At 39.0% G+C, this 144179-nt stretch overlaps 3 protein-coding genes across 3 annotated transcripts; 2 read left to right on the top strand and 1 right to left on the bottom strand.

Moving 5' to 3' along the window:
• The first annotated feature begins 46786 nt into the window (after nucleotides 1-46786).
• LOC106548880 (molybdopterin synthase sulfur carrier subunit) lies at nucleotides 46787-52119 on the top strand. Its single transcript, XM_087715483.1, has 3 exons — nucleotides 46787-46940; nucleotides 50191-50312; nucleotides 51981-52119. Exons 1-3 carry the CDS (start codon nucleotides 46929-46931, stop codon nucleotides 52105-52107), a joined length of 261 nt encoding a protein of 86 aa, XP_087571609.1. The 5' UTR covers nucleotides 46787-46928; the 3' UTR covers nucleotides 52108-52119.
• Nucleotides 52120-53426: 1307 nt separating this feature from the next.
• Nucleotides 53427-62802, top strand: LOC106548879 (molybdopterin synthase catalytic subunit). The gene is made up of 4 exons (XM_087715482.1): nucleotides 53427-53548; nucleotides 54907-55060; nucleotides 60796-60919; nucleotides 62143-62802. Exons 1-4 carry the CDS (start codon nucleotides 53428-53430, stop codon nucleotides 62209-62211), a joined length of 468 nt encoding a protein of 155 aa, XP_087571608.1. The 5' UTR covers nucleotide 53427; the 3' UTR covers nucleotides 62212-62802.
• Nucleotides 62803-66209: 3407 nt separating this feature from the next.
• On the bottom strand, nucleotides 66210-140965 carry ITGA2 (integrin subunit alpha 2). The gene is made up of 30 exons (XM_087715484.1): nucleotides 140839-140965; nucleotides 120607-120730; nucleotides 115766-115866; nucleotides 114852-114943; nucleotides 109975-110089; nucleotides 106944-107071; nucleotides 104983-105131; nucleotides 102916-103066; nucleotides 101305-101470; nucleotides 99721-99794; nucleotides 98455-98590; nucleotides 97561-97706; nucleotides 97219-97362; nucleotides 96624-96827; nucleotides 96075-96211; nucleotides 93343-93482; nucleotides 89819-89970; nucleotides 89072-89182; nucleotides 85777-85856; nucleotides 84884-85031; nucleotides 84057-84149; nucleotides 82610-82686; nucleotides 81968-82051; nucleotides 80701-80803; nucleotides 80226-80336; nucleotides 78253-78357; nucleotides 77753-77866; nucleotides 75550-75639; nucleotides 69600-69716; nucleotides 66210-66759 (listed from the first exon to the last, which is right to left on the bottom strand). Exons 1-30 carry the CDS (start codon nucleotides 140894-140896, stop codon nucleotides 66670-66672), a joined length of 3540 nt encoding a protein of 1179 aa, XP_087571610.1. The 5' UTR covers nucleotides 140897-140965; the 3' UTR covers nucleotides 66210-66669.
• Between the last annotated feature and the right edge of the window lie 3214 nt (nucleotides 140966-144179).

Here is a 144179-nt window from a genome sequence, read left to right as displayed (position 1 = left end):
AGACTTCAACTCCCAGAATTTCACAGCCACCCATGCTGGCTGGGGACTTTTGGGAATTTAAGTCCACAAGTCTTAAAGTTGCCAATGTTGGACACCCTTGCCTTAGACTGATGGACTATTGAATGAACATTTTTGGCCCCAAAACGGCCAGAAAAAGGCCCAAAATGGCCTGAACATGGCCTGAAAACAGACATGCATGCGCTGGTCAGCTGATCTTTGGATTTCTGGTGTTCTGGCATGTTCATGCATGCACTTTCCAGTTTGGGCACTTAGTGCTGAAAAGGTTCGCCCGCACTGTCCTATACTATTCAGCTTCTATATTCACAAGGAGAAACATTGTTAAAAAATGCTGCAATGAGTCTATACCATGGGTGTCAAATTCAAGGCCTGTGTACTGGATCTGGCCCATGGGGCTGGCCTGGAAACAGTGAAGGACCAGCCCATGGTTAAGGTGACCAGATTTTCAGATTGGTAAAGAGGGACACCTTTGACCCGGGGGGTGGGGGGCTTCATTAAAAAAATTATACGGAGCAACAAAAATTTTCATACAACGCAAAAATAGCATTGTAATATTTTTTTAATTTCAACATAACTACAATTTACAAATATAAATTGTAACTGTTACCAAACATAAAAATTTTGATCACGTGACCATGAGGATGCTGCAACGGTCGCTAAGTGTGAAAAATGGTCGCTAAGTGTGAAAAATGGTCATCACTCACTTTTTTCAATGCCATTGTAACTTTGGTCACTAAACCCATTATACCACCTTTCTTGCCACACATCTTAAGTGAATAACTGCAGCTGGTATTTTGTATTTTGGATAGAATCTTTTTTTAAATAGTCTAAGACAATTTAAAAAAAGAATTCACACAGAATAAATTGTAGTAAAACATTTCAAACTATTCCACACAGAATAAATTGAAGTAAAACTATTTTTAAAAAGTCTATGCACAATAGATTTCAAAGTATTGTGCATAGAATTTTTAAAATGGTTTATTTCAATTTATTTTGGATAGAATTTTTAAATAGTCTAAGACAATTTTAAAAAAGAATCCACGCAGAATAAAACTATTTTTAAAAATCCTATGCACAATAAATAAAATATTATTTTAAAATACATTAAAAAAATAAAAGAAAAAACCCCGGCTCACTTACCAGCAGGCAGGCACTCCAAGTCAATCCAGAATGATGTAGATGTTAATAGAAAGAACTGAGCAAATTAAAATGGTGAAATTAGTCCCAAGGAAATATTTTTCAAAGAAACCTTGCCACCATTTTTCCCACATGAGCCGACCTCCAACCTCCATGCCCCTCCCATCCAGGAAATCCAGGAAGGAACAGTCGCTACTTCTCTAGCCAAAGTATTTCCTGGAGCTCTATGGTACTGGGTCATCTTTTCTTATAAAAGGAAGTAAAAAGGGTGGGGGGGGTTCCATTTTCTTGCTTTAACGTTTTAATATCTTCAGTGAAAGTACTGAGACATAGAGAGAGGTTAGACAGAGTGTCTTTTGTTTTGCCCCGGTTAGGATTTCTTAAGCAAATCCACTGCGCTTTCAACATGAAGCCAGATAATTGGGACTTTTTTAAAATGTCGCTGGACACGGGACAAATTGTTAGAAATCGTGACTGTCCCACCAAAATCAGGACGTCTGGTCACCTTACCCATGGTGCATCTGCCACCAAAAACAGAGCTCTGGAAGGCCACACACGGCCTTCCCAAGCTCTGTTTTCTCTGGCAGAGACCCACAGGCACCCTTGACACGAGTGACATCAAACTCGCCACTCCCATCCTGACCACCCACTCCAAGTTCAAACACAACCCTGATGTGGCCCTCAATTAAATTGAGTTTGACACCCCTGGTCTATCCTTTAAACCTCAAAATAGTGCTGGCAACTGAGGAACAGAAAGTTGCAAGTAACAGTATTCACTGACACAATCTTTGGAAATAAAAGTTAGACTTTGAAGAAATAGCTGTTGTGGCCTGCCAACAGCCAGCAGAGCTGGCAGCAGATTTTGACAGTGAGGAGGTTGGGAAGGAACTCCAGGCCAGTCCTGGAGTCTGGGAAAGGCTCTGATGAGGGCTCTGTGTCAGAGGCAGAGAGGGGGTCAGAGCCATATGTCAGTTATCAGCTGCCTTCAGAGTCAGACATCAGTGAGGCAGATGAACAGCTGGAGCGCATGCACATAGTTGCCAGACAAAGAGAACAGCTAAAGAACAGGGGTCGACTTGGGAGTAAGGCCACAGGTGGATGATGAATGGCCCTTCCAGAGGAAACAAAAGAGGAGAGAAAAGGGAGTGGCATTTGCAGGAGACAATTAGTTTGCTTAATTGGCCTATGACTCTCCGAGACTCCTTGCCAAGTTTTGCAGACATCGGCCTGGCAGCTCTCTATGCCAGATAAGGTCTGTGACTGTAAATTCTTCCTTGAAAGACTTTGATGTATGTGAATGAGCAGAATTCACAGTAAATAAATCAAAGGAGTTTTTGTTGAGATCAGGAGTTTGCTTCATGCTCTTGGGAAGCCTAGGTCAGAACAATCGGATATGTATAGTACTGATGTTTTTGAAGTTTGGTATTGAAAAAGACTCCTGAAAATACGGTGGATAGCCAAGGAAACAAAACAATGGATCATCAAACACATCAAATGAAACTTCTCACTCAAGGCACAAATGACCTCTCAATTTATCCTACCTCAGATACATTATGTAAGGAAAAAGCTCTTTAATGCTGGGAAAGGTGGAAGGAAATATAAATAGAGGATGATCAGCAGCAAGGTGGATGGAGCTTGTTACAGTGAGTGCATTTTTGGAAGATCTGAAAGATCAGATTAGAGCAGTGTTTCTCAACCTTGGCAACTTGAAGATGTCCGGACTTCAACTCCCAGAATTCCCCATCCAGCATTCAGTGGCACATAATGCTGTATGAGCATAATTTAGAACATCTGAAATAGGACAGATAGTTAGTTGCCTTGCTCTGTTTCAAATCTTTTACTCAGTGAAATCCCTCTAGAGAGCATCTTTGTTCTACATGTGATTCTTCTTGTGGATTTTTTCCAATCCATATATTTCAATCAGCCATGGAAACATAAAATGTGACAGGTTCATCTGGTTATCACATGATGGTGAGTAGAATTTACTGTCCAGTGGTAATCTAAGATTAGGGAAAGGGAGTGGTTCCTTTCTTGTTGGCTTCTTTCTATAAGGACATTCCACAGGTTCTTTGCCAGTATTCAGTTTAAACTCTTGCTTTAACATAGTCCATTAATTTATTAAAAGCCTTTTTTGTCTTTAAGCAAAGCCCCCTAACTTTCCTTCTTTCCTTTTCTTTTTGTGAAAAAGTTTTTTTTTTAAACTCTTACATACAGTTGCAGGCATTCATTCACATGGTTATTTATTTTTATTTATATTTATCACTTTTATCATTTTTGCATATTTATTTTTCCATATAAAGTATACAATCTGGGTTGCTTTGTTTATCATCCCATATACCTATTTTATATTATCACCACCCTACTTTTTATTTCTTTTTTCCCTCCCTCTCTTCTATACTGTCTTCTTTTCTCTTCTCCTTTCCCTTTCCTTCTTCCCTTGCCTCTCCCCTACTCCTCTCTTCTTCTTCCCCTTCCCACCCTCTCTCTTTCTCTTTCTATCCCTTCCGGCCTTTCTCTCCTTTCCTCTTTCTTCTTTCCCTCTCCTTTCTTCTCTCCTCCTCTTCTCCTCTCTTCCTTTCCTTTTCTGTTGTTGTGGTTGTCTTTTTTCATCTCTCAACTGGTGTATTTGCGGGATAGTATTCCCACCAACCCGATTATAATTTTATACTTATCATTGCTCATTATTATATCTTAACTATTTTTCTCTGTCTTTCTTTCCATTGTGGAATTACTTATTCATTTTATTATCTTTCCCTCCCTATTTTTCCTTGGTAGTAGCATTCACATACACATACACATGTATGCATAGCCAAACACACATACATACACAAACATACATATACATGTTTACCTTGATACAGATACATAGCCAGAATGTATCATAGTTCAGTGAACTATTTGAAAAAGCAGCTCTGTGCAAACAATCAAATGAAAAATTAGTTGAATCAAAAACAAAGATTAACCAAGATTTTAAAAAGAAGATCCTCAAAGCCTTACAACGGACTCCATTTCTCCCTTCTAAATTTGGTTTTAATCTACTTTATACAGAAAGGTAAATGTCTGGAGGAAAGCAATTGAAAACAGAGTACATATCTGACTTCATGTTGCTTCAACCTATGTGACCACTTCAAATCCATTAAAAACAAAATATTGTCTGACTGTTTCCAACCATACTAGCCATAAATGACATGTGGCAATTTAGCAAAATAAGGATGCAGGTACCAAAAAGCAAACAAAAAGGGGAAATAAAGAGTGCTGTAATAATTGAGGTAATTTTCATTTTTTTAAAAATCCATAAACACATAGATAGATGGGCCTCATAGGGCCAATCACAATACAATTTATTAATTAGCATATTTTCAAGCAATTTGTTACTGTACTTAGGAACGTTTAGTGTTCATATGTGAAATGAGTAAGGATGCATTTAGAAGAAAATGTCTGTCAATTCAAACTTTTAATATAATTTATATAATAAATTATCAGTGGGGATCAACTTTTTTATGGGGATTGACTTTTGCTCTCTCTCTCTCTCTCTCTCTCTCTCTCTCTCTCTCTCTCTCTCTCTCTCTCTCTCTCTCTCTCTGTCTCACTTGTACACACACACACACACACACACACAAATATACAGAATAGAGGCTAGCAAAGCAACATCAATTTATAAGACAAAATAAAGTATTCACAGAAGCAGAATTGGAAGAACTGCAAAGGTCTACTCAAGACAAAGAAATCAAAACCTTGCCAGAAAATAGCTCAGACTGTAGGGACAAAGCAGAGGGAGTCAGCCATAGAGGAAATCATAGATCTTACATATTTGCCTTGAGTAGACCTTTGCAGTTCTTCCAATTCTGCTTCTGTGAATACCTTATTTTTTCTTATAAATTGAATTTGCTCCGCTAGGATCTTTTCTGTTATTTATTATTCTTTCCAGAACTGGTGCATTATTTTCAAATATCTTCTTCTTGTTGGACTTGGTTTGTAATAATGGACTGTTGTTTGTTTGTTTTTAATCTTTTTATATTTACAATGGGTGAACACCTTTTCTTCTAGCAATCCTACAGCTGCTGGTCCTAGGGATCATGATTCCCAACAATCCTATTTTCTGTAGTCCATTTGTCACTGAATGTCCAGGAACTCCAACAACTAATATGGTCCTGATTGACTTGGACAACAATGGATCCAGCAAATCACATCTCACCATGCTGTTTATCAGAGAGACACTTTTCATCTGGCTTCTCTGATGAGACCTGTACAGTAAGGTTGAACCTCTAATATAGTTCTCATCTTCCTCAGACTTTACAAACCCCACAACCATATCAAGGCAATGCCTCCCTGAGAGATTATTATTATCATGCTTTAATACAATTACGAAAGAAAAAAAATCAAATAAAACACAGTAAAAATGACACAAAAGACAATATAAAAAACAAAATTGACAAGAGAAAAAAATACTAAATCAAATACTGAGGGAAATCCAACAATAATAATTATTAAAAACTGTTACAACTTGTTTTTAATCTTGACTGTACAAACTTCTACTGTTCAATTCAAAACTAAATTTTCCTCTGGGAAGGATTCTTATTTCCCAAATTTTATTTCAAATTTATCTGCATTTGTAACTTTCTAAAATTATAATTTTAATCACTATTTTGCTGTTTATTTTAAAAAAATTTTTTACACTTGTTTAATTTAGTGAAAATGTTGTTTTTAGATTTAGGATGAATACAGTGAAATAGGCCTTCAAATAAGATAATTTACAAACAAAAAGTGATATTTAAGGAGGATAGCTCTGACATTTGGAAGAATATATTTAATCTCAATGGATTAGAATCAGAAGAAATCAACATTGTACAATTACTTCATATTTAAGTGGTCAGTAGAGGGAGAGAACATAAGTGCACTAACATGCCTGTCATTGCATTTTTATTCTATTTTTCTTGTTCTCTTTTTTGTTTGATAAATTCCAACAAATAGATAAATGATCAGTTGTCTTTTGGAAATAAAAAAATACCAACAGCACATGTGAGCATATTCAGAAACAATTTATTTTTCTGAATCTTGTGTTCCCATAGATTACATTTATTATACCACATTAGATTTAGAAGAGGTCTACTGTGACCTTCTCAGAACAATCTTGAGAAGCTTAGCAATGATTTGGCACTCGAAGCAGATGTGTTTTTTGTGAAGAATGCCGAGTTTGCTTTTCATTTTTTAGGAAAAGGAACGTCCATCCATTGAACACTGTGGGCTGACATGGACTGCCACCACATGGCCTTCAGGAGAACAGGACAAAACTACTTTCTAACTGGGGAAAAGGATCCACAATTCTGTGTTCCCTAATCATCATCAACAAGTTATTTTATTTGTTCACTTTATTTTTTTACTCCTGGTTTTTTGATTTAGATTTCATACCAATTAAAAGGAGGAGGAGGCCCAATTCTATGAGTTGCAGATTGAAAAGATAAGACATCAAAGAGAAAGGAAATTAAGGAAGCAACTCAGTTCTTCCAGACAGGTGGAGGCTTTAAGTAGATATTTATATACAAATAATTGCTGAATTATCTGTTAACTGTCATATGCTTGTCATATGAATAGTCTTTAAAAAGGAAGAGCAGAAGGAAGTGCCAAGCAGGATTTAACATCAAAAATAAAGCAGAATCATGCTCCCTGGTCCTGATTCTTGTTTACCTGATCCAAAGCTGGTTGGACAACCCACAAAATATTTATTGAAATGTACAAGCTACCTGTATTTTTATCACTGAAGGCTGTGAACATAATGACCCCATCCCTCCTATTATTTTCCTTACAATAACAGTGCTGTGAAGTGGATTGAGTTGAAGGACAATGATGGTCCAAAGTCTATGCCTTAATTCTATGCCTTAAAAAGGACTAGAACTCATAGTCTCTTGGTCTCTGTTGTAACATCTTAACACAGTGTTTCTCACACTTGGCAGTATTAAGATGTGTCTCCCCAGCCACCACCATCGCCTTACCCACTGTACCAAACTGGTTCTCCATTCCATTAATGCTTTAGCAGTGCTTTCTACAGTTGAAGGTCAAATGTTTTCAGAAAAGCCAATTTATTTGAAAAGAAATTTTCAAATGGATGGTCTACTCCAGAGAGGATAGTTATTTCCATGTAGCCTGGGTTGCCTAATTTTGGGAAGAGACTTTGCAAACCCTACCGTGGGGATCCCTATGACCTTCAAGCCATTTCTTTTTTCCTAAATTTTTTTTACTCTTCTCTTAGTTCTGCTCACCAAATAGCTGCCACTGGAAAGAAAGTTGCTCATCTCACCTAATGAGTGACTTACAGAGGTTTTTAGTTCTGCTTGCCATTTTATTGCTTTTATATTAATTATCTCTGGATTTTGTCCTTTGTACATTGCAGTCTCCTTATGAGAAGCAACTGTATGGAAAACTTGTTGTTGTTGTTGTTAGTTGCAAAGTCATGTCCGACCCATCGCGACCCCATGGACAATGTTCATCCAAGTCTTCCTGTCCTCTACCATCCTCTGGAGTACATTTAAGCTCACGCCAACTGCTTCGGTAACTCCATCCAGCTACTTATTCTCTGTCGTCCCCTTCTTCTTTTGCCCTCAATCCTTCCCAGCATTAGGCTCTTCTCCAGTGAGTCCTTCCTTCTCATTTGTAATAGTCCTTCTCATTTGAAAACTTGTAGGCAACCTCAAATGGTGTCCTTGTCCAGAGAGGAATTATTTCACTATACATGCTGTACTTGTAAAAGTGGAATCATCATTAGTTCACCATTTTTCCCCAACATTTTTGGATGAAATTTATTTCACAATAAAGGAAAACTATTTTTTTAATTACAAAAAATATTAGAGTTTCAATCTTGACATACACATAAAAATACATTACTTCCTAGTTTGCAGGCTTTACTAAAATTGTAAGTGGCCCAGGGTCAAAATCAATCAAGGCATTCCCAGTGGAATATATACTTAAAACATTAAAGGTAAAGGTTCCTCTTAAACATATGTGCTAATCATTCCCGATTCTAGGGGGCAGTGCTCATCTCTGTTTCAAAGCCAAAGAGCCAGCGCTGTCTATAAACATCTCTGTGATCATGTGGCCAGCATGACTAAACTCCAAAGGTGCACGAAACACTGTTACCTTCCTACCTGAGGTAGTCCCTATTTTTCTACTTGCATTTTTACATGCTTTCAAACTGCTTGGTTGGCAGAAGCTGGGAGAAGTAACGGTAGCTCACTCCGTTATGCGGCACTTGGGATTTGAACTGCCGACCTTTCTAATCAACAAGCTTAGCATCTTAGCCACTGAACCACAGTGTCCCTCTTAAAACATTAGGCCTAATCTAAGACTTGAGAAAGATGCATCAATTGATTTATGCATTTATATGACAAAACCATTTTGATTCTGGGCAGTGTATAGTAAATTAATTACGTTAATTTTATCTTTGTATTTTTAAAAAAATAAAATTACTATTTTAAAAAACAAGAGATAAATAGCATCTAAGCATGAGGTCCCATATAAGATAAATAAGGATAACAGAAGGCAAAAATTGCATTAAGGCTGTCTGAGTTTCACCTTGATCTCATACTTCTTTTTGGAACAGTTTTTTTACATCATTTAGTTCACACACTGACTGGCTTCCGTATGGTCCTAATTACAGTGAAGTTGCTCTGTTTATTATAGTCCTTGGCCATAATTAAGATTATTTATTTTGTCTGTCTAGTATTCTTGCTCTAAATTAACTTTCTTGTCCTTGTCATAACCATGAGTTGCATTGTAGCATAAGCCACACAGGACTGGTTTCATGACACTATCTATGAAAAGAAATGACTACTTTTAAAACTACACTGTTGACCAGATTCATTAAATAAATGAGTCAATATTTTCCAGTGCCCAATGGAACCATTGGAAAAGTAAGAACTTCAAAAACTATTTGCAGAAAAAGAACATGAAGTTTTGCTTCTAGCTTAAAAAGAAACAGAAGACAACAAACAGAAATTCCTGAATTTGTCATTTTTAGTCTGAAATGGTTCTTCTTGTAAGAACTTCTTATTCATTCATTACTCAGCTTTCCTGTCATCACCAGATACTGAGATAAAATTCAACATTTTAGCAGACTCTTGTTAACAAGATTTAAATTTATGACTCTATTTTATGTGTATGCTTATAAAATGCTCCTCCATACAAAGGCTATAACAGTAAACTCAAATTACAAATTACAAAAATGCCAGATAACTATCCTGTCTCAGTCCACACAAGTCGCATTCAAGAGGAACTCATAACTAACTCCTATATAGCATTCCCCAAAACTCGTCAATTTCCCACAATTTGTAGGAGCTGAAATGTAGTCATAGTTGCTGCTAGAGTCACCATGTGGATGACTCTGCTTAAATGTTTTTTAAAAGCCTCTAAACAAACTGCCCTCTGCAGGAAGAGGTGAGAGAATCACGTGCTTCATTTGCATAAGGAATTTTTCACTTTTTAACCATTGCTTAACTCTTAAAAGGTGAAAAATTCCTTATGTAAAGGAGGCCCATAGTTCTCTCGCCTCCCCACTACAGTTAGCACTAAGCAGACTCAGAGTCACTGTGACTTGGAGTCTGGCAGCAACAACCTTGGCCTTTTTAATTATTTTAAAAATTGTTTCCTTTTCCTCAGGAGACTGGTGAGGCCCCGCCTCACCTGCCTCCAGTGACTGCACATCTCTGCCAGAAACAAGGTCAAAGCAATGAAGTCTTCCTCAAATTAAGTCCACAACCCACAACACAGGACTAAGGCACTGAGATGAAGCAAAAGAGCAAGGCAAGAAGCCAAAGGTGTCACATGCAAAAAATGAAAGGTTATCTCTGATAACCATCGGACTCCCTTGCCTGCTTAATACCACCCAACTGGTGCTTTTCATTAGGAGGGAGCGAGGTGGTATTCAGCAGGTTCTGGCCAGTTCTGGAAAACCAGTAGTTATGAGTAGTTCAGAGAACAGGTAAATACCACCTCTGTCTGGCCCATGCCCCCATCTATTCTCTGCCTCCCGAGTCCCAGCTGATCGGGAGGGAATGGGGATTTTGCAGTCATCTTCCCCTGGAGTGGGGAGGGAATTGTACAGTATCCTTCCCCTGCCACGCCCACCAAGCCATGCCATGCCCACCAAGCCACGCCCACAGAACCAATAGTAAAAAATTTTGAACCCCACCGTTGGCGCGAGGCTGCTTCCTCGCAAGTAGTCTCGCTGATTTCTGCTGTGTTTATCGGTGTTCAGCTCTTCTCATCCATGGATTGGGTGGGGATGGGAACTGTTCCTCAACAAAGTCAACCCATTGCTGCTGTGCCTCATCAGCTGGCCTTGTCATGGTGGACTACTTTTCCAAATTGAGCGGTGGTAGCTGTGCATCTCCATCTCCTGCTTGCGGAGGCAGCTCCTCATCCACTTCCCGATGTTTCCTGGAGTGCATCTCTTTCAGCACTGAGCTCTCCAAAACCTCTTGGTGCCCCTTGTCACCCACTTTGTGCCCCTTGCTCATCCTCTTTGTTGGAGCCAGCCGAGCCTGCACAGAAACTATGCTGAGTGGATTGATTATGAGTGAGGAATAATAATAATAGAAATAAGACAGAATGAGATGATCAGACTTCTAAATAGGGAACATGCCACATTACAACCATTCACTCTATTGCATTTAAAGGTTAGGGATTCTGGGTATTATTTCAGTACTGTGTGATTGCTTTCTGAAGTTCAAGCCTAATTCTTAATATTTATTTATTGCTATAGAAATACAGGTATTCCTGGACTAATGACCACAACTGGAACCAGAACTTCGATCACTAAGCAATGCAATTGTTAATGGAGTTGATATTTTTCTTTTTGCTATGGTGGTTAAGCAAATCCAGTTTCCACCACTGACTTTGCTTATCAGAAGCCCTCTGAGAAAATGGTGCAAATTGTGATCACATGACCCTGGGGCACTGCAATCCCTGTAAAAACATGCTGGTTGCCAAGTGCTTAAAATAAAATCATGTGACTGCAGGGACACTGCGATACCTTTTTTTCCCAGCAACCACAGTAGCTTTGAACAGTGGTTAAACAAATGGTCATAAGTCAAGGACTACCATATTGATTTCCTGGAAGACTGAAAGATCAAGGCACCTCTTTCTCTCCTGTTACACCTTGCCCAATTGGGAGTACTCTGGAACAGTGCTGGAACAATTTACTCAGAACATTAACTAGAGATTTATTAAAACAATTAGAGAGGCTAAGAAAGCTTTGTTTTGTACCACCGCCTGCCTTGAAAATACTCTCATCCAGAGTTGGAGGGATGGACAAAAGACTATGTCTGATCACATTCCAGCAGTCAAGATTGAGAAGCAAAATGTTTTTTCATGGTAAGTCGGAGGTAGTAGCCTTTCTTCTCATCCAGAAATCTATTCAAATTGCTTTCTATTCAAAGAGCCAAGGTGGCGCAGTGGTTAAATGCAGCACTGCAGGCTACTGCTAGATCAGCAGGTCAGCGGTTCAAATCTCACCGGCTCAGGGTTGACTCAGCCTTCCATCCTTCCGAGTTGGGTAAAATGAGGACCCAGATTGTTGGGGGCAATATGCTGACTCTCTGTAAACCGCTTAGAGAGGCCTGAAAGGCCTATGAAGCGGTATATAAGTCTACTGCTATTGCTATTGCTATATTTCCTGCATGTAATGGCAGTCAGGGTGGGTTTCCATTGAGGCGAGAAGAAGAACTGCTAGCTTCCCCGGCTGAAAGCTAGCAGATGTTGAAGTTAGCAATCCATAGTTTCACTAGCTGAACTGAAAGGGGTGTGTGTGCTTGCTGCGATCTGGCTGCTGCGCCTGGCCAGAAATGTGCTGGATGCAAGCTAAAGTGGAAATAGTAATTCTTCAACAAATATGGGCCTTTTTCTTACAAGCATAATGATTCTGCATTCCTCAATTGTCACTCGTTGTGGTTATGTTATTCACCATAACCTTAGCAGGCTCATGAATAATTTGGCTTCTACGAGCTGAGTGGGGGGGAAAAAACCCCTCTGATTCTTGCTCATCTTGAAGCATGAGCACAATGGAAAAACCTGCATGACAGATTTCTTTCACGTGTTGTGGTGCAGCTTCTGTTGCCAAAACTTTTCCCTATGCTGCAGGGAAGGTCAGATCTGGTTCAAAATAGGAGCCGTGGGGGACTGCTTCTTCTTTACGTCACAAATAAAACAACCTCAAAGCAAGTCATAGAATATAGCAAAGTGCCAGGGTTGATTCCTAATAACCTCTTTTGCTTCCTTTTAGGCCTTTCTTAAAAGCATTCAACTTTTGTTTGGTAAGTGATTACCATGGACAAAGAGGTGTCTGCAGCAGGGCATCAGCTTCAGCAGACTTGGAGTTTGGTACATCTGGCCCAGTAAATCCCAGTAAGTCCATGGACATTAACCAGAAGTGAAATGCTACTGGTTTGGGCAGGTTCACTTGAACCGATAGTAAAAAGTTTTTTAAAAAGTTCTGATCACCTGTGCTACAATCAGCTGTGCCGCGCCATCGTCAGAACTTTAAAAAAAACTTTTAAAGAATTTTTTTAACTACCAGTTCTAAAAAGTGCTTTAAAAATATAAAAACCAGTTCTGACAATCACCTGTGCTACAATCAGCTGTGCCGCGCCATCATCAGAACTTTTTAAGAATTTTTTAAAGCTTTTTTTTACTACCAGTTCTAAAAAATGCTTTAAAATATAAAAAGCAATTCTGATGATCAGCTGTGGTACAATCAGCTATGCCGCACCATTGTCAGAACTTTTTAAAGCATTTTTTACTATCAGTTCTAAAAAAATGCTTAAAAAAAATAAAAACAAGTTCCGACGATCAGCTGTGCTACAATCAGCTGTGCCGCGCCATTGTCAGAACTTTTTAAAGCACTTTTTACTACCAGTTCTAAAAAAATGCTTTAAAAAAATAAAAACAAGTTCCGACGATCAGCTGTGCTACAATCATCTGTGCCGCGCCATCGTCAGAACTTTAAAAATACTTTAAAGCTTTTTTTTACTACCAGTTCTAAAAAATGCTTTAAAATATAAAAACCAATTCTGATGATCAGCTGTGTACAATCAGCTGTGCCGCACCATCGTCAGAACTTTTTAAGAAACTTTTTAAAGCATTTTTTTTAACTACCAGTTCTAAAAAAATGCTTTAAAAATATAAAAACCAGTTCTGACAATCAGCTGTGCTACAACTGGCAGTCTCACGATTTCGCTAGAAAGCAGGAAAACCTGCTTTCTAGCGAATCTAAATCACGCAGCACAGCTGTCCCCTTCCTCACTGTTCTATTTACCTGCCTGCTTTGCACATGTGCGTGAAGTTCGCATGCGTGTGCAAGCAAACATGTAGCAGACTTTAGAGCATTTCACCCTTGACATTAACTATTTGTTTTTTCACAGGTCACCAAAAAAATGTGTTTCTGGTTTCAGGGCTCTTAATGTTACTAATTGTTACCACTAAGAGAATCAGATTAAGGCACGTGGATGCAAAGCAGGAGATTGTGAGTTCAAGTTCCACCATCTGGGTGATTTTGGGCCAGTCACTCTTTCTCAGCCCAACCTGCCTCACAGAGTTGTTGTTGTGGGGAAAAGAGGAGAAAGAAGGTATGTTGGAAATGTTTGACACTTTGAGTTATTTGTAAAAATAATAAAGGCGGGATACAAATAAATAAACACATTCTTATGGGCAGTGGGGAAGATGATCAAGGAGAGGCCCAGTCCTTAGTATCTGCTACAACAACAGCAACAAAAAGTCCTTTGCTTTACATGTGAGATGCACCAAAGCGCTTTTATGGTGAAAGGGTTAACTGGTGACTTCACTTAAGTGGCCCTGAGGACACAGATAAGTCTCCAAGTGCTTCAACGACCCTCTAAAAGGATGCAAATGACCAACTGTTTGCAAGGAATGTAAATCCTTCCATTCCCCACTATCCTGTCAGAGCTGAAGAAGCTTCTTGGATGAGAAGTGAAACATCTTCAAAAGAAAAAAAACAAGAAAGTCCAGCCGCCTCCTGAAAAAACACCTTTGGGACAACCATGACCTGGTTGACTGAGAATCTCTACAGACTTTTGGTGACATCACTGTTGCCTAGGGGATGCCCAGTTGGGGATTCCTTTCATGTCCCTGTTAATAAGCCCACCAAGTGGTACCTATTTATTTACTCAAATTTGCACGCTTTCAAATGGCTAGGTCAGCAGGAGCTGGAGCAAATGATGGGAGCTTGCTCTGTCACATAGCGGGCTTCTAATGCGAGATTGAAAATCATCAACCCAGCATTCTAACCACGTGAGAAATAAATCAAACCCTACCTGAATCCACTAGCTGTAGTATTCCAGCCTTCACTACCACCATCTTAATGCTACAATACATAAACGTATCTCTTCTCATAGAATAAAACATGTAATTTATTGCTAATGCCAGAACAAGTGTCCTGAATTTGAACTAGATAACCATGATGCATTGAGGCATTAACCCACATGAAAGCATCTACAAAATCAGCAATGGCTTGCCAATTCACCTCGTGGTCCAGGGTTGTAAACAAATATTCTGAAACACCTACACGGGCAAGATCACATGAGAGAGCAAACAAGAATGTTGCAATATTGTTTTACTGATTACAAGTTGTTCAACAAATAAGTTCGATCCAGGAAGTACTCAAGGTCATTTTAAGTTGTCAGGATGATGAAGAAAGTTTGTTATGAAAGATAGGAGCATCTGCAGAACAGGCTGCTTTGGTAGCTAGGAAATGAAATGCAATAATTGGCATATTATTATCACTACATAATCTAGAGTTGAAGATTATTTACATAATAATTTCTGAATATAAAGTTTCTGCCATTCAGCCCAGGCAGAGGTGATCATGTGAAAAGAACCAAGATGGCCTTCAAATCAATTTCAATTCTTCCAAGTCAGCTTAAATTCAGGATGGAGTTAGTAGTTAAGGCTGTAGTGACGAACCCGTGGCACGCATGACACAGGTGGCATACGGAGCCATATTTGGTGGCATGCCAGCCATCAGTTCCGGAGCACATGAGCGTGCCAACTAGCTGGCTTTTTGCCCTTCCGGAGGGCCAAGGGAAGCTGTTTTCACCCTCCCCAGCCTTCAGGAAAACTTCCAAAGGCTGGGGAGGGCAAAAAACAGCCCCAACAGTTCAACCAGAAGTTGGGCAATGAACTTCCGGTTGGGCAGTTTGGACCATTTTTCTCCCTCCCTAGGGTTCAGGAAAGCCTCTGGAGCCTGGGGAGGTCGTGTGTGCATGCACAGAGGGGGGGGTTGGTTTGAGTGCGCATACGCAAGTGGGCGGGGAGGATTGAGTGGGCATGCACACACGCAATTTTGGCATGCTGTAAGAAAAAAGTTCACCATCACTGAGTTAAGGTATTGTACTACATTCTGCTCCGTTTTCAGCTACGGAAGTTTACTTCTTTCAGCCCCATCTATTCTCAGGCGTATGTGGAAGAAGAAATAGAAACTGATCTATGCATGCCGCTTTGAGCTTCAGGACATAAAATACTTAGGCAACAATAAACAGGAAAAATTAAAATGTATACCCAAAATACTTCTTGAACTCAGAACATGCATGTTTCATTGTTTTATATTCATCTGGTGGGGCCCAGCTATCAACAGATTTTCTTAATAGCAACAGCATTGCATAATTGTGATGGATCTCTCTTTCTCTTTGCTTTTTGTATAGTGAAAATTTGCTCAATTAAACATTCTGTAGAACTTGTCTACAAATCTCTGCATTTTCAAAATAAGGATATTGACCCATTTCAAGTTTAATAATTTTTTTACAGACCATCACAGCATATTCTTTATATTTATTGTTGTATTGATTTATTGATTTCCACCTAACCTAAACCTTCTTCATCATATGGATGTTATCAATATGCAGCCCACCAAGCAGTCTTGTTTAGTTTGCTGGTATTTTTTTTAAAAAAAGTATTAAATTCACCATGACTGCCACCACTGTCCTGAAAAATGCATTACTGATGGCCTTCAACCTCACTAGCAGTGGTTTTACTGTGTGGCCACCAAACAGCTGATCAGAGGACCAGCTATTCTTTCAAATTTATATATGTGTTCATTTCTGCAGCCTCATCCACAATCAGCATAATAGCAATAGCACTTAGACTTATTTACCGCTTCACAGTGCTTTACAGCCCTCTCTAAGCGATTTACAGTCAGCACATTGCCCCCAACAATCTGGGTCCTCATTTTACTGACCTCAGAAGGATGGACAACTGAGTCAGCCTTCAGCCTGGTGAGATTCAATCTGCCAAACAGCAGTCAGCTGGAAGTCAGAACTGCAGTACTGCATTTTAACCACTGCACCACCACAAATGACAATTGTTTCTGGTTATTCTGCCAAAGAATAAATAAAAACAATAGGTAATGCATTTTTTGTCCAGCTATGGACAGGAGATGTGACATCCAATACTGTCTATGGAATATAGGTTAAATCAACATCATAAAGGTTAAATCAACATCATCTAGCTGCTTTTCTATTTATTTATTAAAAAAAATAACTTTGGATAAGGGCTCTGTGTGTAGTTGTGTGCCTTTGTACCAGGAAAGTCCCTGCAATTTTCTTGGGAAGATTTCAGAAGTGGTTTGCAGAGAAGGACTGCCCAAAAGGTTTTATGTCTGAAATAGAACACAGTCTGCTGGTCTTCATCTGGTGTCTATACCAAACTGGCTCTTGTTCATGAGGCCAGCCCTGATTAAAACCAGACATCCAAAGTAAGGCTGCAAGCTTCTCTTCTAAGTCTGCATTTTGTTCCCTTTTACACACAAAGGTGTAGAAAACAAGCAAATGAAAATTCTGCTGGTGCCAACTGTGGGGTTTGATTGGTGCGTGCTGCTTGTGATAGAATAGTGTTGGAGACTTTGAAAGCTGTAGGGGCTCCTCACCTGAGTAGGAGGTTAGGAGGAATAATTTATCCCCAGGATTGGTTTGGACATACTTCCACACTGGATCAGTTTGGTAATGTGGATTTGGAAGTCCTTCCTACTCTTAAATCTGAGTTTTCATCTTAGAATTAATGGTACTTTATGATGGCAAATAAGGTGGCTCAGTGGCTCAGTGGCTAAGACGCTGAGCTTGTTGATCAGAAAGGTTGACAGTTCGGCGGTTCAAATCCCTAGTACCGTGTAATGGAATGAGCTCCCATTACTTGTCCCAGTTTCTGCCAATATAGCATTTTGAAAGCATGTAAAAATGCAAGTAGGAAAATAGGAACCACCTTTGGTGGGAAGGTAACAGCGTTCCATGCACCTTTGGCATTTACTCATGCTAGCCACATGACCATGGAGATGTCTTCGGACAGACTGGCTCTTCGGCTTTGAAATGGAGATGAGCACTGTCCCCTAGAGTTGGGGACGACTAGCATATATGCACAAGGGGAACCTTTACCTATGGTGCAAATAATCAGGTTCTCTTTTATATAAGGAATGGAATGCTCCAAATTTAATAGCAATGTAATATTTTTAATTGAGAAAACAGATGTTGCTTTGTTCAAGAGTCCATTTAATATTAACATACAGATCTTGCAGTTAAGACATGCAGCTACAAGGAAGGCACTAATGCATAATACAGGCATATGTTACTAAACACCCATACTGTATGTAAACCTATATACTTACCAATGCTCTGCATGGGAAGATCTGAAGAACAGTCACATTATGACACATGTGAATATGTCAAACTCTACAGAATAAAGCCATCATTTGGGTTATATTAGTTTACACAGATGGAATCTATTTGGCAAATTATGAAACAGTTTGTTAAGTTTTTACCAGTCTGTTTCCTTTCAAATGGAACAATATTTCTATTCTTAAGAAATGAATTTTAACTATTGATTCAACTTTTTACAAAACCAGAGATTCAAATCTTATTAACATCCATCTAGTTTCTTGGCCTTTTTCAACATAATATAAAGGAAGGTATTGACCAGATATTCAAAACATAGTAAAAGGTGTGAAGTTAATGGTAAAATTGTATAACACCAATTTTTAAAATTTTGATTGAAATTTTGGATCACGAGAATGTTTTTTTATCACAAATGTAATATAGCTAGCCCTTAAACACAAAAGGAGAAAACAGCCCTACTTATCAAAAGCAGTACCATAAAAGATTAGGAATACAAGTCAAAATAGAGACGAAAATGGAAAGAGGACTCTTATCCATAGTAGATGAGTTCTAATCCCTAGGACCAGATGGATTAAATCCCAGAGTTCTGAAGGAGCTGGCCAACATGATTTCAGAATCACTGAACCATATATTTCAAAGTTCCTAGAGTCCCAGGGAACTACCAGACTGCTGGAAGAAAGTTGAAGAGGTTCCCTTCTTCAAAAAAAAAAAGAAAGAAAAAGAAAAAGAAAAAAAGGGGTGGGGGACATGGATCCAGGAAACTACAAATATCAATACCTGGAAGATCCTGGAAAAGATAATCAAGGTACAAACATTTAAAAACAAGCAAAGGTATTACTAGAGCTTGTGGGTTTGTCAAAAACAGATCATGGCAGAAATACTTAATTTGACAAAGTGACTAAATTAGTGGACCAGGGAAATGCTGTTGACATAGTATACCTGGACTTCAATAAGGCATTTGACATAGTAGACCACAGTACACTTCTTATTAAGGTAGAAAAAAGTGGGATAGACAGCATCACTATCAGATAGATTTGTAATTGGCTGACCAACCACTTGTGTAATCTTTAATGGAATTACATGAAGGGCAGCATGCAGTGAGGTTCCCAAAGTTTCTGTGTTAGGCCTAGTACTCTTCAATATTTTCATAAACAATTTAGATTAGACATGGACATTTTAAAGCCTGTGGGCCACATCCAACCCTTTGACTATCCCTCTCTCTCTGGTGTGGGGTTGATGGCCATTGGGGGGCAGCAGCAGTCCTTCATAACTATCCTTCCCAAGTGGCCCCTTGGGGAAATTATTTGCCCACCCCTGATTTAGATAGCAATAGCAATAGCAGTAGACTTATATACCGCTTCATAGGCCTTTCAGGCCTCTCTAAGCGGTTTACAGAGAGTCAGCATATTGCCCCCAACAATCTGGGTCCTCATTTTACCCACCTCGGAAGGATGGAAGGCTGAGTCAACCCTGAGCCGGTGAGATTTGAACCGCTGAACTGCTGATCTAGCAGTAGCCTGCAGTGCTGCATTTAATCACTGCGCCACCTTGGCTCTTGAGGGATAGATGAGGGATAGAAGAGCAACTTGTCAAATTTACAGATGACACCAAGCAGGAAGAACAGCCAACACTTTAGAAGATAGGCTCAAGATCCAGAAGGACTTGAATACTGGGACAATTAATGCAATTCAGTGGTAAGAAAAGTAAGGTTTTACACTTAGGCAAAAAAAAATCAAATCCACAAGTATAGAATAAGTAGTACCAAACTCAACAGCAGTACTGTGAGAGGGATTTAGGATTCCTAGTGGACAACCACATAAATATGGATCAGAAGTGTGCTTCAGTTAAAAAAAAGTCAAAGCAGTCAACAGAGAGATAGTATCAAGATCATGTGAAGTGTTAGTATCACTTTGGACTGCTTTGGTAAGGTCACATTTGGACAGTTTTGGTTACCATGATACAAAAAAGATGTTGAGACAGCATGTAGAGAAGGACAACAAAGACGATTAGGGAGTTGGAGGCTAAATGATGAACTGGTTATGTCTAGTCTAATTAAGAGAAGGACTAGGGGTGACATGATAGCAATCTTCCAATATTTGAGAGGGTGTTGCAGAGAAGAGAGATCAGCCCATTCTCCAAAACACCTTAGGGCAGGACAAGAAGTAACAAATGGAAACAAATGGAATCCAATCTGGAACTAAGGAGAAGTTCCATGTCAATGAGTACAATTAACCATGGAAGTGCTTGCCTCCAGAGGTTATAGGTCCTCCATCACTGGAGGTTTTAAAGAAGAGATTGGACAACCATTTGTCCAGAATGATATAGGGTCTCTTCCCTGAATAGGAGGTTGGACTAGAAGACATCCAAGTTCCCTTCCGACTGTTATTCTGTATTCTGACAATGAAACCTTTATTTAGTTTTAAGACCACAACACATTAAAATATGGTTGGTTTTAACAATGGTTTGTCAGACAAGTCATAATGGAGGATATACATAAACCACAAAGCATGATTATTAGACCACAGTTTTTGGATTCATGCTAAACGCTATGCCAAAAGTCTGTATTTTGTGGTACAAATCCCAGATGACAATCAGGTGTTCCTAAAATATATCTTTGGGAATGATCAGAACAAATTAAAAAAGCAAATAAATTTCAGTGCAAGTTTGAAGTCCATGTTGGTGCAAACAAATATTTGTCTATTTTGACATACACAGTGATGGGAACTTGAGCCATTTGAAGACTTCGTTTCAAACTGGAATCACAGAAGAATAAATCAGCTACCTAAAGAAATAAAACATTAACATTAGCAAGAGGCTTATGCTTCACACAGCAGAAATTACTTTTACCCATAGCCAGGCAGTCCTTCACTCAAATCTCTAGAACAATGTTTCTCTTCCTTGGCAACCTGGCATGCTGTCTAGGGAATTCTGGGAATTGTAGTCCATTCATCTTAAAATTGCCAAGATTGAGAAACTTTACTCTAGAGCAGTGGTTCCCAAAGTGGGCAGTACTGCTGCATGGGGGGCGGTGGGATGACTTGGGAGGTGCGTTAAGAGGCATGGGGGGTGGCAGGGGGCACTAAGAGGCAGGGGATGGCAGGGGGGAGGTGCTAAGGAGGCAACCCGAAGGGGACATCTTCCCAGCGGTGCCTCAAGCAACTTTCTCTCTTGCCATGCAAGGAAGAGAAGCCAAATTTGTTTATTTAACCTCCCACTCCAGCCTCCCCGCCCTAAGATCCCCGCGCTTCCCATTTCTGCTGGAAGCATGCAGGCCATCTGAGCGAGCAGGTGCGCGAAGCCCCTCGATGATCTGGGGGGAGCCTGGAGGTGCCAAACTGCAACCAGCCATCCTCACTCCCTCATGGCTAAGGGTGGGAGCACCTGAGATGGCACTGGGGGATTGTCCCCTTCAGGTTGCTAGGACAGCAAATTTCAAGGGAAAACACAGCTGCTGGAATCAGTGCACCTGCAACTTAATGCTCTCCAAGAAGCCTGCATTACTGGGAGTAGGAGAAGAGCAGCAGCCGGAACCACCGGGTGTCCAGCATCCTCCCCAGGAGCCTCGAATTGCGGCCGTTTGCATGTCTGTCCTGAGCTTGTCTCGGGAGATGAAATGGCAGGCACCCCACTGGCAGATCCTCTGGGTGAAAGGTGAGTGAAGGGGCAGTGACAGGAGAGGCTGGCTGCCCCTGAAGCCAGCTCTTGAGGAAGGAGGCAGAGATGAGGCCCGGGGCTCGCTTCCCTTCATCCTTCAAGAGCTGCAGGTGGCAGGAAAAATGGGGCTTCTTTTTTGCCAACTAGAAGGTATGTGTGTGAGAGAGAAAGAGAGAGAGAGAGAGAAGAAAGAGAAAGAGAGAATAAAAGGAAGGAAGAGGAAGAGAGAGAAGGAGAAAAGAAAGAGACAAAGAGAAAGAAAATAGAAAGAAAGAAAGAAAGAAAGAAAGAAAGAGAAGAAAAGAGAAAGTAAGTGGGGGAGACAGAGACAAGAAAGAAAGAAGGAACGAAGGAAGGAAGGAAGGAAGGAAGGAAGAGAAAGGAAGAAAAAAAGAGAGAGACACACACAAGAAAGAAAGAATGGACGGAAGGAAGAAAAAGAAAGGAAAGAAGGAAAGAGGGAAAGAGAGATATAAGAAAGAAAGAAAGAAAGAAAGAAAGAAAGAAGGAAGGAAGGGAGGGAGGGAGGGAGGAAGGAAGGAAGAAAGAAAGAAAGAAAGAAAGAAAGAAAGAAAGAAAGAAAGAAAGAAAGAAAGAAAGAAAGAAAAAGAAAGAAAACTTATGATCACAATTGAGCCCAAAATTTGGTTGCTAAGCAAGAGCATTCTTAAATGAGTTTCACCACATTTTACAAGTTGACCACTCCCACCTGGTCACATGACCGCCAAGCCATGCCCACAAAATAGGCCTCACATACAGAATAGGTTCTAACATTTTTTGAAGCCCACCTCTGATATATGTGTATGTTTGTGAGGGAGAGAAAAAATAATTAAGGTCATTGATCTAAAGATGAAAAACTTTACATAAAACACAAAAGTATTTATTATCCATTTTGGGTTTCTTACAAGAACATCTTTTTGTGTAAGTTTGTGATATCTTAATGATATCTGTTGCAGTTTTGTGCTTTGTGATAATACCTTACTGAGATTACTTCTTTCAATATCTACACAGGAATTATCATCTACTAAGAACAGTGGAGTAGTTACTAAATTTTACTGAGTTTACTAAGTTACTAGTTACTAAGGTTCTTGATAAATGACTATCAGACTTTGAAAACCTGGTATCACTGGATCATGTTCAACAATTTTGTTGAATTAACATTAAATAAAAAGGTTTTTAAATTGGATTTTGAATAAATGTGCAATTAATTGTTACAGTTTTGAATTTTACTGTTACTATCTTCCTTCCGTCGTGCAAACCGCTGAGTCACACGATCCCCCAGCCACACCCACCAAGCCACGCCCACAGAACCAGTAGTTAAAAAAATTTGAATTCCACCACTTGGGGAGGGGGCACTGAGGATCAGTTTGTAGCACAAGGATGTGATGGACTGAAAAAGTTTGGGAACCAATGCTCTAGAGAAAGGTAGGACAGGTTTCTGATTGTACAGAAATGACAAAGAAATAGAAGGAGGAGATCTTGATATTCTTCCATCAGCCAGATATTCTGGCATTGGCAAGCAATCTTTGGTTTGAATTTGGCAGAAGCTATACTCTGTTTTATAGTTTTTGTGTTTTAACCTTAGCAGGTGATGACTCAGGCTATTTTTGCAGCATAACCAAATTTCCCAGTAATCCTTCATGAGAGCAATTTGACTAAGACCACACACATCCTACTATCAGTCATTTGGAGTTGCCCTCATGTGCTACCTAATGACTACCTGATCGAAAGACTATGATTGGAGCTACTGATGGTGGAATGATTGCAAGGCTCAGTCTTAAAAAAGGGTACACTTGTTGATTCTGTCAGTGTTGCTCCAGAAAGGAAGGTGCAGAAACAATAGGTTTAAGCTAAAACTTCAAGAAAACATCAAGAAATATGGTAGGTGTCCTAAAGGCTTTTTTTAAGTGGCAAATGGACTTTCTTCTTTTTCTTTGATGACACCCAGTTGCCTCTTGAAAAACCGCCTTTGGGACAACCATAACCTGGATGACTGAGAACCTCCATAGACATCAGGAAATAGGTTTAAACTAAGATTTCAAGTGAACATTGGTGGGGGGGGGACTGAATAGTAAAAGTTGTTCAACAATGAAATAGGCAGCCTTGGAAGTGATGGCCACTTCTTCCCTACACCAAATGACCATTTGACAGGGATGTTGAAGTACTAAAGTACATGCTTTCTTTGGGCTAGATGATAGTCAAAATCCCTTCCTTGAACCCTTATCGCTGTAACAGGATCAAGGTACCAAAAGTTTTTAAATCTTTCCTCTTTTTTGGTGCAGTTGCTATGACACTTTCACTTGAGTATAGCACTGGAACAATGAATAAAGAATATATTATCACAAGGATTTTAAATTGGGTCAGGGCATCTTAAAAGCTGTCCACCAAGCTCAGATGAGTAACCATCTATCCCAGTTTAGGGCTTACTCTGAGACAGCACTTTCTAATTTGCACTTGAGAGCAAGGAAGTAGGTCAGAGGTGATATTCAGCAGGTTCTGACTAGTTCTGGAGAACCAGTAGTAGAAATTTTGGGTAATTTGGAGAACCAGTAAATACCACCTCTGACTGGCCACACCCCCATCTATTCTCTGCCTCTCGAGACCCAGCTGATCGGGAAGGAATGGGGATTTTGCAGTAACCTTCCCCTGGAGTTGGGAGGGAATGGAGATTTTACAGTATCCTTCCCCTGCCACACTCACCAAGCCACACTCACCAAGCCATACCATGCCCACCAAGCCATGCCACAGAACCAGTAGTAAAAAAATGTTGAATTCCACCATTGGAGTGGGTTTATCACTGTCAGATTTGATAGTACAAGCATGCTACAAAAGAAATCTAGAGTGAGTCTAAGCATAGCTGCTCTTAGGAATGAAGGAAAACTAAGACCCATATAAAGAAAAAGTCAGGTTGGCTGAAACAGAGGGACCAAATTTGTCCTTCTGTTTGTGCAATTTAACCAGTTTAGTAAAGCAGAAAAAATGGATAAAGTCAATGCCTTTGTAGCCACTTCTCTTGCGTAGAAAACCAGCATTTATGCACATATAGTGATGATAATATTACATATTGGTATACAAGGCTCTGTACTTAAATATCTCTGTACAGTTGTCTTCAACTTACAACCATACATTTAGTGACCATTTGAAGTTACAATGCCATTGAGAAAAGTAACTTACAACTGGTCCTCATACCTACAACACTTGCAGCATCCACATGATCTCAAGATCAAAATTCAGATGATTGGCAACCAGTGTGAATTTATGACAGTTGGAGCATCCCTAGATCATGTGCCTGCCATTTGGAACCTTCCTGGATAGATTCCAACAAACAAAGTCGATGGGGGAAGCTGGATTTATTTAACATGCTTCCAAAGACATGAGTAACTACACTCATAGAAATAAGCACAGTGATTCATTTAAGGTGTTGCCTTGTCATCTGTACTTTCCATGTAAGCCTGAACAAAAATAAGAAATTTTGATCAGAGAAACCAATTCAATGTTTCTTTAATGTTCTATTTTAATAGAAAGAAACTCGTACGGTTTCTTAATGCAAGCATAATATTTTCTTGAGATCTTTGAGGAATGCAAGTGGGTCAATATCCAGTACCAAAATTCCATTGTTGTTTTTTCTTTAGCCAATTTGATTTTATCGTGGATATTAATTGTTAGAGGATTCCAAACAGCATGAAATTAAGACTTCTTCCAACCATCTGTGGTTCTCAAAAATGAGAAATGTTCTCTGATAGTATTTCAGTCTGTTTTGTTATAAAATTAGATCTGTTGCATTTCGTTTTTTGAACAAAGAATGACTTTGGTAATAACCACAGTATCAAGTAGTCAGATATATCCAATAGTTTTATTTCTTTATTGCAAACAAGCTATCCAAATCATGTAACAAAAATAATGAACATGATTCATATTGTAACACCAGCTCTTCTGTTTCTTCTTTTGAAAAACATAGAATTAAATATATTTAATCTGCCTCTCATCTTATATTTAAGCCAGTTTTTAGGTTTCTTTAAGGAAAAGTTAGCTACTAAATAAACTTTCCTTCCATAGCCATAATGAAAGTAGATAATCTCCAACCTTTAAAAAAACCTCCTGAGTTTCTAGTTGTTTTCCAGACAAAACATTGACAATTAAGGCTCTGAAGATAAGATTTTACCCAACTGCTAATTTTTCCCCTGTCACTTTTAAAGCAGGGATGAAATCCAGCAGGTTCTGACAGGTTCTGGAGAACTGATAGTGGAAATTTTGAGTAGTTCAGAGAACCGAGAGAGGAAATTGTGAGTAGTTCGAAGAATAGGCAAATGCCACCTCTGGCTGGCCCCAAAGTGGGGTTGGAATGGAGATTTTGCAGTATCCTTCCCCTGCCACGTCCACCAAGCCACACCCACCAAGCCACACCATGCCCACCAAGCCACGACCACAGAACCGGTAGTAAAAAAATTGAATTTCACCACTGCTTTATAGTCTAAGAAACTAGGGAGAGTCCTTCTCAGATGTTTTCTATGTTCCTTTGGCAGGCTCATCTACCTCTTTGGCCTCATCTGCTGCTTTCCCTCCTGTCTCTCAAGGCCATTCCCACATTACATTAACACATTTTAAGATCCAGATTATATTACAATACCTAACATATCATTTTTATGTTAAAAATTTCAACCATAGGATGCCCAAACCAGATGAAGAGAGTAGTAGAAGAGAAGGTATGTGTAAGTAGTGGCTTCATCATCATCATCGTTGTTGTTGTTGTTGTTGTTAGTTACGAAGTTGTGTCTGACCCATCACAACTCCATGGACAATGTTCCACCTTCCTGTCCTCTACCATCCTCTGAAGTCCATTTAAGCTCACGCCTACTGCTTCGGTGACTCCATCCAGCCACCTCATTCTCTGTCATCCCCTTCTTCTTTTGCCCTCAATCTTTCCCAGCATTAGGCTCTTCTCCAGTGAGTCCTTCCTTCTCATTAGGTGAACAAAATATTTAAATTTCATCTTCAGGATCTGGCCTTCTAAAGAGCAGTCAGGGTTGATCTCCTCTAGGACTGACTGGATTGATCGTCTTGGTATTACTAAATGGGAAATGAACAAACCAAACAGGGGTGATTTTCCTATAGTTGTATCTTTAAAGAAAGGAACAGAAAATATCTAATGGGACATCGAAATATAGTGCTTGTTTGTCTGGCTTGTTCTGTTAACAGAAAGACTAACAAATTGATTGCTGTTCCGCAAAGTGCTTCTAAACAAGGTATTTGAGGTGGGAAGAGGAAAACAAACAACCAGTAAAGACGTCATTCTCATCAGCTGTGTGGAAATTCTGGGAACATTTATTCACAACAACCCCATTTGGGATACAAGTCATTCCATTACAAGGTTAACAAGCATTTCATCTGAAAAACAAACAAAGTCTTAAAAAAAAAAACCTGCAACCAACTTAATAACCTCTGGCAGGTTGAAATAAAATGAGTTGCTTATCAAGGATAGCTTAAATTGAGCCTGGCATTGGGGAGAATTATCTCTAAATGCAGGAAGCTCCTTTGCTTGTACCTTATGCCAGCCTTGTAGTAGCACTACTCGGAAGTCTGATTGTTATAATTGCTGTTTGTTTACTACGACTACTATTGCTACTACTAATCAGAAACAAAAACAGTTCTACGAATGCCTTTTGAACATCTAGTACAAGACCAGGCAATCAAAATAAGCTGCAAATCCGGTTGAACAAATTTATAAACACATAACCATTTTCTTTTAATCATCACTTAAAGAAGTGAGAATATAGTTTCTTGTCTATTTTATGGGGAAAGGAGTTTTCATATTGCCCAGCTTAAGCAGGCCATAGGCAGGCAAGATTTACATGTCCTTACTGGTAATGGTTGACATAGAAAAATAAACAACACTCCTTGGGCTGTTCACAAATAACAGAAACTATAAGTTGTTCAAAGGAAGTCATTGCCTACAAGTGAGCTGTACCAAAAAGATATTTTTTGTTCTTTTGAATAGAGTTTTTCTCTTGACCATGATTTTTATTAATAGATTTTTAAATCAATAGATTATATATCAATAGATTTCTACCCATAGACCACTGTCTTCCATTGTTGGGTTTCAACCAGGGGTGGGTTCCTGCTGCCATTACTACCAGTTCGGTGCCTGAAAATTTTTGCATGCGTGTGCATTTGCACTAAAAATGGTCTGTGCATGTGCACAACATTAAAAAGGGGAAAAATAACATTTTTTCAATGAAGATTGTTCTGCGCATGTGCAGAACAGAAAATCAAGACAGCGCCACCGAGGATAGAACCGGTACAGTCACGTGTCCACCGGAGTTACTACTATTTGGCCGAACCGTACCATACCAGTAAGAACCCACCTCTGGTTTCAATCCCATAATCTCCATATCCTGTTAAAATATGATAAAACCCACTCCAGTAATGTATCTGATGAATCTAAGTATACTAAAGATTATGAGAATTTAAGTCCAGCATAGAATTAATATTGGCATCCTGTGCAGTGCTGAAGTAGTAGACCTGCTATTTTTGTTACTACCTTGTAACACACACACATAGAAACGCATGAAACTGCTTTTTTATTTATCTAGCTTGAATGGTGTGAGTGAGACACTGTAAGAAAATTGTATTTCTCACTGGATAATTAAGAGATTAAACAGCCTTCCATATTTATATTCATGTTTGTAATCTGATTAGTGAATGTGCTTTTCAAACCCATTTTCTTGACCCATGGATCAAAATTAGTCTAGCAGTGCAAGAATGGACAGTTTTCATGCTAGAGAGAAGCAATAGGTCAACATAGATCCCTTCCAAAGACATCAAAATGATGGTTAAAAATCCCTTGATTCAGAAAGATGAGAAGAAGAAGAAATCCTCCTCCTATAACTTAACCCTTGAGCCCAGACTCTCTGTATACCACAATGTATATCTGCCTTCATTCTTGCCTGCAATAAAGAGCTTAATCTTGCTCAGTCCTTGAACCTTCTGCCTAATAAACCAATTCCTGATAAGGGTATAAATTTTCCAGAGAGCCAAAATTTACTGCTGTCTCACACAACAATTTTGTTTTAAAAAGAACATAGGAAACTTTTATCAGGAAAGGCCATCCATCCATCTACCTCCTTATGCATTGCCTATTCTAGTAACTAGTAACTTCTCTAAACCTTTCATCTTCCCTTGAAATTACAGGAATCGAACAGGAGTGTTTGGCATCAAAACACTGTGTTCTGCAATTGAGCTATGCCCCTTTGTGTACTGTCACAGTACAACATTACAAACACCTACAGTAAATACTGCCCAGCAGTATTCAGGAGTATAATTTATATCCACTAGACTAGTGCATTTCCACAAGTAATAGGCTGATTTCTTATTTCCTAATTAAAAAGCAAATCAGATTGATGCATCTGGGAGATTTTGTGACCATCAGATTTGCAGGATCTGGAGTCTGAGACTGATTTCTTTGAAGACATTTTTGGTCAAGATAATTCAGGCTTAGAATTTGAATAGACTAACTTAATTATATGTCATTGCAGAATCTGAATTGATCCATCATTCATTCAAATCAATCTTGTCTTTAAGAAATTTCCTCTAGAGAAACCAAGAATTCAACCAAACAGCAGCATCACATTTTTGAGTTTGCCACTTGGAAATGCTTGCATATTTACGTGCCCCAAGATCACAATACTAGAATGCTTGGAATTACTTGAGCGTCAACTTATAAGTAGTGTTGTTGCTCTTACTCCTATGCATCTAATAATACCAACACCATGGATCTTTGATAAGAAGCAGAGAACTATTGGCCAATATTAAAAACACAAACCTAGAAAAATATGATAGTTCAGGAAGGCAGCAGTGCCAAAATTGTGATGAAATTATTATTGTATTACTACAAAATAGTTTCAGAAATAACTTAAAGGAGTAAATTAGTAAATTAGAATGGAAATCAAATTCTGTGTGGTGTTATATTAAATGCTGATCATCCCAAAATGAAAGGCTGACATATAAATTAGATAATAGATAAATAAATAAAAAGATGATAGATAGATAGATAGATAGATAGATAGATAGATAGATAGATAGATAGATGATACATGATAGATAAATAGTGTGTGCCCCCAAATATATTGGTCAGAATGAAAGAGGATATATACAATGTATGTATGTATGTATGTATGTATGTATGTATGTATGTATGTATGTATGTAAGTATGTATCTCTCTCTCTCTCTCTCTCTCACTCACTCACTCACTCACTCACTCACTTACCAGCTACTTATTGTCAATCCATAGTTTCTTCATACATCTTATGGCCAGTACCTGAGCACAGTTTAGCAAGGCATTGGGAACAACAATAGAAACTCAAAATGTCATTTGTTCATAGATAGAGCAGTTAGCCAAGATGCAAGATCTAGGCAGACCCATATGAACATTTTTTGGATTGGCTACAGGAAAGGCTACAACTCAATGCTACACCTATGGCTCTAAAAATGTCTGGCATTATACAAAATCAAAAGGATTCTAATTATTCATCAATAACTCAATGGGACTGTGGAAAACAACACCAGAAGTCAAGTCAAGACAGCCCACACAAGTGGCCATCATGTGCGGTATATACAAAGTTGATGCACTATTCCATTGCTGTTTTGCATAGGCTTGAACCCTCTCAGCCAGATAACCGCAAGGAATAGCTATGGATACAGATTCAAGAGTAGAACTCCCACCTGTCACCTCCACTACATGGATGACATCAAGGTACATGCTAAGAGTGAATGAAATATTGACCTGACATCAGTGGTGGGTTCTGGCCGGTACGGCCCAGTATGGCTGTTCCGGTAGTAGCCAGGAGCAGTGGCCACCATACCAGTACAGTGGCTCATTTGGCCCCACCCGTCCACCTGCGTTCCATAGCTTTTTATAACGACGGTCAATTATGCACCGGCATACAGCATGCGCCGCCGTACGACCTCTGCCAAGCAGCTGGGTGTTGCAGGGACAGTGGCGTGTGCATGTGTGCACAGTGTGTGTACAAGACTAGATGCCAGCCCCATGTGCAGCGTACCAGTAGCGATGGGACCGGAACCCACCACTGCCTGACTTGGATCTAAAATGAGAACATTGGAAAGTCATTCGGATTGGAGAAGTGTGGCGAGATTGTAGTCAAGAGAGGGAAGGTAATTAAGATTGATGGATCATATAGTAGACATACCAACCTGTTACAAGTAACTTGGTATCCTACAGTCATATGGGAGCCACAATGAGGAGGTAAGGAAGATAGCAATATCCAAATGGGAAGAATAGCATCAATACCATCAACATGTATGCCTTGCCTTTAATCACAAACCCTGCTAGTATAGTGATCTAGCCAAAGGAGGGTATGGAAGCTGCTAAAGATGAGCTGCTGAGAGAATGCCTGAAGCAGCAGCAGACATGGAAGGAAGTACAAGCCGTGGCAATATAAGACCTTGCATGGGATATACTGTTGACAGCTGAGGTGGCAGACAATGGGAAAATCATAACAGTGGCCAGAAAAGGTTGGGCTAAAACACATTATTGAGGCAGTGATCATAACAGCACAAGAACAGGCACTAAACACCAGATCCACAGGAGCAGGGTTCAACCACATTAGACAAGACCCAAGGCAGAGGTGCTATTCAGCCAGTTCTGACCAGTTCTGGAGAACCGGTAGTGGATATTTTGAGTAGTTCAGAGAACCTGTAAGTACCACCTCTGACTGGCCCCGCCCCATCTATTCTCTGCCTCCCGAGTGGCGGGAGGAAATGGGGATTTTGCAGTAACCTTCCCCTCCAGTGGAGAAGAATAGAGATTTCACAGTATCCTTCCCCTACCACGCCCACCAAGCTACACCATATCCACCAAGCCACGCCCATAGAACCGGTAGTAAAAAAATTGAATTCCACCACTGACCCAAGGTGACCACTATGCAGAGAGTTTCCAACACATAGGACAGGGTGTAAGATGCAGGCAGAAACCACATACATTGAACGGCACAAGGAAGTAGCTGGCACTGTACAAGACAAAATCATGGAATGTGGCCGAAGTACATAGATTCTGTATGGATCTGTATTTAATACTATGCTTTCTTTTAGACATTCTGCAAAATGTTGCTTTCACCACAGACTAGTAATGAATACAGCAGATCATCTGGGCTTCTTACCTAATTCCACCCTCCAAGGCAATTGCTAAGGCGAAGGTCTGAATTTCAAAAAAAGAACTGAGCATCCTATTTCTTCTAAGGCTTTCACTGTAGTTAGCAGTAACTTTATCTTTCAAAGGGAACAGTGAAAACTACGATTTCTTCTTCTTCCATGAGTAAAACTGTCTACAGTGGATATTTTAAAAAACAACAGCATATCATTTTTGTGTTTTTTTAAAAAATGTATTTGATACCTCTTAACTTGGGTATTGAAGAAAAACTTACTTTATAACTTTTGATGAATTTTCTGTAACTCCCAATATCTATTTCATTATTCTTTTAGAATTAACATCATTTTTAATAACTTCTGTCATCAAACAATTTTTAAGACATGGCAATAGTTTAAACTATTTCCTTTGGTTTTACTTAACATTTTTATCACAATGAACCTTACATTAGTTTATTTGGGAAACCACACAAGTAATCTGACAACACCACAAGATGTGAAAGAGGATTTCAGAGTCAGTACTCACTGGAGGAAAAATATGGAAAATACATCCAACAGGATTTATCACGTACTAAACTCAGATCATTTCCAAATCTAAAAACCAGAGAAGTGATTGACCTGACTTCACCGTCTGAATCTGCCTGTACACTTCAATTCAATATGCTCAGTTCAAAATTGAAACAGACTCACATATAAAATAATCTGTTGAGGATGATCAATCTCTTTCTTGAGAGATTTTAAACAAAGAGCAAGAATATTTTCTTAGATATCAAGACATATATCCATAAATTAGATTTCTATATCACCTTTCTGAGTAAAGGAACAACTAGAATGCAATATGTAAAAGAAATCAATTGACCCAAATGACATATTTTTACAGTCAACATTTTCTCATCTTCCCACCTAATGTCAGAATACACAAGATAGTTAAGCAACAAAAAATGGCTTAAAACCAATATTGTTGATGTTGTTAGTTGCGAAGTTGTGTCCGACCTATCGTGACCCCATGGACAATGTTCCTCCAGGCCTTCCTGTCCTCTACCATCCTCTGGAGTCCATTTAAGCTCACATCTACTGCTTTGGTGACTCCATCTAGCTACCTCATTCTCTGTCATCCTCTTCTTCTTTTGCCTTCAATCTTTCCCAGCATTAGGCTCTTCTCCAGTGAGTCCTTCCTTCTCATTAGGTGGCCAAAGTACTTGAGTTTCATCTTCACGATCTGGCCTTCTAAAGAGCAGTCAGGGTTGATCTCCTCTAGGACTGACTGGTTTGATCTCCTTGCAGTTCAAAGGAGTCTTCCCCAGCACCATAGTGCAAAGGCTCTCAGTCTTTCTTATGGTCCAAACTTCACAGCCATATATTGCAACTGGAAAAACTAATATTATATATTCTAATTATCTTTCTGTTCACATGAAAGATGTGAAAAGAAAGGATTAATCTCCACTCTTCCTGTGCCTTGCAAACGTTGAGCATTCTTGCAACCATTATGGCCTTTCATTCTTCATTAACCACCACTAAAAGACAATATGGCTTCCAATATCTACACTGAAGTTGAATGAAATGGCAGAAGAAGCTGAGATAAACATATCTAACATACCTTCTTCCTCCTATTTTCCCCAAAACAACAACCTCGTAACATGAGTTTGGTTCAGAGGTGGTATTCAGCAGGTTCTGACCAGTTCTAGAGAACCGGTAGCAGTAATTTTGAGTAGTTCGGCGAACTGGTAAATGCTGCACTGCAAAAACTGGCCCCGCCCCCATCTATTCTCTGCCTCCTGAGTCCCAGCTGATCGGGAGGGAATGGGGATTTTGCAGTATCCTTCCCCTGGAGTGGGTGGGAATGAAGATTTTATAGTATCCTTCCCCTGCCACGCCCACCAAGCCACGCCAACAGAACTGGTAGTAAAAAATACCTAGTACCTAGCCTAGTACCTTAAGCACTACACTAACTTGACTCTCTTATTCATTTTATTGCTTCCTCAGACTATTACTAGCTATGGAAATATATTAGTATTATTATTTTCCTCATCATTTCTCAGGACAATAAAGACAGCTGGTTTACTGCTAATAATATGTAGTCCAAATGGCTACCTATTAAGAAAAGTAAACCATTGCCTTACTAATCTCCTTGATCTGTCATACATTCTTTTATACTTACTTCTGAAGACAAAATAACTTCCCTTAGATTTTCCCCAAGACATGGGAAATGTATTCCATTTTGTGACAAGGAATTTTGCACTGCAAGGACAATTAGGAATGGACTGTGGATTAATTGTGATGCAATAGTGATGATCCAAAAAATTAGACCTTTACCTGCAACTCAGTATACAGCCAGATGCATTGATTTCTTTCTTTCACAAAAATGCACGAAAGTGCGGATTCTGAGAATATATTAAAATTGACACATTGCTGGATGCAAAATATAGCCCTCTGAATAAAGGGAGGGAATACAGGTCGCCCTCGACTTACAACAATTCACTTAGGGACCATTTGAAGTTACAACAGCACTGAAATAAGTCACTTATGACTTCACACTTACAACTACATCCCTATAGTCATGTGATCAAATTCAGATGCTTGGTGACTGACTCATATTTACGACTGTTGCCATGTCGCTGGGCCTTGTGATCCTCTTTTATAACCTTCTCACAAGCAAAGTCAATGCAGAAACCAAATTTGATTAGCAACGATATTATTAATGTAACAATTGCAGTGATTCACTTAGCAACTGTGGCAAGAAAGGTCATAAAATAGGGAAAATTTAACTTAACAGCTGTGTTTCGCTTAGCAACATACATTCTGGGCTCAATTGTCATACGTTGAGACTATCTGTATATTTATTTCTTATTAGAGAAAAAAAATACAAGTCTCACGTCTGCCTTTGGTTTATGACTGTTTTTTGTACCGCCAAATTGGAAAGTTGTGTGAACTTTGTATCAACTGAGAATGAGGCTTGTAGGTCTTACCAGACTTATGCTGAATTGTCATGTACATTATTGTATTTACAAGAGAACATTTGGAAGTCATATCTGATGAGTGACAAGGTAGCGCCTTGGTACACAGAGGAAAATGGTTGTTGAGAGATGTGCTTAGTTCCGGAGCTAGTTGATGCTATTAAATCTGGTAAGAGGATGTCAACTGGTGCCCTCAAGTGGACATGACTGCTAATACATCCAGGAAAAGAAAATACAATTTTCACTGTAAAAAGTAAATAGACCACAAAACGTTTTTGTTAAGAATTACAAAATGCACAACCCCTATATATTGACAACATATTATAAATTAAAGTTACCCCACAAAAAAGAAAAAGAAATATGGCTGTGTTGTATTTTTTAAAAATTATGAAGAAGCATTTTGAAAATATATCAATGGGTTTTCTCGCCAAATTTCTTTTACTTTCACATTTACCATCATTGTCATCTAGATTTACTGGCCATCTGATTCCAGAATGACTCTGGGTGCTTTACACTCACTTAAAAAAATCCACTTTTTAAATGCCATAAAACATTTACACTGACTCATCGGATGTGATAGTAAATAATTTGTTTATTCATTCCTTCACTTATATAGCTGCTCCTCTTAAGCAGCATAATCTTGGGCAATTCACAATACCCTATCAGCCAAATATCCTCTAGGTTATTAGAATTTTACAGTCATAGACCAGAACAAATAAAAATACAAGTAAAAGTTCTATAGTAAAATAATAAATAACAGATGAAATCTATGAAAAAATCCAGTCTGTCAATTATACATCATCTAACTCTACTAAAATCACAATCCATAAACTGAGTGGCCCTTAGTCAATTTATTACTAAAAGGGAATGAAATAAGTAGTATGAAGGATTTGCCACATTTTTTGTATAAAATAGCTATGGTGGGTTTGATACGTGTTTCCGACAAATTCCCAGTGATGCTAGGTTACTATATTTATAAAATGAATGTTAAAATTGAAAGTGTTCTTTTAATCATCAATCCGATCCCTTAGTCTCACTTGGTTACATAGCAGGACACTCAAGGCTGGGATTCAGCCGGTTTGTACTGGTTCAGGTGAACTGGTAGCTCTGATGATCAGCTGAGGGCAAATCGGTTTGCTCTGATGATCACGTTGGCTTGGTTGCCCGCCCCTGCGCTATACTAACCTATATTTCCTTTGTTTGAAGCCCAGCTGATCGGCACAGCAGAGCAGATTGCCATGCCTCAGCTACCAGGGCTGCAGTAGAAGATAAGATTTTGAGCTCTTTCCCAATGCACTGTGCGCACACAGAGCGATCATTTGGTGCGTGTGTGAGCAAAGTGACCACTCAGTGAACCTGTCATTACACCGGTTGAATCCCGCCCCACTGAGCGCATTGCTACCAAACATAAAGAGTGAATAAGACTCTATTCTTGGGGAAAATGTCCTTGGTAATTCTCACCACTAGCCAACTGTTTTGATCCAGTTGCTCATCCGTTTTTGCCCTGGCTATTTACTTGCAGTCCAGAAAAGGAGAACAAGTCAAACCCAGTTATCTCCTCTTTTGTTGCTCTTCCGTTGTATGCATTGTGACAAGGGAGAGGAAACATCAAGGTGTTGCAACATCGCCACCATCTTAATGCTAGTAGCATGCAAGATAAAATTCAAAGTAGCCATAAAGATTTAGATTGTTTGTATTTTGGGGCATCTTCTAGACCAAATGCCTATTTAAATCTGAATGATCTATTGGTTTAGGGAATTACACATTAGTTCCAGATGTGGTTATTACACTAGATCAGTTCTTCAGAAAGTAATTATTACACCATCTGTTAAGCAATGGTAATATCAAAGCATGCCAAAACAATGTTAAAAATACAGGTCAAATGACTAGCGATGTCTCTTTTTCACATGAAAACACTGAGGTCACAGCACCTTAGTCTGTATTTTTATTTATCCTTCTCTTTTTTAACTTGCTATTGCTTCAGCTGCTGATATTTCTGGGAAAATAACTTTCTTTACTTTTTAAAACAGATAAAAACCTGCTGTATTTTATCACCCAGCAGAGTATGGGATGAAATCAGACTCTGGAGTTGATGAAATGTACTGAATGGATGAATTCTCACTCTTGATTCAGATCTGTCTTGCGTTATGTCTGATGAAATTGAGAGACAGTTTAGTTGAGTTTTCAAAAGAAGAATAATGTTAACCATAAAAAGAGAAGCAATTACACCTGTGAAATGACAAAAGTAGTAAGGTCTATTTATCCTCTGCAGAAGTCCTGTTTTTCAACCTCAGTGTGCCAGATAAAATTTAAGCAGGTACAACATTTAAAGCCAATGATGGAACAAGCCTGTCTCTTTGATTTCTGCTAATTATAAATAAGTGTTATAGAATATCACCCATTAAAAATCCTCTATGTAAAAAACTAAATAATGCATATTTGTATACTTCTAAAAATTCCAAAAATTTGAGTAAAATACTGTAAACCTGCCAAAGTTCATGATGCAAATGTGACCCTTTTTCTTGTTTTATTTGTTTTATTTATATTACTTTCCATTTCCATCAAACCGTGTGTGATCTGGGTATAGTTATTTGAACAGTCATAATCCACATCTTTGTTATTATATTCATCACAATAATGTTAATAATATTATATGTATAATTACATTAATACACAACGTCTTCATTGTCCAATGTGACCTTTTGAGGTTTGCAAGTACATACAGTATTTCATTTCATAATGCATTATCTAGTGCTCTATGCAAAATGTACTATTTATTTACAGCTCCCAACAATATATCCATTACTGCTTGCAAAAAGAACATTAACACAAAATAGGACCATAAATTGGAGAGAGAGAGAGAGAAAGAGAGAGAGAGAGAGAGAGAGAGAGAGAGAGAAGCAGAGAGAGGGAGAGGAGGAGGAGAAGAAGAAGAGGAGGAAGAGAAGAAGAAGAGGAGGAGGAGGGGGCAGGGGGAGGGAAGAGAGGGAGGTAGGAAGAGAGAGAGAGAAAAATGAATACATAAATAAATAAAGAAGTGTCCTTTTCAATGGAAAACATTTCAAAGCAGCTTATTGTTTTTTCTTTAAATGCTGTTGTAGTTTAGAAGGCATCTGCATACAATATGAATGTAACATTGTCTTAACATTTAAAAGGCAACAGTTTGGGGTTATGCCTCCCTAGTTCCAATCAGTACATGATCTTTGAGTACTTGCTGAATATATCTGCACACATTTTACAGGAAGAATGCAGATCATCCTATTAAATAAAAGTGATATTGAATTTATCATACAAAATTGTTTATATCAAGGCCAGATTTGCTTGTCCCTTTATGGGCAAACCCCCCCCCCCCCAAAAAAAAAACTTTTCAAGTGTAGAACTTTGTTTTTTCCCAACCCATCACAAACTCCACCACTTAAAAATATTGTTTGAAAAGTACTCTTCCCCTTACTGAACTGTTGGCCCTTCCAAGCACTTCATCTACTAAGCTTCAGTCCAATTAGCAACATTCCTCCTAGAGACAATTGCTTGCCTAACTTTGAAATGTTATGCTTTTTCCCCATTCCATACTCCCTCATCCACCTCCTTTTTAGAACAGCTAGTCAGAGGAAGAATGCTGAAGAACGTAATATCCTGAACATCAGCTAGGTTGATTGACATGAAGATTTTGTCTAACTTTTAAGCTTAACTGTCTTTCCCTGAAAAAGAGAGATCTTATAAATGTGGATCCTTTCAGTGTAGTAAACTGATTACACGGCTAAAAACACTACACTATGTCCTTTATAAATCATAATTTGTTAAACAAGTCACAATATCTGTACTCACATAATACTAAAGTATGAGCCAGTGTTTTTTGAATTATAATACAATATAACATAATACAATACAATAGCAGAGTTGGAAGGGACCTTGGAGGTCTTCTAGTCCAACCCCCTGCCTAGACAGGAAACCCAATACCATTTCAGACAAATGGCTATCTAACATCATCTTAAAGACTTCCAGTGTTGGGGTATTCACAACTTCCAGAGGCAAGCTCTGCTATTATATTATTGTATTGTATTGTATTATTGTAATAGTATTGTGTGAGCGCAGATATTGTGATTTGTTTAACAAATTATGATTTAGAAAGGACATAGTGTAATATTTTTAGCCATGTAATCAGTTTACTATACTGAAAGGATCCCATTTATAAGATCTCTCTTTTTCAGGGAAAGACAGTTAAGCTTAAAAGTTAGACAAAATCTTCATGTGATCAAATTCAAACATCTTATGTTGAAACTGAAAGCTAGACATTTGTTTTTCAGTATAAATGCTACTTCTTACTTTTTCTGATTCTCTGCGCGTACGGTTGGTTCTTCTTTTAGCAGTACATAGACACTCAACCATCGGCAAATGGAGATGCTTTCCTTATACTCTGCTGTAGCCTTCAAAAAACTTGAATTGCTGATTTGGGAGAATGAAGCTACTTTTAAAGGAATGGGTTGTTTTCCTTTTTTTCTTTTTTAAGACTTGGTCAGTTGGCAACTCTTGCAGGAAGGCTAATCCATGCCCACCTTCTGTAATTCCTATGAAAGCGATGGATTTTATGTCAGGCATTTAACATTTGCAGCCTCCGTAATAATTCAATGAAAGAGTTGTGCATAGTTGTAAGGGGAAGCAGTTATTTACCTGATCGGCACATTATGTCTTGAGCATTGTTCAATTTGCAACAGCAGTTAACCATCCATGTCTTTTACAAATGGGGGATTATGCCTGACTGCTATAAAATTAACCTCTGAAAGTCTCAGTACAAGAGATCAAATACATAAAACAGTAGAAGTCTACATCCAGGGCCTCTCAAACTTAATCTAGCCTAAGGGAGTTGGACAGCGATCACACGGGTTTAAGCGACCATGACCATTTTGAGAAATCATCCTGAAGTGAGTGAAGCCGAGTGAATGTTTTCAAGATCTGTTTTGTGTCACTAAAACCCAATCTTGCTTTTGCCAAAATGTTTTCTCAATTATAACCTTGCAGTGAAGCCTTTTGGATGTTTACTTGGGCCTCAAAAGGGCTTACTTACATGTAAATATATATGGGATTGTTGTTTAGCTGAGCAACATGAGCTAAAAGAAAAATATTATTCTCTTCAAAAAATGTTCTTTAAGTCAGATTCCTACTGATGATTTCATGGCAACAATATGGAAATGGACGTCATACTTGTCTTTTTCACAGGCAGTTGGGTTTAAAATTGTATGTAGATAATTACTGAGTAGGTGCAAACTGGAATCACATTAGCCATTTAACTAACTAGACTGCAATGATGCTTTGTTTTTAGGTTCTGGTCTTTTAACAAATCTTTCTTTTCAATGCTCTGTGCTCAGGCCCAACACCAACCATTCTGTATTTAACTGTAGATCCAAATTTCTGCTGAAATTCACCTTAATAATTTTGATCCCCTTCTTTTCCTTGTTACCTTTACTCTGAATCCTTGGTGCAAATATAATCCTTGGTATGCTATGTATGGCTGCCCACTCCACTCACAACTCTAGGTCCAGAAAATAAATCTAAAATAACCAATGATAGGAGCAATTTAAAAACAATAATTTAGCACTTTACAAAATGTAGACTTGAGGCCACCTGAATGTTCTTGAATTGTTGTGTAAAAATAACAAGACAAGATTTTAAGCTAACAATTGTACTTAATATTTAGAGTATACTTCAAATTGACTTGATTTTCAATCAGATAATTATGAAGGATTTTTTCCTAACCTGATGCCTTCCATATATTTTAAATTATAACTGTCCTTCCATCCTTCCGACGTTGGTAAAAAGAGGACCCAGATTGTTGGGGGTCAATATGCTGACTCTGTAAACTGCTGAGAGAGGGCTGTAAAGCAATAAAGCACTGTGAAGCGGTATATAAGTCTAAGTACTATTGCTATTACAAATCCTACAGGACTCAGGCAGCAAGAAAAGTGGTAAAGGATTGTGGTAGTTCCACTCGTGATTGGCATTTGACCTTAAAAAAACACATAATTGAAGATAACTAGTATTGTCATATGCTGTTTGGGAACAATATGATAAGAATACAATATTTAAGCATTATATATGGGATTTTTGTGATTTATGAACTGTCTGGCAAGACTCTTTATTTCTGATTTGACAGAGGAGGCACAGATAATGAAATGTTTGGAGAGTACTCACATCCATAGCATTTATTTTTAAATTAAAAATTAATTACTAAATCAAATGTTTACTTTGGCTCCATCCATTTCTTTGTCCCATCCTAGCTAAGGTTAGTCTGTAGGTTGGGCCTCCAACATATCACTCAAAGAAGGGGGGTGGGGGGAACCTTGCATATCTCTATCCTAGAGCAGTGATTCTAAAATGTTTCCTTGGTACGTATCACCGTGTTATTGTTAATAGCTTTAGAGGATTACTCATAAGCTAGAGACTGATGATATTGTGTTTGAGGGCATCACATCCCTCAGTAGTATTCAAAATTAAACAAAAATCAATGGGACTTGTTTTAAAAGAAAAGTTGCCACCAGACAATGTTTCTGCCTGAAGTCTTGTGAAATTTTGGCTGAGAATGTGAAACTCTTTCAAAATTTGGTGATCTGGGACATTTTGTCTATTGGAACATTTTCTTTTATTTATTTATTTATTTTCTGTCGATGCCAAGAGATTATTTGTTGCATGGTTGTGAATCACCAGTGAACCCAAGTCCCCAGGTTAAAAACCTCTGACCTGGAGGTTAAAACAACACAAATAAGCTTTGCAGGATAAAAGGGTGTGATTTCAGAAGGGGACTCTTTCATGGCTTTGGTGCATACAACATTTTTCAGGGACCTTCCCCAGACCCCAAATGGATATCAAGAGAGTCTGATAGCCTTTTGAAGAAAAGGATAAAAATCGTTGTCTTCCAGCAAAGAGTGTCAGCTCCCGTTAATCCAGGCTTTTAAAGAGGCAGCATTCCCCCCCCCCCTTCCCACTAAACCATTTCAGGTACTTGATCTGTTTCATCACTTTACTGTGGATCTGTAGATGAACAAATCAAAATCTGGACAGTGCATAAAATGTGTATCACGCCGGAGCTTTAGTAAGAAATCAATATTTCAGTAAATGTCATCGTGGATGAATAGCCCAACAATCCCTGCATTGTGAAAGTGATGGGAATTGGCAAAAGCAGGGCAAGGGGCAGACATATAAACAGGAGCAGACAGGACTATAGTCTAGCTGCAACAAAAGCAATTTTAATGATCCAGACTGGTCAATAAAATGCACTTATTGTCCCCATCCCATCCATACACACATTACACATATTTGTCATGCTTTCAACTTCAGGCTCCTGTAGTCTCACTTTTCAAGATTCAGAGTAATGAAATATATCACAAACTACATGGCTTATGGATAAATAAGAAAGGTGAACAAAACTGAGATGAAAGTGTGATATGTGCTTTTAGCGTTACTGATAAATTAAAATTATGGAGATTTTTTAAAAATCTCAATAACTTTCAGAGATCACAGACCAGTAATAGACCAGTAAAGCCATATGCTTCCATCACCCAAATGCCATCCTGGATGCATCCTTTCAGGGATGCTCCATAGGGTATGGTAGAAGAAGGAAAAAGGCAAGATGGTAACCATGACAGTGTGGTTGAACTTCTCTCCATTTACGTGTGTCATCTTCTTTTTTTTACCACATTCTATTTATTTTGTCTTTTTCTTTGGCTTTCACCTCCTTTACTCTCACCAGTGGATTTTAACCCATTCTTTTGCACCAACATATCTGAAATAGCTGTGAAAAGAGTGAGGACAGAACCATCAGGAAATAAGGCCTATGGTTATTAGTGGGATTTTTAAATCCATACTCTCTCTACGTTGCAGCAATTTGTGTGCTACAATAGGGGTAACAGACTTGGTTAGTGGAACCAATTTCTTTGCTTTGTCTTGAATTTTTAGATTCAGCAGAGAACCAACAAAAGATTGTCAACTTGGATATACATGTAGAATTAAAGAATGTGCATTTGATCCTGAATTTAGGATTTTATCCCCGTCAGAGGTGGGTTCCTAACAGTTTGGACTGGTCTGACCAAACCGGTAGTAGTTTGGTGGTGTGGGTCACTGGAACTGGCAGTGACCCAGGCCTGCTACACCCCTAAACCAGTTCTGTGGGCTGCGCCATAGTTGCCGCCATCTTGTTTTTTGCTTCTGCACATGCACAGAATAATTTTTATTGCATTGTGCATGCACACAGCGCACCCACGAGAAAACTGGCAGTAGTGCCTGCTGGAACCTACCCCTGCCCCCAGTACTAGAACGGAGTCAAAATCCTTTCACACTATAGTCTTCTCCTGGACTTTATTGTAAATTCCAAGCAGTATTCATTAGTCAAAGTAGTCCTCATTTCAGCAGCCCAAAGGGTGCTTATGAAAGAACATGCAGGTGTTGTTTGAAAGAAGGGCTTATCAGTCTAAATGTGTGCCAGTTGCACCTGTTCCTGGATCAGGTGGATCTGCTCATTGTCACATACCCTACTCACCTCTCAGGTGGATTACTGTAATGCTCTCTATATGAATCTGCCCTTGAATAATATCCAGAAGCTTCACTTGGTGCCAAATGCAGCGGTACTGGCAGTTACATGCACCTCCAGACTGATATGCATTACATCTTTGCTCCACAAGCTGCATTGCTTGCCAGTTTGTCTCTGGGTCCAATTCAAAGTACTGGTTTTAATCTTTAAAGCATTTCATGGAACAGAGGAACCTCGGGTCCCGAATGCTTCTGATCACGACCAAATCGGGTGCCAACCAAAAAAATCTGCTAAATGTTTCACTCTGTTCACAAACACATCCTCGGGTGGTGATCAATCACAACCACAGTGATTTTCTCTGCCACAGCTATTTCCCTTCCGGATCTTTTTTCTTTGTCCGTGCATGCTTCCAGTCATGACCAAATCGGGTGCCAACTGAAGCCCTGGAATGGATTACAGTCATGACTGGAGGTTCCACTGTATGTGTGTGGGGGGGGGAGGTTGACTTTCCCCAATTGCCCGGCCCATCAGATTTGGCAGAGAAGGCGTGCTCTGGGTCCCATCTGTTAGGGAACTAGTTGGGCTCCAGGAAGCTTTCTTCACTGTGACGCCTGCCTTATGGAATCTTTTCCTTACAGGCATGAGTTTAACTCCATCCCTGATGTTTCTGAAATCTCTCCAGACTTAGGTCACTAGGCCTGGTAAATCACAGGGGAGCAGTGAGGTTTTGAGATGGCTCCTTTACTGTGTCTAATATTTATCTTCTCTTGTGCCTTGTCCTTTCTTAATATTTTTAATCAGGATATTTTTATACATATACATATATACATATATACATATATACATATATACATATATACATATATACATATATACATATATACATATATACATATATACATATATACATATATACATATATACATATATACATATATACATATATACATATATACATATATACATATATACATATATACATATATACATATATACATATATACATATATACATATATACATATATACATATATACATATATACATATATACATATATACATATATACATATATACATATATACATATATACATATATACATATATACATATATACATATATATATATATATATATATATATATATATATATATATATATATATATGAATTTCACAGCAGAGAGTCACTTTTGAGCCAGATATATTTTATAAATAAATACATAAATAAATCTTCTAGAATAATTGTGCAAGCAATCCAATATATTTGAGGGCTAGGATTTGGGATGAGGAGAAGATTTGCTAAAAAACAACAACAACAACAACAACACCCTAGCAACCTCTAAGTTTCCATTTGATTTCTCAACCAAAGAGCAGGAACTTGGCATATTCAGAAAAAAAGTTTCCACTGTATTTAATTGAATTTATTTTTGAAACGTATAAACCGATTCTCACTGTAATGGTCTCCACTTTCCTGAAAGTAAAACCAAGGCATATGAAAAAAAACTGACTGGAAAAGCATATTCATAAGAAAATATGCATACATTTTCCTCACTTTAAACTGAGTATACATTTTGCTCTGTTGTCAGAGAGTCAAATGTCAATTTGCATTGAAACATTGCTATTCATTACTATGCTAATAAGTAGTTATGCATGCAGTTCTCCTACCTAATGCTTTTGTGAAATAAATGGCAAAATATTAAATTTTTCATAAAGTGCTTTGGTGCACATGTTTATAAATCATTTAACATATGTTGTATATGTTTTGATACAAGTTTTGCACTGAGTAGATTTATTCTTTTTACCAAGAGAAGAAAGTTATCACCCACCTCTCTTCTAGAAGAATGAAATATTTTAGGAAAGGATAAAATATTTTCCCTAAAAGGGAAATAAAAATCTTAAAGGAAACAGAACCTCATCTCCCTGCCCCCAGCAGATATTTTGGTGCACTTTAAGAAAGACTGAGACAGTCTATCTACGTGACAAAAGACCTCCAGCTCCAAAGTGGCGGGATTAAGACTCGACCCTCCAGGACATTATAAGATTATCTAGCAGCAGGGCTCACTGCATTGCAAAATTTCCTGAGGGTTTATTGCATCAGCCCAAGGTTCAACCAAACTTGATTCAGACAAACATGACTCCACATGGGAGTGTGACTACAGCAACCAATAGAATACATGCTCTTGCCACAGGAACAGGAAGCTCAAGGGCAAGACCCAAGAGAGGGTATAAATAACCCTGACTCTCCAATCCAGGTGTTCAGCTGCACCAGGACCTCAAACCCATGTGGTCCTGTTCATCAATAAATCCTCTTTCCAAACAGCCTCCATGTTTCTAGTGCCTTTCTCCCCACTTGGAAGTGAACCAGACGGATATTTCTCCCAACACAAGTTGAAGATTTGTAGTTTTTTTAATTTCAGAAGAGTTCTTTGTTGCAGAAAAGTTGCAAACCTAAAAAAGAAGATGTTGTGCAAGATTTTTTAAAAAAACTTTTCTTAGTACTGAAGATAAAAATCGCCTTGAGTTGAACTGCTCTCCTGGAAAATATATGGCAATATCCAGACGCGTAATCCTTGCCTAGTTTTGGAGCTAGAAAAAGTCACACACATGCTGACACCAGATATGACTTTTCTAACTTCTGTTACCAGGGAAGAAGGAAGGAAACCAAATGCATTTAGTTAGCTGGCAGTCTTTCATGTGTGTTTCCTTTCCCTTCACTCTTTAACTTAAACCAGTGTTTCTCAACCTTGGCCACTTTAACCAGTGTGGACTTCAACTCCCAGAATTTTTCTACACACTGATTTAAGGAGCGTAGAAAAATTCAGAGGAATTACTAGGAGAATCAGGAGCAATGCAGTTTCCAAAGGCCCCTGTATTTGAGCAATTTTGGGAGGAAACTCCACCTTCCTTGCCACTCTGAATTGGGTCTGAGCTTATCTTTCCTTCCATGTAACGAGCTGTTTAAAGTCTTGCGATTTCTCTGCAAAGAGAAATAATGAATGAGGCTACCGGATTTTCCCCTTCTCTTCTGCATTTTAGTGAACGCCACATTTAATTAAACCCTCTCCGGGTAAATCCCTAGGCATGCCTGGTACAGCTTTCCCATCAATTTGGGGTGACTGTTGGAAGCGATGGGTACGGTATACTCAAGGGACCCAGCGAAACTAAAACCGCTTTCCGATGCTACCACCCTCTAGGTGCGTCGGAACTACAATTACCAGGCTTCCTTGCAAACACGGTGGCGGCCTGCGTACGCAAAGGATTCTGGGAATTGTAGTCCACATGGATGCAGCTTCTATGAATCGCTTTGTGCTTGTGAATCAATCGATCCATTTTACGGGAACCGATTATTTTACAGGGCAATTACAAGAGGGGGAAAACTGTTCAGAAGTTTTGAGTTCAATACAAGGCGTGTATTGAATACGGGCGTGCGAAGATGCATTTTAAAGGTTTCTAAGTTTTGCAAAGTTGCCAAAAAAATAATGGTTAATAAAATTTTCTATTGCCTAATATTTAATTGATTTCTAATTCATTAATTCTAAATATCTAAAGGTTCTAAAGGTACCCGACTGACTTATTTTAAAAGTGGAACCAACTCTCATTTGAAGCCGCGCACCCACCCACTCTGGAGAGCCAACCCACGGAAGGTGGAGCTGTTTTGGGAGTTGGGGGTGTGCCCACGAAGCGATTGGGTTACAAAGCGAGCGGCGGCGGGGAGTGCCGTGCCTTCTGGAGCCGCAACTGCTCCTGGGCCTGTCGCAATCGCAAAATAGTCGCTAGAGGAGAAGGGACGATCTGTTTCGGGGCCTCCCCTGATCGGCGCATCGATGAGCTGCAAGGTACGCCAACTTTGCAATCGGCCCGGCTCGGCGCTCTTTAGCCGGAGTGAAAAATCTGCGCGGGACTCTTTTTTTCCTGCTCTATAGGCACCCCGAAAAGACGCAGCAGACCTGCAGAAGCTCCCACCCGGAGCCCCAGTTTGTCCCCAAGCCGCATCCCCTGTGGGGAATGAGAGACAGAACTGGGTCCTCATGGAGGGCCGGGCACCCTGCGCCTGATCAAAAACGGCTGTGTGCGCAACGTCTGTCCCGGCTTTCCCCCGAAAAATGACTTTGGATCGAGCCTGTGAAGCTCAGCAGTCTATTTCGCAGTAACCTCGACTCCCATTAGCCTCGGCCAACTTCAGGATGATGGGCGCTGCAGTTCAACATGCAGTGATATCAAAAAGTCATTGATCATGCGCCTTAGTAAAAATGCTGAACATGCCCTTTTATAGATTAGATTAGATTAGAATAGAATAGAATAGAATAGAATAGAAAAGAATAGCATTCTTTATTGGCCAAATGTGATTGGACACACAAGGAATATGTCTTTGGTGCATATTGCTTTCAGTGTACATAAGGAGAATAAAAAAGATACAACACTTAGTGATAGTCAAGGTTAGTAGTACACTATCAAATTGTACTAGGAAACAAAAACAATAGAAATTGTAAAGATACAAGCAACATGGTTATAGTAATAAGTAGGAGGAGATAAGTAATAGGAAGGATGATAATAATAATAATAATAATAATAATAATAATAATAATAATAATAATAATAATAATAATACAGTCTTAGTAGATAATTTGACCGTGTTGTGGGGATTAGTTGTTAAGCAGTGATGGCATTCAGAAAAAAAAATGTCCTTGTGTCTAGTTGATGTGATGTGCAGTGCCTTATAGTGTCGTTTTGAGGGTAGAAGTTGAAATAATTTATGTCCAGGATGTGAGGGGTCGGTAGATATTTTCACAACCCTCTTTTTGACTCCTGCAGTATACAGGTCCTAAATGGAAGGCAGATTGTTAGCAATTGTTTTTTTCTGCAGTTCTAATTATCCATTAAGTCTTTGTCTGCCTTGTTTGGTTGCAGAGCCAAACCAGACAGTTATGGAGGTGTAGATGACAGACTCAATAATTCCTCTGTAGAACAGAATCAGCAGCTCTTTGGGCAGTTTGAACTTTCTAAGTTGACGCACAAAGAACATTCTTTGTTGTGCTTTTTTATGACCTATAGAGAATATTCTGTAGATTGAATAGCTTATCGAATTAGTTTCACTTCTGGAGGGGAGGAAATTAGACAAATAACAGAGCTTTTAATATTTCTTGTATACCCCTACTTTGGAGGCCACCAACTGCATTGTCTGCCTGTATTTTGAAATGCTGAACCACCCATGGATTTATTTTGCATTTAAGGTTATAAGTTTTTCTGAAGTTACCTGCCTGTCATTTGATAGTTCTGTGGAACCTGTGGAACCTGGAGGCTTTGATGAATAAACCAGCTGGAACGTTTAGATTTCTAATCTCTAGAGAGTGTTTAAAACTTGTTTGACAACCTTCCTGTGTATCCATCCAGGATGAACTACATTTTTTTTTCTGGAGTAATTTTAGTTCTTGCTAGGGTTGTAATAGCAAAGAGTCAGGTGTATTTCAGCTTCTTTGCGTTTGATTAGTTGGGACTCATGGGAACTGGAGCGGGAGTATCCCCCACCCCCCCGCCCAGCTGTGGGATATCAATGATACATTAAATCAGAGGTATCCATCATGAGAAGGTAAATGATTATGATTGCCAACTTGGCTTTTTTGACCTCCCTGCCTTAAGTTGTATGGAAACAGAATAATTGCTAATTGAATTTCAAAATGCTTTGCGCCTTCTAGGAGGCTGAGATGCGGCCACATATGGAACTGAGCTTTAAACATTCCTTCCTGTAACTGTCAGTGCATTAGGATAGTCCAGACCACAAAAACCATGAATATTAACACAAACTTTATTGTAAGATGACATTCATAGAATCTTGCAGGTCTGAAAATACTTCTCCCTTCCCTTGTCTTTACTTTCTAGAGAACTAGAGAACTTTCTGAGATGCTTTCTCCGTTCCCATTCTTGTCTAACAGCTATTTAGACAGTAGGTTCTTCTCCCAAAGTCATTCTCACAGCCCATTACAATCGCCTCTGCAGCCAAAGAGTTTTGAAAAATTTGCTTCCATTTTTTAGTGTTTGCACTCTTTTGGGAAGGGGAAAAAAAGGGAAATTATCATGTCCATTAATAAGCGAAAATTAGAATATTTTGGACATGTGATGTGGCATATTTCACTTAATCCTCCAGGAAAAAAATTGAAGGCAAATGAGGTCCAGGCAGAAGAAAAACATCAAAATCTAAGGGATTGGTTTGGACAAAACTCAGCAGACCTTTTTCATGCGCTGTTGACAAAAATAGGATTGCCAACATGATCGGCAATGTCCAATGACGGATATGGCACAAGAAGAAGACTCTTTTTTGAGGACATTCACTTTTTTAAAAATGTAATTGGGGCAGGATACCTTTTACAATGTAGATACAGGTGCATATTATTCTCCTTGTATTTCAAAAACCCGTTGATTGCAAGTTTGAATATGTCCATTACTTTAACTTACATGCTGTTTCAAAAATGAAGCTCTAATGCGTCAATTAAATTTTAGTTACAATGGAATATTAGTTACAATGGAATACAAATGAAATCCTTATGGCAGTGATGGCGAACCTTTTTTGGCTCGCGTGCCAAAAGTGGGGGGAGCCCAGGGGGTTGTGCGCGGGCGTGCCACACCCATAATGAAATGCACAACCCCAGCGTACATATGTGCATCACCAGCGCTCCCCCCATTTTTTGCATGCTTTCTTTGCCCTGCCCAGGCTCCAGAGGCTTTATAGGAGCCTGGGAAGGGCTAAAACAGCCTCCCCTGTCCCCGGAGGCTTCAGGAGCTTCCCTGAAGCCTCTGGAGCACAAAAAAACAGCCCTACAGGCAAACCGGATGTTTGGGAATGGACTTCCAGTTTGCTCGTACGGCCGGTTTTAGCCCTCCGGAGCCTTCAGGGGCCTTCCGGAGGCTTCCCTGAAGGCTCTGGAGGGCAAAAAACGACCCTACGAGCAAACCGGAAGTCACCTCGTGTGCCCTGAGAAATGGCTCCATGTGCTACCTGTGGCACGCATGCCATAGGTTCGCCATCCCGGCCTTATAGGCTTAAATCAGAGGTGGACTAAACATTCCATGTTTTTACCTTCTTGAAAACAGGTCACAGTGCTGTATTTTGCCAGAAGTGCTGAATTAGCAGGGTTGCGTACAGAGGTCATTTCGGTACCCCAACAAATAACCTCGCTGCAGCTGTGGAGGGAAATTGTCAAGAGACATTCAAGGTAAGGCGACGTGTATCGGTAATTGATTCTTTCCTCGTGCTCTTACAGTATAGAGGAGTGTCAGCATTAAAGAAGAATCCAACTCCAATTAAAAACTCTGAGACAGACATTTTCTCCACGTTCCCTTTTATTAGAGTAGCTATACTGGCACGTCTGGGAAAACCCGAATCTGAGCATCTGGGTTTCCCTTCAGTAAGTCAAAAGCCCAAACCCATCCCCTGCACCCATCAATCCATCACATGGTCCAACCACAATCCGTCCCACCTCGAGACATCACTTCAACCACTCCTCCTCCAGGTGCAGGAATACCATGACCTTGACTGAAAAGAAGAATGCTATTATGTCTAACTACATTCCCTTTACTAAATCCCCGCTCCTAATTTCCCAAGCACAAGAATGTGGCAGCGTGGAAGCTTCCGGTGTTAATATGGCTTCCAAAGCTGATAAGCCGTCAATTTTTGGTAATCGCACTCTCTTGCAATTCTTGCATAGAGACTTGCAACTTTTAATGTCACGACAATCCATTGTCATCTTCTATGGTGACCAAGAAGCTCAGCGTACAGAGTCATCCTCCCCCACCTTGCCATCAAGTAAAAAGGACTAATTTAAAAAGAATACACACACATGGCCCACAAGCAGCTGCAGCCAAGCTAGCCCAAGATCTCAAAAGAACAGTCAGTATCAGGGTTGGAACCTCATTCCCGAGGATGAGTGTAACATAAAAGCCACACTTCTGGCTCACAATCTGAAAAGATGACAATGTCTAGTTGAAGGGACCCATAGTGTGCTGGCCAGGTTCTGGGCCATGTAGGGTTCCGTAGATGATAACAGAACCTGGAAGGCATAAGAAGCAAACTGGCAGACAAAGGAAAGCTGGAAAATATGGGCAAACATCTCTCCTTGTGCAACTGCATTCTTGGCCAATTGAAGCTTAAAGAAGCCTGAGGTGAGCATGGCATGAGTCACTGACCAAAGAGCTTCCTGGTCCAAGAAATAGCACAACTGGTAACATGGATAACGCTGTGCAAAAGCACATAACCCCCGAATGGCCAGTGACATCCCCCCCCCCCCCGGTCTCTTATTCAAGTGACTTTCTACATAGAATCAGTTCCAATGATAGATAGATAGATTGATTAATAGATAGATAGATAGATAGATGATAGATAGATAGATAGATAGATAGATAGATAGATGATAGATAGATAGATAGATAGATAGATAGATAGATAGATAGATAGATAGATAAGAGAGAGACAGAGAGAGACAGAGACAGAGAGAAATTTGGAATATTGCCAATCCCCCAGCAGCCCTTTTGTCTAGACTCTAAATGTATTCCATAAGCTTTCTCACAAAATAAAATCAGGGAAAGAAAGTCCTGTCTCTTTCAAATAGAAACCTGGTCAAAGAAAGAGGAAACTTTTGCTGGGATTGTCTGGAACAATCTGCGAAAGAAGAAGCTAGAAGAGATAGCAAGTCATAAGTCTTTTTTAAAAATCAGAGCTTTGTGACTGGTTTTAATTGACTCGGTAGCCATTTTGAGGATGGAGACCCTACTCATGTGCATTTTGTGAGGTTCTCAAAATATGTTCAGTAGAATCCAATCCAAAAAAGCCAGGGATCTGTTGCAGAAGCAAATCAATCTCATTAATCTTTTTGGGTTTTTTTCAGTCTTGCTGATATAGAAGATCAAGTTATCTTTGCCATTTGTCAGGAGTACGTACCCCTTGGGGATCAGCAGTTCAGCCTCCACACAGGGGACGAAGTTGCCATCATCCCACCTCTTAGTGGAGGTTAGGTCTAGAAAGATACTCACAGGTATGTGTTGGTGTCTCGTTAAAATATCAAATCTGGAAACTTGATGATGGGAAGGACAAGGATGATGGACAAGGAGAAGGAGAAGTATCAAGATGATATTTCTCTAGAGGGCTTTGAGTTTGGTCTCCAAAATGTGCTTCAGGTAGCTGTGTCTTTTTCTGCACGTTTTGATGTAACTTTTGGACATCAGTTCTGACATGCTGCATAAATGAACCAACAACATTGTAATGACATTTATTGAAAATATATTCATGGGGGATTACTTAAACCTCAACTCCCAACTGATCATGGCTATAACTCTCAGAATTCCCAGACATGATCATTGGCTGTATTATATAGAGAAGATGGGAAGGAAAACACAACTGAAAGACTCCAGATTGGACAATAAGACAGTGCACATTTAAAAAATAACTTGGAAATAGTGTTTTGGATCTTATGCCACCCCAGTGACTAGCACTAATAGTGTTATCTAATCAAATGTCTGCAAGAAAACAAGCAAACTCTAGAGAGCATCAAGGATCCCTCATTTCAACCCTGAGCTACAAATATTCTCCTTTATTAGGATCCTGATCTGAACTCAGACTGGAAAGAATTCATATACCGCATTTTTCAGAGTATAAGAAACACCAAGATTTTGAAAAGGCAAATTAAAAAAAAAAAACATTTGCACTCTTCAGACCTCCCAAAAATAGCCTGTTTTTCATGAAAACAGACCCGGGTTTTTCTCCCCAAAAAAGGGCATGAATAGCCATCAGGAGGCTTGTAGAGTGCTCCTGAGGGCTGAGTGGCCCATTTTTCGCTCATTTCTGCCTTCCCCAGCCCCTAGGAGCACTCTATAAATCTCCTAAAGGCTATGCATGGCCATTTTGGTGAAGAGGTGGGGTTTTGCGAGGCCAAAAATGCTGTATTCAGTGTATAAGACGCACCCAGATTTTTTGCCTCTTTTTTGAAGGAAAAATGTGTGTCTTATACTCCGAAAAATACGGTAATCCATTTGTTAAGAGGCTATAATATTTCTTTGAAGACTATGAATTAATTAATTTAAATTAATTAAGTTAATTAGAATAGTGGCTAAGGCATCAAGCTAGAAACCAGGAGCGTTCTAGTCCTGCCTTAGAATGAAATTAGTATTAGTTGAGTTATTCATAAAAATAATAAAAGTAAGTTAAAAATGAATGAATGAATAAATAAATAAGGCAGTAATATGGATTGTAACCTGTGATGTAATTTAAGATCCATAGCCAGGGAAGGATAAACCTGCAAATTAATCATTGTATCGCTCTTTACTTCTAGAGAAATCATGAATGGAATTGAGGATGAACCCAAGGATGTGATTCAATTGATGTATGAGAAGCTCTCATTAGATGAAGTAGCAGCCCTGGTCATTTCTCCCTGCTGTGGAGCTGTATCTTTCTTTGTAGGTAGGTCGGACACATGAAGCTTTTAATCCGAGGTAAACCCACATATTTTTAAATTAAAAAACCCCAACTTTTTAATATGGAAACTGAAGATTAGATAAGCAGTTGTAGGAGCCAATGGAACAAGGTTGTCTTAGACCAACCTTAGAACAAGGAAAAACATCAAAACTTAAGGGAAAAAAGTTCTTAACTTTGAGGATTGAAATCAGAGAAATAAAGAGAAATACAATGGAACTTATAGTTCTGTCAGCTATGAGGACTGTCGCTACCAGGAAACCCTGGAGGCTTTGGGGCATCCATATACACAAAGCAAGTCTTGATGTTGCTCATGGGTTATGTGCTTTTGAGGGCTTCACCTTGATTACACATGCTTATGGTTGGTTGGAGAGAAAAAATGGTGCAGCGGCCTAGAGGTGGAGCTCTCGCCTCACAATCAGGAGGCTGTGAGTTCAATCCTAGGTGGAGACAGGTATTTCTCTCTGGGCATATTGAGAATATATCTGCTGAACAAAACTCTGCATTGGTGACAGGAAGGGCATGTGGCCATTAAAACATTCTGCTAACTCCATTCAGTTGCTCAGACTCCACCCTGCAAGGGATTATGGGTCGTTAAAAGAAGATGATAATGGTTGGTTTGAGAGATCTCAGATGACACCTAGCTTATCTTATCTATCTCATCTTGAAAAGAATGGAGATTTCAGCCTGCACAGTTGTGTTAGAACAAGTTTGCATGCCTGAACTAACTTAAATGGTCTGAGTTGGTTTTTATTTAAGTGGGGGGGGGGGGAATTGCTACATTTAAAGCAGTGTGCTGCATCCCTAAAATAAAAATATGGACAACTGGTTTCAGAAGCGCTTGTGCTAATCTCAGTTTTCTGATCATTGAGAATTCACACAACACATGAAAACATTGAAGTGGAACAAATTTAGCCTAGTAGTGTCCCACCTAGCCTTTTTAATAAATACATATTTATTTATTATATGTAATTCATTTATTAATTAATAAAATGCTAGAAGTTAAATTGAAACCTTTTTGTATACACAGAGTAAGCATGCTATTGTTGAGCTTGGCCCCTATTAATAATTGGCATTATTGGAGAATGTGTGTCTGTTAAGAGAATTTGTGGCCAAACCTTAATGTGGTTGAGAGATGTGTGAATTCATTACAGGTCTGTAGCCCATAGCAAAGTGGTATGCAGAAAGCAGCTTATTGGGGCTTATTCAGACCACGGGCAAAACCATGCTTAGCATAAAGATAAATTGTTAATTTCTTTTTGTTAAAGCTCTTAAATTTAGCCTTCTGTCAAGCTAAACTTCTCACCAGCCCAGAATGTCTTTTAAGGGTTGTCCTTTTGTTTCAGGCACTACAAGGAATAACTTTGAAGGGAAAAAAGTCGTACAGTTGGAATATGAAGCTTACACAACAATGGCAGAAGCTGAAGCGAAGAAGATATGCAAAGATATCAGATTGAAATGGCCTTCCGTGAAGCATATAGCAATACATCATCGACTTGGGTAAATACACTCAAAGCATATACTCTTCCTGCTTTATTTATTTAAGATTGTGAATTTGATAAAGGCAGATTTGTGGGCAAACATCTGAGCCTCCTTTTTGGATGAGGCCATAGGGAGAAAGTTGCCTCATAGCAAACTAAATTTTGCCTTACTCTTATGGCAGCTCTCAGATAGACATTATGTTCACATTTCACATCTCCTCATTCCAATTAAGAGTTAAATTTGAGAGTTTGGTATAGTTTTCTGAACTCTGATCCTTGTTTGTTCTGAATGTTGGCAATGGTGCAGCTTGTCATCAGATTTAGACTTTCTTATGTTATGGTTCAAGGGAGAAAAACATTGAGATGGAAAATAGTCCAACTGGAATGAATGTACAGTGTACGAATGAATTGTAGGCTAAGTTTGAGAATTGTTTTAGAGTAGAGATGCCCACTTTTTAGATGATATCTCTTCTGTCTTTTCAAGGGCATCTACTTGACCAAAAAATTAGTTTGTTTCTCAGATGATGCAAACATTTTTTTAGCTAAGAGGTATGTTTTTTTCTCCTGTTAACATGGAGTGTTAGATATTTATGTATACATCACCACTTTGGATCTTTTGCCGCTCATTTCTTCACTTAAGAGTTCTATTTTCCTGACCAGCCTGTTTTCTGAATGCTACGCTCAGCTTCACTGTTAGCCTCAATCTAGGAAAGGTGGCATGTGGAGCCCTCTCTGTGGGCACGCAGGCTGTTGCCAGCTGGTCTTAGCGGGCACTGGAGCGCTGGAAAACAGGCTGAAAATGGACCAAAAAAGGCCCTGAAAACATCCCGTTTTGGGGGCGGTTTTGGCTGTTTTTCAGGCCATTTTCAGGCTGTTTTGGGGCTATTTTCAAGCTGTTTTTGGGCTGTTTTCAGGCCATTTTTGACCCTCATAAAACGGCCTGAAAACGGGGCAACTAAACAGAACATTTTGGGCTACTTTCTGGGCCCTTTTCTGGGCTGTTTTCATGCCATTTCCCAGGCCAAAAGTGGCCTGAAAACAGGCCAGAAAATGCCCCCAAACCAGGCATGTGTGCGCTGGCCAGCTGGTCTTCAGGTTTCTGGTGCTCTGGCGCACACATATGCATGCACATGCACACACATTCTGGTTTGGACACTCGGTGCTGAAAAGGTTTGGCACCATCACTGCTATAAAAGTAAAGAAATCCTCTTGTGTGTGTGTGTGTGTGTGTGTGTGTGTTTGTGTGTGTGTGGGTATTGCTGAGATAAAATCCTACACATTCCTTTCAAGGAGCCACGTCTTTCGTGCATGGCCTAAAGATTGATATCTTTAGTATATCATTTCTGATGTGCTGCATAGATGAACCACTAACATTGTGCAGGTAGTCCTTGACTTACAACGGTTCGCTTAGTGACTGTTCGAAATTACAATGGCACTGAAAAATGTGACTTAGGAACACTTTTCACACTTATGACCTTTGCAGCATCTTCATGGTCGTATGATCAAAATTCACATGCTTGGCAACTGGTTCATATTTATGACAGTTGTTGCAGTGTCCTGAGGTGGTGCAATCCCCTTTTGCAAACTTCTGACAAGCAAAGTCAATGGGAAGCCCGATTTGCTTAACAATTGAGTTACTAACTGAACAACTGCAGTGATTCACTTAACAACTGTGGCCAGAAAGGTTATAAAATGGGGCAAAATTCACATAAACTGTCTCACTAAGCAACAGAAATTTTGCACTCCGTTGTGGCTCTAAGTCGTGTTGTGGCTTGCCAGCGTTCAGCAGAGCTGGCAACAGATTCAGACAGTGAGGAGATTGGGGAAGAACATGGGCCAGTCCTGAAGTCTGGGGAAGGCTCTGTGTCAGAGGCAGAGATGGGGCCAGGGCCATATGCCAGTTATCAGCTTCCTTCGGAGTCAGACATCAGTGAGGCAGACAAACAGCTGGAGTCTGTTCCCAGTGTGCGCGTGCGCAGAGTTGCCAGATGAAGGGAACAGCTAAGGAACAAGGGTCGACTTGGGAGTAAGGCCACAGGTGGATGGTGAATGGCCCCTCCCATAGGGAATAAAAGAGGAGCGAAAGGGGAAGAGTGTTTGCAGGAGACAATTAGTTCATTCCTGCATTCTTGCCAAATATTGCAGTGTCTGAAAGGTATCGGCCTGGCCCCTCTCCAAGCCTGATAAAGTTTGGTAGTTGTGAACTGTCTTGAAAGACTGTGGGAAAGGAAACACTTTGCTGGAGAGGAATTCACTGTAAATTAAATAAAAGGGGTTTATCAGGATGAGGACTGACTTCGTGCTGCTGGGGAAGCCTAGGTCAGAAAAAGTCAAGGATTACCTGTAATAACATTTATAGAAAATATATTAATGGACCTAATCCTAACTTAAAACAGCATTCCTCAACCACCAACTGATCATAGCAATAGCAGTTAGACTTATATACCACTTCATAGGGCTTTCAGCCCTCTCTAAGCGGTTTACAGAGTCAGCAGTTAGACTTATATACCACTTCATAGGGCTTTCAGCCCTCTCTAAGCGGTTTACAGAGTCAGCATATCGCCCCCACAGTCTGGGTCCTCATTTCACCCACCTCGGAAGGATGGAAGGCTGAGCCAACCTTGAGCCGGTGAGATTAGAACCGCTGAACTGCAGATAACAGTCAGCTGAAGTGGCCTGCAGTACTGCACCCTAACCACTGGCTCTTGGCAGTGACAGCCAGAAATCCCAGACAGCATGCCATAAGGTAATATCTATACTGCTCTGAGAACTTAAGGGAGAGTGGACTGCTTACACTTAATCCTTGCTTACTGACTGCCTCATTTAGTAACTGTTTAAAATTACAAATGTATTGAAAATGTAACTTTCCAACCAGTCCCCACATTTTCAACTGTTTCAGTGTTTTGCAGTTGCTTTATTCCTATTTGTGTGCTTCGTAACTAGCGTGGGACAAGCAGAATAGAAAAGGTAGCAGTAAAAATCCCACGTCACAGTCATTTGATGTTTTGCTTAATGACCACAGTGATTTGCTTAACAACTGCAGCAGAAGTGAGGTTGTAAGTCTAGTGCAGGGCTGTCATACTCCTGGCCCATCGGCCGGAGCACATCACATTCTGGCCATGGCCAGGTCCGGTTTAGCGAAGGGAAAAAAAAACCCGGTATGTCACGTAACGCCGCCATGACAATGTGAGTTTGACGCCCCTGGTCTAGTGCAATCGGGATATCTTGCTTAGCAACTGTAGCACTTGCGATGGAGTTGGTTCCAATTGTGGTTACTAAGTTAGGACAACTGGTAACAATCATTGTTATAACTATTTTAGAAAGTATTAGATTTCAACCTGACTGGCAGCCACTAACTAGTGGAAACACAGTTGTGACATGTGTTTCATGTGGAACGCTTACGTGAACACTTACTTAGCTTATTTTTCTTGTGTACAAAAGAAAAGCAGCTGTTTTGCTTTGCAGATGTTTGAACTACAATTGGAAATTGCTTGCACTGTTTACAACATGAGAGTCGGAATCCAAAATCTGAAGGTTTCCTATCTCTGTTTTTCAGAACCAAAACATTTAAATATTGCATTTATTTTTGCTCAGATGCAGAGATGGAGTAAAGATAAAGGAACTTTCAAAGAGATGACGGCTACATGTCTCTCTTTAAATTTCAATTACACATCTATTGATTATATGTCTAATACAATTTGTGCAATTTGATTCCTGTAATATACGTGTATAGTTTTTTTGCCATTTTAATTCCTTTGTACATTGCAGGTAGTCCCCAACTTACGACAGTTCATTTAGCGACCGCTCAAAGTTACAGCGGCACTGAAAAAAGTAACTTGTGGCCATTTTCTCAGTTTTAGCTTCATATTTTAGAATAAATTGATCCATTTTTCTTTCCAATCTTTGGTAAGAATGAAAAAGTTCTCTACACGCAGAGAAAAGAGTCTGAAATGAAGTCTTGGAAATATCTTGGGACGCCATGATGTGTCGTAGTTAAAATAAAGGCTCTCTTTTTTTTCCCCCAGAGGCTTCAAAGCACTTTTTAACTTTTTTTTTTTTTTTAATCTCTTACCAGCTGTCAATCTTATCTAGTTGTAAACAGAGCTGGATAGTAAAGTAATAAAAATGTCGAATCGTAGCGGGCTAGTTAGTAGGAAATAAGTTTTACGATCCACTTAGGAAGATTCAGAGGGGGGAGAATATCGCGGAGTTTCTTGAAGCATTTAAGAGGTAGAGTAACCACCAGTCATAAAACCATTAGAAAAGCTAATTCGCCGCTGATCTTCTGTTGTTTGGTTTTCAGTTAGCTTAATTTTTAACAGGAACAATCTCTCTTGGATAATAAAATCAGCTTACCAGATGATATCACTTCTTCCATTCTTAGGGGCGACCTGCAGTTTCAGTTAGCACACAGCTAATCCAAAAAGGAATTGGCACGGGGAGTTAATACCCTCCCCCAGAGATTTGCGATTATCTCTGGGGTCCTGGGTCCCTCCCCACCTCCACTGTCGTCTCCGGGACAGCTGGGGTTCAAAGAACCCGTCCAAAAAATCCTTTGGTATAGAGGAATTTCAGGAGTAGCCTAAAACTCCATCTTCTCACTGCTAAGCCCCGCCTTCTTCTCTCTTAGCTTATTTTTCTTGTGTACAAAAGAAAAGCAGCTGTTTTGCTTTGCAGATGTTTGAACTACAATTGGAAATTGCTTGCACTGTTTACAACATGAGAGTCGGAATCCAAAATCTGAAGGTTTCCTATCTCTGTTTTTCAGAACCAAAACATTTAAATATTGCATTTATTTTTGCTCAGATGCAGAGATGGAGTAAAGATAAAGGAACTTTCAAAGAGATGACGGCTACATGTCTCTCTTTAAATTTCAATTACACATCTATTGATTATATGTCTAATACAATTTGTGCAATTTGATTCCTGTAATATACGTGTATAGTTTTTTTGCCATTTTAATTCCTTTGTACATTGCAGGTAGTCCCCAACTTACGACAGTTCATTTAGCGACCGCTCAAAGTTACAGCGGCACTGAAAAAAAGTAACTTGTGGCCATTTTCCACAGTTACAACCTTTGTAGCATCCCCTTGATTGTGGGATCAAAATTCAGATGCTTGGCAGCTGGTTCATACTGATGACCACTGTTGTGTCCCGGAGTCACGTGATCACCTTTTGCAGCCTTTTGACAAACTAAGACAATGGGGAAGCCAGATTCACTTAACAACCGGGTTACTAACTTATCAACTGCAGTGATTCATTTAACAATGGTGGTAAGAAAGTTCATAAAATGGAGCACAACCCGCCTAACAAATGTCTGACTTAGCAACAGAAATTTTGGGATCAGTTCTGGTCGTAAGTCGAGGACTACCTGTATAGAGGATGGAATAATGACTGACAGGACCTCTGGAGTATCCCTAAAATGTTATTTGGGGTAGTGGATTATTTCTGCCTTGAAACTCTTAGAAAAAGCAGCTCTGCTTTTCTCTCCCTGATCTAAATGATTGCATCAGTCTGTTGTTGCAGAATGTCCCTTCTGTAGTTTTACTTAATTTGTTTTCCTGTTGAGTCTTCCCTCGGAACACATAATCATGAGACATTCTGCCTCTCTAATTTGATCTTCCTAGAACATGGCCCCTCTTGTTTATCTAGGCCCTTGTAGTAGTTGATAACAAGACCTTTATTTTGTCCTTGAAAGATTACACTAATGTGGCTAAAAGCCACAGCTAATGTTACTTTTCACATTCTCTTTAGTTTGGTTCCCATTAGTGAAGCCAGCGTGATTGTAGCCATCTCTTCCCCTCACCGAGCAGAGTCTCTCAATGCCTTGCAATATTGCATCAATACTTTAAAAGCTACTGTCCCCATATGGAAAAAGGTATGTGTGTTAAAAGGACATTTGTTTTGAGAAAGAGTGCAATGCTGAACATCACACTGTCCACAGGGCAGCTTCCCAGAACCTGTTTATTTATTATGAAATTTGTTTGCCACCCATCTCACCCCGAGGCCTGTGCCATGGTATGGCTTCTCCCTGCAGAATTGAGGGCAGCATCCCACTATGGTAGATGATTCTTCCTCCTCTACTGTTTTCTGAGATTGGAAAATTTCAGTTTCCTTAGTGGAGGTTCAAAATGGATCGGATATTTAAAATAGTATTCTTACAATATAATATTATAAGAACTCTTGTTAATATTCCACAATATTATAAAAGAGCACAAACTATTATTTATTGAACCAATGTGCTTGAACTTTAAATTAACCAGAAGTTATACACCGAAGACCAATTCCTTGTGTGTCCAATCACACTTGGCCAATAAAGAATTCTATTCTATTCTATTCCTATTCCCCTTTCTATTCCTATCTCATCAGATTGGTCCTCAAGCTGTTTCTACAACAGGGGGGTTTATGCACAGAGAACATATGTGCATCTAGTACAGGGGTGTCCAACTCAATTTCATTGAGGGCCACATCAGAATTGTGGTTGACCTCAGGGAGATGGGTGGGTGTGGTCAACTGGGTGGGTGTGGCCAACTAGGTGGGCATGATCAGCTTGGCACCACTCCCCAAACTTCTGACATATTTCCTCTTCACACTGGGTAGACCGGGCCAAAGCGATGCAGGCTGGCTCCTTATATTTTCGGCCTGCAGGCCTTGATTTTGACACCCCTGATCTAATATGTTAAAATGTCAAGAATCTTTTGGAAAATATCTACTTATTCCTGAATTGTATCTATATATTTTTTAATATTTTAATTTAGCTCAGACAGTAAGCTAGGGAAAAAAAATGTGGCGGCTGCATTCAGTGTAGCAGATAGCAATAGCACTTATACTTACATACCGCTTTCCGGAGCTTTCCAGCGCTCTCTAAGCTGTGTACAGAGTCAGTATATCGCCCCAACAATCTGGGTCCTCATTTTACCCACCTCGGAAGGATGGAAGTCTGGGTCAACCTTGAGCCTGATGAGATTTGAACTGCCAAATTGTAGGCAGCCGGCAGTCAGCAGAAGTAGCCTGCAGTACTTCTAACCACTGCGTCACCTCAGATAAAAAAAGTTAGCTTTGTAACACAATTCTCTTACCCATGATGTTCTTTGCTTACAGGAGGTGTACGAAGAGGATTCTGCTTGGAAAGGAAATAAGGAGTGCTTTTGGATCAAGGGAGAAAAATAAAATATTAATGTACCAAAAAGAGAAGGCAAAGCTGGCTCAGGGTGTTAAACTGAACTGAGAAATTCAATTCCGTTTTTTGTTGATCGTTTTGAGAGATGCAGGAAATATTTGCCACATGGCCAACTGTTTAAAATATACAATGTTTAGATTTCTTTCTCTGTGTTAATAAGCCTTAATCCTTAAAAACAGAACATTCAAATATAGAAGTGTATTCCAAAATTGAGCTAGTACAAATTATAATTCTCCAATTTTGAAATGGAATGAGATAATGAAATCATTTATTTAGGAATATTATTGCTTTCACGGACTTCTTTGAAATCATTGTGTTTATTCTTTCAGATCAAATTGATGTTTTGAGTATCTCCAAATTCTGTGGAGTAGCTGAAGCATTGTGAGAACCACAGTAACACAAAAAAAAATTATAACTTTCCCTATCTTACTTTTGCTCCCTATCATAAATTTAGGTGATTTGCCCAGTCATCATAAAATTGAGGTGACGACCAGAGAGTTCTCACTAATTCTATTAAAAATATAGAAAAAGTTATTTAGATATGCAAAGTGTCATAGGAAACAATTAAAAATTTACAATTATTTGCCTTCGAGCCATTTATTTATCAACTGTTCAAGATTACAGTAGCACTGAAAAAATTGGTTTGCAAAGAATCAACTGTCACATGATTGCCCCATGACCAAAATCCCAGCACTTGGCAACCAGCAAGTATTTATGACAGTTGCTTCTCCCAGGATCATGTGATCTCCATTTGTGACAATGTCAATTTAGATTCCCTGTTGTGATTGTAAGTCAAGGACTTGTACATCCATGTGCTCTCACAAACCAAAGCTAGGCATTGCACATTCTATACTAATGTAAACTTGGCTGGCTGTTTGGCGCCTTTGGGTCCATGTTGAATCCCGGTGACTGCCTTTGTAGGTCCCTGCAGTTTCAGAAGATATCGGAAGTGGTTTTGCTATTGTCTCCTTCCTAGGGATGAGAGAGTGTGACTGGCCCAAGGTCACCCTGATGGGTTTGTGCTAAGGCAGAACTAGAAATCAGTGTCTCCCAGTTCCTAACTCAATGCCTTAACCACTACACCAGGGATGTCAAACTCGTGTCATCGTGGCAGCATCACGTGATGTATTGGGGCTTTCCTCTTTGCTAAACCGGGTGTGGGCATGGCCAGCGTGTGACGCATCCTGCCCATGGGCCGGGAGTTTGACAGCCCTGCACTATACAAATTTGGCTTTCTTAGCAGGGAACTTTGCATTAGGAGAATAAAAAAAGACCAGCAACAACCTATGAAGCTGTATTTTTGCAAATGCTGCTTGTTTCCATATAAATATAGTTCAATTTTTTGAACCAAATAATTTGAAAGGAAAAAAATGCAATAGATGCCCTGAAGTTTCCTGACCTTTCTTTATCTCCTAAAATGCATGCTCAATAAAACAAAGAGAAACAAAGTACAGATAGGTAGATGATCTAACAATATACTTCTTTCAGTATTAGATCGCTTTCCAGGCAATATAATTCAGCAATGAGTCTACAATGGGGTGATTTCAAAATTTATTCAACAGGTTTCATTCATCTTTCTTTAAACGCAAGCTTCACTATATTCATATGTTTTGGTACAAAGTGCAAAATATACATAAAGGCTTTGTCTGTACAATACACCTGTTTACTGAATTGCTATTTTTTTTTAACAAAAATAAAAAATACAGAAAAGTACAAAATTGTTACATACATTCTACAATATTATAAAAGAGCACAAACGTTTATTGAACCAATGTGCTTGAACTTTAAATTAACCACATCACTTAGGTTCACATAAGCTGCTTACAGTTTTGTGTGCCTTGTTCTATGAAACTTGATTCTAGAAGTAAAAATGTGTACCATTTTTGCACCTGATGTGAATATCCATTCATAAAGCAATATTTTCTACATCACAACCAATAGCAGTGAAAACACTTGACTCAAGCAGAATGGTAATTAAAATTCATCAGGAACATCTGTGTTAATGCTATTGGGATGTGTAGAGACATGATGAATCAGCCTTATAGTTAATTATGTTAGGCTGGATTTTCTTCCCCATACAAACATAAACTGAAATTTAAAAAGAGCTTCCTGATATTTCAGGCAGTGTTGAACAAAAGTAAAGACAATAATTTATTAGTTATTTTCAACAAAGATAATATATTACAGGTAAGAGTATGTATCTTCCAGTGTTATGGACTTGAGTCATTCAGAAGTTATGCCTTACTCTAGTCAATAAAGATTTACTGCTGTGTAAATGCATAAGTGATAGGAGCATATATGCTTCTGATATTAGTGAAGAATGCAGAAACCGTGGCATAAATGGCTGCAGCTAAGCAGAATAACCTAATTACCCATCAGAACATCCCAATTCCAAAATTAAAATGTTCCCCTTAAAATATAATGTAACGGGTTCTGAAGGATGAGTTTGAAGATTTTAAGTACATGTAATATAATCAAGAACAAACTTAATGGATAAACAACATTGTAAACAAGAGTGAAAGAATTTGCATGACACTGCAGATATGCAGGAGGAAATTAAGCATACAATTTACTCCTGTTTTCACAAGTACTTGTCTCTTGCTTCTGCAACATCTAATTTTTTTAAAAAAATCCAGCGATTTCTGACAGCTTAATATGCTTTAAATCCCATTAAAGTAATGCTATTTGGAATCTTATAAAAACACATTAAAAAAAAAACCTAGAGATTTGCCATCTTAAAAAATGTAATGAAAAGAACAATTGGTGAAAAGGAATAAATTAATACTAAAAAAATTTTTTAATTAACATTTTTTAAAAATTCTGAAAAGATCTACTGTTTGCAGTTATGACCGTGTTGGAAAAGTAACTTTGCTTCAAACATCACATTTGTGACTGCAGCATCTCTCTCTCTTTGTCTAAATCACGTTTGGTATTACAGACAGTCGGTGCGTGCAGTCCTATGTAAAATCATAAGCACAGTCATGCTCATGTGATTTTTAACTTGGTAACCACTCTGCTTAACAAATAAGTTGCCAATCTCAATTGTAGTTGCTAAGGAGGAAGTCTACTAGTGTTTGTTATGGAATGGTTAATCCAATGGTTAATAACATTAAAATCCAAATTAATGAGTGTTCAGAAATTAGTAACTTACTCCTTTACAACTACTGCTTTACACCAAGAATTGTAAATAAGGCCAGCCATTCTGCTCTCTTAAATCGAATAAAATCTTTAACAGTTTTGTGATGGAGAAATAAACTCTGTTTTTTTGGCTGGTGTACACTGAGGATTCTGGAAGCTGGTTATCTAGATTATAGCATTTGCTGCTTCAGAAAACCTGACTGCTCCTTAAAACCCTGAAAAGAAACTGAGTTTCCTTTTATTGTTTATTTACTTATTTCAAGAGCTATTTGAAAGCTAGAAAAAAGGCATCAGAGGTTTCCATGTTATATAAAACAAAATTAAAAATTTCAAAGTGACATTTGATTAGTATTGCATGTGGATGTCCTTATATCAATATAGCATTTAAAATCAAATCAGTATTCAATAATTAAGGTAGCCAGTATAATAAAAATCGGTCAGAATGAATCATTCATGAATGTTTCTACATGATTTTAGAAGGTCTACTCTCAATGTACAGTTTATTGTTACAGCTTGGGTACGCAACCAATACTAGGCCATGCTCTTATCTTGTCATTCAATATTGCTCTAACACAGTTAGTAATCTTTGCAATCACATCTCCAGCTTTTTTAGACAGTGCCTAAACTAATAAGTGCTATCGTTTCTTTGGTGCCACAATAAGCTGCAAATGGTTGTATACTGTTGAGCAATTCTGTGCTAAGCTACAATGGTTTCTGCTCACATTACATTTAGTCACAGAGTAAACAAACCAATTTATGGGTTGATGCAGGTGTGTCAAAGTCATGTCGTTACATCGACACATGATGTATCGAGATTTCCCCCTTCGTTAAACCAAGGGTGGGTGTGACGCATTTGGCCCACGATTTTGAGAACCCTGGTTTAATGTAATATTTGAATCCAGATACCGACTGAGGAGCTAGCACTGCTCAATGTCTGTAAACCTTTGAGTAACTCAAGGACAGTTTTTGATTGCAGAATGAAAATAACAGATCCTGTTATACTGGTAAATAAAGACAAACTATTCCACATGTACCCTTATCAAGGATAAAAAGCAGTATTCCTGGCAGATTTCAACATTAGTTCTGGGCCTGCCAATTCAGAGGATCCATTATTAACAGTACAAAATATAAAAACAAAATCTTTATACAACTGTAAACAAAAGCCCAAACCGACCAGCAGTTATATGTATAATATTTTCACTTATAAAAAGTGTAAAACCTTTGAATAAGGCACTCGTGGAAATTAAACAGTGTGATCGCAAGCACTGTTTGTGGCTCAACATTCGTACATTCGGGAATATTTCTGCTGTTTATTCTCTGTCTTTATTAAGTCCTGTAATCTCATCCGCGTCTTCCAAATCTGTTGCCATTTTCTTGTATTTTCTCTTGAAGAAACCAAGCTGCAAGAAATTTTTTGAGAAGATTTATATTTGTATTTAATGCTGGAATGTAGTATCAAGGATAGGATCCACACTGTTTCTATTCAACAGTGATTTTTAATAATAGGTTGTCTGTCCTTTAATCTGAATTAGACAAATCTTAACGGTAGACCAGGGGTGCCAAACTCCATTTCATTGAGGGCTGTATCAGAGTTGTGTTTGACCTCAGGGAGCTGGGGTGGCTGTGGCTAGGGTGGCTGTGGCCAGCTTGACGTCACATATGTCTGGGAAGCCTGTGATGGCTGTGGCTACTAAGCTCTGTTTTCTGCTGCCTGCATTTCTCTGCCAGTGAAAATGGAGCTGAGGAGAGCTGCATGCAGACCTCGCGAGCTCAGTTTTCGGCTGTGATGGTCTCCTGCAACCCTCTGCCAGTGAAAACGGAGCTCAGGAAGAGCGTGTGTGACCAGTCCTTCACTGTTTCCAGAGCGGCCCTCCAGGGCATATCCGGCCCCTGGGCCTTGAATTTGACACCCCTGCTGTAGACGGTCAACTTCTGAGGGCTGCTAAATTAAGATCTATTAAAAGTCTAGGGCAATGTTTCTTGACTTCGGCAATTTGAAGATCTGTGGATTTCAATTCCCAAAAGTCCCCTGACAGTGTTGGGTATGGAATTCTGGGACTTGAAGACCACACATCTTCAAATTGTGAAAGTCAAGAAGCAACAGTCTAGGGTCTCACAATGTACAAGCAGATAAACCTACCCCATGTTTGCTGATCTTCTTTCCCTAAATAAGTATGAAAACACAGTTCTAGGACTGAATGTAATTTACTGCATTTACTGCAAGTGCTCCACTAGATCAAATAAGCAGTATATACAAACATAACTTGATGTAGTCCATCCAGTGGAGCAATTGCAGTAAATTAAATTCAGATAGACATAAAACCTAAATATATCTGAAATGAGCATTAGACATTATAGTACAGTACGTGCATTTAATAGATGAAAATCAGCAGAACTTCAAGCCATGGGGGCGGGGGGAGTTTAAATTCAAACTGACTGACTTCTCAGCATGAACTACAAAATGGAAGAACATTCCTTCATTAATTGGGTACCTCAATATATATCAGAATTGCTTAAGAGATTTGTATCTCAAATTCAAACATTCTCCGACATCACTGTCCCAAAGATGCTTTTTCAGGACTTTCTTGTTTTTTATTTTAAGACGTTTTGCTTGTCATCCAAGAAGCTTCTTCAGATCTGACGGTACAATGGGGGATGCAAGTGACAACACAATCCTTTCAACAGTTCCAAGAAGGCTCCACACCAATTTTCACCACTCAGGTGATTCTGATGACACATATAAACCTCCAGGTGACCTTAGCAACCCACTAAAAGAATACAAATGACCATCTGTCTACAAGGTGTATAAATCCTTCTATTCCCCACTGTTCTGACACCCCTCCGTCCGGTGATTAATGCTGACACAGGTTTACTGTTAGCCACGCTTTCTTCAGAGCAATTGTTGGCTGAAAGCCCACATATGACTCACAGGCAAGATGTTGGCAGAAACCCAGACTCCCACAGACAAGAGATACAATACAAACAAGAGCTTCTCCAGATTGTTATGAACGGTTGTGTCCTGCAAAAGGACTACTCTCAAAGTCTCTTCGTATACACTCTCTTGGGAGGGGCCAACCCACAACCACCTGGGCTTGATTATCTCTTATGAGTCTGTTTCTGTAACTGCTGCCTCCGTTTCTCCGCCCTTCATTGCCTGGTGTCAGGGCAAACTCCCTTTGATCTTCCCCACTGCTCCATACCTCAGGCGCCTCCTGGTGGCCAACCAGCCTCTCTGGTCCCTGCTCTGAGTCTGAACCCTGCCCAGGGTCCTCCACATCTTCCATAGCAGACTCATAGGGGTCCTCGCTATCAAAGTCCTTCGGCAGCTCCAACAGCTCCTGCTGGGCCACAACACCCCACTATCCTGACAGAGCTGAAAAAAGTTTCTTGGAATGCAAGCAAAACGTCTTCAAACAAAAACCAAGAAAATCCAGTTGCCTCCTGAAAAAGCACCTTTGGAACAACCATGACTTGGATGACTGAGAATCTCTACAGATTCTGACATTATTAATTCTCACCACTTAAAAGTTATTTTTGAAAACTCAAAATATTTATTTCAATAGGACGCTTTATTCAAAATTTTTACATGATTGTTAGTGAAGTTGGACAAGGTAATGTTACTCGGTGTCTTAGCCCACATGGATGGGCCTGTGATAGAAAGTGTTTGTGTGTGGTGTGTGTGTGTTTATGTATCACTCTCATTGTAGAACCTCCCTTTATCAGATATTTTTCCTTAAAAGGTAGCATTTGGAAAGGGAATTCTTTCATTTTCTTAAACGTATCCTTACACTTCCATTCAAAAGCGCTATCAAATTGTGTGCCAACATTAATAACTGTAAGATGTGAGAATGCTAGGGACAGAAGAACTACAGATAGCCCCAAAAGACTCAGTGTTTTTTATCAGGGCAACTTGGTCTGCCCAACTATGGGATGGAGCATACTGCTTCCGCTTTCAACTTTCAGCCCCATTCCAGGAGCCTTCACAGTCAGTTGCTTTCATGACAAACTATTTCGTGTTAAATTTAAATATATAGACAAAGGAAGAAAGTGAGACTAGTATAGATCTGTCTGTCGAGAGCTAGATAGCTTGAAATAGATCTATACTAGTCTCACTTTCTTTCTCAGTAAATATAAATTTAATCAGAGGACAGAGGTTCCCATATCTTTAAGTAATACTTTCAACAATATAGGAAGTAATCTTTCGTTTAATTAACTTTTACGTTTCTAAACCTTTACTTACTTTCCATAAAACAGCAGTAAGAATTATTAGCAAGAGAAGACCGATAAGGACACTTGCTATTATAATTCCAATGGGTATTTCTGCTTCCTCATCAGATTTGATTATTGTAATTGGAATCTAAAAACAAAACAAAACAGTTATTTCAAAGATATTAACGATACCCCAAAAAATAGAAACCCAATATACCTCTTCCACTCTCTGTACACCTCTTTCTTCCACCCCCCTCCAACTTTCTATCTTCCCTCCATCATCCCCCTCTACCCTACTTCCCCTCCCCCTCTACCACTCCTCTCTCCCGATCCACTGCCTCCCTTCCTTCTCACCCTCCCTCCCATCCTCTCTCCCGCCCTCTCTACCCATCTTTCTTCTATCCCACTTCTCCTCCTCTTGGTGTATTTCCACTATATGTCAATGTACTTAACTTATCCTATTTTTACAGAGAAATTAAAGAAAAACAGTATACATGTGAAGTCACATTACATTGAAATCTAACACATCGTATTTCAAAGATGAAAGTGGTCCTTTTCATAAAAAAAAGATTGCACATATTCTTTAAATATTAGCTAATAGGACATTAATTACTGTGGTCACATTAAACTGCGTGGGAATGAGCAAATCCACTCATTTCTTGTCTCAGTGTTCAGCTACATTTTCATTCTAGAGCTAGGAATTTCAGAATGTTGACCGTGCAATATCCCATTTAAAAAAATATGTTAAAACCTCATTCTAAAACAACAGCAACAAAGAAATAGCACATTTGCAAGCTCATTACTTAAGTTAAAATGCAAAAAAAAAACATCCTATTTGGAGAAATTAATATTACAACGTTTTTGTAAGTAGCCAAGAGCTATTGAGATGAATACTACATTTACTTCTAAATACATGTTTTTAATGAAATGAAGAGCTTATGCTTTCACTTGCACAGTCAGAGAAACTTCTGCAGCACCTCTATGAACCTGGAAAAAGACAAGCTGTTGTAACTGTTTGAAGAGATGCCTTTGGATGAGTCTCTATGTATTCTGGAGCATCTGTCAAAGAATTACTCAGTCTAATTTTTAAAGATTTCTTAGCAATTTCTTGGAAAAATATTGCAAAAATACCATAAACGATTTTGCTGATTTAGATTCTACTCTTAACAATCATCCTCATCCTCATCCTCCAAATGTGAGCGGGATTTAGGCAAATACAGATCATGTAAACATTCCTACTGTTAACTGCTTAGAGTTACATTTGAATCAATACATGTCTGTCCTTATTTGTGGAAACACAGAGAAGACAGATTGAACTCTGCAGGATTCCTTCTCTTTCAGTTCAATTTTTCAGATAGTCATTTTTCCCAAAAGCCAAAATATCTGAACTAAGCAAGTAAGCATGGCATGGTGAACATAGACTTTGTCCTCCTCTTTCATTTCCTTCCTTCTCTAAAACCTAAAATTTTCCATGAATGAGCCACAATGGTGCAGTGGTTAGAATGCAGTACTGCAGGCCACTTCTGCTGGCTGCCGGCTACCTGCAATTTGGCAGTTCAAATCTCACCGGGCTCAAGATTGACTCAGCCGTCTATCTTTCTGATGGGTAAAATGAGGACCCAGATTGTTGGGGGCAATATGCTGACCCTATAAACAGCTTAGAGAGGGTTGGAAAGCACTGTGAAGCAGTATATAAGTCTAAGTGCTAGTGCTATAAATGAAGCTGATTATAAATACGTGTTTAAAAACGACATTGGCTTCAGAAATGCCCTCTAGGGTAGTATGTATTCCTATGACTTGCTTTTGCAGAACTGTTTTCATGGAATCACACTAGGTGCTGCAGTCCTCTTTAACTATAATGATCTGTTTTGAAAAGACCATTTTAGAAAGAGAAATGCAATCTAACAGACAAGTGTAAAGTCAAAGAAGAAAGTTTGGAAGAAATAACTCAGATCTGCCAGTAAGCTACCAACTGCAAAAGGCAAAGACAAAAAGCATTTATAACGCCCCAACTCATCAAAAGACTTCCAGAATAACAGGGAAAACAGGCATAAGGAAAACTAAAATAAATAAATAAACAAAAGGTCACAACCTTCAACAGGTCAGCAAATGGTAGAGAACAAGAAACAATTCACCACAAAGGAAGAAAGGCCCTAGAAGAAGTTCCCAGAAATTCATTTCAGCTGAAAATAGGAATCAATGACAAAGCAAGAAGCTCCAGTATAAACCATCTTTGTCACAAAGTGGATCGTAAACCAAGCTATTTAAGCCAGCAATTATGTTTCTTTTTTCCTCTTAAGCATTGCTGTTACTGCTGATGCACAAGAACACAAAGCTGAAAACGGATCACTGAATGCAGCAGCAACAAGTTTGGTTTGGTTTGATTCAACTTGTATGCCGCCCCATTCCCGAAGGGACTCAGGGCGGCTAACAAAACTGGAAGGGGAACAATACAAAAGGAAGAACAAAGACAAACAACAATACAGAACCAGTTTAAAAGGTCTCAACAAACACACCAATTCGAGTGGGGATGGGACTCAGCAGCCCCAGGCCTGCCGGAACAGCCAGGTCTTAATGGCTTTACGGAAAGCTTGAAGGGTAGGGTGGGTCCGAATCTCCACGGGGAGATCGTTCCAGAGGGCCGGAGCAGCCACAGAGAAGGCCCTCCTCCAGGTGGTCGACAATCGGCATTGGCCAGCAGATGGAATTCGGAGGAGGCTTAGTCTGTGGGATCTAATAGGTCTTTGGGAGGTAATTGGCAGGAAGCGGTCTCTCAAGTACCCAGGTCCAATACCATGTATGGCTTTATAAGTGACAACTAGCACCTTGAAGCGTATCCGGAGACCAATAGGCAGCCAGTGCAGCTCGCGGAGGATAGATGTAACATGGGTGTACCGAGGTGCACCCACAATCGCTCGCGCGGCTGCATTCTGGACAAGCTGAAGTCTCCGAACACTCTTCAAGGGCTGCCCCATGTAGAGCGCATTGCAGTAGTCCAGTCTTGAGGTCACAAGGGCGTGAGTGACTGTTGTAAGAGCCTCCCAGTTCAGGTAGGGATGCAATTGGTGCACCAGGCGGACCTGGGCAAATGCCCCCCTGGTCACAGTGGACAAATGATGATCTAAAGTCAGCTGTGGATCCAGGAGGACCCCCAAATTGCGGACCCTGTCTGAGGGGCGTTGTTGTAGCCTCGTAAGTCCTCGGACTTACAAATGACAGCTCGGCAGCAGCCAGGCTCGTCCGTCTGACAGCTCAGTATAAAAGGCTGTCAGATGGAGGAGAAGTGCCAGTCTACTCACAGTTTCTGTTCTGTACGTTCTTGCCTGTAATAAACTTGAAGGTTACCTCAGACGCCTCTTCGTCTTTCCTGCCGCCGATCTAACAGGCGTATAATTTCACCCCCCAGCCTGAGAGTTGGAATACATGGCCAATTATTGGAAGGGAAAAACACAAGCCATTCCGTCTTGTCAGGATTGAGAGCAAGTGAGGGTAGAAATTTGGCGATGGGTACAATTGAGCTCCCAGATGAGCAGTCTGTCAGCTGAGGAAGCACAGCTGAAAGTCCTGATGTCAGCGTTCCAAATAATGTATCCGCTAAAAGCAGAACTCTGAGGCAGGTAGATTCCTCAAAGAATATGTTTATTGGATACATCAAATTGGCATGGCTAGTGAAAACCAACTCTGAAAGTTTCCATGTTTCCCCCTAATTAAAAGAGCCAATATTTCCCTTCCCCAGATGTCACTGGTCAATGAAAGTAGCTGGCAGGTTGCTTGGTCACTCCTCTCCTCCTTCAACTGCCACCTGTTGGGATGACCTTGGTTCCCACAAGGAAACTTTTTTGTTTTGACTATTTAACCAGCCTTTCTATTCCCCCTCCTTTTCCCCTCTCAGAATTCGTGGCAACTATGAAGGAGGACAAGATGGCTTCAGCCAGGTTCGCTTCAGAGTTGACAACTGATATCAGGAATCGGGTGCATCAAGAGTGCCATATCTGAAGCCTTCCTTGAGTCTTTTGTTGGTTCTAGCAAGTATGAGGCAGCTTTTTTTGTTCAGAGAAATCCTGGGATCTCTGCTAAACCCCATGGCCCAGTTCCTTACCAAAATGAAATCAATGCCCCCTGTCTCAGTGCACTTTTTTTCCTAGTCAGATGGAGAACAGTTCCATCAGTAGTACATCTATCTACTGTATATCAATATGCTTCCATCAAATTTATAACATTTTAACATTGAAGTGAGTGAGGCCACAATATGCAAGAACTATTTTTTCCCCTCCTTGAGGAAACTTCAAAAAGAGCTTTGAAAGGAGGCACCAAATGCATTCGCATTAAACAAATCAGAATATTTTCTGCTCTTAATTTAAAGACTGCTTTAAATCAGGGATGGCAACTTTAAGACTTATCGACTTCAACTCCCAGAAATCCCTGCTTTAAATTACTGTCCCCAGAGAAACTGGGTCTGAGTACAAATCCTACCGGTGATAGGAATCCTTGGAACAACAGTTTCATGTATTGGTGGGATTTTTAATACTGTTTTATTCTCTTGAAAAGAATCCTGTCCCCCAAAACAAGTAAGAAAACTGTAGATAGTTTAATGGAAAGACTAAGCGTTAAAGCAAAGTCCAAAAAGGTCTGACTGTGGAGCAGACCATTAAAATGACTACAATGCCAAGTTGAAAGTAAAACCAATTAGATATTTCCCATGAGTGTCCTGTGAATATCTACCATTAGGAAATCTGTATGAATGTACCAATTAAACTAGCTATTTCTCACAGGATTCCAGTATTCCAGTATTGTGTGAAAGAGGACTTCCTGTCCATTATCTGCGACAATTAATAATAATCTTAATAGAGAAATATGAAGGAAATACACTGTAGCAAAAACCTACCATATTGGATACTTTATAAGATCTGCCATATGTAACATCACTAATCTCCACAGGAGGGCACCAGTTAATGTATTTTATGGAAAGATACAGGCTCAGATTCCAAGCAACCAAGATACAGGAGTAAATTTAATTAAATAAAGTGAATTCTGTTTGTCAGCAAAGGTACTTGGAACAGTGAAACAGTTTAAAACAAGATTATTTTTTTCACTTTTTTTCTTCTGCTCTTCCATACAATGACTTTTAATGATAAACAGGAAGTTGAAAATGGCTCCCCCACCTCTTTTTCCCTATAATTCCCTATTTCTCCCTTGCCAGATCTGTTCCAAAAGCAGGTGTGGTATTTTCCTAAAGGGCGTGAGGTGTGTAAATCTCCTATTTTAGAATTTTTCTGTGATTAAGCAAATATTATTTTATTCTTCCTGATGCTTTAACGTAATATGTATTCAACACTAATGCTCAATGGGATATTTTTAATTAATTTTCTGCTTATTGTTGTTTATGCTTCTATATCATTGCCTATTGTTTTTAGTTTGAATCTCAGCAGGCTCAAGGTTGACTCATCCTTCCATCCTTCTAAGGTCGGTAAAATGAGGACCCAGATTGCTGGGGGCAATATGCTGACTCTGTAAATGGCTTAGAGGGGTCTGTAAAGCACTGTGAAGTGGTATATAAGTCTAAATGCTATTGCTATTTTTTAAATATTGTTTTCTTTATTATATTCTTATTTTTTATTTTCTAATTTTCTTTCTGTTTCCTTTAAGTACTTTTTAAGGACTTCTTTTTTTATTCTTTTAGTTTGCATTAGGTTTTATCTTTTTAACTGTAACTTTTAATAAAATTACTATAAAAAGAAAGAAAATAATTTGAGCAATTTCAAAACCATGGTTGCCAAGCATTAGGGTTAAAAGGATGGATTCATACAACACAGAAAAGCAATTCAATGAAACCCTCCCTGTTCCAGCACAAATTAGTTTCACCTAAGGGTAGGCTGGGATTAAGTTGTCTAACCGGATGATTCTCTGCTGCAGCCTTTTAGCATTAAAACTTTTAAAAGAAATGTAGCAGAATAACCCTAGAAACATAAAGCCATACTCACAGATAAAGTGCTTTCTCCTGTTATAAACAACTCGGAATCTTGGGTGTCAATTTCGGCGCTTGCAGATAATACTATTTTCTGAAAGGCCGACTGCAACAGAAAAATACATTTTTATATACAGTACTTCACATCTTACATTAAAAAAATTACATTTCATCAAATATATAAAGTATTTAAGGCAAGAGTGTTCAACCTTAACAACTTTAAGGCTTGTGGATGTTGATTCCCAGATTTCTCCAAGTTGCTAAGGATGGACACCCTTGATTTAAGGTCTTAAGTGCATTTAAAACAGTTTGTCATTTAGAATATCTTCTTGCTCACAAATATCTTTCATAGTTTTAACGAAAGATTGTTGCTAAGATGAAATTTTCAGCATCCTCTCAATTAAATTCCTGCTGAATAAATATGCACAGGACTAAATCAATATTAAGCCCATTTATGTTCTTTATCATATTGTTCATGTATTTAAAACTGCAACCCCATTAATTTCAATAGGTCTGATGTTTGGACAGGTATGCATACTGTTGCATTTTAAATCCCCATTCTTCTTGTTTCATAACCACCAACTCCAAAATTGTGTCTCAGTAAGGAAAAACTGTTAACTTTTTTCTTTGCCTAACTGTGATATATATAGTAGAAAGGGAAATAGAGTGCACTTAGGATGGCCTTATATAATATGGAGCAGGTTTCAAAACTTTTAAAAGCTATGAAACAAAGAATTTCAGCAACTGGGCAAAGATCAAGCTTGTAGGGACACTGTTTCATTGCGATCTGGCCATCTTGAAATGGATTGCAATTATTTTATTACATTTAAATAAATAACTACTTAGGAGCTGGGCCAGAATCCTTATCTCTAAATTGTTAACGTTGTATTCCTAGAGTGTCTGTTAGGTAAGTTCTCTTCCCTATTACAGACCTTTAGTCTGTAATAAAAACCTGGAAACCAAGACTACACGCTAGTGTCCCATCCTGCTTCATGTGTGACTAGGTCCCTATTTCTTCAGTATTAGGATTGTGCACACCTTTTGGTTTTTTTTTTCTTTTTATTCATAAACTTTTTGAATACAGTGTATTGTCAGGGAATATTATTTCCAAAAAAGCAAAGAAAGAACAAAAATAAATATTAACACATATACTACCACCACCACCACCACCACCACCACCACCACCACCACCACCACCACCACCACCACCACCACTACTACTACTACTACTACTACTACTACTACTACTACTACTACTAAATAATTTCTCTTAATATTGGCTTATTTGTAATTCTGTTAATTATATTAGCATGTTTATAATTATTAACCATCTTTATATTTAATTCATACATAGCAATAATCTTTCGTCATCTAATTTCTACCTCTTATCTCTAACCATTCATAAAGCCTATTGTGCAAATCTTTTGAAAGGTGTCTTTGGAATGTTTGAGAGTTTGTTGGGAAATTACTTTGGAACAATTAAAGCTGCTGTGCCTTTTCCCAAACAGATGCAGCTGTGCCGAAACTGCCCCTTAGCTATTTTTGAATATGAGCATCTGCAGAGGCAATTCTTTTAAGGGGTGTAACATCATGCACCTCCATGCAAAGGTGACTAGGGGATGATTCTGAAGCAGCCCATGTGCCAGAGAACAGCATGGCCACTTTAATCATTCTTAATGAAGTGATCCATAGCCACTCCCAGGCATACTTAAGTATTTCTTTGGAAGGATTGCACAAGCCAAATAAATCTAATCGTAAATGTAACACACGGATGTTTTTCTACTTTTATCTACAAGTAACCAAATACAGATAAGCCTGGGCAGTTCAAATCCTCTTATCTACTCACCTCTGAAGTCACCCCCACATAGACATGTTCATTTTTAAAGAATTTGGTACCAATAGGATTGTTTTTTCCCCTTATAAAAATTTTACTATAGGAATTACAGTAAATAAGAAGTAGGAAGAAAAATTAATTGCCTTTTTTTGTACTTTCCATTTTGCAAGTTTCATAATTACTTAGGAAAACTAAAAAAATAAAGCGAAATTGCAGTCTGCGTTTTCCTTATAAAGTTGAACCTTATGTCTTGCATTTTATTTCAATAACTTATAATGTGCCTTTCCTATATTTTGTAAACTAAAAGGAAAGAGAGTGGTGGTTTTTTTTCAATTTCTTAAATATCCAGAGGTTGGTAACAGAATAAAACTCATATACTACTTACAGTTGCAAATGTCCCATTCCAGATTCTAGTCGAAATATTAACGTAATTTTCAGGTTTCAGGGATATATCTTTTAACATGCACGTGATCGTATTACATCTAACGTTCTTGCAGTTCTTAAAGATAAGAAAACATCATTTATTATTTTAAAATATGATAATATAAAAATAATGTACTTCACATTTCTCTTCACCCAACCTCAGCTTCCATTTAGAGCCTTCTTTTTCTTATGTGTGTAGCTACATTTAGACTGCTACCATCAGATTTTTCCCATTTTATGGCTTAAATCCCAAGACCCTGAAATTCAGTTAATCGACTTTCCTGTTGAGGTGGACATTGGACAATTGTAGCAACCCCATTACGGCCTGCTCATACAGGGGATGGAAGAATTAGCTGGGAATCATAACAAGAGGGGAACTTCTACATTGTCAATTGTGATTGCTATTCCGGAGCAATTCATAAGAACTTAGATCTTGATATTGGAGCTATGCATTTAACTCACCAATTCTTTCAAATCTTTGAAGCTTTCTTTCCGAAATGATGCAGCATAGCTTTGTGATCCAATTTTATGTGGATTGATGAGTCCGTGACAGTTGATGTCACTGCCCTATAAAGAGAATGTAATAATATAAAATACACATGAAATACGCAGTTGTTACTTTAATGTCCACTGCTATTGCTCAGTAGAGTAGCCTTAGTATATAACAAATATAGAATGAATTAGACAAACACTGAGGCTATATTATATTTTGGTATTCTGAAAAAAGATGAGAAAAACAAGCACTCCAGAACAAAGAAGATTTCTACAATTTCAAGAAACAGGACTAGGGTTTATTGTAGCCAAAAATTCCTATAGATTCTGATTTTGTTCTTTAAAATGAGGGGCTATTCTGCATCTTTATTCCCTTATTGCCGTTTTTAAATGTTTTTGGCTCTACAACTATACTTTTACATTTGGCTTCAGATTACAGCAAGTGCACAACTGCAAATCAATGCAATTTTATATATAAAGTCAAAATGGTCTAGTTAAGCACCAAATTAGAATCCAGGATCTGAAGATAAAAGATTAGTAAATTTATTCTGAAATTTATTTGAAGAAGAATTGAATTGCCCACCATAGGATTCAAAAACATGAATGATAGTGAATATATGTATCCAGGATAATGCTGCAGGATCCAACGTGGGCTGGTCACTAGGACTAGAGGTTTAGTCTTCTGACCTTTCGGACCAGAATAATTACATCCAAAACCTCACAAGGCTAAATCTCTGTTCCCATTGACTGACCCAGATTGGATCCTATAACTACTTTTGTCATCTATACTAATATTGATCCAAGAACATCTGTAGATGCTCACAAAAGCAGGAGAGAAGGAACAATTCATTACAAGACCTCTCACGCAATGCAATCTTATGCATTTTACATGGTACCGAATATGTATGTATGTGTGTGTGTATGTGTGTGTATATCTATATATCTATCTCTATCTCTCTATCTCTATCTATCTATCTATCTATCTATCTATCTATCTATCTATCTATCTATCTATCATCTATCTATCTATCTATCTCTAAATTGCAATATTAATCAGGTCCATACATCCACTCTTCACAGGCTTAAATCACAGGCTCATCATTATCAGTGAAGTTTCTATATTAGTTACCTTGTTTCCACGAAAATAAGATAGGGTCTTTCTTTTGACCCCCCCAAAATAAGTCCTTAGCCTTATTTTTGGGGAGGTCTTATTATTTTTGAGGTGCAGGGGGTGGCGAGCGTGGTCACTTCATGGCTGCTGCTGTGTTGCAATATTTTCAGGGAGGGCTTATTTTAGCGTATGCGCTCAAAAGCCTGATTGGGCTTATTATCCAGGGAGGTCTTATTTTCAGGGAAACAGGGTAGCTTTGTATCCCAAAGTGTCCTTTCAGGAGGCAACTGGATTTTCTTGTTTTTCTTTGAAGACATTTTGCTTCTCATCCAAGAAGTTTCTTCAGCTCTGACTGAATGGTGGGGAATGGAAGGATTTATATTCCTTGCAGACAGCTAGCCTCAACCACTATCTAAAAGAATACAAATGACTAGCTATCTGTGAGGGATATAAATCCTTCCATTTTTTTTCCATTTCATTTATTTGGGATTTATAGGCCGCCCTTTTCCCTGAGGGGACTCAGGGCAGCTTACATTCATAGGAAAAGGGGGGTGCAATACAAAGACATAAACTATATGTGAATAAAATAAACAGTAAAAACACAACTTTCATTCAACACTCAACACTCGGGTGGGGCGAATTAGAAACTTCCCCACCATCCAGTCAGAGCTAAAGAAGGTTCTTGGATAAGAAGCGAAACGTCTTCAAAGAAAACAAGAAAGTCCAGTTGCCTCTTGAAAAAGCACCTTTGGGACAATTATGACTTCCATAGACATTGAGCTTTGTATCATCTTCGTTATTGTCTTATATTTAAAATAGACCATTGTTTCACCTGACTGGTGTGCACAGCCGTCACATACATCAAAGGGTTATTCTCCTTAGTTTTATTAGGGATATGAATTTTTAAAGTTGCCGCATTGATTGGATTACTTCCTCTTGTGACCTGGAAAGCAAGAGAGGGATTAAGAATACCGGGCTTAATTCCAATAGTAAATAGCCTACATTGTAACTATCATTTTCTCTTAATTAATGCCAGAAAGAAAGACAGGCTGGCACATTTACAATCATGAAATAGATGCACACTTTGAGTTGTTTAGATTGTGGGGCACCCTATCTAGAAGCAAAGCGGTTTGGAGAACCAAAGCTTCCTGTGGTAGCTAATTTCATATGATTTTTATCTCTAAACCACTAGAGGTAAGTTTCATCACCATGCTAAACTGAAAGCAAGGCGTGTTTTAGTTTACCATGACTTGTGAACAGATGATTGTCTTTATATATTTAAAAGATACTTGGAAATGTTCACTGACCTTAACTGAAAAATTAAATACCGGTCCAATCTCATCAAAATTATTCACCACGGTGTAAACACTAAGATTAGAATACACTTCGTAGAAGTCCATACTGGTAAATCTGGAGAGAAATAAATCAGAGCAGATATTTAGGATATAGTTTTCCTTAAAATATTAAGGAACTCTAAGTTTGGAAATACATCTGGAAGAGTATTGTTTTAATCCAGATATATTTTTGTTTAATTTTAAAAAGTAGTGTTATAGCAATGGCTATGCATCTGTTATTGTGAATGTCTCGACATTTACAAAGAAGGTTTGCAATGATCTGTGTCTCTGTCAGAATGTCAACAACTGACAGATACTGTCTATTCTGACAGCTTATCTGAAATTGTTCTCCCACTTCTCCACATCCCTATTCCTCTTTTTCCTGGATCCTTTGAATGCTAGAAAAACATCTGTATCTTTACACATACAGGGTATTTTTTGCAATGGACGATGAGTCACAATGCTGTGCCCCCTAAATTCATCTAGGGTTAGAATCTATTTTTCCCCCCTTTCAATTGTGCCTGATCTTGGGGACTGCCCAGACAAGTCCTTCCAGTTTTCTTGGCAGGATTTTTGGAAGTGGTTGGCTATTGCCTCCTTCTTAGGGATTAAAGAAAGTGACTGCCCCAAGGTAACCTAGCTGGCTTTTAACCTAAAGTGGGATTAGAACTCGTGATCTGGTTTCTATCCTGATGTCTTAACCACTACACTAAAATCTCTAGAACAATGTATCTCAACCATGGCAATGTTAAGCTGTGTGGACTTCACGTACCAGCATTCTCCAATCAGCACAGAACATAATACCTCACAGATTAGCTAGGGTCTATTAATGCCAAGGATGCGGTGTCTCAGTGACTAAGATGCTGAGCTTGTGGATCAGAAAGGTCGGCAGTTCGGAGGTTCGAATACCTAGCACCGCATAACGGAGTGAGCTCCCCTTAATTGTCCCAGCTTTTTACATGCCCCAAACCTAACAGTTTGAAAACATGTAAAAATGCAAGTACAAAAATAGGAACCACATTTGGTGGGTAGGTAACAGCATTCTGTGTGCCTTCGGCATTTAGTCATGCCGGCCACATGACCACAGAGACATCTTCAGACAGCGCTGGCTCTTTGGCTTTGAAACGGAGATGAGCACCGCCCCCTAGAGTCAGGAACAACTAGCACATGTGTGCGAGGGGAATCTTTACCTTTACCTATTAATGCCAATAGAATTAGCACAAGGCCAATTTAGAATTACCTCATTAAGTGAAGTTCTGCATCATAACGAAGTGGAAGTGTTAGGTTCACGTGATTGTTTGTATAATCTTCTTCATGACTTGCACTGTTCAGTAAAAAAATAAAATATATTTGAAAACATTTACAAAGTTCTGATCTCTAAATTCATAAATAATGTCAGGAAGCTAAAAGGAAATTTGACTAAGAACAGTTCAGTCACCAGGAAGGAAGTCACAAATTAAAATTTTATCTGTACATGTGAGATAGAGTGGGTACAATGTATCTGCATGGTTTTTATACTATTCACCTTAAACTCTTCCAATCTAAGGAATTGACAATAAGCAGCTTTGTTTTCCTCCAGTTCTAGTGGATATGTTCTACTGTGTATCTTCAGATAGCAAGTTATCATAAAGCACATTCTTTTTGGAATAAGCAAAACTTCTGGCCTGAACACTTTCATGAGCTTTTAAAGATGGCCTAGCAACTAATTTACCTTTTTTGAAAACTTCAGGATTATATTAACATTATTATGAAGTTATTATTATTTGATTAATGACTTGTTTGTGAAAACGGATATCTTGAAGAACATAGCATTTCAGACTAAGGAAGTACGAATTTGGCTGCAAGTATTGTTTTGAAGTGTAGCAGGAAATTTACAGTGTACCTCAAGGCTTGAAAATATAATACTGCCACATTCTGAAGAGTTTTCAAACTGAAGTCAAAATTAAGATCAAAGGATACCTGTGAAGAAAACAAAGATGAAAAATAACATTAAAATTGGGAAAGCCAATTATCACTAGTAATCCAATTTGCTTTAAAGTATAAGATCAGATATTCCATAAAAGGGTGTTACTGTATAGCACTTTAAACAAATATTTGATAAGCATAAAAAAGGCAAAGCTTTCCTCGCCAGTCATGTCCAACTCTAAACTGGACAACCTAATCTTTGTTTCCTAGCCAAGGAAGCCAGTATTGTCAAAGCTTTCCTCGCCAGTCATGTCCAACTCTAAACTGGACAACCTAATCTTTGTTTCCTAGCCAAGGAAGCCAGTATTGTCCGAAGGCACTTCCATAGTCATATGCCCAGCATTACTGTACCCAAGACACAAGGAATGCTGTTACTGTACCTTCCCACTGAAGTAGCACCTGTTTATCTACTCGCATTTCGAGCTCGCTTTCAAACTGCTAGTTTGGCATGAATTGGGGCAAGAATAGGAGCTCAACTGATCATGTGGTACTTGGCCTTGAACTGTTGACTTACTGGTCGACAAGCCCAGTCTCTTCACTGCTAGGGACATGAATATGACATGTTTGGAACTAATTAAAGCAACTGCATGTTTTCCCAGGATTACACAGCTACTCTGGATACCAAAAGCACCAATTCAGAACTGAACTGCAAATATAATATACCTCTATTCTATTAACATTATGCCTAGATGAACCCCTGATTGCTAAGGATTCATACTCATGTTCTGCTTACAGCAGCATAAAAGTACCCCTGAAAACCATTTTAGAGAGATATATCCCTATTATGCTGCCTCTCTCCTTAACCCACTGAAAAGGCAGCCTAAAATCATTTTGCTGCTGAAGTGATGTCTTCCTTGCCTTCGCAGAAATCTAGCTACGTGACAAATGAATGATAAAGCTGATGACGACGTAGTCAAGAGTAAGATCCTTCCCCTCACAGCCCTATTGTGGGGCACGGCCTACTATGACCAGTTTTACTTGAGATGTGAGAGGCTAGACACCTGCCTAGGCCTTCCTGTTGTTGATGCTTTTCACATGGGAATATCAATCTTCTGAAAGGCCACGTCTTTGCGAATGAATGCTTGTCTTCCAGAAGACTAATGCACCTAATCCACATCTCCAAATGCTACTTTAATGGACCAATTAAAACTATAACATGGTAAGAATATGGATGACAAACAATTTACCCCACAATTCCCCACTTTCCTTTCCTTGTTTGATGAAGAGTTCTTGAGAATTCAATTTTTTTTTATCCTACATATTTTGCATTGCTGAACATAATGCTTTTGCTTTTTTGCTTTTATTTTGCATATTTAAAATATTTTGATCTGATGTTGAACCTGTAGCATGTCTTATTTAGATACCTCTTGCCTTGCTTTAAAAACAGGATAGCTGATTTGGCAGACAACAAGATGACGGACAACTGCCATCTGACATGAAACTTCAGTTTCATCCACCTAACAATAAAAAGCAGATATTTTATTAGAATGAAATTCATGATCACTGTGCAATGAAACTTTCATATATTTTGAGGGATTCAATAACAATGTTCCAAATACAAAATAGGAAGTTAATATAGTCATATATCAAGCATGCTCATCTACCGAAACTACGTGAGTCGGTTTATTGTCTTATTTCCTGAATGTAGGGTTAGCAGATTTAGTTTTGACTTTATCTTGGTACTGAATCACAACTGTCAATGCTATGGACAAATATAGCTAATTCAATAGTGCTTATTTCAGAATAAACATACCAAGGCTTAAATTTGATAGGATTGCATTTTCCCCCTCTATAGACATACTAAGTAGTCTTCCTCTTTTAGAAAGTGTAAATTAAGAATGATGATCTTGATTGGGGCATGCAAACTTTATTGCCAACGCAAAAAAGGATAAACATATTTTAAATTCAGACTAACATCCAGGAATAGCTCAAATGAACATTTTTCTAATTCACTAACTTATAAGAAGAAAAATACAATTATGAAATCCTTGATGCTCCCTGAGATTGGTTACTTGCTTGTAAACATTTCATTTCTCAACTAGGCAACATCATCACTGCTCCTGAATGTGGAATTTGTTCCCTATTTATACACAATATGCCAGCACAAGTCTAAAAGAAGATACTATTCTTTAACAAAATAATTGGTGTTATTTGCACCGAGCACAGCAGTAAGAATAGAGATTGTACATACCACTGAAAAAGATGAAGCAAAAAACAAATTTTCAGAAAAAGCCACTTGAATTCTGGTGTTGTATGAATTTTCATTCATGTTTTTCAATTTCACACCAAATGTCAGTCTTTTATTTTTACTGGTGACAAGAAAATATGGTTTGTTGTTCCTGGAGAAGGAAAAAAAATGAAAATGAGTCCCTGGTTCCCCAGAGGTTCTATTTCTGCAGACACCTTCCCTGCTGCTCATTATTTCCTTCATCCTATTTTACTTGTTTTAAATTTCAGCTTAATTTTAAAAAGCTACCATGTTGTAAAGCGCGTTTGTTCCATGTATCCATTTGCTTTAACATCCACAGATGACAAAGATGTTCATTGATGCTTCCAGAAATGGAGACTTATTCTCATCTAGAAAACACTATGAATTATAGTTATCTCAGACTTCAGGGGATGCGGTGCCTCAGAGGCTAAGATGCTGAGCTTGTGGATCAGAAAGGTTGGCAGCTCAGCGATTCGAATCCCTAGTATTGCATAACGGAGTGAGCTCCCATTACCTTGTCCCAGCTTCTGCCAACCTAGCAGTTCGAAAGCATGTAAAAATGCAAGTAGAAAAATAGGGACCACCTTGGTGGGAAGGTAACAACGTTCCGTGCGGCTTTGGCGTTTAGTCATGCTGGCCACATGACCATGGTGAGGTCTTTGGACAGCGCTGGCTTTTCGGCTTTGAAATGGAGATGAGCACCGCCCCCTAGAGTCGGGAATGACTATCACATATGTGCGAGGGGAACCTTTACTTTTATAGACTTCTTTTAAAGCTTAATCCTTTCTAAACATCTACTTCATTTATTTTCACACCAGACAGGTCATTTTCTATTATGGAACAGAATTAATCGATAGCAATAAAGCATTTCTTACCCAATATTTTTCTGTTCAACTTCCAGAATGAGATCTGTCTTGCAAACTTCATCTTCACCGCAATCTTTGACAAATGGTATCTAGAAAAATATAAAAGCAACCCAAAGCTTTTCAACTTCTTTGTTCAAAGAAGATACAGTATCTACATCTCTCTTATTACAGATTTAATCTGTTGATTTGGGTTTTTATGACTGGAACAAGTATGGTATATTTCTGGATAAAAATCTGTGTTATAGACAAATAACTCCAAAATTTAACTTCTGCACAAAGAATAGGAAAATTCTGTGAGATATATAAATATGGGAAAGGAATCTGCTTGTTTTTATTTACAGAATATCTAGTTACAGAAAAAAGAACAATGATGAAGATATGAAACTGGAGCAACTTCCTGATGGAAAGATCTTGAATTTTTTTGTACTAATAAAATGAGAAGTGGACCAGAGGAATGCGGTTGATATAGTTTACTTGGACTTCATTAAGGCATTTGATAAAGTAGACCATAACCTACTACTAGATAAAGTAGAAGAATGTGGGTTAGACAGCATCACCACCAGATGGATTCATAAGTGGCTGACCAACTACACTTAACGTGTAGTCTTCAATGGAACTGCATCTACATGGAGGAAAGTATGCACTGGAGTACCCCAAGGCTCTGTTTTAGGCCCAGTACTCTTCAACATCTTCATCAATGATTTGGATGAGGAAATAAATGGGGAACTCATCAAACTTGCAGATGACACCAAGCTGGCAGGAATAGCCAACACTCCAGAAGATAGGATTAAGATACAGAAGGAACTTGAACATTGGACACTATCTAATAAAATGAAATTCAATGGTGAAAAGAGTAAGGTTCTACATTTAGGCAAGAAAAACGATATGTACAGGTACAGTATAGGTAGTACCTTGCTCAATAGTAGTACCTTGCTCAATAGTAGTAACTGTGAGAGAGATCTTGGAGTCCTAATGGACAACCGTTTAAATATGAGCCAGCAGTGTGCAGCAGCTGCCAAAAAAGCCAACACAGTTCTAGGCTACATAAACAGAGGGATAGAATCAAGATCATGTGAAGTGATCTTCACTTCATGTGAAGTGAAGAGCCAAGGTGGCGCAGTGGTTAAATGCAGCACTGCAGGCTACTGCTAGATCAGCAGGTCAGCGGTTCAAATCTCACCGGCTCAGGGTTGACTCAGCCTTCCATCCTTCCGAGGTGGGTAAAATGAGGACCCAGATTGTTGGGGGCAATATGCTGACTCTCTGTAAACCGCTTAGAGAGGCCTGAAAGGCCTATGAAGCGGTATATAAGTCTACTGCTATTGCTATTGCTAAGTGTTAATACCACTTTATAATGCCTTGGTAAGGCCACATTTGGAATACTGCATTCAGTTTTCATTGCCACAATGTAGAAAAGATGTGGAGACTCTGGAAAGAGTGCAGAGAAGAGCAACAAAGATGATTAGGAAACTGGAGACTAAAACATATGAAGAACGGTTGCAGGAACTGGGTATGTCTAGTTTAATGAAAAGAAGGACTAGGGGAGACATGATAGCAGTGTTCCAATAGCTCAGGAGTTGCCACAAAGAAGAGGGAGTCAAATATTCTCCAAGGCACCTGAGGGTAGAACAAGAAGCAATAGGTGGAAACTAATCAAGGAGAGAAGCAACTTAGAACTGAGGAGAAATTTTCTGACAGTTAGAACAATTAATCAGTGGAACAACTTGCCTCCAGAAGTTGTGAATGCCCCAACACTGGAAGTCTTTAAGAAGATGTAGGATAGCCATTTGTCTGGAACGGTATAGGGTTTCCTGCCTAGGCAGGGGGTTGGACTAGAAGACCTCCAAGGTATCTTCCAACTCTGCTATTGTATTGTATTGTATAACATGATGCACAACAGAGAAAACAGATTCAGACCTAGATAAATAGATTTTGTCAACTAACTTGCAGACACAGTAATGCAAGAGGTTGCTTTTAAAATTCTTTATCCACTCTACAGAACATGCACCACCCATGTTTCAGGAGCCTCTTAAAACCTTCTCTCTTCATCCAAGTAGTCTTTGGATTAATATTATGTTACAAATATTCTTCCCGCAACTTTTTATTTTATGTGTTGCGTTTTAAAGTCTCACACTATTCCCTTCATTAAATACCACATTATGCCTCTTCAAAATGTTCTGACATCAATTAATTAAAGGAAAAGGTTTTTTTTTTAATTTTTGTTTAACATTTCTAAGATCACTTATTTACCGTAAGAAACAAGGTCATAAATGAGGTGAGACTCATTTAACAACTGCTTAGGTTCTGATCCCAACTGGGATCATAAGCTGAGGACTGCGTGTAGTATTATTATGCCCCACTTGGGAAAAGATGTTGCATAGTTTGGTCTAGAAATTAAATTAAATTATTGATAAATGCAAATAAGAGTCTTCAGTAACTAGTTTCTCTATTCCCTACTAAATTTAGAGGCTAGTTGTAGGGATATTTGATGTTACTGTTAGTTACAAAGTTGTGTCCCAACCATCGTGACCCCATGGACAACGTTCCTCTAAGCCTTCCTGTCCTCTACCATCCCCTGGAGTCCATTTAAACTGCTTCAGTGATTCCATCCAGCCACCTCATTCTTTGTCATCCCCTTCTTCTTTTGCCTTCTGTCTTTCCCAGCATTAGGCTCTTCTCCAGTGAGTCCTTCCTTCTCATTAAGTGGCCAAAGTGTTTGAGTTTCATCTTCAGGATCTGGCCTTCTAAAGAGCAGTCAGGGTTGACCTCCTCCAGGACTGACCAGTTTGATCGCTTTGTAATCCAAGGGACTCACAGGAGTCTTCTCCAGCACCAGAGTTCAAAGGCCTCAATTCTTTGGCACTCAGCCTTTCTTATGGTCCAACTTTCACAGTTATACATTGCAACTTGGAATACCATAGCAACTTGGAATTGGTAGCTATGTATATTTTTTGGCTCAGCATTTTTTTGTGGTTTTGGAAGAATCTCAAGTTTGTAGTTTTCACCCCTCCTTGGAGGCAAATATTTGCTACAAACTTAGAGGAAGTTGCATGGATAACGTCTGGATAAAAGGTGGAATATAAATCATCTGAATAATCAACATTATTAGTACTACCACTATCAACACATTTGATTTTTGTTTGCTCTAATTATGGAGCTGATACTCAGGCACACAATATGTTAAACCAATAACATTGTAATATTACAGGCACACTTTGTTTTCTGAAACCATGGAAATATTCATCCTGTCCATGTAGCAACTTTATTAAAAACACGTAAAAAGAAAGCATATTAATTTACTTACGCTGTAAACAAGACGTGTAGGAGACTCTTTATCAAGAACAGGACTTGAGTTGGGGTTCTTGAGCCCAATATCAATGCGTATGTTAAGGGAGTCGATAGCATCGGAAGGGGCCTATAAATATAAATGCGCACACAAAGCATAAATATCCACCCAAACCTTTGATTTGCTTGCTTGATCTTTCTTAATTTAAATGTATGTAATTAATGGCTGATAACATTCAAATATTGCTTGGCGAGGCACTTCTGGACGTTTCAATAGGACAGGTTTGCAAATAAAGTTCTTTTTAAAGATGCAACTCTTTCTTGGCTTGCATTTATTTAATTGATATCCAATACTTTGGGAAGGAAAACTGCCAAGCTAGCCAGTCAGATGAAATTGCTCCCCTAGGAGGTTAGCTCAGTGCCAGAGTACAAGGGAGGCTCAAAGCAATATTTGCTCTCGTATGAACCTGGCCTGTCAGAACCTGTTCTCATTCATGTTTATTCTTATTCCTGTTATCTTGTCCATGAGTGACAAACTAAATAAACAAACAAACTAATGCTTCTCAACACCTTTAATTTTAAGCACCAGGTGAAAGAAAGCACATTTACTCTGATGAGCATTTCATGGATAGCTGAGTTTATTCTTGATGTTAATGTATTCTTGTTCAATTTACCTCTGATTTTATTATTAATACTAAGGACAAGAGTCCCAAAGGAGCTGTCTAGTTCTGATACTTGGCTTGGATAATTCTGGGGTAATTTTTACCTGCACGTTAAAAATGTGATTCACACACGTCTTCAGAGAGTTGACTACGATGCTGCTCTGCAAAGACCTCTCATTGTTTTCTTTAAATAATCCTCTAGAGGTAATGCGTGAAGATAAGAAATCTGCATCCAATGTTATATTGTACTTAATATCTAAAGGGGAAAACAATGATATAAGTGTCATGGTACATCCTCAAGGTGCAAAGCAACATATTTTTAAACTGAGGGTAAGACCCTCTATGCACTTTCAGATATATTTCTAGGCAAACAATGAATCAATAAAACACCCCATGAACTTAAAAAAAGAGGGATTCTCAGTCATGATAGCAGCAGGAATGAACACGGTATTTTTTTTTAAAAAAAAAACATTTTAACCTAGATTATTCAGGTTGCACTAAATGTTATCTAATACATTGCAAATCCTATAAGCCATAGCACCAGTGCATAGTAGGATGGCATTGCTTTGGGAATATTGCCACAAACTAACATAGTGACAAAATAATGAAACTGTTATAGAGAGAAATACTGTGAAACACTTGAAATGTTTCAAATTTATTTTCAAGTGCATCTAGTTTGAAAACAAGAAGATAAAATAATGGGGAAATATTTATCATTCCATAATGACATTATTATTATTATTATTATGTGGTTAATCTTTGGTGAGATTCACAGCCTTTGGGGCTGGTTGGTAGCTCAACAATTAAGGTAATGTCGGAGGATATAAGCTATTCCAAGTAGGGTTGTTTTTTGTAGAATCAGAATGTCTGATAAATTTAAAATTTCCAAATAGCGAGGTAGCCCTTTGGGTATTGCTCCAAGGGCTCCAATTACAATCGGGACAATATTCAATTTCTTTTTCCACAGTCGCTCAACTTCAATTTGCACGTCCCGGTACTTTGTGATTTTTTCTTGGTGTTTATCTTCAATTCGTGCATCTCCAGGTATTTGCAATGTCAATGAACCATACTTTATTATTACTATTATTACTATTATTATTTCTTTTTCCACAGTCGCTCAACTTCAATTTGCAGATCCCGGAACTTTGTGATTATTTCTTCTTCTTCCTCTTCCTCTTCCTCTTCCTCTTCCTCTTCCTCTTCTTCTTCTTCTTCTTCTTCTTCTTCTTCTTCTTCTTCTTCTTCTTCTTCTTATTATTATTATTATTATTATTATTATTATTATTATTATTTATCATTATTTACTTCATTCATAATATCATTTAATATCCTGTATCCACTGGTCTATTACTAAGACACTAACTTAATTTTCTCTCCTCTCTCCATTTTATCTTATTAATGCAAAGTTGATTCTCTGTATTATTATTATTAACTTTATTAATTAAATATGAAACTCATTCAACTGAACATTCAAAAATGCATTACAAATACCACTGACTGGCACTAATGGTTGATACGGTTTGCTGTCAGCATCCTAGATATCAACCAAGTATCTTCTTAAAATAGAAGATGTTCCGATTAGCGCAGTTTTTTGCAGCTCCGCTGGTTTTATTGCAGGAAGCTACAATTTGTTGATGTATCTTTTAAAATTCTTGGACATGATGTCAAGTGCCCCGATGACAATGGGCATCACTGTTACATGCTTCATCCATATCCATGTAGTTTCGATGGCCAGGTCGCAATATTTCATTATTTTTTCTAGTTCTTTTTCTTTGACTCTGGCATTTTCAGGAACAGCGCTATCAATAAACTGTACACTTTGGCCCTCTACAACCATGTGTTGTGCTCCAAATGATGATCCGTTTGTATTCAAAAGTTCCACAAGATCTTCATGTTCTCATTTTCGATAACTTTTTCCTCTTTATGTTCCCATGACTTTCTGGATACAGGTAAATCATATTTTTTACATAATGACCAGTGGATTAATTTAGCAACTTGGTCATGTCTAGCTCTGTAATCAGTTTGTGCAATTTTGCTGCATTCACATATTAAATGTGAAACAGTTTCGACTTTGTTATTGCAAAGTCGGCAGTTTGGGTTGTCAGTGGATTTTTCTATCTTCACTTTCATGGCATTAGTTTGTAGTGCTTGTTCTTGAGCAGCCAGTATTAAACCTTCCGTTTCTTTCTTAATAGTTCCCATCTTAAGCCATGTCCATGTCAAGTTGTCATCACATTCTCCTTCAATGTTTTTCAAGTACTGGCCATGCAAAGCTTTGGTTTACCATCTATTTAATCTGTAATCCAGCTGTTTTTCCTTATATTCTGCCTTTGTTTCGGTTGTTTTTAAGCTGTTGTCCATTTACACAGCCTGCAGCAATTTTTCTGTACTTTGGTTCACATAATCATTCAAACTTCGTTTTTCTTCTTCTACAGTTTGATGGAATTGCAATAGCCCCCTGCCCCCTATTTTTCTTGGCAGGTACAACCTGTCGATGTCACTTCATGGATGTAAAGTGTGGAACATATTCAAAAGTTTGCGTGTTTTCCGGTCCACGTTTTCCAGTTCAGCCAGAGTCCAGTTGATGATTCCAGCTGAGTAGCATATCAGTGCAACTGCCCATGTATTAATGGCTTTAATTAGCTTTCCAGCATTCAGCTTTGATTTTAATATTTTGCAGACCCTCCTGATGTATTCCTTTTGCATTAACTCTTTGACTTTTCCATTCAAAATGTTATCCGCTTCCAATATGCCTAGGTATTGTAACCATCATCCTTTGCTAATGCTTTCACTATATTTCCATTTCCAAGTTCTATTCCTTCTGTTTATTCCATTTTTCTTTGCTGCATGGATAATATAGCACATTTTGAAAGCCCAAAGTTCATTTTGATGTCACTGCTGAACAGTTGATTATTATTGTTATTGTTATGTGGTTAATCTTTGGTGAGATTCACAGCCTTTGGGGCTGGTTGGTAGCTCAACAGCTCGAGTCCTAACCAAGGACCTAGGAACTGCTAAAGTAACGTCGGAGGATATAAGTTATTATTATTAGCATATGTTATTGTTGTTGTTGTTGTTGTTATCTACCTATCCAGTCCTTACCAAGGCCCTGGGATAGGCAAATCTGGATGTTTGATGGTGTTACAGATATCGTCGCAGGATGGAAGCAGTTCCAAGTAAAGCTGCCTTCTGCAATTGACTGATGCCAAACTTGTCAATGCCTGCGGTGTTCAAGTGGTGCTCCAGTTGTTTTGGGACTGCATCCAAAGCGCCTATTATTATGGTGCTACCCTTGCTTGCCTTTGCCATAGTCGTTCTATTTCTATTTGTAGGTCTTATATTCAAAAACTATTATTTTAATTGCTATTATTTCTGAATACACAGTATATTCAGAAATAATAGCAATTAAAATAATATAATTATTATAGTAGCAGTTAAACAGTATGATTATTATATTTTGGTAGACTTTGCAGCAATAAAGCCATTTACCTTAAAATAAAAGTTATACATTTATTAAGAATTTTGTATTGTATCCCGATTAGTTTGTGTATGACAGAGATAGAATATTACTTAGCTAACAATTTCAAATGTCTCTAATTAAAGGAAATTAAGTAAGGGAAATACTCACCCACTTTATCACTTGTATGGATAGGTCTAAACGTTGCACCAAAACATATATTTAAATCTATTTCTGTGTTCTTGTTTAGCAGACTGATCTTTGTAGGAGTAGATAAAACATGTACAGTCACATTGGCTATACTCTGTGACCTAAAAGAGAGGCAGGCAGCATTTTCTGTAATCTCAGTTATAAAAAGCTAGATATAAAGCCAAAAGTGTTTTGGCTTTATATCTAGAATTTACAGAATTAATTTTAAACAAAAAAATCTGCAATCCTATTATTAGGGAATAAACTTCCCTGAGTATCTGCTTGCAAAATTCCTGATTAATTATGTACATTACAAACAAACCAATAATTTTAAAAGTATCTTGAATAGACGGAAACATTCTAAAAGAATGGCAAAAATTAAAAGGCTTTCATACATGCACTAATGCATGTTGGAGAACAGCAAAAACTAGATATTTCGCCAACTGTAAATATCTACTTCCTGTCTATATGTATCAGGGACATGCAGCACTTCAAACTGAAAAGCCAAAAGGTGCCCTGGGGCCCTGACAATCATATTTGCTCCTGATGTAGCATGTTGGTCAGTGGTGGGTTGCAGGGGTACACCCCGGTATGGGTGTACCGGAGCCAGCCCGGAGCACCAGATACCGTTCCGATACGGTGCTCCGGAGGCACCCGCCCACCCGAGCTCCTTAGCAGAGTTTAAAAGCTTCTGTGCTTCCGCGCAGGTACATGGCGTGTACAGCCCCTGCGCGATGCTCCTTGGAGCAGCTGGACCATTGCGGAGCATCGCGGAGGTGCTTGAATGCATGTGCATGCTGTGTGCATCCATGAGGATGCCACCAGCCCCATTCCAACTGTACTGGTTGGAACGGGATTTGCAACTCACCACTGATGTTGGTCCTCTACAGTTGCCACATGATCCCAGGAGCATATGTGTTTAGTTTATGAAGATGTGGCATATAGAAAGGTTTATGAGTATATTCCTATCTCCTCTGATTTTTTTTTTGCCTCTGAGACTGAAACACAAGCACAATTATTTCTAAACTTTCTTGAGAGGGTAATGTTCTTTTCTTCCATTCAATCATGTCAAATTCTTAGAGACTGCACAGACAAGTCCCTGCAGAAGTGGTTTGCTATTGCCTCCTTCCTAGGTCTGAGAAAAAGTGACTGACCCAAGGCCACTGAGGTCGTTTCATACCCAAGGCTGGATTTTAATGTAAAGTTTCCTAGTTTCTATTTTGATGCTTTAACCATTATTCCAAACTGGCCGTGTAGGTTAAATCTATCAACTTAGTCTTGAGTAAATTAGACACTGCCTTAACTCCTTTTTGCTCCTTATACTACCATATTTTTCAGATAGAAGATGCACCGGAGTATAAGATGCACTCTACAGACCTCCCAAAAATGGCCCATTTTTTTGTGAAAATGGGCCAGTTCCTTTTCAAAAAAAAAAAAAAAGGCATGCATAGCCTTTAGAAGGCTTGTAGAGTGCTCCTGGGGGGTGGGGCCCCTAAAAATGAGCAAAACATGGGCCTGTTTTTTGTCAAAGAAGGACATGCATAGCCTTTAGGAGGTTTATAGAGTGTTCCTGGGGGCTGGGGGGCACAATTGAGCAAAAATGGCCCATTTTTCACTCATTTCTGTCCTCCCCTGCCCCCAGGAGCACTCCAAAAGCCTCCTAAAGGCTATGCACGGCCATTTTGGTGAAGGGGTTTTGGGAGGTAAAAAATGCTGCATTCAGTGTATAAGATACACCCAGATTTTCAGCCTCTTTTTTGACAGAAGAAGGTGCATCTTATACTCCGAAAAATATGGTATATTATTCAAAACACCAATGTTTTTCTTTTAATGGTTTAAGCCTGGCTTTAAGAACAACATATGATTGAATTGCTATCACTGACTTGAAGACATATTTCTTTGCTTTACATTTGCTCAAGCCCAGATGCTGTATAGTCCCACTCAAAGTGGCCAGTCCAGCTGTTGGATAAAAAATTCAGATCTGTAACATTAAGAACTGATGACGGAATCTTGTTATGAGAAGTAAAAGCAGGGAATAAGAGATTTATGGTCGAATGTTCAAAATGCTGTTGATTACCTTTTAACTATGCTAATAAACCTTTTCTGGATCTTTTTCTAAATGCCAATTGTATTGGAATGAAATACATATTTGAAAGATAACAACTGACCATCGTGGTGGACAAAATCTTCTGACGTAATTTTTTTTAAAAATCATAGATATAAATCAATACCTTTCAGAGGAAACCCTACACCACTAGCAATGGCAATAGCACTTAGTCTTATAGTCTGCTTCACAGTGCTTTTACAGTCCTCTCTAAGCATTTTACAGAGTCAGCATTTTGCCCCCAACGATTTGGGTCCTCATTTTACCGACCTCGGAAGGATGGAAGGCTGAGTCAATCTTGAGCCGGTGAGAATCTAACTGTCAAATTGCTGGCAGCCGGCAGTCAGCAGAATTAGCCTGCAGTACTGCATTCTAACCACTGTGCCACCACTATGTACACAAATCATGATTGTAGATTATACTGGCACAATATAAGTCGTCATATGTGACAATCATGATGACCCAATCTAAGTCAAAGTCTAGCTGTATCTATGGATAAATTCATTTTATATGCAGTATGTCAATCAGAGTACACAGTCTGGAGGAAAGCTAACTCAAAAGGGGAGGTTCTTCCTTTAAGGTGTTATTTCCTTAAAAATCTTCTACTCACCAGAGTTGAATTACATTTCCACTGGTACCCACAGATACATCAGTAATTCCATCATCATTTAAATCAATATGGCCATCTATTGATCTTCCAAAATATTGGAATCGCTGATCAAATGCAGGGTTCGATCCAGAAATTTTCTGAAAGGTTAAAAGCAAAACAGGATTTTTTACACACTGAACAGATAATTAGCAGTGTCACAATCAAAGCAACAATATCAGATGGGATTAAAAAGGGATACAAAGGTACATACTGTAAATTAAAAAAAAACAATTGGGTTTTTAAGTAGAATATAAATTAAATCATTGCCTTTCAATTGATCTTACACTGTAAGACCATCCATCTGAGAAATTTCATGATTGGCAATTCATCAGCGAACGCAATGCAATGATAAAAATGAAACCAGCTGAAATATTAACTACTTATCTGCCAATGTAAATATATTAACAAAATAAAATTTCTCCAAATCTAGAAAAAATGTTTAGGTAAAGAACAAAAATTACACATCCTAAATCAAAACTATTTTGCACAATAGATCATCATACTCCTTACCTGGGAATACTTAGTGTGCAATGTCTTTTGTTTACCATTGTAAACGTATATAGCACCAGTATTCTCATTTTCTAATGGTGCTCCAACTATCACATCATTAAAGCCATCCAAATCAATATCAGAAACAGCAGTGATAGCAGATCCATACTGAGCATTTTCCAGTCCTTCAGGCCCTTCAAGTACTTCTCGTTTTTCCAAAATTCCCTTTGATAAAATAACAAAAGGAATGAAAGTGAAACACAAGGACATTTATGTTAGTGTTCTATTAATTTATTAACTAAAGATTCTGATACTGAAATAGAATTTTTTAAAAATTAAATATAGGGACCATTGGAAAAAACTTGGGGGAAAATCTAGTGGTATAGAAGTTAACCGTTTTACAGAATCCTTTGTGTGTTTTTGCTATTAAAATAGTAACAGAAAAAAAGAAACAAAACACAAAGATAATTATAATACAAATACATACAATCTCAAATAAAAATTGCATAAAATTGCTTTTAAAAATGAAAAAAACTGCATTAAAAAAAAACAGAACAAAACATAAAGGTTAGGTAAATATATTGTAATTGTTATAATGATATCTTATACATGTTACCTTTGTGACCCTGAACATGTAGACTCTTCCTTCTTCTTTTTTAAAATTATTCATAAACATGGGTGCACCAACCAACAGCACATCTGTTATGGAGTCTCCATTGATATCAACAGAGCACACCACACTGCCAAAATAAGAGCCAATCTGAAATGACAGAGTCATTGCTATCAAACGGGGCATGGAAGCCATACTTTGAAAGAAATTTACGTGAACACCACACAATATTGAAAACAAATAAGGCATTATTTGTTGTAAAGTCTACTTTAAAAGCAGATTTTTTTTACAGTACAAAGAGAATAAACACACCATTGTGCAAACTTAGCATTAAAATGCAGCACTTGCCTGTTCTCCTTTTTGAGAGTCAATGATGATTATTTTGCCATCGTTATCAACCTGATAAACCACAACTCTGCCAGTATAATTGGAACGGGGAGCACCAGCAACATAATAGACTGAGTTTTCCAAGTAAAGAACAGCGAGAGAATAACCTGAAAGTCCAAATTATAGTTATAAGGGCTTAGAAATATTTGCAAATGGGATAAATCAAGATGTTAAATCTGTACTGATTAGCTTAAATTTGTAAATTTATTTAAACGCTTTATTTAATTACCTAATGCTTAAATGCTCCTTAGAAGTTTCAGTACTGAACTCTTAGGAAATTTTCCCCAGCCTAATCTTTCTGGACAAGGGGTGTCAAATTCAAGGCCTGGGGGCCAGATATGGTCTGTGGGGTACTTAAATCTGGCCCACGGGGTCATCCTGGAAACAGTGAAGGTCCAACCTGCAGTGTTTCTGCCAGCAAAAATGGGCTCCCGAGCTCTGTTTTCAGCTGCCTCAGCCTCCTGCAACCCTTTGCTGGTGAAAACAGAGCTTGGGAGGGCTGCATGCGGCCCTCTCGAGCTCCATTTTCACTGGCAGAGGGTTGCAGGAGTCCATTGCAGCTGAAAACTGAGCTTGGGAGCCCATTTTCCCTGGCAGAGCGCTCAGGCCACCACAGGGCCCCCCGACTGTTCTAGGCCTACCTTCTAAAACTGGTGCCAATGCCCAGATATTTCTGGGCTATAACTCCCAGAATTCCCTGGGAAATAGGGATGGGGAAATCTTGTCTAAGACAATGATTTTTAACTGAATTCAGTCATTAATTTGTTTTCTTTTAAAAGAACTAGATAGGACTTGTAAACGATCAGCTACATTGGACAAATATTCTACTGAGGCTTTTTGAATTAGTGCTCTCACCTAAGTAGGCGTTCCGACTGTTTTGCAATACATTTTGAAATGTTGTATTGGGAAATATAGTGTCTTTTTCTCCTCTCTTCTGGACCACTGTTCCAGTCCATTCGTAGGCCCCAACAGCACCCAACATCAGCACTTCCTTAACAAGAAAACCAAATCAAGGAAAATAATTAAATGTGCTTCATTTAAGAGCTTCTAGTGATGCAGTTAAAATATTGTGAGTCGTGCTCGCTCCTCTTTAAGTCAGAGTCTTCTAATGTATCTGGTGCAGTTTACTCCATTATTTATTTTAAGTAGCAATACTTTCCACTGTCATAACTGATGTTCTTGAAATGGGAGTGGTGTGTGTGTGTGTAGGTGTCAGACACTAAACCCATTTTTCTCATACCACCTTGGAAATTTAATCCTATTCAACACTGAAAAGGATAAATCACATGGGCAGACTGAATTACATGGCTTACCTGACTATTTTTACAGATATATATATATACAGATATATATATACAGATATATATATACAGATATATATATACAGATATATTACTAAATCATATTATTTGTGCATGCCCTGTAAGTACCATGTACATATTACCATCTATGGGAACCCATTCCACATTAATCTGTTGTTGATGTCATAAAGGGAGACTATTATATCTTAATCATATCTTTGGTCTCTCTAAGGAAAGCAGTGATAACACCAAGTCATTAGTGGCTTCTAATCTTCTAGATCAGTGATGGCGAACCTTTTAGGCGCAGAGTACCCAAACCGGAAGATGTGTGTGTGCACGCATGTGCATGCGCACCAGAAACCCAACAACCAGCTGGCCAGTGTGCCTGCGCGCCTCAGAAAACCGATGACCAGCTGGCTGAGCTGGGGCAATGGACCACATGCTGCCATAGGTTCACCATCATGGTTCTAGATAATTAGTAGCCAGTCTTATATCTGTTTTGAATAAGATTCTGGAGTGGTGGTAGTGCCACAACTTCAAATTTCCTGAACAAACAGGAAAAGGTCTTGGAGGTTTGCTGTTCTTTATTTTTTTTATTTTAATCTTATTATTATAAGCAGATTAAAAGCCATTCAGAGTCTTTTCTGGAATGGAATATAAAACTGAGACAAACAAACAAACAAACTAATACAGTCCTAATCCAAGTTCAGCACTTTTAAAGGGGGTGAAAATGTTCCAATTTAAATTGGCATTCCCAAGACAATTTTGGTGTTCAGTGTGGCTCACATTCCAATACATTTTGTTATAGTATCTCTGTTACCTTTTGATGTGAATAAGCAGCACTGAAACCCACTTGTGACATTTCCATCTGGAATAAATCACCTTGATCAGTACCTAGTGAGAAGGAATATATATATATATAATTCATATACTTAACACCACTGTTCTAAACAACAAACAAGGATATTACATAGAAATAAGCCACAGTTTTCAAGAAACAATTGAGATCCAATAAAAAATGACATGATGGTTTAGTAGTGAAGATGCTTGCCTTCCACTCGGAAGGTTGAGAGGTCAAACTTATGTAGCAGCCTAGGAGATGTTTTTCTCCTAGGATGCAAAGAAAAAAAATCTGGTTCAAATTCTCCATAGGCATCAGGAAGGGCATCTGGGCATTAAACGCTGAGTTCTACCCAATCACTCTGACTTACCTCAAATAGGGACTACAGGATCGTAAAAAACAGAGTTTTAATTGAGATACAATAAAGACTGCAGACTTGGATACTTTTTTTCATCCATACTGTCAATATTTTAAATATCTAAGTATCCAGTCATAGTAAAAGAGTTGGAAGGGGGGCATTTATGCTAATGAGCCCCACATTCTGCTTAAAGCAGGAAACAAGATTAAAGCATCCCAGATATACACTTGTCCATCTACTGCCAAATCTAGCAATCTAGCCTTCTTTATCTCCCAACATTTCTGATCTTAAAGGATTGTTTGCTATTTGTTTCTGGTTTGAGTATGCATTCCATCTGTTCTTTGCTTCAGTCATTCCCAGTTTTAGCCTCACAGGGTTTGCATGTGTGTATGTATGTATGTGCAAGAGAGAAAGGGTATAGCCTGAGTATGAAAATGAGTTAGGGATCAACTGCATTTAGGACTGAGGTATTTTATTTGAAAGGTAATTCATTTTAACCAATAGGTTTAAATCGCTGTTTTTGCCATTGATATTCTTTGTTAAAATACAATTTTGGGCCTGCTCGTATGCACCCAGATATACAAAATGTATTACATCTGTAGGCAGAGAACCATCCCCAAAATAATTTTAAGAGAGAGCTGCAAATCCTAATTGACTGGGCAATGTGCAGGAGTTTCAGGGGGCTTATAAGCAGTTTGACTAGGGTGGGGAGAAGGGGTGGTTTCCAGCTGCTGCTACTGCCAGTTTGCTGTGTTGCGTGTGTGCTAGATGCGCGCTATGGACACATGCACAGTACTAAAAAAATGCTTCTGTGCATGCGCAGAAGCAAAAAACAAGTTACTACCTACTTGGCTGAACCGGTAGGAACCCACCTCTGATGGGGAGGAATTAGCAGACCTTGTTATTTCAGGTAAATATAACAATATGCAATGCAACAGAAAATCTGTGATATTATTTCGAAAAAATAAGAGTTGGGACATTTTTCTGATATTGATAAATATTTTTAGGAACATTTACATGTGCTGATTTTTTAAAAAAATACTTAATCCTATTTTTGCTCTTCCTGTTTACTATAAATTGTCTATCCTTTTTCCTATACATAGCATTTGCCTTTAATATTAACAACTCATTGTACAAATACACAGAATCTGGTCTTAACATATTTTACAATTTCAAACGTAGTTTAAAAATGGTATATTTGTTACCTTCTAAGCTGAAAATCCGTTCCCCCAGTGTTCCTGCTTTTTCTAAAAGTGCTTGCTCAGAGGACACGTTAAAAAAAAAAATTGATGTAGGCTGGCTAGCAATTCCTTTGATTTCTTCGATAAGTTTTTTAGTATCCTTGTCATTTCTAATTAAATATCCTAATACCTAGGAAAATATAAGAATGAAAAAAAAACCTTATGTGATAAGAAATGTAAAAAGGCACACTACACAAGGAATCTGAAATATTGTGCATTTGTTATATGATTTCTTCTTTTATTCCTTTAACCAATTCGGTCTTTTAAAATTGTTGGCAATGAGAGATCAATGAAATAGTTCTTTGTTTTCTTTTAAATAAAAGCCGCCTTGAGTCACCATGGGTGAATAGGTGACAATCTAAACTTAGCAATAAACTAACCAACCAACAAACAAATAAAGTTATTTTCCCCCTTCACTAAGCACACAGTAATAAGAATTAAAAATGGGTAAAGAAAACTTTTTAAATGAGAGGTACAACTCCTTCAACAAGATCACGCTACACTTTTGGAGGCAATCCTGAGCAAAGATGTAGCTATTTTTGTAAGTAGCTTTGTGCTTTCTGAAGCCCTTTTTTGCCTTTGATTTCAAAATTCTACATAATTATTATTTACTGACTATACATTCATCTAGAGCAATGTTTCTCAATCTCGGGAACTTTAAGTGTGTGAACCTCAACTCCCAGAATCTCATACTTCTTAACATTCTTGTTGAGAAACACTGATCTAGAGCAGGGGTGGTCCATGGGGCGGATGCGTCACATGCAGGCCACACCCACCCCAGCTCCGTGAAGGGGGAAACCGTTGTGATTCGGCATGTGACAGCATTTGTGATGCGGAGCATTTGACACACGTGATCTAGAGTATCAGAGCATCATAGTTTTTATTCAATTTTTCCCCAAGGCATATGTCAATAAACCTATTTAAGAAGCTTTATAGAGCCATGGTGGCGCAGTGGTTAGAGTGCACTGCAGGCTACTTCTGCTGATCACTGGCTGTCAGCAATTTGGCAGATCAAATCTCACCAGGATCAAGATTGATTCACCCTTCTATCCTTCCGAGGTGGGTAAAATGAGGACCCTGATTGTTGGGGGCAAGATGCTGACTCTGTAAACCACTTACAGAGGGCTATGAAGCGGTATACAAGTCTAAGTGATATTGCTATTGCTATTTATGCAAAGGAGAAGTGATGCAACAGAACTTTCAAATGCATGACTAAGATGCAGGTCTGGTTCTGGGTGGGATGGCCACATTTACCAAAAGAACTGACTTGTTTGAGGACATGGCTCTGGCTTTATCAAGAGGTGAGTAGATCTTTAGTCAAGGTCTTAGAAGACAGAAGATAATTAAAGACAAATTTATTTTTCTGTGGATTCTTAGAAATGTTTATTAGCAAATGTCTTGAGGGAAGATTGATTTATATTTTGATTTATTATTATTGTTGCTTCATACGTGTCAAAAACGCAACTAGAGTCTTTTGATTTGAATGTGCAAGAAACATTTTAAAACGATTTTTTTTAAAAAAAAATATGCAAGGCTAAGAGAAACTAGAGTGGCAAGAATGAAAATTTTACTTACAGCTATGCCAAATCTCGTGATATTATCCGCGTTGCATCTTGCTATTACTTCTGACAACTTTGAGCCATCATGCGATTCACCATCTGTGACAACTACCATGACTTTTGAAGCTGTTGGTCGCCCACCTGCCTCTTTTGTGAAAGCATGTTGCCTGCAATAAACCACAGGTGGAATTCACATGCCACAAATCTTGCTTTTTTATACAGGACCTCATTACCAGTTTTCCCTAGCAACAAAATAAAGTTAGGGGGACAGTAACCATTTCTGATACAAAAATAATTATTCCAATATCATTTTAATCTGGGATCTGCAATCAATGGACCATGTGGGGCCACAGGAATTCATTTTGGATCTTCTCAAATCCCTATGATCAGGCTGTTGAAATTCAACAGCAAACCATCCCATTGCAAAGATGCTTATTTATTCTCAAGCATGTTTATTCTCATTATTATCAGAAGAAAATCAAAGTCAGGAGAGGTGTAAGCTGTTGGACTGGCTTAATATGCCTAAAAAAATGCACAGATCCCAGTCCATCCAAGCAAATGAAAAGCCTAAAAGTCCTATCCAAAACCGCCCATCACTGTTGATTTAAAAAAAGGCGTTTTCATACCAATGATTAGTCCCCATATTTTAAACATGCTCTCATATATAGATATGTTGCAGGGGTGAAATCCTCTGAAGTCTGCTACCAGTTCAGTGAGCTTGCTACTGAGCGTGCACTTTTTGTGCACATATGCACCTGAGGCGCGCCCTCACAGCACTAAAAAAGGAACATTTGAAGCCTTCCAAGTCTGCAAAGGTAAGTAGAACAGAAAGGGGGGGGGGGAAATCCATTATGCCACGTGATTTAGATTAGCTAGATAGCAGGAAATCCAACGATTCTAGCTAATATAAATCACATGTCACAGCTGATAGTAGGAAATACTGATTTTGCCTGAACCGGTAGCATTTTTAACTACCGGTTCAGGCGAACCGGTAGCATTTACAGGTGAAACTCGAAAAATTAGAATATCATAGAAAAGTTCATTTATTTCAGTAATGCAACTTAAAAGGTGAAACTAATACATGGGATAGACTCATTACATGCAAAGCAAGATAGTTCAAGCCGTGATTTGTCATAATTGTGATGATTATGGCGTACAGCTCATGAAAACCCCAAATCCACAATCTCAGAAAATTAGAATATTACATGCAATCAATAAAACAAGGATTGTACATAGAACAATATCGGACCTCTGAAAAGTATAAGCATGCATATGTACTCAGTACTTGGTTTGGGCCCCTTTTGTAGTAATTACTGCCTCAATGCGGCATGGCATGGAAGCTATCAGCCTGTGGCATTGCTGAGGTGTTATGGAAGACCAGGATACTTCAATAGCGGCCTTCAGCTCTTCTGCATTTTTCGGTCTCATGTCTCTCATCTTTCTCTTGGCAATGCCCCATAGATTCTCTATGGGGTTCAGGTCAGGCGAGTTTGTTGGCCAATCAAGCACAGTAATCCAACAGTCATTGAACCAGGTTTCAGTGCTTTTGGCAGTGTGGGCAGCTGGAAAATGAAGTCAGCATCCCCATAAATCTCATCTGCAGAAGGAAGCATGAAGTGCTCCAAAATCTCCTGGTAGACAGCTGCGTTGACCCTGGTCTTAATGAAGCACAGTGGTCCAAAGTCATGTTGCTCAGTGGTCCAAAGTCCTCTTTTCTGATGAGAGCAACTTTTGCATCTCATTTGGAAACCAAGGACCCAGAGTATGGAGGAAGAATGGAGAAGCCAATCAAGCACAGTAATCCCACGGTCATTGAACCAGTTTTTGGTGCTTTTGTCAAAAGTTGCTCTCATCAGAAAAGAGGACTTTGGACCACTGAGCAACAGGGCTTTGGACCACTGTGCTTATTTTGCACAATATTCTAATTTTTTGAGTTTCACCTGTATTTACTACCAGTTCGGGCCCACTGGTTCATACCAGTAGTGTTTCACCCCTAATCTATTGGCATTAACAGCCCTCAGATTTCTTTAGTATTAAAAAGAATACCCATTTACCACAGCTGGCCATTACTTTTAAGGTTTACCTTGCATATTCAATGGCTCCAAATGTATTAGTTTCGGACCCTCCTTTTTGAACTGTTTCCGACATTGCTTGTTCAACAGCTTTTTTGTCAGTGTAGGTATTCAGGTTGAAAACAACTCGTGGGTAATTGCCATACTGAATTAAGCCTACCTGAAATAATTGTTAAAATAAATAAAAAAAGAACAGCATAATAAACTAGCTTCATTAATTGGTTTCTCTGCATTATACAAAATGTCAGTGTATTTTTCAATTTGTGCATAAACTGAAACCTTCTCACTATGGCTGTAATCTATGGATGCAAAATGTTCATATTTAATCTTTTCCATACACTGCAGACCAACTCCTGCTTCCAAGAACAGTTTCTGAAGACTGTGGAATTCAGTAATAAACCAGGTAATCGGAACTTTTAGATTAAAACTATTTCGGTAGGAACAGTTTTGGAAGATTTTCCATACAATCCACTTTCTGCTCTGATCTGGCAACATCTGGAATATGATATCAAAGGACATTGTAGATGGATTGCACCATCCAAAGTTCAGTGTTACATTTCATGCAGCAAGTGTTTTTTTATTAATACAAAGGCTGCCAATATACACAAACCAATGACTGAGAAGGGAATATTTGCTTTTACAGCCAAGAAGGTAAATTCTATTCAAAACTGGATTAAAAAGATTTTGGAATATTGATTCCAAGAAAACGTGGTAACATCACGGACACAAACTTAGATATTTCTTGCAAATGTTTTTATCATCATACATCATGCTAATTTACCATTTAATTATGCTACCCTGAATAGCCATAATTGGTTGGGTCCATACAATTTCTTAAGCCAAACAAGATCAACCATAGTATAAATTAGTGGGTGCTATGAACCAAAGGGTACTTATTAATAAACTTTAGGGGAGGGGCGATGAATTCAAAGTCTCCATAAAAATTGGATGTCTTTATTTGTTGTTGTTAGTTGTGAAGTCGCGACCCCATGGACTTTCTGTCCTCTACCATCCTCTGGAGTCCATTTAAATTCATGCTTACTGCTTCCGTGACTCCATCCAGCCACCTGTCTGTCATCCCCTTCTTTTTGGCCCTCAATCTTTCCCAGCATTAGGCTCTTCTTCAGTGAGTCCTTCCTTCTCATTAGGTGGCCAAAGTATTTGAGTTTCATCTTCAGGATCTGGCCTTCTAGACAGCAGTCAGGGTTGATCTCCTTTAGGACTGACCTGTTTGATCACCTTGCAGTCCAAAGGACTCGCAGGAGTCCTCTCCAGCACCATAGTTCAAAGGCCTCAATTCTTAGGCTCTTTATAGCAATGATAATATTGGCCTATTTCTTCTCTTCAGAGTTATTTCATCAAGCACGGTCAATGATTTGCAGGCCAATCTGATACCATTACCAATGAAATAATGCATCATAGCAGTAGTAAAAATGTGTTAATTCACTTGTCTCTTATTTTCTAAGATGGCATCAAAAAAAAAGCAAACATGCATTTGTCTCAGCTGGGACAAAAATACATAAAAATATAAAAAGGAAAAAAATAGTACTAATATTATGAGGCTCCCTCTATTTATCTTGGGAGAAATTGAAGATCTAGTAGTAATTTGATGATAGCAATATCACTTAGACTTATATATCACCCCATGGTGCTTTATAGCACTCACTGAGCAGTTACAAATCTAAGCACATTGCCCTCAATAATCTGGGTCACCATTTTACTGATCTCCGAAGGATGGAAAGCTGAATCAACCTTGAGCCCCATCAGGATCGAACTCCTGGTGGTGGACAGAGTTTGTCTGCAATACTGCTTCCTAACCACTTCAGTTTTAATTCTCATATTTTGCTATTTTGTTTTTGGGCTGCTTCTCATGCTAAAACTGCATGAAAGAAGTCTTCAGGGCTAAGGAAAATAAGTATTGGCCAAGGAGCCAAAATCTACATCTGCATTTATAAAGTTTTCATTTGCTTACCTGTGTTTTTGTTGGCCCTATATCTAAACCTTGAACAAATTTTTTCAAAAATTCTTTCACAGCATCCCACGGATAAATACTGTTTGACTCATCACATATGACCACCACATCAACAGCTGAAGAACAGTCTGAAAAGAAAAGCGCAGAAATCATTCTAAGAATTCTCTCCTTTGAAACCTGTGTCACTTGATGTTAAACATTTACAGAGTTCAATTAAAACTGCATGGAAGTGATTTTTGCTACTTGCATTTAAATTTGCCTATGGAGATTCTCTGTCATCCAAGTCATGGTTATCCCAAAGGTGCTTTTTCAGGAGGCAACTTTTTTGTTTTTCTTGACGTCTTTTTGCTTCTTAAGCTCTGACTGTATGGTGGGGAATAGAAGGATTTATATTCCTTGCAGACAGCTGGTCATTTGTATTCTTTTAGAGAGCCATTGAGGCCATTTGGAGGTTTATCTGTGTCCTCAGGGTTATCTGAGTAGTGCAAAGAGAAGTGAAATGTCTTCAAAGAAAAATAAGATATTCCAGAAAAAGCACCTTTGGGACAACCATGACCTGGATGACTGAGAATCTCCAGAGATATTTAGCTATGCACTTTGGGATGAACACCTTTTGAATGACACGGGAATATGAACGAATTTCCAGAAAAATTGCAGACTACAGGAACCATTCACACTTCAGTTTGAGATGCAGACAGCACAGACTCATCCCCAACAGCCTGCACCGGTCTTCAACAGTGAAGGGACACAGGGCAAAAAATTTCCTGCAGCCAAGAAGGCTCCACACACATTTGCACTACTCAGATAACTCCGAGGACAGAGATAAACCTCCAAGTGTCCTCAGTGACTCTCTAAAAGGATGCAAATGACCAGCTGTCTGCAAAGAATATAAATCCTTCCATTTCCCACCATCCAGTCAGAGCTGAAGAAGCTTCTTTGGATGAGAACCAAAATGTATTTTTTTAAAAATTAAGAAAGTATAGTTGTCTCCTGAAAATTGCATTTAAATTCCATTGCTCCTAACAATGAAGTCGTGTCAATAGCACAAGAAGAATATCTTTAATATATTGAAAGGAAAGCTGCCTTATTCAAGTAAGGAGAAACCACTATCTCCATTTTTAAGAGAGAAAAAAAGATACAGGTGGTTCTTGTTTAGTGACCACAATTGGGAGCAGCAACTTGGTCATTGAGCAAAGTAGGTGCTATGTGAAACTGCAACTATGCTAGTGATCTTCCTTCAGCTTTCCTTTGTTTTATAAACCTGCAGAGGTAGGAAATGTGAGGACTTGCCAAAATCACCATCCTAACTGCAGATGGTCACTAAATAAGGCAATCTCCAAATGAAGACTACCTGTATTCTTTTCAGGATTACGGGATATTGTGAAGTGGAAAGCCCAGAGATTTAACTTTTTCCGTGCTAAGTGCAATAAGGCAACCGCAGCTTCTACTTCAATCTTTTTTTTTTAATTTTAAACATATAAATACATAAAGAAAACAAGATATAGATTAAAGCAGCAAAGGAACACAAGATTTCATCATATAGCAGTTTCATATCAGTATGTCTTTACAATTAGTATTTCCCCTCCCTATACATTTGCAGCTTACATTCGGTCCCCTTGTTCTTTAATCATTTATACTATTCCTTATTTGTACTTGATTGTTTATATCAGAATATCACTTTACATAGATTGTACTTTATATACGTATTATTATTTGGCTACTATATCTTAACTATATCTTATCACTATATCCTAACACTACTTCAATCCTATTCCTGTCACCACTCCCCTCCAGAAGCTATTTGACCTCTCAACAAGCCAGAGAGAGAAGATATCAAAAAAGATTAGGAAGAGAAAGATAATTACATTTATATGGATGTTTGCTACAATTATTCAATATGTAAATACTAAATACTAAAATGTAATATGAAGCCTTGCTTCCTTCCATATTATTTTGTTAGTTACCACTTAAAGTGGTCCAGTATAATTGCTTACCTAAATTTAAAATATAAAAGCTTTTTAAATTCCCCAAATAATATGGGCAAAGGGCCAAATGTACTATTAAACATTTCTATAATCACAGCAATTAGCCACCAATCACAATGGTCTAAACATATAAAAAATTCTAGCAAAAATAATTACTAAATAGCTCTCTCATGCAGATCTAGAAGACTAACATTTCTAGTCCAAAGGGCACATGAAATATTCATCATACTTAAAGGCTGCACCACTTACCCTATATTAAGCTGTCAAATATGGGTTGCCGAAATCTTGGTGATTGTTAGATGGCAACAATGAGATTCAAATAGCTCTAAATGCTTCTGCCACCTAGTAGTCACCTGGATCAATGGTGAAATCTAAAAAAATTTGCCACTGTGGGTGTGGCTTAGTGATGGTGGGGCCATGTGACCAGGTGGGCGTCGCCATCATTTCCCCACTTTTTAAAGCATTTTTTCCCCTGCTGTTTCGGGCAAATAGGTAGGGAAAAAATGCTTTAAAAAGTGAAATAAAAGGGGTCTAAAAATTGCATGTCTCACAGCTGATCTGTGTGATCGTCAGAACCAATTTCTTTCATTTTTTAAAGCATTTTTTTCACTACCGGTTCCGGCGAATAGGTAGTAAAAATGCTTTAAAAGTGGAGAAAAATGGTTTCATGATAATCAGCTATGTTGTGTGATCATCAGAACCTTTCCCCACACATTTTCAAGCATTTTTTTCACTACCTATTGTTACCGGTACTAAAAGAAATGCTTTAAAAAGTGGGGGGGGGGAGTTCTGACGATCACACGGATCAGCTGAGTGCCACGGAACCTTTTTTTTCACTTTTCAAAACTTTTTTTTACTACTGATTCCGGCAAAACTTAGCATTTTTTGCTACCGATTCTAGCAAACCAGCCAAAAACGGTAGCATTTCGTCCCTGACCTGGATTTTTGCAGTCCAAATCTGGCAATCCTATGTTTTATGCATTTATTGTGTCTCCTTTTTCAAACTTCTCTTACAATAATTAATGTGTTGATACTTATTGCCTTACTTTGCACTGCAGGTGAAAAACTTCTCAGGAGCTGAAAACTGGGACCGAATTCAGAACAGATTCCCATTGCATAGTATTGGCTTCCACACTGTTGAGCCCACAAAGGACCACATGCCTTAAAAACAAAACAAAAAAAGAAATAATATTCTAAAGCAAAACCAAAAATATAGCATCTGACAGTAGAGCAGATATAGCTTTGATCTCTTTTCCCTCACTTTTTAAAAATCTGCTTTGTTGGAACAATCCAAAGGGATGAGCACAAATTCAGCCTTAACAAGTGAGGTTTAAACTAAACCCAAACCAAGCGAATTACCGTATTTTTCAGAGTATAAGACACACTGGAGTATAAGACGCACCAAGGTTTTGAAGAGATAATTTTTTTTAAAAAAAGTTTTTGCACTCTGCAAATCTCCTCAAAATGGCCCGGTTTGTTTTTTTTTGCAAAAACGGGCTCGTTTTTGTCAAAAAAAGGGGCATTAAGAAGTTTATAGAGTGGTCCTGGGAGCGGGGGGGGGGGGCAAAATTAAACAAAAAAAACAGCCCATTTTCTGCTCATTTTTCCCCTCCCCAATCCCCAGGAGCTCTCTGAAAGCTTCGTACAAGCTATGCACGCCCATTTTGGTGAAGGGGCGGGTTTCAAGACGCAAAAAAATGCTGTATTCAATGTATAAGACGCACCCAGGTTTTCAGCTTTTTTTTTTTGAGGGAAAAAGGTGTGTCTTATACTCCGAAAAATACGGTACACATGAGCCAGGTCTTTTGCCTGAGAGTGCACTGGATTGTCTTTCTCTCATTATGAGCTTGTATTGCCCACATGAGTGTCCTTAAAAACACCATCTATTTGCCTAGCACCCCCAGGACTGCTAGCACTATCCCATTTCCTTTGATAGCTATTCCCCATTGTATGTTTGCTTATTCTCTTGTAATCCCTTCCTCTCCAATTTCTCCACTCTGCAAGGTGAACAGGAAATGGGTCGTGCACTGGAGAGGTTGTCTAAATATTTTTTTCTTTTTTCCTCCCCTTGCATTCTCCTGTGCCCGACTCTTTCTTTTTCTCCCCCTCCTCTACCTTGTAGAGCAGAGAAATTGAAGTGAAAAGGATTACAAGAAAGTGATCAGGCATACAATGGGGAATATACCAGCTCTTTGCTTGGCCTGCTTGTGGCTTTGAACTGCTTGTGCAGTCTTCTTAGTTTAAACCTGCAACGTTCAGTTTTCCTTCTCTTCAAAAACAGTGACCAATTCACAGAAAAAAGCAGAACTCAAGGCAGTTTTTAAATTATTATTAAAATTATTTATTTATTAAGAACAACACACAACATTAATCACCTATGCCAGTGATGGCTAACCTTATTGTTGTGTGCCAAAAGCATGTGTACTTGTGTGCGCACCTGTACTCATAATGCAATGCATCCACAACACTCCCACATGCTCCACCCCCCCCCCACATACAACGTACAACATCCCAGTGCTAACCCCATGCATTTGCACAATCCCCCCACCCGCCCATGCACCCATGACCCCCATCCCGTGTATGCACGCACATCTTTTACATGCACCCCACACCCATACATGCATGGCAGAGACCCAAAAATCAGCTGGCCGGCAGGAGGCATATGTGCATGCATGGCGGAGCTGAGCTGGGGCAACGGCTTGCGTGCCTGCAGAGAGTGCTCTATGTGCCACCTGTGGCACGCGTGCCATAGGTTCACCATCATGATGTGTACAGATGAATTGAATCAGGAAGATCTTGGTGACTGGGGAACCCTGAGCACTTTTAACAGGACTAAAAACTGAATTACATCAGAGGCTAAGGATAGCAAACATCTGGCTGAACTCCAATAAAGTTCTTGAACTTCTGGAAATATCTATATTGCCGTGTGCATACCTTTCCAATGCATCTGCTTTTAGTAGTTCCCATAAATGCTGCACTATGTTGGAATAGTCTCTGTTGTATAGGAAACATTATCCACAATGCAAGGAAGTCATAAGGGATTTAATTTTGCGTGTCTGCAATATATAAGCTAAACCTACTGAACTGCACTTTTCAAGACTATGTAAATAATGCACTCTAAAAGGTTTCTCCAAACGATAAGTCCAAATCTCATTATCAGTAAGCACAAAAAATGTTGCTGGGACTGCAAAAGTGAACTCTACTTTTAAGTTTGCTTCCTCAGAATTCATGCACTGACATTAAACGCATATGCACATTAAAATGAATTAAATTTAAAATTTAATTCTCGGATTAGATTAAACAAATATTTTAAATAAATAGCTCCAACTACAGTACAGTCCTTGACTTATGAAGTCATGACAATTGTAAAGTGGGTCTCCATGTGACCACATTTGCTTTTGCATCACTTTTGTGTTGGTCATTAAGCAAACAGGCAGCCATAAAGTGAACTCATTTTTTTTTGCTAATGGCTATTTTTGCCACAAATGCCAGAAGTAAATGTCAGTTTTTTGCAAAAAAAATTAATAAAATGCACTCATGTGACTTTTGTTTGCAAATGGCTGGTTGTTGAGCACCCAACATGTGGACGGGGTAGTTGGGCCTTAGAAGCTGGTTATAGATACCATTGGCAGCAGGCACCATCATAACTTTGAATGGTTGCTAAGCAATTGATTGTGAGTTGACAATTATCAGTAAATTCCATTAAAAATGTGCAATGCATAAATTACTTACCGTATTTTTCGGAGTATAAGACGTACCTTTTTCCCCTCAAAAAAGAGGGTGAAAATCTGGGTGTGTCTTATATACTGAATACAGCAGTTTTTGCCTACCAAAACCACACCCCGTTTGGAAAAATGGACCTGCAGAGGGTTTGGAAGATTGCAAAGTGCTCCTGGGGGCTGGGGAGGGCAAAAAACAAGCAAAAAACAGTTTTTTGCTTGTTTTTAGGCCTCCTCAGCCCCCAGTAGCACTCTACAAGCCTCTCAAAGCTCTTCATGCCCCCTTTTTTCGCAAAAATTGCCCATTTTTTCCTCATTTTTGCTCCCCAAGGCCCCAGGAGCACTCTACAAGCCTGCCAAAGCCGTGCATGCCCCCACTTTTTGCAAAAAAAATAAGGCATGCAGACAGTTTGGGAAGCCTGCAGAGTGCAAAAACATTTTTTTAAAAAATTATCTCTTTAAAAATCATGGTGCGTCTTATACTTGGGTGCGTAGTCTGAAAAATGCAGTATTTGTTATCAGAGAGAGTATAGTGTAGTGGTTAAGATCTTGGATGGGGATCAAGAATTTGCATGTTCAAATCCCCTTCCACTCACGAAATTCATTAGATAACAAGAAATTTTTTTTAAAAAAACCTCAACACCTGTATCAATTTTGGACTATTGAGTCCTATCCAAAATGATATTTTTTTAACTGGTATTGTGACAGCAAACTGAGAATTACAATAGGACAAGATTTTGTAAAAGGCATTTGTTATATTGTCTCCTTATCGAATGCACTTGTCTTTAAATATAGCAGTATAGAAGCTTTCTAATGTGAAGATTCCTGGTTAAAAAGCCATCTTGCTCAGTTTCAGATTTCTTAGAGCAATTCTGAATGATATCATATCTAATAATATATCTAATGTTACAATACAGGAACTTCAAAGGCGTATATCTATACATCTATATCTATATCTATTTATATATCTTTGAAGGCATTTTCTCTGTCTGTTTATCCATCAATACATACATACATACATACATACATACATACATACATACATGCATGCATGCATGCATACATAGTTTCCCTGAAAATAAGACCTCCCTGGATAATAAGCCCAATCAGGTTTTTGAGCGCATACACTAAAATAAGCCCTCCCCTGAAAATAAGCCCTCCCCCAAAATATTGCAATACAGCAGCAGCCATGAGGTGACCATGCTTGCCGCCTCCTGCACCTCAAAAATAATAAGCTCTCCCCGAAAATAAGGCCAATTGCTTATTTTGGGGGTCAAAAGAAAATAAGATCCTGTCTTATTTTCGGGAAAATATGGTGTGTGTGTGTGTGTGTGTGTACACATACACAAGCACACACACACAAGATAAAATGCAAAAGTATACTAAGTAAGATTCATAAATCTCATCTTGAAATATTCTTGAATGTGATGTGCAAGTTAAATGAAATGCAAACCTTCCATTTAGTTTGCTCATCGTTTTCCTATCCAAATCTGGATGGCTACTGCCCTAACATTCAGCCCATTCTTTTAAATTGCACTGATAAACTGTGTTTGTTATTTTGCCCACAGCCCAGAAAAGAATCACAACTGTACCATTACCCTAGAAATATGCTGGTTGATGACCGAAATAAAAATTGATCATTTAAGTGAAATATCAAGATATATTTAGCTGGAGGTAGTTTCTAGGCTTTGTGGGTAAAATCTCGGATTGCAGGTGAAATTGTCAATTCCAAAGAAGACCCAAAGAAAGATTCTCTACTATATATGATACACATAAAGCAACGTTGAATACAGGTAATCCTCCACTCACAACAGTTCACTTAGTGACTGTTCATCCCCTTTTATGACCTCCTGACAAGCAAAGGCAATGTGGAAACCAGATTCTCTTAACAACCGTGTTACTAATTTAACAACTGCAGTGATTCACTTAACAAGCATGGCAGGAAAAGTTCTAAAATAGGGGGAAACTTAACAAATTTTTCACTTAACAACAAATTTGGGGCTCAATTGTGGTTGTACACTGAGGACTACCTGTATAATATCAAACATATTGATATTTGCAGTCATGTATCCCATTTAGAAAATAGATTTACTGCTCAGGAATGTTATCTGCTCAATATCTGCACAGAGAGAAACAAAAACGACTGTAATTTGTCCCTGATGGAGAGAACCTATATTTGTTAGCGCTCACATCTTTATACTTACCAAAAAGCCTCCAGTTCTTGGATTTCTTACTAGAGTTAACCCTAGATTCATGTCCTTCTTTATCTCATTAACATTTGGTATGCTTGTAACAGCTAAAAAGAATAAATGAAAGTAAATCTGAGCAATACATTAAAAAGCATAACATGAAACTTGGTCTATGGACAAGGGTTTCAAACTGGATTTCTTTAAGGGCTGGATCAGTACTGAAGTTCTCTTCTTTGGGCTGGGTGGGGAGTGGGAGAGAGATGGGATGGACATTTTGGCCGGCAGAGTGCTGCAGAAGGCAGTCCAGGCTCAAAATAGGGCGTGGGGCGGTACCCCCTCGTGCCCCAATTTGGCTGCCAGAGGCATCGTGGGCTGGTCCTTTGCTATTTCCAGGCTGGCCCCATGGGCCAGTTTTAAGCACCCCCTGGGCTGGATCCAGTCCGCAGGCCTTGAGTTTCACAACCCTAGTCTATGAGTTAAAACTGTGGAGCAAAAGTAGTGTAGCATTTCTCAATCTTGGCAACTTCAAGGTGTGTGTGGCATCTTAAATATCTTTGGTACACCACAGCTTACTGTTATTTGGTCAAACAGTCTCTGGATACAGTCTCCTTTGCTAAAGGAGAAGCTAAACAAAAGACCTCCAGCTTTTGATCTCTCCAAGGTTGTGCATGGATTGTGGGGAGGAAGGAAATGCAGTTTTTTTCTAATTCAATGCACAATGGTTTTATTCCCAACTACCAATAATACCAATACCAAATTTGTCAGAACTTGTCTATTGTTGACTGTTGTTTGGTGCAGCACCAATGGGCTTCTCAGATTATGAGTCACTCATTAGAAAGCAAGACTTGGACTCTGGAAGTAAATGGTTGTTATTTTACAAAGTGGCCACCAAAGAATGCCAATCACAACAAACTAATAACACAACTTACTCTGTAGGTCCATCTTGGAACATTTGGATCCTTGTTGACGAACAGCACATTTATAGATATCTCCCATTCTATTTTCACTCCAGGGTGAAGAAACAAGCAACCTGAAAAATTGACAAACTCTTATTAAATGTCCTGACATATTTGATAGAAGATTCAATTTAAATGAAAAAACTGGAAATAACTCTTTTGTTAATGTGATACTAACCTTTTAAAATCACATTTTTGGGTCTGCCAGAAGCCTTTCCTTACATGGTGCTCTTCGAACAGGTAGCTTTCATATCTATCATTTGTCACTAATAGCCACTTTGAGTACTGATAACAATTACCATATTTTGTGCTCCATAATATCACTCCCCCACTCCCAAAGTGGGTACAAATGTCTGTGCATCTTATGGAGCGAATATAGATGCCACTATAGGTGAATAGCAGCCAGTCTGCGGCGGTGGGGTCCTTTTACAGTACTGAACACCACCTCTTCTGTCTTTGTCACTGCCCACCTCTTCTGTCTCTTTTCCGCAGTGCAGGAGTCAATAAACAGAGCCGGCACATGAGAGGACACCTATCTGTGGTCCTCTTATGATCCGCCTCCTGCCCTCACTACACTGCTGCTCCATATTCAGCACTCCATATTCACACTGAGACAGTGTTCCATATTCACAGTACTCTGAATATTTTTTTTCTTGTTTTCCTCCTCTAAACCTAGGTCTATCTTATGGTCAGGTGTGTCTTATAGTGCAAAAAATATGGTATATTAGAAGAGTCGGAAATGCAATATGTAGGGCAGAGGTACCTGTAACTGATGTTCAAATAACTTGAGAAGTTCAATGATGCAATAGAAGCTCCATCTGTTTTTTATTTGTCTCCCATACATACAGATATTCTCTCTGTGGACACTCCTGCTAGAAGATCATTTCTATAAAGTCTATTTTGGAGTACATTACAATTAGTATGTAATGTGCTAGAAGTATATATCAAATTCTATCAAACTTCTCTTTAAAAAAAAACATTTATCATTGATGCATTTTAAGAGCGAATTCTGGGACATTTCCAATATTGCAGAGGAGGTATTGGTGGAGGTTGTCACATACATTTGCCAAAGAAATGTATTTACTGATAGGGTGAGCTACTCCCCATTTGTAACTTCTTCCTAGAAAGTGTATCTTCTCCACCATGGTTTCTCTCTTATGGAACAGCTTCTATCCAACATTAGGACAACCATCACTACTGATTTTCCAGAAGGCCGTGAAGATACGTCTCTTTCCCAAAGTATTGGGACTTGGATGATCATGGAATTCTGCTACGGGGGATTAGATTTTTTGATGTGCTGATATTGTGATTTTTAAGGACTTAGCCCTATTTCTTTTTAATGGATTTCTATAGTTTGCTTGATGCCTTTATATCTGCTCACTGCCCAGACTTTCTGGGGGGGGGGGGGGAGTTAGAAACCCAATATCTCTTCCCCCTTTTTGGCTTTTTAATCTTTGTTAAATGTGTATTACTCATCTTCCCCCCCTCTTTTATTAACGTTTGTGATATAGACAGAGACATGCACATACAAAGAATCATAGGGCTGGAAGGGACATAGAGGGGGTATGTGTCTTCTAATTTGTCCAAGCAGGAGTTCTTATACCATCCCAGACTAATGGTTGTCCAATTTTTTTTAAATGTCCAGCAATGGAGCACCCACAACTTGGGTAGGCAAACCATTCCATTGATTAATCATTTTCACTGTCAAAAGTATTCCTTGTTCCCAGGTTTGATCTCCCTCTGATGAACTTCCCCCCATTGTTTCTTCTTCTGCCATCAGACAAGAGAATAAGTTGACCTCCTCTGTGACAGCCTTTCAAGCATTGGAAAATGTCTCCCCTGAGCTTTCTGTTCATTAGGTTAAACATAGTTTAGTGTTCTAGTGTCTAGTTTTTCTTAGCCGGTCATCGTATGATTTAGCCTTCAGACATTCTTACTTTATACATCAACATTTTTGCAGGTTTGTGAATTGTTTCTCTCCTTTACGCAATACTGTGACTAAGCTATTGTGGGGAACAATTAGTCAGCCTTTTGAATGTCCTCCTCATGAATATTCTTGTCATGGGTTGAAATTCTGTGATATCAAGAGCTGTTTAAACATAAAACAGACTGTGGGAGGAAACAAATCTAGATACAAAATGAGTTGTTCAAGTCAGCCTATGACCTCTTCTTCAAGAATACACATGGGTGCAGCACTAAGTAAATGCTTAGCAGTGCCTATCAAGTCCTACATAACCAAAGATACATGGATTTTAGAAAAGTATTTTGTTTTCCCCAAAATAAGACCTCCCTGGATAATAAGGCCAATCGGGCTTTTGAGTGCATGCATTAAAATAAGCCCTCCCCCCAAATAATCCCTCCCTGAAAACATTTAAATGCATGCACAGCTGGTCCCCGCCATTTCCTCTGCTAGCTTGCTGCGCAAACAACACAAGGTGAAGAGGTGAGGCTGAAAGAGGGGGAAAGGGAGGAGAGAACATGCACCACGTACCACACATACCCTTGCCTAACAGCTGTTTCTACAACCCTAACCACCATGCCCCTTCTCTCACACTAATAGCCGCTGCAAAAAGAGTGGCAGGCACAGCGACACGCCTCATACCCCACTTCTTACCTACCGCCATTTACTCCTGCAGCTGAACAGTGTTTTGATTGAAAAGCATTCAGCTGACGAGTGACAGCAGCAGCCATGAGGGGACAACCTCTTGCACCTCAAAAATAATAAGACCTCCCCGAAAATAAGGCCAAGTGCTTATTTCAGGGATCAAAAGAAAATAAGACCCTGCCTTATTTTTGGGAAAACACAGTATATTTCATGCTTTGCTGGCATAAATACAGAACCTTGGAAACTGCCATGGAAATGTCTTAGGCTCATTGCTAATGACTTAATTCCTACTTAAGTACTTTGAAGCTCTTTTCCCAGATTTATCCCCACTTGGCTTGAATTTCCAATGTATTTATGCCCAGCAATCTTTTCTCTTCCCAGCCTACCCAACCTCTTCACAGTGGAACAGATTGTTTTGAAGCCAGTCAATTCTTTAGTGTTCTCTCAATATGCCCAAACCATGTGAACATACATCTCTTATATTTAATCGGTCACATTTTAATTCAATCCACATTTTTCTTCTTTCTACTACATTCAGGTTTTTATTGTTTCTTCTATCATACTCAGCTCTTATTTCCACATATGATATTGGACAGAAACATAAGGTCTCTTGCATTGTACCATTTTTCCTTCTTGCTAAAGACTTACTGTCCACAACCTTCTTATCAGTTTCTCCATCCATTTTCCTATCTTTAGTGAACAACCTACCAAGATAAACAAAACTGATCTGCTTGTTGTAATTTTTTACCATGTTTTCCTAATACTTTTGTGAATGAATATATTAAACTATCAAGGGTACTGTCAACATACCCTTGATGTACCATGACGGGTACATCACATATAATTATCTTATTCCCTGCTCAATGTTAAATTATTCACTAAGTATTCTATTTATTCTCATGCATATTTTTATTTTCCCCATATATTGTTCAGCAATCCTTTTTCGACTCTACATTAGCACACAAATTCTATAATGCATACCTATCAGTCATGTTTCCTGTAAATCAACAAAGATACACTAATCTTTATTTCTTACATATGACCTGTTGAAAAGGACAAATCTGATTGGCACATGTGCCTGGCATAAAGCCACATTGCCCTTCCCAAACTTGACTTAAAGTCACCTTTTGTTAAGTATCTTAGGCATGCTGATCAAACTATGCAACTCCATCAAGGAACCACATTCCACACTTCAACATTTATAGACTTATGCTATATACAGCAACTTTACCATTTTTCTATTGTCCCACAGCAAATACTAGTGGTCAACTTACATCCATTCATTTAGTGTCCATTCAAAGTTACAATGGAATTGAAAAAAGTGACTTATGACCATTTTTCACATTTATGACTGTCGTAGCATCCCCATGGTCACGTGATCAAAAATTGGACACTTAGAAATTGGCATGTATTTATGATGGTTTCAATGTCCCAAGATCATGTGATCATCTTTTGCGATCTTCTGACAAGCAAAGTCAGAATCTGGCAAACCAGATTCACTTAACAACCATGTTACTAACTTAGCAACCACAGTGATTCACTTAACAACTGTGGCAAGAAAGGTCGTAACAAAAACTCAAAACAAAAACGTGGGGCAAAACTCACAATTGTCTTGCTTAGCAACAGAAAATTTGGTCTCAGTTGGTCATAAATTGAGGACTACCTGTGTGAGTTCAATACAAAGGAGAGTGACCAGTGTGGAAGATTCATTTGGAGAGGATTTGTAGAGAAAGAATGAATGAGAACTGAATCACAAATCAAAGACAGAGGGAAAAGTAAATGGTCAAGAAGAGAAAGACTGAAAAAGCCATAGGTGGATCCTCAGATATAGAAACATGAGAATTTTAAAGAAAAAAGAATATATGTTATCTTTAAATGAATGTGATAAAAGCAAGAATCTATAAAAATAGGAAGATATTGCTGAGTAGCCTTGTAAACTATAGGTAGGGCTTATTTCCTTATTTTTAACCTACTGCCTTCATTTTTTTGGATTACTTACTTCTTTTCAATATTTTGCATAAGGTTGGTTACTCCAAAAAGGAATAGTAAGATGTAAATGTATTTATACTAATTTTATCTACAGCTTTTTGAAAAACGAGGAAAAAAATAAAAAAGAAACCAAATTATCATTTTCTTAAGAAATAAAAGAATAACAAAGTTGATCCTTTCATTTTCTCCTTTATGGTGCAGGAAATATAGTCATACTTACCATTTGCCTTCTTGGTTTGTAATCTGTTGAACTAAATATCCAAATTGTTCATTTCGGGAACCAGAAAACACTTTAGCTCCTTCAAGGCCAATATTATATGCTTCACAGCAATTTTCAAGTAAGTCTATTAAGAAGAACAGAAATATTATCATTAAAAAATCAAGGCAATAGTGTACTTCTTGTCTTAATATTAGTTACACTCATTCATGATACTTTTATCATGCTATTGAAGACAGAAACATGCTCTTGGAGACAGAAACTCAACCCCAGATCTCTGCCCCAGCAGATATTTTGGTGCCAGCTTATCTACAAGACAAAAGACTGGGCCATCCTATCTACAAAACAAAGACCTCCAGCTCCAGGATGATGGGATTATCCTTCAAGGCAAAGCCATTCAGCCAAAATAGGAATTGTCTTTCATTGCATCATCCAGCAAGATTCAATCAAGCCTTGGACACAGACAGCCTACAAAGTTAGCTAAGACCCCTGTGTCGTGAAAATGACCCGTTTTTTCATGAAAATGGGCCCATTTCCCCCCCCAAAAAAAACAGGGCATGCACAGGCTTTGGGAGGCTTGTAGAGTGCTCCTGGAGTCAGGGAGGGAGGAGCAAAAATGGCCCATATTTCACTCCTTTTTGCTCTCCCCAGCCACCAGGAGTACTTTGCAGGCCTCCCAAACACTCTGCACATCCATTTTTGCGAAGGGGGGGGGGTTCCAGGAGACCAAAAATGCTGTATTCAGTGTATAAGATGCACCTAGATTTTCACTCTCTTTTTTTGGGTGGGGAAAGGTGTGTCTTATACTCCAAAAAATATGTGTATATTTCATTGGGCACAACATTTTGTAGACAAGGATTTGTAGAAAAAATTCCCCATCTATACATAAGACCAAGGTTTGCTTATACATAGTTAATTTATGTAGCAGCTGATTACCTTTAGGTCTGACACCAAACAAGCCACTCTGTACCTTAGTATGTTTTGTGAACCTAGTCAAGATCTCAGCTTCTATTGCATAGGTACCAACAGAATTAAACCTTGCCCAAGGGAGCAAAAACATTTACAAGTTCAGACCATTCAAATATAAATTTGAAGAAGGGAATCTTAGAATAAGAACTGTCTCTGCAGTAAAAAAAAAAAAAAAAAGTAATGAAATAAAGTCACCTTTGAGTTGAACTGAACTATGGCAACCTACATGGTCATAGTCACGCAATTTTCTTGGAAATGATAGCCACGTTTTTGATACTGCCGCCTTCTTCTAGTATGTTTTTTCCCCCTAATTTCCCAGTCTAGCTACAGTCCTGGATTTTCCCGTATCTTTTAAGTAGACTGATTATTTCCTACTGTTTTTGTTTTGTTTTTAAGTTCAAAAACAACTATGCATTAGCGATAAACGCAACAATATATAATTGTTTATATAATTTGCTATCATTCTAGAGCTCATAGGGATAAAATTAAATATACTAAAATATTCTCTTGCAGATCTTTAATGAATGAAATGATGTAGAATTCTGGTCAAAGATAAACAGTGAAGAAAAATGTTACATCCTTTACCGTTGGGCTGAAAATATGTGGGAGTAAATTCAAGTAGACACAACAATTTATCCTTTTCCCAGTAGCCCTCCTTGGGACAATCATAACTGCTTACCAATATTTTGTTAACCTTTCAGATCTCTACATTTGGCAGAAACCTCTTTCTTACATGCAGCATCTTAAGGACAGCTGTTCAAAACCAGCCATTTAAGTTTTTTAAGGTTGTGTCTCTGTAATTACCATGCAAGGCATGCACATTACAAAACTAGTTTATATTTAAAAAACGAACAAAATGTCCAACCAAGAATGACCTCATTAAAATCAGGAAACCTAATGCATGAGCGAGCATTTCTGAGTATGAAAGGCCACTATCTATTGTAGAAAACAGAAACCTTTTCATAGCCCCCAGACTGTTTATAGATAACAGTTACTGGAACTACACAATTGTGTGTCACAATCCCAGGCATGTCAAGGTTATGGCATCTGTATGGTAGTAGTCTAAACAGAAAATGCAAGTTCTCTGTGACTGATAAAGATGGATATCCTCTGAAGTCCAAATGCTTGTTTGCTACTACAAATGAGAGTAGTCCCAGAATTGTATTATTTTACTACACAGTGAAAGTTTTGTGTTGCTACTATTGTACATGCAACATTTAAGAGACACAGCTTACCAGTCATTTGCAAATTACAGGCCAATTCTTGATAGTTGAAATAATACTGATGTTTCTTATAGTGTATGTATTAGTTTTCACCATAAAGTAATATGAGAGGAGGGCTGTCAAACTCACAGCCTGAGGGCTGGATGCATCACGTCCTGGCCACTCCCACACCATTTAGCAAAAGGGGGGGGAAAGTTGTGATACATCATGTGACGTCACTGTGATGACGCGTGTTCGACACCCCTACACTAAAGGGTATTATTATTACTTTAATAAAGGAGTACAATTTCTGTTTCAGTTGTAACTGTGTTTTCCTGTAGCAGTCATTTCTTCGCTGACATTGTCACTTCATTATTCACCTGTATTTCTACAACTGAAGTTGTAAGAAGCAACATAAGTCCAGACCACATATGTTCCATGCTGGACCTCTGCCTGACCACAGGTCAATGTATTTTAAATACAATAAAAGTTTCTACAGACAAAAACACGGCTCTGCCACGGGGTTCACTCCACTGTGGTCAAACTCTACATCAGCGGTTCTCAACCTGTGGGTCAGGACCCATTTGGGGGTCAAATCACCCTTTCACAGGGATCGCCTAAGACCATTGGGAAATATATATTTTTGAAAAAATACAGAAAACATAAAATAATTTTATGGTTGGGGGTCACCACAATATGAGGAACCGTATTAAATGGTCGCAGCATTAGGAAAGTTGAGACCCACTGCTCTTCCTCCTTCGCAGGAAGTCCACTGATCAGTGGTGTAGATATGTGGATGATACTTGGATCAAGATTAAAACACAGGAAGTGAAGGTCTTCACCAAACCGATCAACTCTGTGGATAGATACATTAGGTTCACACGGGAAGATTGTAAAGAAAACAGTCTGATGTTCCTAGACTGTGAAGTACAGATTAAGGATGACAGAAACTTCAACACTGAAGTATTCAGAAACCCCCACTTCCCCCATCCCCACACACAAAGATCAGTATTTACATTTTGATTCTAACCACCCACTGGAGCATAAAATGGAAGTGATCAGAATCCTGCAGCACTGGGCTGAAATTTGCCTACCAGCAAAGAGGGAAAAGAAAAAGAACTAAAATATATCAAAGAATTCCTCCGAACCTGTGGCTATCCCAACTGAACCTTCATCAAATCCAGGAAAAGTTTCAGCAGGAACTCTTCCACAACAGACAAAGAAGAGAACAACAAATGAAGCAACGTTATCATTCATGGGCAACGTCCATTCATGGACGTTGCAGGATGATCTGAAAAGCTCAGGAGGATTTTCAACCAATACAACAAACGTATACACTTCAAACCAGGGCTCCTCAATCTTTTTAAACAGGGGTCCAATTCATGGTCCCTCAGACTGTTGGGGGGCTGGACCAGGTGGGTGGGTGTGTGTGGCTATGTGATCATGTGACTGGGTAGGCGTGGCTAGGTCATGCAAGTAGGTGGGTGTGGCCAATTTAACAGCCCATTAAACAATACACACAAATTAAATTTTAATTTGTTTTGCTCCTGGGGGTGTTTTATTTGCTAACCACTAACCTCTGAAGAGTGCTAACAACCATAGGATTGCAAAGAACATAAATCCTTTCATTCCCTACCATTCAGCTGAAGAAACTTCTTGGATGAGAAATGAAATGGTTACAAGGGAAAAACCCCAAGAAAGTCCAGTTTCCTTTTGAAGAACATCATTGGGATAGCACTGTGTGGGATAAATTGAGCTAAATGGAAACGGGCCCCAAATAATCCAATGTGCTATGCAAAAAGTTTTGAACTCCAGTTTCATTCTAAGACTGCTGCTACTGTTAATTCATAAATTAGAAGTCAGCATCATTATATTATGAAAACAAATGCATGAACAAAGATAGCAATAGCAGTAGACTTATATACCGCTTCATAGGGCTTTCAGCCCTCTCTAAGCGGTTTACAGAGAGTCAGCATATTGCCCCCAACAATCTGGGTCCTCATTTTACCCACCTCGGAAGGATGGAAGGCTGAGTCAACCCTGAGCCGGTGGGATTTGAACCGCTGAACTGCTGATCTAGCAGTAGCTTGCAGTGCTGCATTTAACCACTGCGCCACCTTGGCTCTTATATATAGAATATATATAAGAGCCAATAGAATATATATAAGAGCCATATATATATATAATATATAGATCTTATAGAAGATCCCTTCTATACTTCTTGAAGTTATTTAAAATGATGCCTTTAGGATATGAGACAACACATTTGTCAAGTAAGGAACATGTGAAAGTCATCTAAACTACAATATCTAAAGTTATCCTTTTAAATCAATTGAAGTTTGAGGGCTGCCTCTTTCTCACTCATTTTGGCATAATTTCTTATACAAAATTATCCCCCAAATGTCTATTTTCTATAAGTGCCTTGTAAATTCTCAAATGTGCTTAATGGAAATGGCAATTAAAATATGTACAACCTTTTTTTGTCATTTATGGACAGGCTAGGATTCAGGGCTGGGTAAAACTTTGAAGAGGGCTTCACTACTATATGAAGAAGTTTTGGCTGGATATTCAAAACTATTTCGTGACTCAATAAGAACCTTTTCCCTAAAAAGAAATGACATGTTCATACCATGTCATTTCTGGAGCCTCCTTTGCCACTATTGAGTGGGATGGAGTAGGCCCTAGGATAAGGTGACCAGATGTCCCACTATTGGCGGGACAGTGATGATTTTTAATAATTTGTACCGTGTCCCGCGGCGTGTTCAAAAAGTCCCGATTTTCCAAAAGAAAGAAAAGATGCCGACTCATCAATTTTAAAAAGGACGCCGTTAAAAAAAGTTTTTATTTCTCTGAAGTGTCGTTCCTGATGTGGCTTTAGAGGGCAGTGTTTTCCCTCTCTCCGCTCATTCACAGCACCCGACGAGGGGCGAGGCTTCCTCCCCTCCTGCCCGTGCGCATGCCGATGCGTGCCATTTTTCTGCAGGGAGAGCGACAGCTTTTGGGCGGCGGCAGCACGGCAAGGAGGAGGCTCAGTCCCACGCCAAGCGGCTCAGCCATCAGAAGTTTTTTTTTGCCCACTTCTCTCGGGCACCGCTCTCCCTGCAGCCATGCTGTACAAGCCGCCGTCAGCAACCTGGTCCGGGTGAGCCGAGGGGAGGCAGGCGGGGATCTGGTTGGGAGAGGCTGGCAATGGGGGTGGCTTTTGAAAGGGTTGGGGGGGTGTTGGGGGAAGGCAATCGGGGGAAGGCTGCTTTGCACCCGCCAGCGAAGTCCCATCTAAACTTCTTGGTTCACCCTCCCTGGCCCAGAGCAGACCGTTCTCAGGAAAACCGGGTTCTTCCTCCCTCCTTCCCTTCTCTTCCCTTCCTCCCTTTCCACTTCCTCCCTTTCACCTCCATCCACTCTTTCCTTCCCTCCCATCTTTCCTTCCTTCCTTCCGTCCTTCCTCCCTCTCCCCTCCCTTCAGCCCAGAGAAGAAGCAGCTGCTTCTGGAACTTGTTGAGAAGTTTCCTTGCCTGCTTTTCTCCTTCTCAAACGCATTCCAATGACTGGCCAAGCTCTACTCCCAGGAGTCTCTTCTGCCTGGGAATGGAATTTGGGGGGGGGGGGGCGGTTATTGATTAAAACTTTTGCCACCCAGTGCTGCGGCTGAGGTGAAGCCGCCAATCTCCCGCCGGCACCCCTGCCCTTGGCAGCGGCGCCTCCCCCTCTGCTCGGAGCACCTGAGCTGGGCACACATTATTCCTGCCCCCTCCTCCTCCACCATGCTTTTGAGGAGCCATGAGGCCGCGGGAGCCAGTAGGAAGGCAGTGGAGGGGGCGGGAGCAGGAAACAAAAGGCCCCATGCTTCTCAAAAACATGGCGGTGGAGGAGGAGGGGGCAGGAGTAACGCGGTGCCCAGCTCAGGTGCTCCGAGCAGAGGGGGAGCGGCCACAGGCAGGAGCACCAGTGGGAGCTTTGGCGGCTTCACCTCAGCCACAGCGCTGGGCGGCAAAATTTTTAATCAAGGATACACACACCGTCAATGATGTCCCGCTTAACCAATTTTAAAATCTGGTCACTTTACCCTAGGAGTGACCTAAAATGTTTTGTCAAGGTCCTTTAACATTTGATCTGTGAATCTATAAGGGCTTCTCTTTGTCAACTATACATTTACATAGCACTGTTATGAGAAATTTGAGAATTTCAAGAAAATTCACATATAAACATAAAATAAATTAAAAATAATAATTACAATGTTTTGCTTGTGAATCACTGTAGCCAAGACTTACACTTCTCATAAATTACAGCTGTTTTTGACACAAAGTCAAATGCACCCATTCAGGCATAAGGAAGAAGTATAGACAGGGCAGGGCAGGGCAGAAAGGAAAGGATGAATAGCTGGCTGTAATGTTGAACAAAGGAAATATTTCACAGAGCAACATTTCCAGGCATAGTCCAGTTGTATTTTTTGATTTACCTGGCCTGTAACTTAAACAGTCAAATAGTTCATCATTTTACAAGTTTAGAAGCATGACAGTATATAAAATGAAATTTTTGAAATTGGTTGCCCAAATTGCTTCCTATGAAATTCTTCCATTAACTCACTTTTTTTTTTGGAGAAAAGGTATAAAAACTAGTAGATATCTGTGTGAAAAAATTCCATAGACTTATTTAACAAGGGGTTCTCCAGGGAACCAAAAAGTTCCCCAAATCCTTCAAAGTTTCTTTAGAGCCCAGCAAGACTTCTAGGGAAACAATCACTAAAAAAATTGAGGCATAATGTGTCTCATCACAATTTCTATATATTTGTCATTTTGGGTAAGTAATGAGATGACAGAGTTCTGTGAGGAAACTTTATCCAGATGGTACAATGTCTAGTGCACCCTGGTGTAGAAATGAATTTCTTATGAAAACTCAATGGCTTATTTTGCAAAAACGTAAAGTTGACAGTTGTAATACTGTAGTGGAAGTGTCAAGTATTCCAATATAAATACAGTGGTGCAAAAAAGTATTTAGTCAGCCACCAATTGTGCAAGTTCTCCCACTTAAAAAGATGAGAGAGGCCTGTAATTGACTTCATAGGTAGACCTCAACTATGAGAGACAAAAGGAGAAAACAAATCCAGACAATCACATTGTCTGATTTGGAAAGATTTTTTTGCAAATTATGGTGGAAAATAAGTATTTGGTCAATATCAAAAGTTCATCTCAATACTGTGGTATATATCCTTTGTTGGCAATGACAGAGGTCAAACATTTTCTGTAAGTCTTCACAAGGTTGGCGCACACTGTTGCTGGTATGTTGGCCCATTCCTCCATGCAGATCTCCTCTAGAGCAGTGATGTTTTGGGGCTGTCACTGGGCAACATGGACTTTCAACTCCCTCCAAAGGTTTTCTATGGGGTTGAGATCTGGAGACTGGCTAGGACACTCCAGGACCTTGAAATGCTTCTTACAAAGCTACTCCTTCATTGCCCGGGCAGTGTGTTTGGGATCATTGTCATGCTGAAAGACCCAGCCAAGTTTCATCTTCAATGCCCTTGCTGATGGAAGGAGGTTTGCACTCAAAATCTCATGATACATGGCCCCATTCATTCTTTCCTGTACACGGAACAGTCATCCTGGTCCCTCTGCAGAGAAACAGCCCCAAAGCATGATGTTGCCACCCCCGTGCTTCATAGTAGGTATAGTGTTTTTGGGATGCAACTCAGCATTCTCTCTCCTCCAAACATGTCGAGTTGTGCTTCTACCAGACAGTTCTACTTTGGTTTTATCTGACCATATGACATTCTCCCAATCCTCCCAATTCTCTTCTGGATCATCCAAATGCTCTCTAGCAAACTTCAGACGGGCCCGGACATGTACTGGCTTAAGCAGGGGAACATGTCTGGCACTGCAGGATCTGAGTGCCTGGCGGTATAGTGTGTTACTGATGGTAGCCCTTGTTACATTGGTCCCAGCTCTCTGCAGGTCATTCACTAGGTCCTCCATGTAGTTCTGGGATGTTTGCTCAAAGTTCTTGTGATCATTTTGACCCCACGGGGTGAGATCTTGCATGGAGCCCCAAATCAAGGGAGATTATCAGTGGCCTTGTATGTCTTCCATTTTCTAATTATTGCTCCCACAGTTGATTTCTTCACACCAAGATGTTTGCCTATTGCAGATTCAGTCTTCCCAGCCTGGTGCAGGTCTACAATTTTGTTTCTGTTGTCATTCGACAGCTCTTTGGTCTTCACCATAGTGGAGTTTGGAGTGTGACTTTTGAGGTTGTGTACAGGGGTCTTTTGTACTGCTAACAAGTTCAAACAGGTGCCATTAATACAGGTAATGAGTGGAGGACAGAGGAGGCTCTTAAAGAAGTTACAAGTCTGTGAGAGCCAGAAATCTTGCTTGTTTGTAGGTGACCAAATACTTATTTTCCACCATAATTTGCACAAAAAAAATTCTTTCCAAATCAGACAATGTGATTGTCTGGATTTGTTTTCTCATTTTGTCTCTCATAGTTGAGGCCTACCTATGATGTCAATTACAGGCCTCTCCCTTTTAAAGTGGGAGAACTTGCACAATAGGTGGCTGACTAAATTCTTTTTTGCCTCACTGTAACTATAAAAAACCAAAGTCCCTCTCAATTTCTTCAGAACTGTAATAAAGAACTTGAGCTTCAACAGGGAAAATGAACATTTTTGACAGGATGCTTTATTCTCTGGAAAGATCTGGTCTCCAGAGAGAAAATAATGTGACAATAGTTTTCCCATTGACAATATAAATCTGTTCCAATAAAAAAACAACAGCCTAAAGTATACAATTTATAATGACCTTTCAGCTTATTTCTTGTTTTTGCGCTGCATGTTGCTTTTCTATTCTCCTATTCTCTATATCTCATTTGGATAAAATAGTAGAGTAAAAATAAATAAACATTAATAAAATAAACAATAGATACAAATGAAAAGTAATAGCAGAAGTGGAATAACTACATTTGTGAAAAATTGCTATAAAACATGATGCATTGAGAGAAAATGTTTTCTTGTTTTAAGTTTTGGGAATAGCATAAACGTTGAGACTTAAACTATAAAATATAACTCTTTTTAGGACTTAAAAGCCCTACTGTGATTTATATTGATACCGTAGCTGTTACATGATTATAACATTGAAATCTCACACAAACAACTCTTTATTCAGGTGGAAGTCATAGAGTCTTCAATTCATGCCTTTTAAATTGAAGGTTATATTTTTGATCTCCTGTGATTAAAGTCCCTTTGAAGACCAAACAAATGCTTGTCATCAGACAGGAATCAGGTCTAAATACTCAAAGATATGTCCATGTTTTGAATTGTGACTGCATGTTTTTAAAATGAGTATTGTCCATGAAATATAGAAGCCCTAAAGATTTTTTTTATAAAGGAAACTGACAAATAAGAACAAACGGCATTCATTATACGCTCAAAACTGGCGAACAATGAAAGCAGAATAAAATTGTGACACAACTTTAGCCTTTTTTGCATGTGTGTTGATAGGTTGTATAAACGTTGAAAAAGGGCAAAGTCTATATTGTGATGCCACAATGCTATTTTAATCATTTTGACAAAAAATCTCCAACTCTATGAGTTTTTCTGGGAAATACTAATAGAGTATCACATGCAGAATTGCTGTATAAGTAGAACAAGGTGGACTTCTTTCTTCTGACTATTTGGGATCAGGCTGAGGAGAAAAAGCATCTGTAGAAATATTAGGTAAGACAAGATAGGAAATGCTTCATTTCCCACCTTCCATATGAACAAGATGAATACCTATCTCTCTTGAGAAATCTATGCTGGGAAAGGTGGAAAGAAAGAGAAAAAGATGATTAGTAGCAAAGTGGATGGACTCAATAATATTAGCATTGGATGCATCACTGGAAGACCAGAAGGGGCAAGTTCAGGGCAGGTGATCTTAAGTGAAGTCTATCTATCTTGTCACTAGGAGCCAACAATCAGCCTGATAGAATATAATTCAATCAAAACAGTAAACATTTTTACCATCAAATATGATTACCTAGTCCTTTTGAATGGCTCTAAAACCAGCTTATTACAAACCAGCAAGTGTTTAAGCAATCATGCTTTTATTTATTTATTTAAAATTTATATAGCCATCCTTTTTATAAACAACTCCGGACAGCTCTCTTGAACATAAAGACAGGGAAGGGAGATATGAATTAGGGCTTACAAGATTTCTGTTACTGTGCCCCAGAGGTGGTATTCAGCAGGTTCTAACAAGTTCTGGAGAACCAGTAGCGGAAATTTTGAGTAGTTCTGAAAACCGGTAAATACCACCTCTGACTGGCACCACCCTCATCTATTCTCCACCCCCAAAGTCCCAGTTGATTGGGAGGGAATGAAGATTTTGCAGTAACTTTCCCCTGGAGTGGGGTGGGAATGGAGATTTTATAGTATCCTTTCCCTGCCATGCCCACTAAGCCACACCCACCAAGCCATGCCATGCCCACTAAGTCATGCCCACAGAACCAGTAGTAAAAAAAATATTGAATCCCACCACTGCTGTAACATTATAATAAAAGTAGCGTTAGCATTCATAATTTTGATTTCCTGATCTGGACTGCCTTGAAGAATTGACACTTAATGGTGATTTTTGAAAATCCTTGTATATTTATTTGCTTTTAATCCAATGATCAGTATTGAATCCTCTATAGAAATACAGAGCAGGGCTGGGGACCAGTAGATGTTGAACTACTAGTCTCAACATTCTACCACTATTGGTGATGAGGGTTGAGAATTGCAATTCAGTAATGCCTCCGGATCCACAAGTTTCCATCTCTAACATAGACTAAATAGAACAGGCCTGAATGGAATTCTGGCAACACTTTATTTATTGCGGGTTCCAAAAATAAATAAAGAAAGAAAATAAAGCAGCCTTTTTCCCCCAAGTGTTTTTTGTAGATAAAACAAAAATTCCTATGGAGTTTGTTCTTTGTTATGATCATAGCATAGGAAATGCAAGTAAACCTGCTTCATTTCTGCACAATGTTGATATAACATGAGGGTTTTTTTAAAAATTGTATTTCAGCAAACATTGCTTATTAACAACAACATTCCATTTATGTTTACCCCAGAAGTAAACTCTACAGCATACAATAGAAACTATGCTTAGAATAAAGGATAAAAAGATTAAGAACTGAGGGGAAATGGGAGATCTCCATGTAAGAAGGTCAAGGTTCTAGTCCACCCTCAACCATAAAAGCTCATTTTGGGTCAGCCACTTTTTCACAGCTGAGTAATCACAGGGATATTGTTGTGAGGGAAAAGTACTGTGTGTGCAACTGTGAGCTCTGAAGGAAAGCAGGATATAAATCTAACGAATAAAAGAGCCAAAGGACCATACAAATATCTAATGGACTAGTTTGCTAAAGATTGCTTTATTATTAATTTGCAAGGATGGGGAAGGGAAGAGTGTTTTGAAGACTTATCTAGTGTCACCCAAATCAGGAAACATCTATTTCCTAAGTCTGCTTCCACTGTTCTCCACATCCCTATTTATATCCGCAACTGTGAAGAGGAGCAAGCGAACTGATCAATGAAGAATCCTTGTTCCATTCCTTCCACAAATATAGCACGGTATTGTTTTTCTTTCAAATTGGATTTCGTCTTCTAAATTGATCTGACTGCCACCATAATTAAGGACAAATTCATTTGCCACAATGTCACAGATGATCAGATGACACTCTGGGGCCACGAAAGTAAAACGCCACTCAACGCTACCACTGGAATCATTCATTAACCGTGGGCACTAAAAATGAATGTTTTCTAAATGTGCACATTCTGATGGTACTTGCCAAACCCAAGAGTATTTTGAACATATTATCTGTATTTATTCTGTTCACAAAGGAGGCTTCTGTACTTCCCGGTAAGAGTGCTGAAACAAGGGCCAAATCTGGAATGGCTCTTGCTGCATTTTTAGAAACAAAACTTTGTGAATGCCAAGAACTGTTCTTAAGTAAGCAAAGAATTAAGGCAAAGCTACATCCCACTTATGCTTTCTAGGAAGGGTGGCCTTCTTACAATTAAGGGTCAAATTTCCGCAGGGTACAGCTGTTGGATCTGCATAATGGCAGAGGATGGGACCATGGCCAACAGTGCAGAACTGAACAATTTCCTCTCTGTGTTGGTCCTACTATTTCCTCTCTATTTTCCATTCTCTGCCTGCCTCTCTGTGCCCCTTCTGCAGGACAATTAGAGTGGGAGTTCATTAAATCTAAACTTAAAACTACTTATAAGCTCCTTTTACCCTGGATCCATGACCATAACATGCATTATTTATTCATATGATCAGTCTGAATCCATCTATTGCAGGATGAAGACCTATTCACTGTAATCTACCAAGTCCAAAGTTGGTTGGTAGACAGATGGTTTTTTTTAATTTCTTCCCACAGGAATTAAGCTAGAAATCAGGAGACCATGAGTTCAAGTCCTATGAAAACTAACTGGCTTTTTGGGCAAGCCACTCTTTCTCAGCCCAACTCATCTCAAAGACTTGTTGTTGTATGGAAAATAGGAGGACAAACTGTTGTCGGATATGTTCATCACCTTGAGCTATTCGTAAAAATATTAAATGTGGGGTTTAAATAAATAGACAAATTGGCCGAGTGTCATGAATGTTTGGCCCAAAGTCAACTGGTTCACTGGTCTCCCGATTCATAATTCCACAACTCTCTCCCTCCATCACTCTCTTCGTCCAACTCTCTCCATCCCTCTCAGCAGAATCACAGGTGTCTCTTCAGACCAATTGCCTATGGAAAGACTGCAAAACACTAAATAAGGTAATTACCATATTTTTCAGAGTATAAGATGCACCGGAGTATAAGATCCAGGAAGGTTTTGAAGAGGCAAATTTTAAAAAAGTAGGTAGGTAGATAAAGGAGAGAGAGAGAGAGAGAGAGAGAGAGAGAAAGTGTAGGTGGGTAGGTAGCTAGAGGGATAGAGAGAGAGAAATAGAAAGAGAGAGAGAAATAAAGTAGATAGCTAGGGAGAGAGAGAGAGTAAGTAGGTAGGTAGAGGGATAGAGAGAGAGAAATAGAAAGAAAGAGAGAAGGAGAAATACAGTAGATAGATAGGGAGAGGGGGGGGTAGGTAGGTGGGTAGATAGAGGGAGAGAGAGAAATACAGTAGGTAAGTAGGGAGAGAGAGAGAGAGAGAGTAGGTACGTAGATAGGTAGATGTTTCCAGGTGCATTTACCCATGTGCTGGAGAAGGAGATCACTGACAATCTGCAGCACCTAACTTTGTTCCTGCTGGCACAGCACTTGATCAATGTAATTCTTATCAATCGGTCAAAGAGCTTTCCAAAAGGAAAAAAAAGTTTTTGCACTCTGCAAACCTCCCTAAAATGACCTGTTTTTTTGTGAAAATGGGCCCGGTTTTTTTTTCAAATAAAAGGCATGAATAGCCTGGGGGGGGGGGGGGACGGACTTGCAGAGTGCTCCGGGGAGGGGCAAAAACGAGCAAAAAATGCCCTGTTTTTTGTAAAAAAAAATAGCATGCATAGCCTTATGGAGGCTTATAGAGTGCTGCTGGCGGCTGGAGGGGGGCAAAAAACACTCTGTTTTTTGCTCATTTCTGCCCACCCCAGCCCCCAGGAGTTCTCTGAAAGCCTTCATAAGGCTATGCCTGGCCATTTTGATGAAGGGGGTGTGGCTTCAGGAGGCAAAAATGCTGTATTCAATGTATAAGATGCACCCAGATTTTCAGGCTCTTTTTGAGGAAAAAAGGAGCGTCTTATACTCCAAAAAATACGGTATCTACCTTTGCATTCACTTCATTATTGCAATAGTGGATGTTGCTTTGATGAAGAATCTGTGATTTCTTTAATAGTATTATTATTATTATTAATTCTCTCCCACAAGGAAAAGACCCAATTTAAACACATTACTAAAACTTAATTGGCATCGATATAAAGAATAAAATAAGCTTATTAAAAGACTCACTAAGAGCCGCTGTTTAAGAACTGCTGGAACTTTCAAACTTCTGCTACGGGTATAAAGCTTCACAGACAATTCTGTTTGGCATGCAGTTTGTGTCTCATATGCCTTTCAATATTGTAACCATGGAAATAGTGGCAAGTCTGCACAATGCTTCCCCCCCCAAAAAAAAACCCCCAACACCTGGAATGAGTAGATGAAAATAACTGCCCTGAATGAGAAATGCCCGAGTCTTTTGGCAGAATTCATGGCTTAGCCAAGTCTTTCTGAAAAAATGATGTAGACCCACAAACATATCCATTGACTTCAGTGTCTCCAATCTGAATTATATTCAGTGTTCTTAAACATTTTGTTAATCTAGCAGAAATTGGAGTTCTACATGAATTATTTCAGGAATTTGAAAGTAGAGGCTTTATATATATATATATATATATATATATATATATATATATATATATATATATATATATATATATATATATATATATATATATATATATATATATATATATATATATATATATATATATATATATATATATATACTTTTCCTTTCTACAGTATTCAATTACCTCTGTAAAATAAATCTCCTTTATAAATACAACTCCTAATACTAATTGTGTCATGTTCACTCATAATCCAATGGCCATTTGGATCTCAAAGGAAGTGATTCAATTTCAGGTCTCAGCAGAGAACCTATCAAACAAAAAAGGGGCAGATAAGCCAGACAAAGCAAAAAGCAGCACCCAGCTTTAGATCACCAGGAAACAAAGTCCTTGCAGTATCCTGACCCACAGGGTGGCATGGGAAGCTTAAGAAGAGTTTAGTAGCACCTTCTAACACATTTTATTAAAAAGCATAAGTTTTTGTGAGCTGTAGCGTAGAGTAATTAAACTAATGGATTGGAAAACAAATAGGGAGGGGGAGAGAAAGGGTGGTTATGCAGGTGCCACTGATATATGAAACAGATCACAAGTGTATCAATAATTAGCAATTATAATGTCTTAAAACCCTATTGTGTTTGTTAATGATTTTTTAGATAGCCTGAAATTTGTGATCTATTGTGAGTTCAGCAATCTTTCTATGGGTAATGCTGGCAAAGTTTTGTTATTCTAATAAAGAGGATTAACAACAAAATCTATAATTGAATGTCTTGGAGATAAAATACTCTGATGTTACTTTGTCCTTGTTTTGAGTTCTGATGTTAAACTTATGAGAAATACAAGCTCTCTAGTTGATAGCACATTTATTTTCCTCCCAATTAATAGGTGAGGGAAAACTTTGAAACAAAAGGGAAAAACAGAAGAGAAAGAAAGTTTACTGGAGAGCACCCTGAATGAGAGATCCTAATGGACTTCACATTTTCCTACAGTTACTTGCTAGTTGCATGTTGGGTGTCTTCAGATTCTGGTGGCTAAACTGCTGTTGATATATGCCATTTGTTTCTGGTGAATATATTTAAATGTTCCTTTCTATCTGCTCTTGGTCAATGCAAGGTCTCTGCAAGTATGCTATCGGTGGCAGGAGATAGTCAAGAGACAAACAGTCTTAGTATTTTCATACCTGATAGAAGCAACTATTTCTTTTATCCTTGGAGACAATGTATATCTAACATCAACAATGGTTAATACAAGGTCTGCATTCAATCTATCACCTTCAAGCTGATTTTAAACTGCAGAGTTCACTGCTTAAACAACTGGCTAAATTTTAGGATTTCTTTTCTTTTTCCTCATTTTTACATTAGCGTATCATACTATAAGAAGATACAAGAAGACGGTACTCTTAACTCATTCTTAACTATGATGTCATTGAGAATTAAACTGAGGCACAAAAAACTGAACCAAGTTTTATGTGTCATATAAATGTTGTAATGTATGATATGCTCAAACTTCAAGAAGTTGGAATTAGCAAGTGGGAAACCCCTTGACGTAACATGTATTTAAAAATAGTTAATATCTCTGTATTTAGCTATTAGACCCTCTAATTTGGCTATCTTTTTCTATCAGTAGTTTAAGTCATGAATAAGCATTCTCCTTCCCAGAAACTACTGCATCTTTCTTGACACTATTAGCAAAGGTTTTCTCTTAAAATGATTTAATAGTCTTGTTTTTTACATACCATTTTTATATGTTTAATGCTTTGGCATTATTTCAGAGAGAAGATAATTTATGCAGTACCACCCACTCTTAGCCTGCACACGTTTTGGATATAATTGCTGACTCATACCAGGTGCAGGTGGGGCTCTTAGTGGAAAATAAATTCTGTTCCCCCCCCCTTTTTTGCCGTTGGAACAGGAGAAAACTCATAGCAGGGACTGCAACTAATGGATAAAATTTCAAACCATACCCCTCAAGGTAAATTACAGCAGCCTCTCTTTTGCAGTTCTGAGACCATTCCGAATAATTGCAAATAAATCTTCAGTCCACTGTGCCTAGCTTTTGAAGGAGAGCGTCTAAGTAGCAAAATTTGTTCCTTAAACCTTACAGAAATATGAAGTAGGATTGTCATCCTTTAAGAAATCCAACCATTTCTATACCAGATTTTTTCCCCTGACTGAATGGGAAGACAAAAAGACAAAAATGGATGTTTTAAATACTCTGCAAGACACTCACCCCACCTTTAAACTTCAACAACAGACTGACATTGTACTAATGTTCCTGGACCAAAACCGTAGTACCTCTCCATCTCCCAAACTACAGAATTGTAGCAAACCGTAACAACCATACTTAAGCTTTGGTTCAGAGTACTGATCCACTTGTAGATATCCCACAAACCATGGTGTAAGCAAACCTAGCTTAATGCTAAGGCCTAAGCCATTCTTTAAGCATTTTTTCCTATTCAACATTCAAAAAGTTTAAATTCAACATAATCGGTAATTTAAGTCATTCAATCACGACTACAAGCATTTCTTTTGCTACAGCTACCACCAATGAGCTGTTTCACGTTCTAAATTCCATTCATTATGTGTTTCGACAACGTTGGCATAACCCCGTCACTCTAGCCAAGTGCCTTTTAGAACCCACTGCCTTTGTTTAAGCCCCAGTCACTTTCACCAGCAGAATAAAGGACAGATTAAATAAAAATGCAGAGAGAATGTTCCACGCTCTGAAAATTCGTTCTTTCAGAAGAGAGCCCAGAATACAGGCCACTTTGCAGGCACAATTCTTGCAAAAGGTTAATGTCTCCGTATCTGGTTTCGTCCCTCGAGCGCTGTTACATTCTGCAGTGTCTCCCTTAGTTAGGAACAAGTTGGAACTTCTCACAGGTAAATGTTTTTGTATGCCATCCAGCTTAATAACAAGCTCAGATGAAACAACAGACTGATTTTTACACTCTGGAATGTTAGGGTGAAAATATTATGACAAAAAATGGCTGTAAGGAGTTTTCACTTATCCAAGTATTGAACAGAGTTCATATATCCACAGTTCTCATTCATTGAATGTGAGTGTATTTCATCTCTACTGGCTCTTTTGCTAATAAAGTCTCCAAAATCATGTAATCAGCTCTGGTGAAAAAAAGATCTTCTATTCCCGTGATGGCAAACCTATGGCACACATGCCCAAAGTAGCACACAAAGTCATGTTGCCCTGCACGTGCAGCCTTGCCTGGGTTTCTGGCCCGCATGTGTGCACGACAATCAGCTGTCCTTCACACGTGCAGTGTGCCGACCAGCTGATTGTTGGGTGTGCAGGTGCGCTAGAGCTCGGAAATTTGGCTTTTCTGTAGCATGACCCCTTCGCGTATACGGCATTGTCGAAATCCGACCTGCACATGCACCCTGGCCAGCTGCTCATCGGGCACATATGCATTCTAGAACCCGAAAGATCAGCTTTTCCAGAGCATGGCCCCGATGAGCGCGCATGCACGCATGCAACATTTCCGCACGAGTGCCGAAAAAGTTCACTATCCCTGTTTTATTCTATAGATTCTGGTATAGGTTTAATATATAAACTATAAATATAAATTAGACTAAAGAAAATGATTTCTGTCAACTGGAAATAAGAGCAGATTCAGCTTCAGCCTGAAGTCTTTAGATAACATCTCATCTCAGTTTTAAACTGCAGTACTCTATTTAGTAAATGCAGCAAGATTACAATCCTTTTATCTGTTTATTAGTGCACTGAATTCAAACAATCTTACTTCTCAAAAATCACACTGTGTCTGGGTTCAGCCAACACAATCAGTCCTAATGTGGTTTATGATGTTGTATGAACTCTGCATTGCATTTATAAAGAATGGCTGTCACTGTATGCAAGCATTTATTAGTTCATATAATAAATCATTATTAAAGAAATTAAATCCAAGCATGAAATGTGAAACAACTCACATAGATCAATAATATCAGGATGATAATAGTAATTTAACAACAGGGTTATAAGAATTACTGAAATAAAATATTCCAAGTCTGTTTTATGCAGATATAATTTGGGGTAGTGGCACCAAGTGAGAAATGGGGAAACAATGAGTTCTGGTGCTGCCTTAGGCACAAAGCCAGCTGGATGATCTTGGGCCAGTCATTCTTTCTCAGGAAAATGACAATGGCAAATCACTTCTGAATTCTTGCCACAAAAACTGCAGGGCCTAGTTCACTCTCCAGAAGTCAACATTGACTTGAAACCATACACCAAAAGATTTATAGCTAAAGTGAACTGAAAAGAGAAATACAGGTAGTCCTCAACTTATAGCAGTTCATTTAGTGACCGCTCAAAGTTACAACAACACTGAAAAAAGTGACTTATGATCTTTTTTTACACGGCTGTTACAGCATCCCTATGGTTACATGATCAAAATTCATAAGCTTGGCAACTGATTCATATGTATGACAATTGCAGTGTCCTGAGCTCATGTGATCAACTTTTGCGACCTTCGGACAAGCAAAGTCAATGGGGAAGCCAGATTCACTTAACAATTATGTTACTAACAACTGCAGTGATTCACTTAACAACTGAAAGGTCGTAAAATGGGTCAAAATTGACTTAAATGTCTCACTTAGTAACATAAATTTTGGGCTTAATTGTGGTCATAATTCAAAGACTACCTTTATTTATTTACATATATGCTTCCTAAATGTTTAAGGGGACTTTCAGGCCTTTCCCTTATGTTTACTTACTTACTTATTATTACTGCTTAAAAGCCGTGGGGCAGTGGTTAAAATGCAGTACTGCAAGCTACTTCTGTTGACTGCCAGCTACCTGCAGTTTGCAGTTCAAATCTCACCAGGCTCAAGGTTGAATACGTTTTTCATCCAAGGTGGATTAAATGAGGACCCAGATTGTTGGGGGGGGCAATAGGCTGACTCTGTAAACTGCTTAGAGAGGGCTGTAAAGCAGGATGATGCTGTATATTGCTATTACTAATAAGTAAATTATTATCAATAATTTGATAATAATCTCCTAACTCCCTCTTAGAGGGACTCTGGGCTGTGTACAATAATACACAGTAAAAGCCTAAAAGCAGCATTTATAACTTTTTCTCACAACAACCCTGTGGAGTAAAACCTAAGTTCTGTGTGATCAGCATCAGCTCAGCATCAACTCATCACAAGTTCTGTGCCATCAGCATAAAGTCACCACAAGTTTCATGCTCGCTTTCCGCAGCTTGAGTGCCCTACTGGAATCCAACACAGCGCTAGGTGAGGCTCTCTTTCATTGCGACTCCGGTTCCCGCCGCCTCCGTGGGACTATTGTGTTCAACAACGTAGAGCACTTTTCTTTGGAAACGCGGCAAATAATATGGAAATAACAACATCAAGAGAGTCAACCCAGGCCGGAGGATTCCCCCCGCTCAAAAAAAAGCCCCATCCCATTGATGTCCACCTAGAACGCGCACTGTCCTCCGAAAGGTACACGGGCGTTCAACCACTCTTCGCTCCCGAGGGCGGAATCCAGGACCGCCGAACTTCTACCGGGCTCGACGGCACCTGTTCCAGCCCGCTCCAAAGGGAACGGAGCGCGTTACAATTAACAGCGTATTCGGAAACGCCGCTTCGGAAGAGGAGAGACCTTGGAGTTTGGGAACTATTGAATGGAGAAGGACGAGATTCCCATTCTGGAATCGCCCAGAGGTCTCTGCCCACCTTCCCCCCCGCCCCAAATGAAAGAACGCCGCAACTTACTCAAGCCGAGGAGGCACAGCAGAGGCAGGCAGCCTAGAAGTCGCCTCGCATCACCCATTGTTCCAAAGAGGAGCCGCGACTGCAGCAGAGACGGCGGGCGCCGGGCAGAAGCGCTCAAGTCCTGGAGCAACTCCGCCCACCTGGCGCACTCTTGCCACGCCCCGAGGGTCCCCTCGGAACCGGCGTGCTGCTCCGACCGGCCCTCCTCCCCCGCTCGCCGAAGCTTAAGCCCCTCCTCTTTACTCCACTCGCCCCAAAATAAAACTCTTCCGTTCCGGTGTATTAAGACGCTACATGCAACCAAACGAGCTTTTTCTGGCCTCTTGCCCACTTCCTGCTACTTTTCGGGTGAAGGCCAAAATAAGAAGAGAGAGGCACAAGAGGGGGAACAAAACACAACTTCCACAGGATGGTGTGAAAGCACTTCCCCCTTCAGAGATGCTCCTGTTCTCGTTCGTGGCTCCATCAAGGACTCTTTTAAGAGGGGAAGAGTGTGGGATGTATAAATTGTGCCAAAGACCCACTCCTCCGAAGGGGGAGAGAAAAGTTGGGTGGATTTTTGTGGGTGTATGGGTGCGCTATGTGGTCTTATTCTCTGGCACCTAAGGCAAGCTATATGTTGTGAGTATTAGAAAGAGAAGTAATTTAGTGTTTGAATTGGTAGGAGTAAACTATTCATCCAGACAGAGTGACTTAAACATGTATGAGGATGTAAAGGTAAAGGTTCCCCTTGGACATACAGAATGTGCTAGTCGTTCCCGACTCTAGGGGGCAGTGCTCATCTTCATTTCAAAGCCGAAGAGCCAGCGCTGTCCAAAGAGGACTGACCATGGGGCCGGGTTTTTGCACCCTGGAGGCTTCAGGGAAGCTCCTAAAGCCTCCGGAGGGCCTCTGGGGAGGGAAGAGACAGGGAGGCTGTTTTCACCCTCCCCAGGCTCCTATAAAGCCTCTGGAGCCTGGGGAGGGCAAAAAATGGCCTCAAAATAAGGCTAAAGTCAGCTGGTCAGAGCGTGCATGGCTCCACTCTCCGCTCCACCTGTGGCATGCATGCCATAGATTTGGCATCCTGGGCATATACCAGAGGTGAGTTCCTACCAGTTCACACCTATTCGGTAGAACCGGTTCATCAAATCTACCGAACCGGTTAGAAGAGGTTCCACCAGTGGACCCGGAAAGCAGGCCACACCTACAGAAGAGGTTCCAAAATGTTTTGAAACCCACCACTGGTCCTTGGATATGATTATTCTACACTATCATGCTCATATTTATAAAACTCAGTGCCTCTGTGAAAGGTAAGGATGACTACTGCGTTTGTGGCGCAATCAGAACATTGTGTGTGTTGAAGTTGTTTTAACGCAAACCAAAGATGCCTTTTGAAAAACAAGTTTGCATCCTATTCTTATGCATGCCAGTGCTGTGTGTGAGGTAATTTAAGGTGGTTCTGACAAGTGTCGTCGGCATCTTCATATCCGGTCACATGGGCGGAAAGCCACTCCCATCCGGTCACATGGGTGGCAAGCCACTCCCACAAAGGAGGCCACACCCACAGAGTAGGTTCGAACAATTTTTGAAACCCACCACTAGCATATACTATATAACAAATCCCCTCCCTTCAGCTGTTGACCGAACCTAGCCAATGTTATCTAACTCAAAAAAGCCAGGCTAGATTTTTTTTAAGTATCTGATGGGAGACCACCAGAAAAATCCTAGACTACCTAGATTGAAAAGTTGGGCAGGGGGGAATAGAGACTTTATATTTCAATTCAATTTCTGGAACCCCTCTTACAGAATTTGGGACTCAAGGATAGGTCCTTCTTAACTACAGCATACACCAGAGCAATTCTATATTTTATTTGTTGATCATTGGAGACACAATAAAGTAACTTTTCCAATAACTTTTTTCCCCTCCACCTCTACCCTAGTTACCAGGAAAATATTGTTAAATGCCATAAACAATAAGTGGAGACGTGCCTTTTCATAACTCACTGATTTGTGACTACTCCGACATGTATGACTTGCTTTACTCAAACACTCCCCAGAAGTAACTCATTAACGTATGTATTCTTTTATATCTATGCTGAATTACATAATTTTCCTCTGACCAAGTTTGAGTAGCCTTAGTTATTTCACAATTCTTGAGAAGACAAAGAAAGAAGGGCCCCTTGTGCCCTTTTGAGCTCAGAGTAAGGCAGGAAATAAATATAATAAATGAATTAATAAGTAGGATATGTCCCTTTATTTGAGTTTTAAAATCTCTAAGGTACAAACTCATACGTAGACTTCTCATTACACTGTGATTACATCCTGTCTAGAGCTAGAAGGACAAGAAAAACATTCCCAACTGCAAAAAAGAAAAGAAAACAAAGAGAACCCTGAATGTTGCATCACTGCTTCCTCCTTTCCTAGAACTAGTGATATCATCCTCCTTACATCAGTTATGTGTACGAAGCATTCATACAATTCTAGAATTGAGGGAACAATTTTGGCCAATGAATTGTTCAGAGCAGGGGTGTCCAAACATGGGAACTTTAAGCCTTGTGGATTTTGACTCCCAGAATTCCCCAGCCAGCTGGGAGTTGAAGTCCACAAGTCTTAAAAGTTCCCAATTTTGGACACTCCTGGTTCAGAGAAATAATCCAAATCAAGGCACCTCTTGGTAGATGGCTATTTATCTCCAGCTATTACCCGGGGGAGGGCCTTCTCTGTGGCAGCTCCGGCCCTCTGGAATGAACTCCCCGCAGGGATTCGGACCCTCACCTCTCTCCAGGCCTTCCGAAAAGCTGTCAAAACCTGGCTTTGCCGGCAGGCCTGGGGGTGATGAGTTCCCTCCCCTCTCGACATGTATGGTTGTGCGACTGTTGTCTACTTTTATTATTTGTATTTTGTCTTTTATGTTCCCCCTTTTTTCCCCTTTGAATTGTTCGCTGCCCTGAGTCCTCCCGGAGAAGGGCGGCATACAAATAATAAAATACCAATACCAATACCAATACCAATCTCTGCTTCAAGACATTCTTAATAATAGGCTTTGAAGCTCATTTATTAGGGAGCTCCAGGGAGGTAACTTGTTCCCCTTCAGACAGTTCATACTATTAGCGGCCTCCCTTCTTATACTTGAGATTCTTGTCTGTCCCTTCATTTTGAAACTATAAAGAACATGCAATGATATTCTGTGTGACAGCTATTCAATAGAACTATTTTATAGTATCTGACATAAAAACTATCTTGTAAATCAAGGGTGTCAAACTCGATTTAATTGAGGGCCACATCAGGGTTGTGTTTGACATTGGGGGCAGGGGTGGATGTAGCCAGGGTGGGAGTGGCCAGCCTGATGTCACTCGTGT

The sequence above is a fragment of the Thamnophis sirtalis genome, unplaced genomic scaffold (assembly GCF_051295495.1).
Source record: "Thamnophis sirtalis isolate CommonGarterSnake01/CBP01778 unplaced genomic scaffold, rThaSir2_p1.2 scaffold_5, whole genome shotgun sequence".
NCBI lineage: Eukaryota > Metazoa > Chordata > Lepidosauria > Squamata > Natricidae > Thamnophis > Thamnophis sirtalis.
This window is presented reverse-complemented; position numbering and strand designations above follow the sequence as displayed.

Excerpts from the sequence above, each read along its gene's own strand:
- LOC106548880 (XM_087715483.1), top strand. Across the intron at positions 50,313-51,980 it reads ATTGTCAAGAGACATTCAAG|TCTTGCTGATATAGAAGATC; the intron begins GTAAGGCGACGT and ends GGTTTTTTTCAG.
- LOC106548879 (XM_087715482.1), top strand. The coding sequence starts at position 53,428 with ATGAATGGAATTGAGGATGAACCCAAGGATGTGATTCAATTGATGTAT. Across the intron at positions 53,549-54,906 it reads AGCTGTATCTTTCTTTGTAG|GCACTACAAGGAATAACTTT; the intron begins GTAGGTCGGACA and ends CTTTTGTTTCAG. Across the intron at positions 60,920-62,142 it reads CTGTCCCCATATGGAAAAAG|GAGGTGTACGAAGAGGATTC; the intron begins GTATGTGTGTTA and ends CTTTGCTTACAG.
- ITGA2 (XM_087715484.1), bottom strand. The coding sequence starts at position 140,896 with ATGGGTGATGCGAGGCGACTTCTAGGCTGCCTGCCTCTGCTGTGCCTC. Across the intron at positions 101,471-102,915 it reads TCACGAGATTTGGCATAGCT|GTATTAGGATATTTAATTAG; the intron begins GTAAGTAAAATT and ends ATATTTTCCTAG. Across the intron at positions 82,687-84,056 it reads TTTTTAAAGCAAGGCAAGAG|GTATCCTTTGATCTTAATTT; the intron begins GTATCTAAATAA and ends TTTTCTTCACAG.